The following is a 144,179-nucleotide window of genomic DNA, read 5'->3' on the forward strand; positions in this document are numbered from 1 at the left end:
GAGTGCTAAACAGCAGAGGGCCTGATTCCACAGGTCCCCCTTCTGCTGACCTCCCAGACCCCAACTTTTTTTTGGTGTTTTACGTTACTTCTGCCAAACGGATCCGGATCGCATCCTGATGGACACCTGATGCAACCTGACCGGATCCGGATCAGAACCGTACGGTTCCGATCCGGATCCGGTCCGGATCCGGTCAGGTCATCCGGTCCGTTTGGCAGACAACCGCAAGTGTGAACCGGGCCTTACCGTAACATAAGCTATGACACCCAATTGGAGTTATAAGGCCACAGCTTTATTACAGTGTTAACATTAAACATTAGTTGAGCTGTGACAGCGAAACATTGAAATAAAAAGATGATTAAAAAGGGGGAGGGACAAGAAACACATATTACAACAACAATCATATTTCCATTAACAGATGGCGGGGCGCTTGAGCGCTCTGCAGGTCCCTTGACAATGCCCTTGCGTGCTGGCCACTAGCCTTCGGCTTACATTATCACATTACACCACCACTCCTCACTCCATTATGCATTATCCATTATCATGATATTTCATTATGGGATCCTCTTTCGACTCATTCATTGGTTATGCCAGCTCAGTGGTGAATACTTTCTCGATGTCCAAAGCTACGGCATTGCCAAGGACCCGCCCTCGGCTGCGACGAAGTCTGTAGGGATACAACAAGTTTGCATTGTTATGGGGTGTTCCCAACACCCATCCTGCCACTTGCTACCGACGAGCAAGCGGCAATGGGAGGGTGGGTGGGAGAAGTTTGCTGTATCCACACGATCCAAGAAGGGAGGCTGAAAGGCCAGCCCCCTGGTCTTATAGTGTCCTGGCCTCAGGCCAGGACACTCCACCTTTACTTCACACCTGGCGACCCTATTGTCTCTGGACAGTCCAGCTCAGAGCCCACCCGGTCACGCCTCTTCTCGCCCTAGCTTCGCCCAGCTCTCAGGTTACTTGACCAGGGTAGGGCTCTAATTGAGCTGACCTTCATAATTACCGTAACATAAGCTATGACACCCAATTGGAGTTATAAGGCCACAGCTTTATTACAGTGTTAACATTAAACATTAGTTGAGCTGTGACAGCGAAACATTGAAATAAAAAGATGATTAAAAAGGGGGAGGGACAAGAAACACATATTACAACAACAATCATATTTCCATTAACAGATGGCGGGGCGCTTGAGCGCTCTGCAGGTCCCTTGACAATGCCCTTGCGTGCTGGCCACTAGCCTTCGGCTTACATTATCACATTACACCACCACTCCTCACTCCATTATGCATTATCCATTATCATGATATTTCATTATGGGATCCTCTTTCGACTCATTCATTGGTTATGCCAGCTCAGTGGTGAATACTTTCTCGATGTCCAAAGCTACGGCATTGCCAAGGACCCGCCACAGCATTCGTCCTTGCCCTCTCAAGGGCGAATGCCCGCCCATACGCAGAGCGCTGCCTCGAGAGCCTCTCTCAGGCCATATAAGAAGATGGTGTTGCCCAGATCATTTAGGTGCACGCCGTCCCTCTCCCGGTGTCCTGCCGGCCTTTCGAGCAGCGTGTGACGTACCGCTACCCCCCCAGACCTGAACATAAATTTCGAAATGGCTCTATTGATTTTTGCCTGAGACTGGTTTAGGACCTGCTCGGGCTTGCGCGGGCGCCAAGTTAGCCTGGGGATGATTTCCGACCACACTATGGTCATATGGGGGCAGAGTGACCACATCCGTGTGAATAGCGATATTAGCTCTTGCATCAGCAGATGCTGCTGCATATGCCCGACGTCGTTACCCCCTATATGGACCATTAGCACGTCGGGGGACCGCCTTGCTTTCACTAACTTAAAAAATTTTTGGGCCAGCCTCTCGACTGTCAGTCCTCCCTGGCCCAGCCAGTGAACCTCCACGTTGTCGCTTACCTGCCCGAGCCGACGGTCTCTGTCTCGCTTTGCCGCTCGTCGCTCAGCCCGCACTATGTACGAATGCCCCATTATCCACACTATACATTTTCGTCGGCCTGTGAGGGATGATAGTCATTATAACATGCTACAGTACAAAATTTTTTTTTTTTTTTTTTTTTGCTTGTTCCTCGCGCCCTACACTTATCGCTCCGCCAGGTGCGGGCGAATGTAAGACCTGAAACGGTGCGATTCCCATCTGCCGATCTTTTTAATCATTTCGGCGCCGAGGCCCCATCTGGTTGCCTCGGTAGCCGCCCCAATGCGAAATGAGTGTGACCCGTATTCGGCCGTGGCACACCCGATCCCTGTGAGTGTGCGTTTTAGCAGGGCTACGAACTGAAATCTGGACAGCGTAGTTCCGTCCTCGTGCCGCAGGAGCGGACCGGTTCGGTCAGATTGCCCCTGCATAAAACTTGTGTACAGTTGTACCGGACAAGCCCTGCTCCCGGCCATCTCCCTGAGCCTAAGGGTTACTCCTTTGGCCCTCTGGTCCGTTTTTGATCTGGGAATGTGCACCCATAAGCTGCCTTGGGTTACTGAAATATCCTTTCGCTGTATCCCCCCCCCCGCTATTTCTATTGGGGCCTACCAGCTCCCCCACCCTCAAAGCTCCATGGAAAGCTAGCGCAAAAGCCAGTTGGAACAGCCGAACTTCGTGTGCACTGCGGCAATGTACCTCCAGTGCGTTCAGTAGTTCGATCAGTAGTGCCAGCGTAATGGGCCTTCGGCAATCACCTCCCAACTCCTCCTTACCCCTACGTCTAAAACCCTTGACCACCTGGCGAATCATGAAGACCTTGGTTACATCTTCCTCCCCCCTCAACTTAAATAAGAATGCCAGTGCCGCCATGGCCTTGTCCACTGCGGAGGGTGACGTAGCCGTGGCACATACGTTGTCGAGGAAATGGAGCATAAGGCTCCTTTTCTCCTCGGGGTTCCTCGTTGGGTGCCTGATTTCCCAGTCCGCCCACCTATTCCATACTCCGGTGTAGGCCCTCCAAGTGGCTGGCGAGATGGACTGTCTCACCCAACTTGCCAGTCTGTCGAGACTGTGTCCCATAGGCCTGGTGGTATCTGTGTGGGCCTCTCGTCCGCCTCTGGGGCCAACTTCCGAAAACGGTCCAGCTGAAAACGAGACAGTGCGTCAGCTATCCCGTTCTCCTTACCGGGGATGTGTACTGCCCTGAAGCTAATGTTATGCTGCAGACACTTTAGTACGAACTGCCTGATGAGACTCACAACTGGGGGCGATGATGACGTCAGACTATTTACTGCTGCGACTACTGCCATGTTGTCCGTGCGAAATCGGACTGCTCTGTTGGCTAGCTCGTGGCCCCAGGCCAACAGTGCTACTACCAGCGGGAAGAATTCTAGAAAGGCCAGGTTCCTCCCCAGTGGTGATCGGAGCCATGGGTGTGGCCACCTGCCGCTCACCCACCGTCCTTTGAAATAAGCTCCAAAGCCTGTGGACCCCGCAGCGTCGGTGAAGAGCTGCAGCTCCTCGTTCGTGCGCCACTCTTGGGGCCACAGCGTTCTCCCATTATAATCTGCCAGGAACGATTCCCAGACCCTTAAGTCATCTTTTGTCTCCCGTTTTAGCCTGATGAAGTGGTGGGGCTGCTGTATTCCTTTCGTCAGAAAGGCTAGGCGCCTGCAGAAGATCCTGCCCATTGGCATGACCCTGCATGCAAAGTTGAGTTTACCCAGTAGTGACTGTATTTCTCGCAGTGTCCTTTTCTTGGCTGCCAGGGATTTTCCCACTTCAAGCCTGAGGTCACTCACCTTGTCCTCAGGTAGTCTGAATTCCATCGCCTCCGAGTCTATCTCTATCCCCAGAAACTTGATCTGCCTCGTTGGTCCTTCAGTTTTGTCAGCTGCTAATGGTACCCCGAATAGGTCAAATGTGTCTACCAGCGTGCGCATCAGCTGCCCGCATTCGCCCGACCCGGCCGGGCCCACGCAAAGGAAGTCGTCCAAGTAATGAACTATGCCTTTGGAACCGCTTTCGTTCTTCACCACCCATTCTAGGAATGTGCTAAAGGCTTCGAAATACGCGCATGATATTGAGCAACCCATGGGCAAGCATCGGTCGACATAATATCTTCCCTCAAACTTGCATCCCAACAGGTGCAGGCTATCCTTGTGCACCGGCAGTAGGCGAAAGGCCGATTCTATATCTACTTTGCCCATTAAAGCCCCTTGGCCTTTTCCTCTCACCAGGGCTGTTGCCCTGTCAAAGGATGCGTAGTGTACCGCTGCTAAGTCCGGGTCGATCCCGTCGTTTACCGATGTGCCCCGTGGGTGCGACAGGTGGTGGATAAGGCGGTATTTACCTGCCTCTTTCTTGGGGACCACGCCTAGGGGTGATATGTGTAGATTGGGAATGGGTGGGTGTTGATAAGGACCTGCCATCCTTTCCATGGCTAGCTCCTTATCCAGTTTTTGCGCCACCACCTCTGGGAATTGATACGCGGATTTTAAATTTTTGCACCTGTCATTTGGGTAGGCCGTTTCGCATGGTATTCTAAACCCCTCCTGAAAACCATATGCTAGCAGGTCGGCCTGTTCCCTATTGGGGTACCTGTCTAGCCATGGGGCCATCGCCCCAACTTTAACTGGCGTGACTCCCTTTTCCAGCTCCTTGCTCTGCCTTGACCCCTTGTGCGTTTCTGTTCCTTTTGTAGCATTTTGCCCCTGGGTGCCCACTGGCCCCGCAGACTGCGCAATCGTGCTTATACCTGCATGTGGTTCCCCGCTTGCAGGTATCGTTGTTGTAGTTCCAGCATAGACCCTTTCTTTGCTGGGCCAGCGAGGCATCCGCCCCGCCGGCACCTGCTTGAAAGGGGGCGTTCTGTCCCCCTTTGTACCCGCCCCCGTATTCTGGTTTGGCGGGGCTACTCAGTGACATCCATAGCATGATGTCCCTGTGCTCCCACGTCAAAGATGACCTGACTGCCATCCTTTGGCGAAACTGCTCATCGTATAGCAGCCAGGCCTTCCCCCCGTATTTGTGGTAAGCCTCCCTGATGCCGTCTAGGTAGCAGAACATTGCTGCGCATTGTTCTGGGGTCTTTTCCCCCACTATGCTGGCGAATATGTGGAACGCCCTGGACCAGTTGGGGAATGTCCTGGGTATTAGTCTATACATTCTCCTTATGTCGTCCTCCTCCTTGCGGTGTTCCTTGCCCCTTTCCCATTTGTCTATGTTGGAGTTATCCAGGGGGAGCACTGTGAAAATGTCAATGTACTGACCCTTCCAAATTTTTTCCTTTGTCTCCTCCGACACGTGGAAACCTAAGGGGCCCGCAAAACAGATGTAGGTGCTGCTCTTAGCCGAATCGGCTAGACGGGGTGCCCGTTCGGGCTTCTCGGTCGCTGCTACCTCTGGGGTTGCAGCGGCCGGCGGTTGATCGTTCCCCACCTCCGGAACCGAGCCGCACACCTCTGCCTGTTTTCCGGGCCTTGTTTCCTCCCCCCCACCCCAGGCCCCCACCTGCTGGGTGGTATTATTTGCCCTAATGGCCTTTAGAATCTCCAGCAGTAACGACCGCTGGTCCCCCTCCTGCGAAACACCACTAGCATTTGTAGAAGCATACATTTCATTGGCAGTCGTTTTGTTGTTCTCACCTGATTGGCTTTTTGCCTCCTGGGGTGTCGCTGGTCCATCCCTTCGATGTGGCCCCTGAGCCAAGTGCTCCCCGGAGCCGTGATGGGCGACCTGCGGAGGCAATAACAAAGAGGCGACCCCTTCTGCCCAGTTATATCGCTGTCGCGCGCCCTGTTGCTGCCGTCCTTCGGCGCTGCTGCTGTCCCGGCCTTGTGCCTGGTCCCCCCCCGCTTCCCCCGCGCCTTCCTGGTAACCCCATCCGCCCTCCTGCTGGCCCCCGTAATGGCCCTGGTCTTCCTCCTAGTCCCCCTCGCTCTCCCCTCCCTCCTCCGCCGAACTCACCTCCGTGGCGTGTTCTGGCTGCTGCTGCCGTCCTCTGTCCCTTTCCCGCCCGCTGGGCCTCTGAGCTGACGCCTGACCCCCGCCCTGGCCTCTTGTGGCCCCCCTGCCCGCTGCTCTCTTTCCCCCCGCCTTGCGACCCCCCCCCTTTCGCTGCCCTGCGACCCTCTGATCTCCTGGGGCCCCCTCTGACTGCTGCTCCCGCCTCCCCCCACCATCCCCCGGCACCATGCTGGGGCTCTGCGGTGAGCCCTTCACTTGCTCCGGTGTCTGGAGGCTCGGGGCTGGGCCGTGCCCCCCTCGGTGGCCATGTGTGTATGGCCTATGGGTGGGGGTGGCCGCTTGGCTGCTGGCTGGGGATGGGGTGCGTGAGCCCTGCGCTGCGGGGGTTGTGTCCCCCCTGGTCCCACCGCTGTGTCTGCCGCTGCGCTGGCTGCGCTGCCCGGGGTTCTTACCTGCCCCGTCCCGGCGGGGGCCATTTTGCCGTGGGCTGGCTGGTTTGGGACGGCGGCCATTTTCCCGGAGTCCCGGGTGGCGGCCATCTTGCTGGGGCTCCGGGTGGCGGCCATTTTGGTGTGGGCCTCGAGGGGGAAGAGGGAGGGGGCGTGGACCTGCCGCTGTTTGTTGCTGTCCGGGCGGGTGGGCCTCTTCGGTCGGGCCGTCTCCCGCACTCCGGCTCCTCTCTGCCCGCCCCACGTGGACCCCGCGATCCGCCGCCGCAGCCTGGGCCCCTATGCCCCCCGCGCCGACCACCGCATCAATGGGCCCTTCCTCCCCCCGCCTCCTGCTCCTGGCTGGGGAGCCTGCGGGACTATACCGGACCGGAGGCCTCCTTCTCCTCGGGTTCTCCGGGCGCGGAGCCCTATCCAGGTCAGTGAGCTGGGCCTGTAGCCACAGCATCCCTTGCTCGCCTGGCATGGCCCGCACCCGGTCCCAGAGCTCCTGCATGGGGGCATCCATGGCTGTTTGCCCCTGCAGCTGCTCGGTGCTGGGGAGGGTGGGCTGAGGGGGAAAGCTTGGTGGGGTAGCTGGGCAAGAGGGTTGCGAGGGGTGGGATGCGGCAGCCAGCGGCCACCTGGGGCACTTGGAGGGTGCTGCAAGGGCCTGGAGTGCTGTGAGGGGGCCGCTGTGCTGGGTGGGATGGATGGATGGCACACAAAGAGAAGACTTGGTGTGCCCAGAAGCTCCTTGGGGGAGATGCAATGCGAGGCAGGAACTGCAGGTCGGTTGCCTGCAGCAGCTGTAAAGGCCTCGGTGAGTTGGGCCTGGAATGGGATGTGGTTTTGCCGGGCTGGGGTAGCCGGGATGAATGGGCAGGATGGATGGGGCTTGCAGGGGCTGCTGCTAACCGCTGGGGAAAAAGGCTGCTGTTGTGTGGGCCTGATGCTGGGCGATGGCTGGGGAGGGATTTCTGGCTAAGGCCTAGTAAGAAAAACTGCACTTACACCAGCCTGAGCTCCAGCGAAGTTTGCTGTATCCACACGATCCAAGAAGGGAGGCTGAAAGGCCAGCCCCCTGGTCTTATAGTGTCCTGGCCTCAGGCCAGGACACTCCACCTTTACTTCACACCTGGCGACCCTATTGTCTCTGGACAGTCCAGCTCAGAGCCCACCCGGTCACGCCTCTTCTCGCCCTAGCTTCGCCCAGCTCTCAGGTTACTTACCCTTCCCTCCCTCCCTCCCTCTCTCTCTCTCTCTCACACACACACACACAAGCCCCCATGCACTCCAGAGTTGCCAGTCAGTGTGCACACTCACGCTGTCACCTGACTTCCTGGCGCCTGCAGCTGCATACACGTTCTACCTACTTTAACTGTTTCCCCTTCCACCCCATGACGTATGCAGCCAATTAGGCGGGGGATAGGGGATCAAAGCAGCGAGCGGCGCCGAAATTGCTAAGGCAACCAGTGAAGCTGCAGGGAGGTGAATGGGACATGATCGGGGAACGCTGCCTCACAACTCAATCCCTCACCTCTCCTACTGCGGGCGCTGTGTACAACAGCGCTGGCGGTGAGGCAGCTAAGGTGCCAGTAGGGTAGAGGGAAGGGTGATTCATTGGCTACTGGTACCACCCCAGTACACACGTGCACAGGCGCGGGGAGGGGATGGCGGGCCCCCCCTCAAGCCTGCAGGAGGCGGGCCCAGTCCCATGTGCGACCGCTGCGACCTCGGGCCCTACGCCCATGGAGTTACATCAGTACTTCGGGCCTGTACACTGCTGTGCTTGTGCTGCGTTTTTAAAATCGCAAAGCCTTCATGAAAATAGAAAAACGCATCGCACCAGTCTGTACAGGTCATCACAATTATCATGATTTTTTAAAAAGACCTTGTGATTAAAAAACGCATGCGATTTTAAAAACGCAGCGCAAGCGCAGCAGTGCGTACAGCCCCTAACATGCTGCACTGAGATAATAGCAAGGATGAAGATGGGTGGATGCAGAGTAAAGGAGGGAACATGCCAGCTGGACCGATGAGTTCACACAGCTGCCGCAGGTACTCCACAGCGCCCCAGGGGACCACTTGGGCCCCCCCAGGTGCACACACTCCATACTAGTTAGAAGTGGCCCAGACTACATCATTTGGTGGAATTGTACAATCGACATTGTATCATTAATGGGAACCTTTAAAGGACCACTCCAGAAAAAGAAGTAAGCAGTTATAATCTGACAGGTTTTTTTTATTAGTCCATCTCCTCATGGGGGATTCTCAGGACTTTTTTTTAAAGCATATTTTGAATCATGGCAGTTTAGCTGACAAAAAAGTAAGATACCAGCCAGCCTTCCCATGCACCTGCACACTAAGCTTAACATCAGTTGTATGCAAATTATTTGAGGGGTTACTAAGAGATACTATACATGACTTCATAGTAGAAAATAATCTTATTTCTCAGCATCAACATGGGTTTACTAAAGACAGGTTCTGTTTGACTAACATGCTCAGCTTTTTTGAGGTAGTGAATGCTAATATGGATATTGGGAATGCTGTAGATGTGATATACTTGGACTTTGCAAAGGCCTTCGACGCTGTTCCCCACAAAAGTCTGGTGCAAAAGATGAGGATGCAAGGACTGGGGAAGAGTCTGTGTGCATAGATAGGGAACTGGCTAATGGACAGAAAACAAAGAGTTGTGGTCAATGGATCGTACTCAAAATGGGAGACTGTTAGCAGGGGGGTCCCACAGGGGTCTGTACTGGGTCCAGTGCTCTTCAATTTATTTATTAATGACCTAGTAGATGCAGTAGTGAGCAATGTTGCTATGTTTGCAGATGATACAAAATTGTGCAGAATCATCAACTCTCAAGATAGTGCCATATTATCTGGATAGGATGGCTATATGGGCACATAAATGGCAGATCAAATTCAATGTTGAAAAATGTAAAGTCATGCATTTTGGTCGTACCAATGGTCTAGCACCATACAAAATAAATGGGATACAGTTGGGGACATCAAACTTGGAGAAGGACTTAGGAGTACTCATCGACAACAAGTTAAATAATCGTACTCAATGCCAAGCCGCTGCAGCTAAAGCTAACAAAATTTTGGGATGCATTAAAAGGGAAATAAAAACTCGAGATGCTAGCATAATATTGCCCCTGTTTAACTCTCTAGTAAGGCCACATCTGGAATATGGAATTCAGTTCTGGGCACCACATTACAAAAAAGATATTGCAGTTTTAGAGCAGGTGCAGAGACGAGCAACAAAATTGATACGTGGGATGGAAGGTCTCGCTTACCAAGAAAGGTTAGATAAACTGGGTTTATTTAGTCTAGAGAAAAGACGCCTTAGAGGAGATCTAATTAACATGTATAAATACATCAGAGGGCAATATAATAGCTTGGCGGATAAGCTTTTTGTCCCTAGGCCTTCTCAAAGGACTAGAGGACATGATCTGCGCATGGAGGAAAAATGTTTTAGCCATTTATTTAGGAAAGGGTTCTTTACAGTAAGAGTGATTATGATGTGGAATGCATTGCCACAGGAAGTCGTTATGGCAAACTCTATACCTGCATTTAAAGGAGGCTTAGATGCTTTCCTTGCGTTGAAAGACATCCATGGCTACAATTACTAGGTTATGCCTAATGATGTTGATCCAGGGATTTTATCTGATTGCCATCTGGAGTCAGGAAGGAATTTTTCCCTTTTGGGGCTACTTGGACAATGCCTTGTAAGGGTTTTTTCGCCTTCCTCTGGATCAACAGGGATATGTGAGGGAGCAGGCTGGAGTTGTACTTTGTACTGGTTGAACTCGATGGACGTATGTCTTTTTTCAACCATAATAACTATGTAACTATGTAACTATTTTGTCTGTTAGACTTAGCAACTGCCATTCGGGAATTGCTTTTGAGTACAAAGAAAACCCTAAAAATCCCCCTTGAGGAGACGGACTAGTCCAGAACCTGTCGGTTCTCTTAGGCCTCATTCACACCTAAAATCGAAAACGTTTTTGTGTGTGTTTTTTCCCCCTCCCGGCACTCCACTGTGCGCTGCGTTTCTGGTAAGAGCGCTTTTCTAAGCGCTTTGCCAGAGCGGTTTTGTAATTCACTCCCTGACGCAAGTCAGGAAGTGAACTCTTTGACCTGGAAAAGAATAAATATTTATTCTTAACCACTTGAGGACTGCGGTGTTGAACCCCCCTAGTGACCAGGGCATTTATCTCCCCCACCTTTTCTCCCCACCAACAGAGCTCTCTGTTGTTTGTTTTTTTTCTAAATATTTATTTTATTAATTTTTGAATACATTTTACCCTTTTTAAATTTATTTTATATTCATCTGCCTGCCAATCAGCGTCATCAGCTGTCATAGGCTTCAGCCTATGACAGCCGATCACTATTGTGCCTGCCATGGGAACAGCCGTGTCACACGGCTGTCCCCAATACAGCGCTGCTGTAGATCGCAGCGCTGTACAATGTTTATAGACGGCGCCGTCTAACAGAATCCGAGCTCCGCTCCACCTACCAAGCGGAGATGTGTGCGCAGCGTGTGTGCAATCTCCTGCTAACCCAGTGGCCCCATAGCAAAAACACGCCAAAAATGGTACAAGTACCACTTTGCTGACCTCAACTAGAGATGGCCCGAACCTCTGATTTTTGGTTCACGAACCGCAATAGACTTCAATGGGGAGGCGAACTTTGAAAACTAGAAACACTTATGCTGGCCACAAAAGTGATGGAGAAGATGATTCAAGGGGTCTAACACCTAAGTTTTTGCATTGATGAGTGGGATAGACACCGCCAAAAATCCCGGGGAAAAATCTGGATTTGATGCAAAGCAGCGTTTTAAGGGCAGAAATCACATTGCATGCTAAATTGGCGGCCTAAAGTGCTTGCCTTTAAAACATCTTGCATGTGTATACATCAATCAGGGAGTGTAAATAGAGTACTGCTTCACACTGACACACCAAACTCACTGTGTAACGCACCGCAAACAGCGGTTTGTGTAGTGACGGCCATGCTGGACCGGTGCGCACCATGGCGAGAGTGCAGGTCGTGGCGGTTTTCAAGCCCATATGGTCGTCGGGCTGTGGTAGCTCAATGACAGAACAACAGTGATTGTCCAGTTGATCGAATTTGGTCTGTCCACACTGAAGCAACGACCCCCCCAGACACTCATATAGCCGTCGATCATTGCTTCATTGTGATACGCAAGCCCCTTCACCGTGGCGAGGTAATGATCACGAAGGGGAATTGGCCCATGCACATGCCTTTTGTTTTGATGTTGCAGCTGCAGTGCAGCCAGAAAAGTAAGGCAGGCATGTACACGCACCAGAGAAATTAGTATAGCGGCCGCTGCTAGCAGCGGCCTTAAAAATTCAGGAATCGGCCTGGTGTCATGGACCCCGTTGGTGGTGGAGGAGAAGGCAGTCAAGCGGCCTGCGGGCAGAGGTGCTGCATGGGGAGCAAATTAGTCTTGGGGCAGGCAGTCACACGGCATGCAGGCAGAGACAGGGCCGGCCTGCTTATGAGGCGGGGTGAAACTTTTACCTCATGCAGCACTTCTGGTTGGGTGGCACCCGCCCGTCCGTGTTGGGGGCCGCCCGAGCTGGAGGGGATAGCGGGCAGGAAGGGGGTATTGGGCCTAGCAGCGGGCAGCAGTCGGACCCCCCCCCCTCCCTCACCTGGGTCCCCCATCCTCCACTCCCCTCCAGGTTTGAAGAGTTAAGTTGTCGCCGCTATTGTAAGAGGCACGGACGGGGATCACTCACCTTTTCCGCATTCCAGCATGCGCTCCACTGACGTCACTTCCTCCTACGCCGCCCACTGTATTGTAAGTGGATGGCGCTACAGGAAGTGACGTCAGTGGAGCACACGTTGGAACGCGGAAAAGGTGAGTGATCTCCGCCCGTGCCTCTTACAATAGCTGCGGCAACTTAACTTTTTAAAGCTGGAGGGGAGCGGAGGACGGGGGACTATTTCTTCAAAGTTTGCCTCAGGCGGCAAAAAGTCTAGGGCCGGGCCTGGGCAGAGATGCTGTGTGTGGGGACTGACTTAGTCTTCGGGCGGGCAGTAGCCCTCCGGGATCCATGCCTCATTCATTTTGATAAAGGTGAGGTACTGGACACTTTTGTGACTTAGGCGACTTCTCTTCTCAGTGACAATGCATCCAGCTGCTCTGAAGGTCCTTTCTGACAGGACGCTTGAGGCAGGGCAAGACAGAAGTTGAATGGCAAATTGGGACAGCTCTGGCCACAGATCAAGCCTGCGCACCCAGTAGTCCAAGGGTTCATCGCTGCTCACAGTGTCTACATCCACACTTAAGGCCAGGTAGTCAGCTACCTGCCAGTCCAGGGTGGATCCGGAAGGGCTAAGGCGAGGCATTGGACTAAAGAATGTCTGCATGTCCGACATCACCATGAGATCGCTGGAGCGTCCTGTCCTTGCCTGCGGGGACATGGGAGAAGGATTACTGGCAGTGGTACCTTTATTGCGTTATGCTGTGACATCACCCTTAAACGCATTGTAAAGCATAGTTGCCAGCTTGTTCTGCAAGTGCTGCATCCTTTCTGCCTTCTGGTGATTTGGAAACTTTGTGCCTATACCGAGGGTCCAGTCTAGTAGCGTGGCCACCCAGTACAGCTCATTCCCCTTGAGTTTTTTTTATACGGGGGTCCCTCAACAGGCTGGACAGCATGAAAGATCTGCACAAAATTGGATCCAGACGTACTATCCATCTCCTCTTGCTCTTTCTCACTGCCACCAGCTGTTTCTGACGACGAACTCCTCCTGCTTCTTTCAGGAACTTGTCTCCTCCTACTCCTCTCTGACTCCCCCTCTGAACTGTCCCCTTGGTCATCTAGTCTCTTAGGATCCCACGTGGCATCCGTATCATCGTCATCATCATAATCATCCTGCCCAGCTTCGCTTGCCTCAGACACCTCCAAAACTGCACTGACAGCAGGTACTTCATCCTCCTCCTCCTCACACGTTACGTCCATAATGTCACCTAACTCAGACATATGAGGTGGTGTAACTTGCTTAGCGCCTTCATCTTGTTGTAACAATAATGGCTGTGCATCAGTGATTTCCCCACCAAATAACTCCTGCGAAGTGTCAAATGCAGCAGATGTGGTGCTTGTAGTAGCGCTGGTGGCTGCGGAAGATGAGGTGTTCTGTGTTAAATAGTCAACCACGTCCTGACAATCTTGGGAGTTGATGGGACATGCCTTCTTCTGAGCACTGTACTTTGGCCCACGAAATCACAGCAGCACGACCTTGCACAGACCTGCCGGGTGGCCTTCCTCTGGGTCTGCCTCTACCTCTGCCTGTTTTGTCCGTTTTGTCTATATCGGGGGGATGAAGTGAAAGGTATGCACTGACTTGACTAATACAATGTGCAGTCACACAGGTGCAGTTAACAGGTATGCGCGGAGTGGTATATCACACTGCGTGCACTCACGTCAGTAGGTGGGTGCACTGAACACAATAGGTAGGTATATGCAATGATGGGTATTACAAATGTGCACCTGTCACACACACATACCGTGAACAGGTCCAGTGACTGGTGGTATTAAATATCACACTGCGTGCGCTCACGTAGGTAGGTAGGTGCACTGAACAACAGGTAGGTATATGCAGTAATGGGTATTCAATGTGCAGCTGTCGAACACACACACACACACACACACACCACACACACACACACGTGTACCGTGAACAGGTACAGTGACTGGTGGTATTAAATATCACACTGCGTGCGCTCACGTAGGTAGGTGGGTGTACTGGACACAACAGGTAGGTATATGCAGTGATGGGTATTACAAATGTGCACCTGTCACACACACACACAGGTACCGCCGTGAACAGGTGCAATGACTGGTGTTATTAACAATGCGTGCGCTCACGTAGATTGGTAGGTAGGTAGGTGCACTGAACAGTGAACAGTTACAGTGATTGGGATGGGATTACAAATGTGCAGCTGCCTGTCACACACACAGGTAGTCACTGAATGTGCTGGGCCTGCCAGTATGGCAGGCCCAGCACATTCAGTAGGAATTAAGTAGGAATTAAGGTGCCAAAGTAGGAATTAAAGTGCAAAAGGCCAGCTGCAACTGACTGACAGGGCTGTATATAATGCAAGTGGGCCACACACACACACAAAAAAAAAATATCACAAGAACAAGAGTAGCTCTCAAAAGAGCTGTTGAGGGGGTGCTTTTTTTTAGCAATAAGAATCAGCAAGGAGCAAGATAACAAGCCTACAAGAGCCTAACTAAGCTTTCCCTATGAGAGTCTGCAGCAGCTCTCCCTTCTCTAATTACTGCAGGCTACAATGTGCCTGCTGACTGTGATACAGAGGGTCAAAGTTGACCCTAATGATGCACTATGGGGGCGAAACGAACTTGCGGAAAAGTTTGCAGTTCTCCGCGAACCACGGAAGTTCGCCGGGAACCGATTCGCCGGCGAACCGTTCGGGCCATCTCTAACCGCAATGCGCTGATATGCACCTTTTCATAGAGAATCATCGCACAAGCGTTTTATGGGTGATTTTGAAAATCGCCTGGGCTTGAAAAAAGGGCAAAAACGCCCGTATTTTGAATGAGCCTTAATTTTACTTTTTGCTTAATGTTTCGCTGCAGTGGTCCTTTAAGAACATTTTTAGGCAACAATTATTTAATGCTGTACCTAGAATACCAAACTAAATTGTGGGGAGAAATATATATATATACATATATATATATATATATATATATATATATATATATATATACACATATATATATATATATATACATATATATATATATATATATACATATATATATATATACATATATATATATATACATATATATATATATATATATATATATATATATATCAAAGCTTATTGTCAAACGTCTATTAACTTCCATGCAAATTATAGTGGTGATATGAGCTTGCAAGAGACATAAACAAGCTGTATATACATGCAGAGCAACAAGCATGGCACGCAACTGGTTGCTCAATGCTCAGGATGACTAGTGGCAATCAGTGTGTATAATTAGGAACAGAGCAGCTCTGGATTGCCTGACCCGCAGCCGCCTCTCCAGGCGTGAAGGGGTCAATCTATTATGCAACACGCGGAATAGACAAAGGAGGCGGGAAGATCCTCCCGGAGGGCGTGGCCAGCGTGCAGCGAGGCGAGGTTTGGATGAATGAATCTGCGTGGTTCCCATGCTGAGGGGCGGAGAGCAGCTAGCTGGTGGGCGGGGGTTGTGGAGTTGTTGACGTGTTGCTGGAATAGAGAGAGACCAGCAGCTGCTGTATCTGCCCCTATGCAAGAGGGCATGGGGTCAGTGTCCAGCCTGGCAGCTGAGGGATCGCACAGCCGTGCCTGGGGTAAGAGATCTCAGCCTGATACCCCCCCCACCTGCCCTGCACAGCACATCCCTGCAAACTTACTGCACTACGACACTCACACACCCCAGCACTGTGCAAATGCAACACACATCAGCTGGGTCTCATAGCCTCACGTCCACAGGAAGCTTATATGCTTATATCTGCAACTATGCCTGCCAGCCATACATATACTGAACTTACTGGAGTCTTCTTAAAAGATAAACTTTAAAAGTTCTCAAAAGAATGGCACATTTTTACACAAATCCCGTTAATGGTACAACTTTAAGTGAATGATTATATGTTTGATAAGCTCATTCAGATTGAAAGAAAAGATTGTATTTATTTGATCTACATCACTGAAGATTTTAAGTTGCGATCCTATCTCCACCAGTTATGATCATATCCATGAAAAAAATTGCTAATTCCTACTTACTATTAAAGCGGAACTGCAGATACATTTTAAACACACCGTTTCACTTACCTGGGGCTTCTGCAAGCCCCCAGCAGCCGTCCTGTCCCGCGCCGGTCCTCCACCAGCCTCCTTTCTCCCGCCGCTAGCTACTTTTGGTTTCGACTGCTGGGAAACTGCGCCTGCGTGGCTCTGGCCACTCGTATGCTTTCTTCGCGTTCCAGTCTGCAATAGCGCTATTGCAGCGGGGAATGCAAAAAAAAGATACACTTGGCAGGGCTGTGCTGGCCTCGACGTACAAGTCGAGGAACTGAGAAGCAGCGGGAGAACGGAACATCGTGGAGGACCGGCACGGGACAGGATAGCTGTTGGGGGCTTGCAGAAGCCCCAGGTAAGTGAAAGGGTGTGTTTAAAATGTATCTGCAGTTCCGCTTTAAGGAGAGGGAAGGCTCTGGATCCTATACAGCCTTCCTGTTCCTCTCCTGATCCCCTCGTTCTCCCACTGGCTCCTCCGTTTAAATATCCCACCACGGGAGGCTTCGGAAGTCTGCTCCTGAAGGCAGGCGGCTCTGTATTGCCCACAAGCCAGTGCGAGCGAGGGTGCTCGCGCGTGCGCAGTATGACGCAACCTGGCTTTTGGAGCATGAGTGCTGCCGAAGACAGCGCACGCGCTAGTGCAAGAGAGTGCGCTCGAGCATGCGCAGTATGGAGCGGCCCGTCTTCTGGAGCCCGAGTGCTCCCAAAGACTTCCAAAGTGGAAGAGAGCAGTCTCTGACTGATCGGTCAGAGACTACCGGGGGAGCCAGCGCAGGAACCGTGAGAGGAACAGGAGGGCGCTATAGGACCCAGAGCCTTCTCTCTCCTTAGGTAAGTATCTGTTGTTTTTTGACTTTCGCTTCAGACTTCCTTTTAATTAGAGATGGATGGGAGAAAAGTATTATAACTTCCAATCCGATCGCATTTATCTAACAGCTCTTTCGATTCTCCGCTGAAAATTGTATCGTTAATTTGCACCTACAAACAATTCTTTGAGGGCTCGTTAACACTAAGGGGGTTTTTGCCCTTTTTTCAGGCGCAGGCGATTTTCAAAATCACCCTAAAACCGCTTGTGCAGTGATTCCCTATGAGAGAGTTCACATCTGAGTGGTTCGTTTCCAATCTGCTCAGCAAAGCGCTGCCTGTACCATTTTTGAGACGATTTTGTTTCAATGGAAGGTATAGGAAGAACGCAAATGCTCACAAAATCCCTCTGTGCAGCGATTGCGTGAGCATTTTTAAGAATAAAGAGTTCACTTCCTGACTTGCGTCAGGGAGTGAATTACAAAACCGCTCTTTTACCAGAAACGCAGCGCCGGGAGGGGGGGAAAAGCGCACAAAAACGCAAAACGCTTGCGTTTGCGGTTTCAATTTTAGGTGTGAATGAGGCTCCAATGATTTACAATAATTTCTTTGATTCATTTACATCTGAGTTTTCTGATCGCTCACAACTGGTCAGCGTGGTTTTGCATACATGAAATCACTTCATTGAATAGAAAGTGTCAAGGATTGCCATGTTTATGTTAGATGCACACGATACAATTTTCTGACAGATTTACTGTCAGATCGATTATTTCCAACAGGCCCGATCTGATTTCCGATTGATTTTCCGTTCACTTCTAAGGAAAATCGCAAATCAGACCTGTTAGAAATAATCGTTCTTACAGTAAATCTGTCAGCAAATTGTATCATGTGTACCTAGCATAATGTGTCTGGCCATTATTTGCATTCTCTGCCAACCTCAACCCATCAGGGCAACTGCTGTACCCCCTCACAGCTTGGCTGAAGCAACCAGGTTGCCCTGATGGGTTGAGGTTGGCAGAGATTGTGAATACCGGCCAGACACATTACAATGACAAGTGGACTTTCACCTCATTTACCCATTGATAAGGATCTGCTATACATACATATGAGGCAGACATATGATAATCCTCTCTGATGTTCATCTGAGGCAACTTTCTAATCTCAGCTTTTTATTATTCTCTTTAAAGTGGACCTGAACTCTTGCACAGAACAGAAGGAGAACAGAGAAATCCACCCTGTATGTATTTAGATTTTAGAGCATACACATCAAACTCCGGCCCGTGGGCCAAATCTGGCCCTCAGAGCCATTCAATTTGGCCCCAAGTGGTTTCCACACTTTGCATTATGTTTGGTCCACTCTAGACCACCAGGAAAGCTATATTGGAATTGGAGCCCTAGAACATCAGGAAAGCCATATGGGGGAGGTAGGGGGAAAGCACTAAACACTAGGGAACTGTATAGGGAAGGGGGGGGGGGGTCACTAGACACCAGTGAACTGTATAGGGGAGGAAGGAGGACCACTAGACACAAGGGAACTTTTCTAAAGGAGGAAGGTGGCCAGTGGACATTGAGGTTGACCCGCGACTAGGTCCCAGTGTTCAATTTAGGCCCACTTTGTATTTGAGTTTAACACTCCTGATTTAGAGAGTTTAGCCTGTATAATTCCCCCCTCATTTGTGTCTAATCACAAGTTGTAATTTGATCTCTCCCCTGTGTCACCTGACTGCCATGGCAGAGATGGCAGATAAACTCATTTGAAAGCATAGGCTGTTAATATGTCTGCTTCCGTGAATCTGGAAGTAGAAGAAATGCTGATTTATTTCAGGATTTGTATCAGCTGTAAGAAATAAATGTTTTTTCTTTGAAGGTTATTATGCTGTTGCGTATCTTTTAGAGCAGAGAGGAGGTCTGAGTTCAGATCTGCTTTTAAATGAAGCCGACCTGAACTCAGAACTTCCTCTCTGCTCTAAAAGATGCGCAACAGCATAATTCCCTTTTAAAGAAATAAAAAGAATACAATTTCTTTGTTACAGCCGATGCAAATCCTGCAATAAATTTGCAGTGTGTTTACGTTCTGCTTTCATAGAATATTGTTAACATCCTTTGTTTACCAATTACCTGCTCTGCTGTGGCAGTCAACTGACACAGCTGCGTTATCAAATTACAACTTGCGATTAGACACAGATGAGGGGAAATTAGACAGGCTAAACTCTCTAAATATATACAGGGTGCATTTCTCTGTTTTACTTCTGTCCTGCGCAAGAGTTCAGGTCCACTTTAAAACCGTCATGGCAGAAAGTAGGAAGTGCTTAGCCCCCTCCTCCTTACACACTCCACATGTGATTTGGTACCCACCGTCTTTGGATCAGGCCATTTCACTTCACTACATGAGCAGACAGCATATCTGAATGGCCCTTGAGAGGCTTAATCTTTGCTAAACCATCACCCATGAATGTTTATCACCCTATACTCTTAAGGTGGCCACACACCATGCAATTTTTTAAATATCTGTTCAATTTAAGAATTGCAATCAATTTTTCTGACTGATTGTAACATTTCAAAAATATGACCAATGTACCACACACCTATGTTCAATTTTTCCCCCAATTATGATAAAAATGATTGGAAACTCTAACAAAATTGCTAGGGTGTGTATATTAATAAATTGACAATCCAACACACACCATACAATCTTTAGGAAGATTGCAGAAAAATATCTGGCAATCCGGATCGATTAAAATCGAAGAAAACGGGAAATCCGATCGGATTTTTCAGTCGAATGAAAAAAAAGCTTTCTATTTTTTTGGGAGATACGATCGTTTTTATCGAATTACTGTAAAATCGGATCATTTTATTGTATCGTGTGTGGCCACCTTTAGGCTACATACACACTTGCGATAAAAGTATTTGGAACATGAAAGATCACAGACCAATTTTACCCCCTTCCATGTAGTATGAGAGCCATGCCTACACAGTCTATTCTATGGAGCTGCACTCCCCATCAGATAGAAATCTTTGCAAGATGCTGCACACAAAGATGCTGCACACATGCAACAGATCAGTATCTGCAAAAGATCTGTTCCTGCAAAAGATCCGTCCCTGCAAAATGCATTCATAGTCTATGAGATCTGCAGATCCTCATACACACCTTGTTTAACAGACATTCATCTGCAGATCAGATCCACCAGGATGGATCTACTGATCTGCAGATGATTGTCTGATCTGCAGATGAATATCTGTCAAACAAGGTGTGTACGAGGATCTGCAGATCTCATAGACTATGAATGCAATTTGCAGGAATGGATTTTTGGCAGGAACAGATCTTTTGCAGACACTGATCTTTTGTGTCTGTACAGCATCTGTGTGTGCAGCATCTTGCAAAGATTTCTATCTGATGGAAAGTTCAGCTCCATAGAAAAGACTGTGTAGGTATGGCTCTCATACTACATGGAATGGGGTGAAATTGGTCTGTGATCTTTCATTTTCCAAAGACTTTTATCTCAAGTGTAGTAGTAGCAGTAGGGTATTGTAAGAAGTTTTAAATGGTAGCATCCTGATTTAAAACTTCTTGCTTTTATCTCAAGTGTGTATGTAGCCTTAGAATGTGGAATACCTTGTGGAATGGTCTTGGAGACAGTCCAGGGTGGTTCAGTATTGTTGACTATATGATCTTGGAAATATGTATATATGCTGTATGCCTCTGAGGAAGTGACAGTTTGTGGTCACGAAATATGCGTCAGGCTGTGCTTGAATATTATTCACTTGAAAAATTGGCTACTTGTTTTATATGCGCCTCTCCTTCTGTAGGGTTTTTTATGTGAGTTATTAAGTTATGTTTTATATTGTGGAAGCCTATGCAACTGAAACCCTCGTTTGATTGTAGTCGTTTATGTATAGATTTGTGTCTGATCCAACACAAATCTATATATTAATACCAACAGCACACAACTATGTAAGCTGTTTGTGTAAAGAGTAGGAAGGTCCTCTGTTTCCAAACTCCCTCCCATTTTATGTGACCTCCGACAGCTTTAAATGTGCATGACTGTAAGCAGGAGAAAGAAATGGAGAGTAGGGATAATCTCTAATAGTTTCCGAAGTTATTTTTGCATTAAAATTTAGATTTGCACCTGACAGGAATCTTCACAGATACACATTTTCACAAAAATGAGAACTTTTTTTCAAAATGAGTTTTCTCTTGCGCAGGGAGTATTCTCATTGGTTCACTGAGTGTCGGACCAATGAGAATCCTCCCTGGTGGAGGAAGAATTACTATTGGTCTGTTGCAATTCAGTTGGGTGCCCCATGCTTCTCCTGGGACTCTGATCTATATACCAGCACTTTTCCCTTGCAGTAGACCCAAGCCGCGGTGCCAACAGTAGCGATGGACCGGAATGTCAGCGGCAGACTAAATGCGGTGCTTAATGTAAATACTGCGACAGGGACACAGTTATATGCTCAGGATATGCTGTGAACACGCCATTGCGCATGGGGCATAGTGTGGACCCAGCCTGAGGGCCCATTCACACTTAAAAGCCCAAAACGGTAGCTCTTAGCGCAGGTGATTTTACCACAATTAGCGCGGTAAAATCACTGTATACTCTTGTGATTCAGAGCGATGGCGATCAGCGCTTTTATAAGCACTTTATCCCAATCGCTCCTGAATCGCGGCATAATGCTGCAGGGAACACGTTTTTGCAATTGCCGCTAATCGCGAAACACCCGCGATTTTTGTGTGTGCATATGTGGGTGTTTTGCAGGCCCATATTTACATCCGAGAAGCCTGTAGGCACAGATGTCCTGGCACTCTAGACTTCCCCCTCCATAGAACTAAAAAACCCCGCTGAACTGCACCGCAAGTGTACTGCCCCAGCTGTCAATTCTCCCTTTCTTAGGTAGCTAAAGGTGTCCATTAGCATTAGGTAGCCAGAGGTAACCTCATTTACACCATCATCAGGACTCTGCATAGGGAAGGAGGGAGGGAGGCACTAGGGGAGAGGAGTGAGCCGCCTTTCCATTATCAGGTGCCTGTAGGCACATGCCTACAGTGCCTTATGGTAAATCTGAACCCCGTGTTTTGTATAAAGTTTTCGCTCACAAGCCAGGTATAGACACATTATTACCAGGCCAGGGAGACATGACTGTGCAGACACACTAAACTCTCATAATAAACCCTTCCTATGATTGTTATGAGCGGTGTAGAGACACTTTATTACAAAACAAAAAACTGTTTATGTTCAGCCTGGGTATTTATAAGTTTAAATTTTGACCTAGAAATCCAGAAGAGTTAAAACAATAAATGCAGACCAATTATAACTTAATTAGCACATTAATAGCAACTGCCACGTCACGGCTATTCTATTCAGGCCTCCTTCGTTTTAAAATCCGCAGTGCTCATTTAGGTGTTAAAGGGGCACTATGGCCAAAAATTAAAAATGTAAAATATGTCCAAACTTAGATAAATAAGTACTTTTTTTTTCCATAGTAAAATGAGCCATAAATTACTTTTCTCCTATGTTGCTGTCATTTTCAGTAAGTACCGTATATACTCGCATATAAGCCGACCCCCCAACTTTTACCTGAAAAACCAGGGGAAAATGATTGACCCCCATATAAGCCGGGGGTAGGAAATGCTGGCCGCCTTATTCCCCTAGTTTGTCCCAGTATAGCTAGTATAGTGCCCCAGTATAGCTAGTATAGTGTCCCAGTATAGCTAGTATAGTGCCCTAGTATAGTGCCCAGTATAGCTAGTATAGTGCTCAGTATAGCTAGTATGGTGCTCAGTATAGATAGTATAGTGCCCCAGTTTAGCTAGTATGGTGCTCAGTATAGATAGTATAGTGCCCCAGTTTAGCTAGTATGGTGCTCAGTATAGATAGTATAGTGCCCCAGTTTAGCTAGTATAGTGCTCAGTATAGATAGTATAGTGCACCAGTTTAGCTAGTATGGTGCTCAGTATAGATAGTATAGTGCCCCAGTTTAGCTAGTATGGTGCTCAGTATAGATAGTATAGTGCCCCAGTTTAGCTAGTATGGTGCTCAGTATAGATAGTATAGTGCCCCAGTTTAGCTAGTATGGTGCTCAGTATAGATAGTATAGTGCCCCAGTTTAGCTAGTATGGTGCTCAGTATAGATAGTATAGTGCCCCAGTTTAGCTAGTATGGTGCTCAGTATAGATAGTATAGTGCCCCAGTTTAGCTAGTATGGTGCTCAGTATAGATAGTATAGTGCCCCAGTTTAGCTAGTATGGTGCTCAGTATAGATAGTATAGTGCCCCAGTTTAGCTAGTATGGTGCTCAGTATAGATAGTATAGTGCCCTAGTTTAGCTAGTATGGTGCTCAGTATAGATAGTATAGTGCCTCAGTTTAGCTAGTATAGCGCTCAGTATAGATAGTATAGTGCCCCAGTTTAGCTAGTATGGTGCTCAGTATAGCGCTCAGTATAGCTAGTAAAGTGCCCAGTGTAGGTAGTATAGTCTGGTCCGCGGGTCCCCTCCGCTGGTCCCCCGCTCTCCCCACCCCCACCGCCGCTGCTATTACCTGCCCGCATCTTCTATTCTTCTCTCCGTTCTTGTAAACATTCACAGCAGCGCGCCCGGCGCTGCTACTGTGACGAGCGGCGAGCCAGGAAAGAGCGGTTCCCATAGTAACAGGAAGCCGCTCTCTTTCCTGCCTCCTGCCTCGTCACAGTAGCAGCGCCGGGCGCGCTGCTGTGAATGTTTACAAGCACGGAGAGAAGAATAGAAGATGCGGGCAGGTAATAGCAGCGGCGGCGGACGTGGGGGGAGCGGGGGACCAGCGGAGGGGGGGGACCCGCGGACCAACATGACTCGCATACAAGCCGACCCCCCAACTTTTGGCCCCCTTTTTGGGGGTCAAAAATTCGGCTTGTATGCGAGTATATACGGTAGTAGTAATCTGACAGAAGCGACAGGTTTTGGACTAGTCCATCTCTTTACAGGGGATTCTCAGCAAGGCTTTTATTCTTTATAAAAAATATTCCCTAAACAGGATTTAAACAATGATGCTGGCCAGCTTCCCTGCTCCCTACACAGTTTTTTTGGCAGTTGGACAGAGCAACTGCCATTCACTAAGTGTATGAGATTAAACAGGGCGCTCAGCAGTACAGTTCCACAATAAACATTCCTTTGTCCTTAAACTATAAATGTAAAGTGCATAAACATATAAAAATCCCATAACAGTTCGCGTATAACTGCTTCCAGGCTCTAAGTGCTTTTGAAAATAAATAAATCCCTGAGAATCCCCCATGAAGAGATGGACTAGTTCAAGGAACCTGTTGCTTCTGTCAGATTTCTACTACCTACTGTGACAGCAACATAGGAAAAAAAGTAATTTATGGCTCATTTTACTCTGGAAAAAAAACATACTTTTTTGTATATGCTTGCACATATTTAAAATTTTACAATTTTTCGCCATGGTGCCCATTTAAAATTACAATCTTCTTCCAGCCACTCGAAGTCATGTGTCCCTCGCCGCTGTTCTGGTCTTCTCCTGGGTCCCACCGGCAGCCCTGAAGCATCATCGGGTCTGCGTATTCTGCGCATGCGCGGGACTGTCAATATTAAGATGCCAGCCTTCCTACGCACGTGCACACTTCTTTGGCAGTTAAGCTTGGTACACACCATGCAATTTCCCGTCAGATAGATGGATCGATAGATCATTTCCGACAGGTCCGATCTGATTTCTGATCATTTTTCTGGTCGATTTCCTTAGAAGTGATCAGAAATTTGTTCAGGGTCTGTCGGAAATTATCTATCGACCCATCTATCTGATGGGAAATTGCATGGTATGTACCAAGCATTAGACTTAGCAACTGCTGTTCATGAAATGCTTTTGAAACAAAGAAAGCCCTGAGAATCCCACATGAAGAGATGGACTAGTCCAAAACCGGTCGTTTCCATCAGATTTTAACTGGTCACATTTTCGCTGTAGTGGTCCTTTAATTGTCTCCACAATTTTTTTTTATTTTTTTTCTTCCTCATCTGCCTTGGAATATTTGGCCAACTGCAACTTTAGTTCCGTTTAGTTCAGTGGGGAGCCTCCTGCTCACTCGCCCCTTTACATGGGATAGAACAGAGCAGAGTGTGAAGCAGAGGGTCTCTACAATGTTTTTTCTAAGACTTCACCTGAAACGATCACAGATGATGATGTTTTTGGCAACAGCATCTTTATGTTACTTTACATTGTAACTAATTTTTTGTACAGTTTAGCTGCTATGTCATAAGTGAATCCAGTATATCATACAGCTAATAATTACAGCTTGCACTGAGCCTGTAGTGTCAACACTCATCTGAAATATGAATAACAGTGTCTGTCTGTCTTCTGCATGCTTCCTGTGAACTGCTGATTAACCAGAGGTGCTGCTTTATTACTAAACAACCAACATGTGACTTATACAGGTATGATTGCCATCACACTAATGCTTCAGGTATTACAGATCTTTTAATAATATGATACATCAATCCGCATTGTACCTTCCTGACTTTCCTCACTCTTTCCAGTTCCCTATGAATTCTGTCATTTCTAAATACACTTTCACCCACCTGTACCCCTAAGGGCCCTTTTCCACTAGCGCGTTTGCGCTGGCTGAATCATAAAGTCGCAAACCGCTAGCGATTTTTACAATCGCTACGGTTTGCTTTTTAACATAGGAATCGCGGTAGGTCATTTCCACTACCGCGATTCGTTTTTTACAGGAACACGAACGCGCGGCGGAGCGATATTTGCCGCGATTTTGCTATGCAGTGCATAGCATAGCAAAATCGCGGCCGCAAACGTCGGGAAATCGCCGGTAATTTTTTTTGCTTTGCGATTCAGCAATCGCTAGCATTCAGCGTGAACGCTAGCGACTGTTAGTGGAAAAGGGCCCTAAGCCTGCCCAGATTGCATTTAAAGTGAACACAAGGTGAAAATAACTGATGAGATAAACAATTGCATTTATCCTCCTACTCCTAAAAATGACTTTTTTTTTTTTTTTATTTATTTTTTTATAGAAATCTCATGGTTTTATTTTATATTTAGAAAGTAGATTGAATGTTTTGTTGTCTCTGCTAAGTGGCAGCCTATTAAGCGTCCCTAAATAAAAATACATGAACTATTGACCTTTTCCCAGAACGTCATTTCGGACAGCACCCCTGGATGAGACTTGTCTCCCTCCCCACTGTGGACAGGAAACTGTTAAAAGAAGAATTTGCATAAGCAATAGGCAGCCACATATAAGATACTACACCTGCCACAGTACCTCAGTTTAGTTTCCTGTCCCGGACGGGATGCATGGGAGAGGTCTCCAGGAGTGCCATCCATGTCAGGCGGCAGGGGCAGCGTTTTCCAGGGCTCCAAGCAGCACTGTTCAGTGAACAGTCGGAGCCCTGCAGCGTGGAGGAGGCTTCTCCATTGGAGGCAGCAACTTTATGCGCGCAGGTGCGTGCATTGGAGAGAGTTCACTTCCGGTTGAACCGGAGGTAGTCACGCGCTGGCGTCCCGCGTGATCTGAAGTCTGAGCCGGGCGGCAGGGGCCGCGGCGGTGATTAGGAATCGGCATACAGCTGATTCCTTAAGGTAAGAAGCTGATTAAGCATATGTTTAGACGGCGGGGGCCGCATGCATAATTGGATCAGCTGCATCAAATCAGCAGCACAGGTATAAGTTTGTAGAGTCCATGATGCACTCTGGTTTGTGGCTGGGATCATGGAGGACGCCTCTGGGTCAGCTCCTGCACAATCTGCTGAATCTGCCCAGGATCCCTCTCTGGCAAGTAGATGTGATTATGTTTCTTCTGCTTGGCTGGATGTATGTTATGTATAGAGGGATTTGTCTAATGGCTGGCTATCGTTTATTATGTTTTTATACCCCAAAAGACATAAGACTGAGAAGGTTGAAAAGTCTGAAAAATCTTCTACTCAGTCCAGTCAGCATGGATTGGCAACTCTGAATGGAAATTGTGCCAGTATTGTACAGAGAAGGTCCACAGCAATAGGAAATTAAAGATTCTGCTATTTCTTCTACCGCCTCAGCTGCTTCAGATGGGCCTGGGACTAGTACTGCTATGGCTTATCTACCTGTTATAGCTAATCCATCATCTCCTATGTTGTCTGCACCTCTAACTATGCCTCCTGCTTCCAAGAGACATAGGCCTCTATTTATTGAGCATTCCTGCATGCGGTAATGCTCAAAACAGCTGACTTTACCCACCATTTAGTAAAGTGTGCATTCATAAAACCTGTGTCCGCATGAAAATTTATAATTCCTGAGCAGGTGCGGGAAATTAACACCTTGTGCGGAGATTATCACAACACAGGTCACTGAAGGTTAATTCATAAAAATTAAAGCAGGCAAACGTGAGCAGAGAAACCCTGGCTGTTTAGAGAGGCCGATAAGCCAGCCATAACAGGCAAGCTAATGGAGAGACAGACCTCCCAGGCAGCTGCAGTGAGAGCAGAACAAACTGCATCCCAGAATACCCAGGCTGTGTTTTTAACCCCTTGGGTACCTGTTTTCAGATAAATTTCACATCAGAAAGCCTGCATGTGTAACATTCTTGAAGTTCTTCTAAGCTGCAGCAATTAAATAGATTGTTTAAAAGAACTAGACAGATTCAGGGCAAGGAGAGGCAATTTAAACAAAAATGCACATGTAAAGGAATGCTGGGGCTGCCTCCTTTATAGTAACTCTCTCTGCACAGAGAAAATGTATCAAACTAGGAGGAAGATTTGAGTAAAACTGACCAAGGGCCTTTTTTTCATTACTCTGCGAGTTACGATTTGATTCTGATCACGAGGTACGTTAAACTAATGGAAACTGCAGCAGCAATTTCCATTAGTGCAATCTGATTGCGATGCGATTTGGACAAAGCACAATCGTCATCCTCCTGCATTGTATGCAATTGAGCTGTACTATAAGTATAGTAGCGCAATCGCATAGTGGAAATTGAAGTGCGATTGGGATCGCAAATGCGGTTGCGATCGCATTTCATAGTAGAAAAGAGCCCTAACCGCAATGTTTTTTCCTGAATTAATGAAAGACTTACTAATAGGTATTAAGTCTGAGCAGAAATCTTTGACACCTTTGGATCAAATGTATGAGAGTTTGGCGGATCCTCATTCTCGGCTTATTCCAGTCCATTCTACTCTTAAGATTAGGATTAAGGAGTGGGATAATCTAGGAAAAGTTTTTTTTGGCCCAGATCATTATCTAAATGTTGTTTTTCTCCTGAAGATCAGGGTTTTGGGGAACCCCGCCTAAATTAGATCCATATTTTTCAAGGGTATCAAACAAAACTGACCTATTTTTTTGAGGATTTCTGGGACATTTTGAATGATTTCCCTAAAGTTTGGAATGCTTCCAATTATCTAGTGGACGCTTCAGATGATACGGTTAAACTTATGGCCAGAACTACGGCATTAGTTAATTCAGCCAGAAGAGGTGTATGGGTAAAAACTTGGAATGATGACAATTCTTCAAAATCAAGTTATGTGGTGTACCTTGTGAAGGGGGTCTGCTGTTTGAGTCAGTTAGACAACCCTCTAGACAGAACGGCAGACACACATTAAAAAAAAAAAAAAAAAAAAAAAAAAGTATTCCTGTTAAAGGAATTCTATCGATTCACATATTTTCAATTGACACAGGAATTGTTTGGGAAGTGTTGCTAAGTACTGGTGTATACATTTTAGTAGCAACCTCTTTGTTTACTGTTATCAAAATGCTTTCAAACTTTACTGACAAAACTGACTCTGAGCCATGAGGAGAGGGGAAATTCCCCTCACACTTGATCAGATAACTCTGTGTAACTGTGTGTGACAGAGAGAACAGCTGCAGCTTCTGTGTCCTGTTTCGGACTGAAGTGTCTGTAGAGAGCAGAGGAAATGTAACTAATTGTTACAGCTTTTCATACTGTTTTTTGCTTTCAGAGTTTGTTTGATATTTGCTTTCTGTAGTCCGATATGCAACTCTGGCTGTGCATTGAAGTAGACACCCCTTCTGCAATTGATTTGTCCCAATATAGCTAATCCTACCCTCAGTAAATTACAGCTTTTGCCTCTGATATTTAACATGAAAGGTAGGAAAATGTTTACACAGCAACTTAGACATTATTTGTACATTGTCATTTTAGAACACTTGGGTATCGATAGTATTCCTTTAAGAAAGGACCTTTTCAAAGTAAACGGTCCTTTCGTCCCTCCTTCTAAGAATAAGTCAGATCCCTAGTCCTCTAAGGGCAGGAGATGGGCTCTCTACAAGTCACAGAAGCCTAAGGGCCTGTTCAGATTGCACACGTTTCCAGCTGCGTTTTGGAAACGCGTGCAGAAGGCCAACACGCACGACATCAGACAGTGCATAGAGTGCACTGTCTGATGTTCACACTGCATGCGTTCCGCACCTGTGCGGTCCGGGAACGCATGCTGCACGCAGATTTAGCAAAAACGCGCGGCTGTCCCATTCACTTTTCAGTGATGGGATCAGCCACGCAACGCATGCAAACGCGGATGGCGTGCGTTCGTACGCGTTGCGTTCCGCATGCGTGGCCGTCCGCGTTTGTAATGTGAACCGGCCCTAAGTCCAACTTCACTTTTACCAAGAAGTCGGATAAGCAATGACGCTAGTATTCCAGTGAGATGGAGAATTGCAAATTTCAAAACATGGCAACTACAGTGCACAAAATATTGGTTATTTAGGCTTCTTTCACAGTGGGACGTTACAGGCGCAGGTTAGAGCAGCTTGTAACGCAGCCCACAGCACAGTAATGAAAAATCAATGGGCTGTTCACAGTGCCCACGTTGTGTTACACTCTAACGCTGGACGTTTAAAGAAAGTGCATCATGCTGTGCGTTATACACGGTTTTAGCCGCATTAGACTGTTTGCATATGCTCAATAATGTGTGTTTTTTGTTTTTTCTTGCAGGAGAGGAGGGGAGAGTCCGCTGTTGTGGCCAGCCACATGACTAATTAATATGCACTGCAGTGTTAACTTCCTGGAGCGGCCGCTTATTGGCTGGCAGGACCACGTGATGCGGAGTTTTCCGATCACGTGCTCTCCACAGTCTTTTGCCGCATGCGCCGTTTTCGTCCGATAGTAAGCGTCAAAAAGTACGCATCACAGACCCATCAGGAGACGCATAACGTGGCTCTAAATAGCATCCAACTTCAAAGCTCACATGCGTTGCGTTGGGGGCACGTTATGTGACCTTAGCGTCGCATCTAACGCAACGTCTTAGTGGGAAAGAGCCTTTAAGGTGTTTTTTGTTGGAGGGATACAGAATAGAGTTCAGCCAGCCTCCTTTTAAGAGCTTTTGCATTACTCTCCGTTTGCAGGACCAAATAAACTTTTCAGCCCTACAATCGAAAGTCCTTTCCTTGTTTAGAAAAAAAAAGGGTAATTCGAGAAGTACCGAAATGTCAGAGGACAGGGATTCTATTGCCCTGTGTTTTGTCTAGTAAAGGAGCTACAGGGAAATTATCAGTTCATACTAAATTTAAAGAGTCTAAACCAGAAGGTAAAATACAGAAAATTCAGGATGGATTTGATCTATTATTCATCTCTTACAGAAGGACGATTTCCTAGCCTTTCTAGACTGAAAAGATGCGTATCTTCAATTACCGATACATCTGACTTCTCAATAATGCTTAAGGTTTGCCATCCAGATGGAGGAAGAGGTAAGAATGTATCAGTTTAATGCTTTGCCCTTCGGATTATCCTCAGCTCCATGGTTGTTTATGAAGGTAATGTCTGGGGTTCTAGCTACACTTAGACAGAGAAAGGTTAACATTTTGGGTTACCTTGATTTTCTGTTTTGGGGGACATCTCCCAATTCGGTAAGAGATCAGATTGTTACGACAATAGTCTTACTACAAGATCTAGGTTGGATCATTAATTGGGAGAAATCTTCCTTAATTAAATCCTACACAGATTATACATTTGTTTGGGCTATTTCATTAGCATATCAGACACAGGGGGAGCAATTCAATTCTATCATGGCTTATTCCACAAGAGGAATTTCGACTTCTTGGGCAGAGAGGGCAGGGGCCTCTATAGATCAGATTTGCAGAGCTGCGACCTGGTCAAGTCACAATAAGTTTGTAAAGCACTATCGCCTTAATGTATCTGCCTCTGCAGGTTTATCCTTCAGAAGGAAAGTTTTGCAAGCTGTGGTCCCACCCTAAGGTTTTAACTCTTGTATATCGTCTCATCCAGGGGTGCTGTCCGAAATGACGTTCTGGGAAAGACCACTTTACTTACGGTAAAGTCTTTTCCAGTAGTCATGAGGACAGCACCCCTGCAACCCGCCCTTATTTGGGTAGGAAAGAGAAATAAGTTTGTGTAAGCATCATTAAATGTCCGTGTCATCTTTTTATTAACTGAGGTACTGTGGCAGGTGTAGTATCTTATATGTGGCTGCCTATTGCTTATGCAAATTCTTCTTTTAACAGTTTCCTGTCCACAGTGGGGAGGGAGACAAGTCTCATCCAGGGGTGCTGTCCTCATGACTACTGGAAAAGACTTTACCGTAAGTAAAGTGGTCTTTCCTATCTCCCCTTTGCTCTCAGAAGTTGTATTTTGCCAGTGAGATTACTATGTTCCCAACAAGACAGAAGCTGTCACATCATGCCTAGAAATGAACTCTTTCAGGCAGCAAAACGAAACAAGTAAAACAGCCTGGTTATTAATATGTTTTGCATTCTACATACATGTTAATCTCATCTTGCCTTACTTGCTGCTGGAGACATCACCTAAACCTGGGCTATGACCCTTGGTCAGACCAAGTTACCTAGCTAACCACTCCCCTGCACCCCTCCACCACAGTCTTTTCTCCACTCTACCCAACTCCAGCTTCGCCCCCAACCTCCTACCCATCCGTCTAACCCACCAGCACCCTTCTCTCTCCTGCGGCCTCTGGAATGCTAGATTGATCCGCAACAATCTCATGGCCATTCACAACCTCTTCCTGTCCAAATCCCTCTCATTACTATCCCTCCACTGAAACCTGGCTCTTCCCCCTCCGACCCACCTGCTGACCTCACTCATGGGGGGCTTCATCTCGCTCACACCCCCAGGTCTGACAACGGGAGGCTAGGAGGTGAAGAAAGGCTCTTCTTCTCCTGCACCTCTTGTGTCCTTTCCCTGTCCCCTCTCTCTCTATTTCACATCTTGTGAAGCCCACTCTATCCTCCTCTTCCATCCCCTTCACACAGTAGTTGCGGTCATCCACTGTCTCCCTGCCTGCCCCGCTTCTCTCTTTCTCAACAACTTTGCTACCTGGCTCCCAAACATTCTGTCCTCTGACCTCTCAGCCATCTTCCTCAGAGACTTTATTATCTCCCTGGATAGCACCAACATTCCAATGACCCCATTCACCTTGCTGGTCACACCCTCAACATTGTCTTCTCCAAGCACACCTCACTCACTGACTTGGACAACACACTTCTCCCCTCTTTGACCATCATCGAATTACTTTTTTTGCTGTCGACCTCCCACCCTCTGCCTTCCCCTGGAAGTTGGCAGAGAGATCTCTGCAACCTCTACCAAAGTGTCCTCTGAGTCTACAGTGTCCTCGACTAACTCTCCTCACTTCAGAACTTGTCCTGCCCCAACCAAGCCTTATTACAACATCTCCCTCTCATTGACTCTAGATGAGTTTTCCCCCTTTATTTTCTGCCCTAACCCTTGTCTCCTTTTTGCCATGTTTGACTCCCTTCTCAACATCACCCCAACTACTGACCATCTTTGACCTGTCTGCCCAAGATCTTACCAGCTACTTCTATGAGAACATTGTCACCATCAGACAGGACATCCCTCTTCATCCAACCCCCTCTACACCTCTCTGCCCTCCCATTCCCGCCACTCTTTCATATACTCCCCTCAGCCCCATCACAGTAGATGAGATTGCCGCTCTTTTCATATCGTCACCTGACACTACCTCCCGGCTCAACCCCTTCCCCTCAGATATGCTCCACCCCTTCTCCTCTGCCCTGGCTCTGGCACTAACCACTCTGTTCGACCTCGCGTGCTCTCTCTCTACTGGAATTTTTCCCTCTTCCTTCAAGTAGGCCATCGTCCACCCATTGCTGAAAGAAAGCCACATGATCTGACTGTAATGAGGTGTTACAGGCGTAATAAGCTATGTAGGGGCTGGGTTACTGTAATGAGAGGTTCCAGGGGTAATAAGACACTCAGGAGCTGGGTTACTATAATAAGGGGTTACAGGGGTAATAAGACACTCAGGAGCTGGTTACTGTAATAAGGGGTAACAGGGGTAATAAGACACTCAGGAGCTGGGTTACTGTAATAAGGGGTTACAGGGGTAATAAGAAACTCAGGAGCTGGGTTACTGTAATAAGGGGTTACAGGGGTAATAAGACACTCAGGAGCTGGTTACTGTAATAAGGGGTTACAGGGGTAATAAGACACTCAGGAGCTGGGTTACTGTAATAAGGGGTTACAGGGGTAATAAGACACTCAGGAGCTGGTTACTGTAATAAGGGGTTACAGGGGTAATAAGCTGCTCAGTAGCTGGGCTACTGTAATAAGGTGTTACAGGGGTAATAACACACTCAGGAGCTGGGTTACTGTAATAAGGTGTTGCAGGCGTAATAAGACACTCAGGAGCTGGGTTACTGTAATAAGGGGTTACAAGGGTAATAAGATTCTCAGTAGCTGGGCTACTGTAATAAGGGGTTACAGGGGTAATACGACACTCAGGAGCTGGGATACTGTAATAAGGGGTTACAGGGGTTATGAGACACTCAGGGGCTGGGTTACTGTAATAAGGGCTTACATGGGGTAATAAGACACTCAGGGGCAGGTTACTGTAATAAGGGGTTACAAGGGTAATAAGACGCTCAGGAGCTGGGTTACTGTAATAAGGGGTCACAGGGGTAATAAGACACTCAGGAGCTGGGTTACTGTAATAAGGTGTCACAGGGATAATAAGACACTCAGGAGCTGGGTTACTGTAATAAGGGATTACAGGGGTTATAAGACACTCAGGAGCTGGGTTACTGTAATAAGGGGTCACAGGGGTAATAAGACACTCAGGAGCTGGGTTACTGTAATAAGGGGTTACAGGGGTAATAAGACACTCAGGGGCTGGGTTACTGTAATAAGGGGTTACAGGGGTTATAAGACACTCAGGGGCTGGGTTACTGTAATAAGGGGTTACAGGGGTAATAAGATACTCAGGGGCAGGGTTACTGTAATCAGGCGTTACAGGGGTAATAAGACACTCAGGAGCTGGGTTACTGTATAATAAGGGGTTACAGGGGCAATAAGACACTCAGGAGCTGGATACTGTAATAAGGGCTTACATGGGGTAATAAGACACTCAGGAGCTGGGTTACTGTAATAAAGGGTTACATGGGCAATAAGACACTCAGGAGCTGGTTACTGTAATAAGGGCTTACATGGGGTAATAAGACTCAGGAGCTGGGTTACTGTAATAAAGGGTTACAGGGGTAATAAGACACTCAGGAGCAGGTTACTGTAATAAGGGGTTACAGGGGTAATAAGACACTCAGGAGCTGGTTACTGTAATAAGGGCTTACATAGGGTAATAAGACACTCAGGAGCTGGGTTACTGTAATAAGGGGTTACAGGTGTTATGAGACACTCAGGGGCTGGGTTACTGTAATAAGATGTTACAGGGATAAGACACTCAGGAGCTGGGTTACTGTAATAAGGTGTCACAGGAGTAATAAGACACTCGGGACGGGTTACTGTAATAAGGGGTTACAGGGGTTATAAGACACTCAGGGGCTGGGTTACTGTAATAAGGTGTCACAGGGGTAATAAGACACTCAGGAGCTGGGTTACTGTAATAAGGGATTACAGGGGTTATAAGACACTCAGGGGCTGGGTTACTGTAATAAGGTGTCACAGGGGTAATAAGACACTCGGGATGGGTTACTGTAATAAGGGGTTACAGGGGTTATAAGACACTCAGGGGCTGGGTTACTGTAATAAGGTGTCACAGGGGTAATAAGACACTCAGGGGCAGGGTTACTGTAATAAGGGGTTACAGGGGTAATAAGACACTCAGGCTGGGTTACTGTAATAAGGTGTTACAGGGGTAATAAGATACTCAGGGGCAGGGTTACTGTAATAAGGGGTTACAGGGGTAATAAGACACTCAGGCTGGGTTACTGTAATAAGGGGTTACAGGGTAATAACACACTCAGGAGCTGGGTTACTGTAATAAGGGGTTACAGGGGTAATAGACACTCAGGGGCTGGGTTACTGTAATAAGGGGTTACAGGGGTTATAAGACACTCAGGGGCTGGGTTACTGTAAAAAGATGTTACAGGGGTAATAAGACACTCAGGAGCTGGGTTACTGTATAATAAGGGGTTACAGGGGTAATAAGACACTCAGGAGCTGGTTACTGTAATAAGGGCTTACATGGGGTAATAAGACACTCAGGAGCTGGGTTACTGTAATAAAGGGATACAGGGGTAATATGACACTCAGGGGCTGGGTTACTGTAATAAGGTGTTGCAGGGGTAATAAGACACTCAGGAGCTGGGTTACTGTAATAAGGGGTTACATGGGTAATAAGACACTCAGGAGCTGGGTTACTGTAATAACTTTGTGGCGGGACAGTAAAACTTCAAGGAGTTGTATCAGGGTAATAGTACTGTACAGTGGCAGTATAAGAATATGTTTGTACAAGAGGGGCCATAAAGCGCTAGGGTTATAAGGTCAGGTGAACAGTAATGTCATCAGAGGCCATGTTTATTCAGTGTGTACAGAGGTTAGCAGAGAAGTGGATCAGATATTAATGATGTGTCAGATCAGAGTGCAGTGCAGAGTTGTGTACTTGCTTTATGTCATGTAGGGACTTCGGAGAAAAGTCTACGCTGCTCTCGGCAACTACCTTTGTCCCAACTGCTGTATTCCTAATGGGTTTGCAAGAGCTCTATTAACCCTTTAACAGCCAATTCATTTAGAAGCTTGCAAGTGCTCCAGACCAGATTATTTGAGCACTCTTTTTGTTTATTTGTTACATTTCCCAGCTTCTAACTAGTACTGCTGTAATGTGTATTTATGGCCACTTGTCACTAAGGGGAAATGGGAGACAATAACAGTGGACTTCTGCATTCAATCTTTATATTTTCTGCCAGTAGAGAGAGATCAAAGCATTCCATGACTTTACAGCACAATGAGCTCTGCCGACTGAGATCAAAAGCAGTGCGCTAGATAACTCTATTGAAAATGCTAATGGGTTTAGAAGGCACTGTAGTGACATATAGTAGAATGCAGTAAATTATTCAGGATACCCACATTAATTATTTTGGTTTCAGCATCAGAAACCCTTCCTATAATCTATATATTGCTGTATATTGGTTTCTAGCCCCGCCCTCCCAGTAATGCTTGGCCTTGACTGATTAGGTATGCAGAATTCTAATCCTACAGCATTCTGGGAGATCAGTCATTATTTTCACTGGCTTCGGAATTATCTGAAACAAGTATTGAGGAATACTTGTTTCTGATAATTCCGAAGCCAGCATTTGACAGCATTATTATTATTATTATTATTATTATTATTATTATTTGGTACACCATCCTTAATAAAAACAGGATAAACGCGCTGTTACTATCATCAAGAAAACCCAACAGAGGATGTACCACTTACAGCAGCTGCAGAAGTTTGGCCTACCACAGAAATTAATGGTGCGGTTTTATACTGCAGTTACTAAATTCATCATGACATCAGCTATGACTGTCTGTTTTGGCTCATGCTCTGTATAGGGAAAGGTGAGACTGTAGCGTATCATCTGATCAGCAGAAAGGATAATTGACTGCAGCTTACCTTCCCTACAGGATCTTTACACTAGCAGGTTCAGAAAGAGAGTGACCAACATTGCCTCTGACCCCTCTCGCCCTGCTCACTCCATCTTCCTGCTTATGCCTTCAGGAGTGAGATACCGGTCAGTTGTAACAAAAACTTCCAGGCCCATAACAGCTTCTTCCCTCAGGTGGTAGCCATGCTTAACACAGAACCACAACTATTAATCCAGCAAAAAAAGGCAACGCTGAAACTGCTAGAAATTGATTGCATTACAGCACATAACTGTAAAATGTACGCTTCTCACTCTGTATGCTACCATATAACTCATATACTGCACTTGACCTGTCACATCTATACTGTCTAAATTCCTTGTAAGTGCACACATTTGTACCTTGTTTACTGTGTGTAGTACATGTAAAACACAATCTGATAATGCTGGCCGGCAATGACAAGCTTATGAATTACCAGCTAAATGAAGTGAAAAGCTTGATCGTTAACCCTTCCAGTATCTCGAAAGCCACTCAAATGGTTTTAGCTTTTCATTTTATGCTGTGTTTGATGCTTTTAGACCATGTATGAAATTTGGATGTAATCACAGGTTGACATTTATGTTTCTCCATAGATGGTGACCACTGCCTGGAAGACTGACATCTGTGCATATTGTGACGATATAGAGGGTCTCTCTTTCCCGCCGTAAGAGGAGACACCCTCCTGGAGTCCTGTCTGCAGAGACCTCCACCAGTCCTCATGTGCAGAGGGCGCCCTCTCGTGGCTGGCGGATGTGATCGATGACATAATGATGGAGGACAGTGTGCTGATCAGTTACTGTGTGGTAGCTTGGAGCTTCATTGCCTTCCAGCTTGTGTTTTCCGTAATAAGCCCCATCGTCTCCTCCAGGTGTTCTACGGCTTACCGACAACTCAGCAAAGGAAAACAGTGTGAATGGGACTCTAGGTAAATTCTATGAAATGTAAAATGTTGCTATATTTAATGTTTCATGCACTAGACAAGGGGTTCTCTAACTGGATGCTACATTGCACCACATACCAGGGGTGCCACGCCTCTGTCCTTGCCCTCTGTACATTGCCATCAGGTAGTGCAGCCGCAATTTCCAGACAGTTAACATTTAGTAGTGGTGTAATGTCTAGCGTGACCTATGCGAACGACTTTCATGTCTCCAAAACAGCCGATGAACAGCTGTTTTCAGAGAAATGCGCAGTAGGGGGATCTTCTTGTGCTGCCAGTAGAGTTATCTTGTTTCAGATAAGTGTACTGCTTTTGGTCTCAGTTGGCAGAACTCGTGCTGTAAATTCTTGGAATGCTTTGATCTCTCTCTACTAGCAGAAAATATAGAAACTGAAAGCAGAAGTCCTCTATTATTGTGTCCCGCTGCCTCCTAGTGATAAGTGGCCATAAATACGCATTACAGCAGTACTAGTTAGAAGCTGAGAAATGTGACAAATAAGAAATAAAAAAAGTGCTAAAATAAATTAGCCCGGAGCACTTGCAAGCCTCTAAATAAAGTGGCTGCTAAAAGGTTAAAATCTCCAACAATACACCCTCCCCTGATTGGCTAGATTAGAGGCTTAAGATTGCTGCATCCCATCCATGGACACCAAATTTAGACACCCCACCCATGTCATTCTCTGAAAACAGCTCTTTCGGAGAGCCAAAATATCAAACTGAGCATGTGGCATGTCCGCGCACAGTGATACGCAGTCGTAGGTCAACGGCAGCAGCGCTAGAAGTTGATCCTTGGAAAAAGAGGATGAGAGGAGGCCATGCGCTGTGCACACACCTGGCAGCTGTGTCGCTCTCCCTTGTAGCGCTGCTGCATTCAACTGTGCTAAATAGTACAGCTCTGCGTTCTGCTAAAATTGTGCGCAGTAGGCACGTTGCTGAAGGCTGGTCAGCAATGTGGCAGAGTGCTCAGGCCCCGACTTCAGGAGTAACACAGGAACTCAGTTCCTGAGTGACTTATTACCCCTTTATTATTATTTATTGGATTTATATAGCACCAACATATTATGCAAAAAAGAAAAAAGGTTACAGGTGATGATAATAGGGGAGGCAGACAACTCAATAAAGCAGGGCTGTGGAGTCGGGAAAAAATACTCCGACTCCTAATGAATTTGTAACTGTAATTAAAATAGAAAATATGATAAAATGTTCTATTTCTCAGATAATAGTCATTAAAAATAATGTACATATACAGTATATATACAGTAATAGCTGTGCTCAGTCCACAAAAGTGAATTAAACCAATCAAAATTAGTTACTTGTGCTGCTTCAATAAAGCAGTCCCCGTATTTTTAAGGTCAGATATACATATCTGATTGTGACTGTATATATGATGTGTACACAGGAATGTCTTATATATACTAAATAACATCTATGCTGTAAGAATAAAGCCTGATGTGTAGCTGTGTCACTAATAGAGATGATCAATGAGATGGAAATAATTCTGCACTGATGCTGATTTATGCAAATTTATGCACTCTCTTTGCTCATGAAATCAAATAATTTGATATGTTGTTAAAATTTGGTTTGGTGACTACAAATTAAAGGGTACCTGAGACGAATGAAAAGAAGGGTGTTATACATACCTGGGGCTTCCTCCAGCCCCCTTCAGGCTAATCAGTCCCTCACTGTCCTCCACCACCCGGATCTTCTGCTATGATTCCCGGTAATTCAGCCATTCATAGCAGTCTGACTACATGCCGCTTCCACAGCCAGGAGCATTCTGCACCTGCGCAATAGTGCTGCGCAGGTGTAGTACGCCCCCGGCGGCGCAGTGTGTGCATGCGCACTACACCAGACTGGCTCAAGTACCTGGACTCATAGCAGAAGATCCAGGTGGCGAAGGAGGGCAGCAAGGGACTGATTAGCCTGAAGGGGGCTGGAGGAAGCCCCAGGTATGTATAAAACTTTAATTTCATCTGTCTCAGATTTACTTTGGTACACGGTAGTACTATACTCTACATATGCACTCCCCACAGAGCAGCAGGAAATCCACTGAGAATGTTGTGCACATTGAACACAGAGGTGTTGTCTGTCACCCATAAACCTTGTTCAGATTGTGCATGAAGAATGTGTAATAGAGGAAGAATCTCCTCATTCCCCTGCAGAGTACCTGCACATCATTCTTACATGTACCCACAGTTACATTGCCTAGGGCCTGATAGATGTTCTTTGTTCCGGTTTGTACCTTTTACAAGTACTCTTACCAAGGACTAGTTTTAGTCTAAAGGAAATAAATATAGTAGTCTACATATCCTTCTCACTTCAGTTGTCTTGTAAAATTCCTAAGCGTTGGCAGTTAAGAGACGAATTTCACGTTACTGTTAATCAACAAAATTGTAATATGCAAATTAGAGGAGTCGGAGTCATCCTAAATTGAGGAGTCGGAGTCGGTGGATTTTTGGACCGACTCCACAGCCCTGCAATAAAGGCAGTAAGCATTGAGACACGCATAGCCAGGTCATACACTGGAGTTTTACTCCTAATAATACAAGTTCACACCATTCTGTGTGCACGATCAGGTAGGATATACAAGGAGGGAGGGCCCTGCCGAAGGCTTACAATCTAAGGGGAGGGGGTGGTAACACGAGAGGAGGGAGGCTGCATCAAGAGGTTTACTGCAGAGAGAGTTAGGGCATTGGCGAAGTGGGGTAGGCCTTTCTTTAAAGAGACTCTGAAGTCTCCAGAAAATTAGGTTTTTACTTTAAAAACCTCATTAACATTAATGCCCCTCTTAAAATGCTGCAGAACCGCTGCTGAAAACCCCCTCAATCACCCCAAACTCACGGGGGTGCAGGACAGGCAAAATCCACGACTTTCTTGGCCGTGGATTTTGCTGCCGCCTCTATGCGCGTCAATCAGCACGTATCTCCGCCTCTCTCCCGCCCCTCTCAGTGAAGGAAGCCTGAGAGGGGCGGGGGAGAGGCGGCGATCCGGGCTGATTGACGCGCATAGAGGCAGAGCTGCGCTGCCTCTATGTGGAAGGAGCCCGCGATGTACCCCCCCGTGAGTTTGGGGTGATTGAGGGGGGTTTTCAGCTGCGGTTCTGCGGCGGTTTAAGAGGGGCATTTATGTTAATGAGGTTTTTAAAGTAAAAACCTCATTTTCTGGAGACTTCAGAGTCTCTTTAATGAGACTCTGAAGTCTCCTAAAATTCAGCTTTTTATTGCAAAAAACCTCTTTAACATTATTGCCCTAACTAAAACGCTGCAGAACCGCGGCTGTACACTAACTAAATCCCCCCCAAACCCCTTGGGGCACACTGCGGGGAGCGCTTCCGTGAGAGGCAGAGCTTTCAGCTGCAGCTCTGCCTCTACACGCGTCTATCAGCGTGGATAGCCGCCTCCGCCCGCCCCTCTGTCTTCTTTCACTGAGAGGGGCGGGGGAGGCGGAGATACGCGAGGATTGACGCGCATGGAGGCAGAGCAGCAGCTGAAAGCTTTGCCTCCCGGGCAGCAAAATCCACGACCATGAATGTCGTGGATTTTGCGAGCGGAGTTGGGGGTATTTGGTTAGTGTACAGCTGCGGGGATGCAGCATTTTAGTTAGGGGAATAATGTTAAAGAGTTTTTTGCAATAAAAAGCTGAATTTTAAGAGACTTCAGTGTCTCTTTAAGAGGTGAGTTTTTTGAGGGCTTGTTTGAAGAAGGGGGCAGGTCAGTTGGGCAGTGGGAGAGAGTTTCACAGGATGGGGGTGGCTCTAGCAAAGTCCTGTAGTCATACATCTTATAGTAACCCAATTGCTGAGCAGGAACATAACAATAGCCACCATCACTGCTGGGAGGCCCAACAGTGATGGTGGCTTTTCCATTCACAGCGCCCTCCTCCTGTGCCACCCTTTTGTCACTGTCCAAATTGCAGCGTAGCACAGCATGCATTTCCCCTGCTCCAGTGGCAAGTTTAGTCCATACTCCTCCCCTCACTGCAGCCATGCTCAGTACTGCAGCATACCTCCTTATGGTTCCTGGTCACAAGACATGCAGGAACACCCAGGAGGCGTTCATTCATGACACTACAGAGCAAGTGGTGGCGTTAGTCTACCTTAGGGGATCCAGCAGGAAACCTCATAGGCAATAGTGCTCCAATCACAACACCCTCTTACAGCACAAAGTGTTGTGATTGGTCGAATAGTGTGGGCGTAGTTTGCTACAACCTATCTGACACCTAGCAGTTTGAGAGGGTGCCGTCCACCCAATCACATTAGCGAAATTTCCCTATGAGGTTACCTGCTGGGTCCTCTAAAGTAGACTAGCGCCAAAGTGGCTTCAATTAAAGGACAACTGAAATGAGAAGAATATGGAGGCTGCTGCTATTGCTTAAAAGGAAATAAAAATGGCAGCCTCCATATACCTCTTGTTGCAGTTGTCCTTTAAGAGAGGAGGAGGGCATTGGGACTCAAGACTTAGTTGGAAGCTGCTTATGTACAGTGCTTCCACACTCTGCAGTATCTCAGGGGCACAAAGGCTACCTAAAAGTAAAATGTGGTGGGGGGGTGGCACAAAATGTACCGGATACTGATATCTGGGGTGAGGGGGGCACAAAGGCTACAGAATTAAAGCGGTATAAAACCCTGACATAATATTCAATAAAAACATGTTTTCCTACTTTTTTATATGCCATACGGTTAGTATATTTGCTTTTGTGCAGAAGTATTATTATTCATTTAGAAATTATACGTTCCTAAAGTACACTTATTTTACTCTGAGAGCTGATTTTGCATTTTATTTATAACTGCTTTATTAATCCTCTAACTTAGTCAGAAAGCATCAGAAAGCATTTATGCTTGTCTGACTTTGTTCAGGGGAACCCTGCAGTGTAAGAGAAGGCTTTGTTTACATTTCTTACTTGATACAATTAAACACAAGCTAACATTATGTAAAGTTCGGATGCGGCCAGCTCTGCAGGCATGGAAGCTTCTAAAGCGTGTGTTAACCCTTTGAATGCAGTTCTAGTAAAAAAAAATGCTGGTTGTATATAATATGCTATAAATAATCTATTACAGCAAAGTAGAAATGCTGGGTTTCATTCCGCTTTAATATCTAGGGGCGCAAAGTACTAATATCTGTGGATGGAACAAAGGCGACCAAATACTAATATCTAGAGGTGTGCAAAGGCTCCCTTTTACCGATATTTGGGGGCTCAAAGCCTGCCTGATAATGGTTACTTAAGCTGTGGTGATAGATGGAGCTCCCATCCTAGTTAGGCTTGTGGGCCCAATGATTTCTAGTTACGCCCATGCGCCTCAGTTTATTATTGCTGCACATGTTTGCAGTGACACGCCTTCTGTCTTACAGGTGCGTCTCCACAGTCCACGCGTTCATTGTTGGGTCTTTGTGTCTCTACATATTAGCATATGACGATGCAATCAACCGTGACCCCATATGGTGAGTGTCACTCTTGTTGGTCATGAATGTTACCTCAGTGTGAAATGTTGTGATTGGCTCATCTCTGTGTATTTTCTGTCTAGACTCTGCTTCCTGTATTTGCTTTTATTTCCCTTTTCCTCTTTGCCACAGAGCACATAACGCCAACCACCTCTGGTTTCCACATACGGGTACTGAGTGCCATGAGTTCAATACCAAGAGAGTCACATGGACAGTTATTTTTCATTGCTCTCTTCCTTACTAGACTAAAGATTAATTTCACTTCATGTCTGGTAACTGGAACAAAAACGGAAGAAAATGTTTCCCATTGAGTGCACAGACAGCAGTGGCATAACTCCCCAGGATCTTGGGGGCCCACTCTTTCCTCCTCTCCCCACCTGCATGCAGAGTAGTGCAGGGAGCGTGTGCAATATTTACCTGCTGCAGGGCTCCTCCATGCATCTTAACCACACACTCTTCTACCATTCGCCAGCTCTTGATCACATGACCGATGCGAGTCATGTGATCAGGAGCCAGAGGATACATGAATTGGGAACTTTTTTTCACAGTTGAGATAAAAGTCATTTCTAGGATTTGGCTTAAGGCCTTGTTCACATTGCGTTCCGATCGCATTAGCATTCGAGTTGGGCGTTTTTTGACACAATTTTTTCTTGCGATTCCCGGTGCTGTGGTGGGCAGTGCGTTTTTGTTAGACGCTTTTCCAAAGCAGTTTTTTCATTCACTCCCTGAGGCAAGTCATGAAGTGAACTCTTTGACCCGGAAAAGAATAAATACAATGTAATTATTCTTAAAACCGCAAACGCAATGCTGAATTTGTGAGCATTCTGCGTTTTTCATATACCTTCCATTGAGGCGGAATCTTGCTGAGCAGATCGGAAACGAACCGCTCAAATGTGAACTTTCGTAGGGAATCATTGCACAAGCGTTCTTAGGGAGATTTTGTACAGGTAGATAAAAACAGTCTTGTAAAAGTAATACCTTTTAATGGCTAACTGATAATGTTAAATAATGCAAGCTTTCTGGGGTTTTGAAAATCGCCTGTGCTTGAAAATAGGGTAAAAACGCCCTTAGTGTAAACGAACCCTTAAGGGATCCTTAAGCCTACGGTAAAGAATCAGCTTTACTCACCTGAAGCTTCTACCAGCCCCCTGCAGCTGTCCCGTGCCCTCGCAGTCACAATCGGATCCTTTTGTCCCCCGCCTCCAGCCACTTTCATTTTCGGCTGACAGACTTACTGCGCCAGCGCAGGCCCAGCCATGCGTCTAATTCTACACTGAAACTAAGCGCTCAACAAGTCTACAATATACATGTGTACATACAATTCTTCTTTCACTCTTAAATGAGCCCAGTATGATACCCCCTTAATCATGCAATACAATCCCCCTCACACATAGTACCCAGTTCATGTACTCTTTACAATGTGTATAAATAGGCAAAAGTCCTAGTGCTCAGGCCCCAAACCGATAGTCTAGACAAGTGTCCTTAAACTCCTCACAATATATTGTCAATCCTTATCCTTTTCTCAAGAATCCAAGCCTGCAGTATTATCATCAATCAGTGGAATCCTTAATGCAAAATAGTCATGCTCACCAGATGACAATGCCAATCACTACATTTGGCATTTAGCGTATGTGGCCCAGCCTGCGACAGCCTTCTTATGTCTTCATTAGACTCACCGCAGTACATGTAAAAAACAAGAGGGACCTCTATGGTGTAGTATGTTGGTTACATATATACTTCACCCCGTGTCTGACACACAAACCTCCACCAGTGTGATCCACACCTAAATAGACACGCTGGCCTCTTACCAGATCAAATGGCTGACCAGTCAAGACCAGCATAAACGCTTGCATCAGTGTGGAAACTCCTTCTCAGACACGTCCCTCCAGTCTTTCAACACCTTTGAACTCAGACAGACACTCCAATAGTGTAACACTGTTTATTCCAGTAAAAAGTTAAGTTTAAAATTGCACTTACAAACTTCAATAAAATATGCGCATGTAAAAGTATCCTCGAGGTTCAGCGTCTCCCTCCGTGGATAGGCTCCGCCCAACTAGTTTCGTCGTGATGACTCATCAGGGGCTTGGCCTTCCACCGGAGGAGACGCCTTTTATCTATCCATCAGTCTCCTACCTCCAATGACGTGCAAAGGTGCCGCCCACCAACTCCCATTACCTTAGCGGAGGTCATTGTGTATTGCGGAATCCCGCCACCTGTCTTACCCAACTCAGTCCCCCTTAGTAGCGTGGCATGTGCCTAAATAAAATAAAATGAAATACCCACCTTTCGAGATGAAAAACTCATAACTCCTTTAGTGTTCTCTTCCTAAGATCTGTGTGTCAGCGAACACCGCCCCCTCCCTGTGTTATGTCCTCTCATTGGTTGGTGCCTCTTCCCAAGACCTCCGTGTCAGCTAACACCGGCCCGTACATGTGTTATACACTCTCATTGGTTGGCGTATACCGACCTCCCCTCAGTGGGAGTGCCCGTTACCATGGTGATTTTTCCTCCTCAACTGTTCACGCGCTGACAGCTCAGAGTTTAGCACATGCGTACTACCCACGTCTGTGCATCACCAGCCAATAATGCCAGCATTTTAAGTAAGGTTATACAAAAAAATGAAAGGGAAGTAAGCGAACAAAGGATTTGCAGATTTCAAAATGATTGGCAGGAATATAAAAAGAAGGTGGCGTATAAATGGCAAATTGAACAAACGAAAAGGAAAATGAAGGAAGAGGAGGAGGAGGTTAGCACCAAAGGAACAGCAGATACCAATTATCAGACGGTCACACAGGCTGGTGAACAAAGACCCCAACGGTTTGTTGATCAGGACAGAGGTAGCGTTGGGGAATATTATCCTCGCTATACATCAGGGAGAGGTCCCAATCATCAAAGGGTGGCATACCCCTCTCCTGTGAGGAGGGATATCAGGCTCCCCAACGAGGAAAGATGGGAAACAACCAAACCCAACAGAGGTAGGGGTGGGCACAGAGGAGGGAGAGGCTTTACCCCTAAACAATACCCATTTGACCCCTCTAAACATCCTGCAAACAGGGGCCGGAGCCCCCCTAGGAGAGAACCGGCTAGAGGAAGCTGGGAGGAAAGGGAAAGATGGGGTAATTACCCCCCCACATATAATAGGTTTGAGCCTCTTAGCAGAGAAACTGAAGAAACCATACATCATCATTTTTTAGGGGGGAAAGGGGGAGGAAGGAGTCAATGGGAAGATGCGGAGTACCTTATGAGGAATACGCGATAAAGAGGAATAGAAGAGGAAGAAGAGGAGGGAGATCAGAAAAGAAGAAGAGAGTAGAGGGAAAGGGAATTTTCAACATAAGTGGGGTGCCATTAACAAAAGCAGAGATAAAGGTTCTTGACAGGGGTTTAAAATATGCCCCCCACACAGGGGTTGAGCAAATTTGATGCATACATTAATGTACACAAATATGTGAGGAAACTGAATATGAAGAGATATTTTCTATCAAAGGAAGGACCAATGTCCAGAATGATTAAAGGTGGTTGCTCCTCTGATTTTATACATACAGACTTGAGGAATAGATCCACATTCAATCCCCCTGATATGTCCAAAGATGGAACGGTCCAGATTTTTAAAAATATGGTACTGAACGATTTGGAAAAAATTCAGATTAGGAAGAATAAAACTGAATTGGAGCAAATTCGACAGTTGAGTAGAAAGAAAGAAGTGCTTATTAGACCAGCTGATAAAGGGGGAGGGGTGGTGATCCTGCATGAAAAACAATACAAACAAGAAATGAGGAAGATTATCGGGGACAAAACTACATATAAAAAACTTAGGGGAGACCCCACAGTAGAATATAAAGAAGTTTTAAGAAAGATTCTCAGGGGTGGTTTAGATAAGGGCATACTGAAAGATGCGGAGTTCAAGTACCTGGTTGTTGATGCCCCTAGGATTCCCGTAATGTACAGTAACCCGAAAATACATAAAAATCTGGAAGCCCCACCTGGAAGGCCTATAATCAGCGGGATAGGGTCTATAAATCAAAGGGTAGGAGAATACATCGACAAATTTCTACAACCGGTAGTGCAGAGGTTATCATACCTCCTTAAAGACACCAAGCATTTCCTTCAGGCCACCAATGGTATTGTAATCAATGATAACAGTCTACTGGTCACAGCAGATGTGACCTCTTTATACACCATAATCCCACATGATGAAGCGTTGAAGTCAGTTGAACAAGCCCTTCTGGATCAAGGTACGATCAGAGGGGAACAAATTGAATTTATTTTACAGCTGTTAGATTTTTCTTTAACCCACAATTATTTCTGGTATGGAGGTGACTTTTATCTACAGATCCTTGGCTGCGCAATGGGGGCTAAGTATGCCCCCAGCGTAGCTAATATTTTTATGGATCAGTGGGAGAGGAGGGTCCTGGCGTGCCCTGAGTGTCATAAAGTTAGCAAATGGCGGCGGTTCATTGACGATTTGTTCTGGATCTGGGAAGGCACGAGTGGTGAACTGCAGGAATATGTTGGGTGGCTCCATGACAATGACTTGGGGATCCATCTCACGGCAAAAAGTGATGCGGTGGAACTGGATTTCCTCGACATTGTTATTATGAAGAGGGGACAGTGGGGACTAAAACATTTTTTAAAAAAACACAGGAATTCCTACATACCCATTGGTAGTTGCCATCACCCGAAATGGTTGCAGAATATACCTAGAGGACAATTTTGCCGGATCCGCAGAAATTGCACGAAGGAAGTTGACTATATTATGCAGACAGGAATGTTAATTGAGAAATTTGTGGAGAAGGGGTATGAGCGGGGGGAGTTGGAAAGAACAGCTGGGGAAGTCCTTCAATGTAGCAGAGAGAGGTTTCTGGCAGAAAGGGGTTCACAGAACAAACGGAACGTTTTTGAACATGCCATCATTCTGGATTACAACTCCCAGTATAGGGAAGTAGAGAAAGTGATTGGAAAGCATTGGGGACTGTTGAGAAATGATCCAGTGCTGGGGGCTGCACTACCGGTTAAGCCACATTTTATTTATAGACGGGCAGACAACCTGCAACGGAAACTGGTGAGAACATACATAGATGGCCCAAAAGTCACCAACAGGACTGATATGTGGGGACAGGTTGTTTTTTTCCCATGTAGACAATGTACTGTGTGTGAGAAAGCCCAGGGAATTAAAACACAGACTATAACAAGCCATATGACAGGGAATAGTCACAAGATACGAGAATTCATGCACTGCTGCAGCACCCATGTGGTATACCTTTTGGGGTGCCCATGTGGACTACAATATGTGGGGAGAACCAAGAGATCTTTAAAGGCACGGGTGGGGGAGCATGTTAATAACATTCTAAAGGGTTTTCAGGGGCATAGTGTTTCCAAACACTTTGATGATAAACATTTCAGAGACCCCAGTCTACTCACTTTCCAGGGTATCCAAAAATAGACTTCCAGATGGAGAGGATGTCACAAGGTGAGGGAGATCTCCAAAATGGAAACTCGCTGGATATATGAATTAAAAACATTAAAACCAGGGGGGTTGAATGTGGAATTAGATATTAATTGCTATATTGCGGATGACTGATTCAAGTGGTAGAAAGGTTTCTGGACCATTGATTTTATTTTTTTATCTGTTTACTGCTCAGAGGATTTTATAGGTGTCTGTGAATCTATTACTAATAACATGGGGGTCTGTGATGTGGTTTATGTGGAAGTGTAAAGGTGATGCACACAGATTCCGACATTCTATCATAGCAGCATTCAGCTGTGGGGGTTTAGTGTCAGGGGATAACACTTAGGGAAAACGCCTGGTGACGGGGGACTGATCTCATTATATAGAGAGAGTAGGTGTGAGGGGAATAGTGTGACTGAACGGCTATGATGGCTGGTGATGCACAGCGGAGACATGTGGGTAGTACGCATGTGCTAAACTCTGAGCTGTCAGCGCGTGAACAGTTGAGGAGGAAAAATCACCATGGTAACGGGCACTCCCACTGAGGGGAGGTCGGTATACGCCAACCAATGAGAGTGTATAACACATGTACGGGCCGGTGTTTGCTGACACGGAGGTCTTGGGAAGAGGCACCAACCAATGAGAGGACATAACACAGGGAGGGGGCGGTGTTCGCTGACGCACAGATCTTAGGAAGAGAACACTAAAGGAGTTATGAGTTTTTCATCTCGAAAGGTGGGTATTTCATTTTATTTTATTTAGGCACATGCCACGCTACTAAGGGGGACTGAGTTGGGTAAGACAGGTGGCGGGATTCCGCAATACACAATGACCTCCGCTGAGGTAATGGAGTTGGTGGGCGGCACATTTGCACGTCATTGGAGGTAGGAGACTGATGGATAGATAAAAGGCGTCTCCTCCGGTGGAAGGCCAAGCCCCTGATGAGTCATCACGACGAAACTAGTTGGGCGGAGCCTATCCACGGAGGGAGACGCTGAACCTCGAGGATACTTTTACATGCGCATATTTTATTGAAGTTTGTAAGTGCAATTTTAAACTTAACTTTTTACTGGAATAAACGGTGTTACACTATTGGAGTGTCTGTCTGAGTTCAAAGGTGTTGAAAGACTGGAGGGACGTGTCTGAGAAGGAATTTCCACACCGATGCAAGCGCTTATGCTGGTCTTGACTGGTCAGCCATTTGATCTGGTAAGAGGCCAGCGTGTCTATTTAGGTGTGGATCACACTGGTGGAGGTTTGTGTGTCAGACACGGGGTGAAGTATATATGTAACCAACATACTACACCATAGAGGTCCCTCTTGTTTTTTACATGTACTGCGGTGAGTCTAATGAAGACATAAGAAGGCTGTCGCAGGCTGGGCCACATACGCTAAATGCCAAATGTAGTGATTGGCATTGTCATCTGGTGAGCATGACTATTTTGACAATATATTGTGAGGAGTTTAAGGACACTTGCCTAGACTATCGGTTTTGGGCCTGAGCACTAGGACTTTTGCCTATTTATACACATTGTAAAGAGTACATGAACTGGGTACTATTTGTGTGAGGGGGATTGTATTGCATGATTAAGGGGGTATCATACTGGGCTCATTTAAGAGTGAAAGAAGAATTGTATGTACACATGTATATTGTAGACTTGTTGAGCGCTTAGTTTCATTGTAAGATTATTAGGAGATACACATCTCTTATAGTAGATGAAGAGTAAAGGTGACTGGCACTCGAAGAGGGCTGGAATAGGCAGTCGGAATTGATTACCGAGCAGACTGTGCTCTTAACCTAGTGAAGATATCACAATGTATTTGCTGAGAAGAAAAGCAGGTCCGGCACCAGTCTCAATGCTTCAGTGAGAATTTATTCCAACAGGCCTCTGACGAAGCGGGGAGACCTGCGAAACGGCTGTCAGGCCGCCCTTTTGTACCTCCATGTGCCTTTTTTCACTGTACCTGTTGGAATAAATTCTCACTGAAGCATTGAGACTGGTGCCGGACCTGCTTTTCTTCTCAGCAAATACATTGAGATACACATCTCTATTACTTATAGCGCACCAGGTCAATAGCATTCTAATTATCTGAGGTTTGTGGAGAGGAGCGCACTTTTCTATTTATTTATTAAGTCTAATTCTACACGTTTCCGTCCGCAATAGCGCCCTGTGGAGGTGCAGGACACCATTGCAGACAGGAACGCGTAGAAGGGTACGCATGGACAGGCCTGTCAGCAAAGTGAAAGTAGCTGGCAGTGGGGGACAGGAGGATCTGATCGTGACGGCGAGGGCACCGGAAAGCTGCAGGGGGCTGGTAGAAGCCCCTGGTGAGTAAAATCGATATTTTTGGGTAGGCTTAAAGGAGTTCTGTGGGCCAAAGGGTCACTTACTTGGGGCTTCTACCGGCCCCCTGCAGCTATCAAGTCCCACGCCGTCACTGAAGCGGCCTCCATTCGTCGCCACCGGTGAACTAATTATTAGTCTAACGCGCAGTAAGCTCCCGATGACGTGCGCGGGAGCGAGGACACAGTGCTATTCGTCTAGTTAAACGAATTATTAGCAGGTCACCGGCAGCGATGAACGGAGGCAGCTTCTGTGACGCTGTGGGACTTAATAGCTGTGGGGGCCGGTAGAAGCCACAGGTAAGTGACGCTTTGTTTTTTTAAAGGCCCACAGAACCCCTTTAAGTGTCTCTTTAAAGCCCAATTGCTGTATAGGTAGTCCCTGACTTACGAATGCTCGACTTACGAACGACCCGCCGATACGAACGCCATGGATTCTGTGTTTCCATGGGAACAAGTAAAAAAAAAAAATTTCAAATTGGACTGGAAAATCGTTTTTTTTTTTTTTTTTTTTTTTTTTTAATAAAATACAAAGAAAAAATGGCTTTTAAACTTGTATAAACTGGTACAAAGGGTGGAGGTGACACAGAGGGGCACACTGGAGGCACAGAGGAGATACAGGGGACAGAGATGGCACAATGTTCTGACTTAAAAACAGATTCAGCTTAAGACCGAACCTACAGTCCCTATCTCGTTTGTTAACCGGGGACTACCTGTAATCACTAACTTAAATGAAGTTACATTCTTATAACAGGATAATCAAAAATAAAAAGTTTATAGATGCAAAATTATGGTCAGGATATGTCTTTCATGGCCTAAATGTGGTGTGAACGAACCCTCACCTGCTTTGTGGTGCGATTTTTCTGCAGAAAACATTTGGCCAGCATGTATCCTTTTTTCTTTTGGGCAAAGCATGTGGGATTCGCATATTAAAGTAAGTCAATGGAAATGCAGAAAAATCTCATTTGTCAAGTGAAAATCGCATATGATTCTGAAGTAAATTGGATATGTAAACTAATTTCACTGGTATGCATGGAAAAGAGCGCATTACGAAAAATCGCATTCAAAAGTGCACACAAACAAAACAAGGCTTGGAACCGAAAAATCCTCAGTCTCCATATCTGTCTCACTTTAGGTGTGCTTTAACTTTATCCCATCAGCCTCCTGATTGGTCAGTTTTGATGACCAATCAGGAGGCTGGTGGGATGAATAACTTGCTTTCTTATTCAAAGTGCGTAATTGGCAGGCAGGGGTTGACTGAAGGCCGGCCCATTTATGGGCAGGGCTTCTGTGGCCTGCAGTGAGCACGAGCTCGTTATACGACACTAGTAAGCAGCCCATTGCATCTCTATATACATTTCACAGATGGCATTTTATGCATCAAGGGTACAAACTGACACTACACAGTTTCCATGAATAGGCTCCATAGTCTAAATAACAGACCTGCAATGACTTGAACTAAGGAGCGTTCAACAAGGCCTTTCTTTCAGAGGATATTCTTTTCTGTCCATGTCTTCCCCTACCCCCTTCCTGTTACCTCATGCCTCTTCTCACCAAGTCCTGTTCATTCTGTTGGATGGTGCTAATTCAGGAATAAGGGTCAGAAGGCTGAGGAAAGGGCCTTTGTACAAAGCTTTGTGCAGAGTGGAATGATTCATCTTTCTCATCATACATTACAGGATCTCAGCCTGGCCACAGAGAATACTTTAATGTCCCAATGCTGAGACTGGAGTTACTCCTTAAGCCAGAGGTGTCAAACTGAAATACTTCACTCAAATAAACCAACTTCAATGTCAAGTAGTCACCTCCCTCCCTTATAAAAGTTCACTGGTGTCTCTCCAAGTTCCCTCCCTCCTCTTCTATACAGTTCCCTAGTGTCAAGTGGCCCCTCCACCTCCCCTATACAGTTCCCTTAAAGTTAACCTCCGGACTAAAAATCTACTCAGCAGAACTGAAAAGGCTTGGTGTTTCTTTAACAGTTTCAAAGCATCAGAAATTTGTTTTTCTTACCAAAGCATCATTTTTAGCTGCATTTTTAGCTGAGCTCCACTCATCAAAGAAAAAAAGCCTGGGCTTTTTTTCCCCTGATGCTGTGCAGAGCACGATGTGATTTCCTATGTTATTCACGTTGCCTAGCAACTGTGAGAGGTGCTCAGGACACAGGACAGTTGGAACTGTGTCTCATGCTCCCTGTCACCTCCTTTTAACCCAAAAGATGGCTGCCATCATGAAACCAAACATTTGCCTGTTCTTTTAAAACAGTGTGGGTAAGAGATTATATTACCTATCTATTTTAATTAACATAACTAATGTAACTTAATGACAGTATGTTTGTTTAGGCTGGAATTCCTCTTTAAGGTAAATGCCTCCTCGCTACCATATGCAGTTCCCTGGTGTTTAGTGGCCCACTCTCTCCCCTATACAGTTCCCTAGTGTCTAATGCTTCCTCACTCTCATATACAGTTCCCTAGTGTGTAATGCCTCCTCCCTCCCATATACAGTTCCCTGGTGTCTTGTGCCCCCCCCCCCAATACAGTTACATGATATGTACTGGTCCCCATCCCTTCCCTATGCAGTTCTCTGGGGTCCAGTGGCCCACTCTCTCCCCTATACAGTTCCCTGGCAGTGTTCCCCAGGTTTTTTTAGCCGGTTACTCCACCCGGCTAGTTTTGGTGAGCACCCGTCTGTCATCGGCTCACTTCCTCCACTGCTGTAAGCAGAGTTGTGCAGAAAAGCACCAGCCCTGCATTCTCTCATCTCGCCCCACCCAGCTACTTTTTCATGCCACCCGGCTAAACATTTCTGGGGAGAACACTGCTTGGTTTCTAGTGCACCCCCCATACAGTTCCCTAGTGTCTATAGACCCCTTCCTCTCATATAGAGTTCCTTGTTACCTTTTGGTCCTCCCCCCCCCCCCTCCCAATATACCATTACCTGATGTCTATTGGCCCCCATCCATCCCCTATGCAGTTCCCTGGGGTCTAGTGGCTCTCTTCTATCCCCTATACAGTTCCCTGGTGTCTAAAGACCCCTCCTTCCCGTATACAGTTCCCTGTTGTCTAATGCTTTCCCCCTCCATCCCCCATTTGGCTTTCCTGGTGATCTAGGGCTTCACCTACAATATAGCTACCTTGGTAGTCTAGAGTGGCTGGAGTTTGACATGTATGCCTTAAGCCAAAGTCTCTGCTTACAGACATTGTAGATCCTGTCGAGCCCATTAGTAAAGGTCAGTTTCCCTTTATAGAAACAGTGCAAAGTGTAATGACAGATCAAAGATCGTCTCCTATTAATGGCCACCTTTCATCCAGAGAATGATCGATATCAATGCAATAATGATTATGTACACGTGAAGGCCACGTCAGAGCACGTTTACTACCCTGTGTTAGTCAACGTGATACATAGCAGTTTCTGTACTTCACCGGGCCTGAGGAAGACCAGAGAAGCTTGCCTTGTGTGAGTGAAATGAGCAGCCTCTGCTGCCCTCACTTTCTGCCTGATTCTAGCGATTATCTAATGCATGCAGATATCAATTCAGCTGATGCTTAAAAATGTTAGTCTTTGGCCATTATGATTCTGTTGGTAAGCGTATTGATGGGAAATTTCTATTGCTTATGGCAAATTTTTATTTTCGAACCACAAATCACTGCCTACTGGTCTAATATCTCTAAAGGGCCAGTGCACACCAAAAAGCGCTAGCGTAATCGCAAACGCTTAGCGCTTTTTGAAGCGATTTTCCTTGGCGATTATAGGCATGTGCAGAGCGACTTTCAAATCATGCCTGGCGATTTTTGGAGTGTTTTGGTGTAGTGTTTATTTTTTGTTACAATACAGCTGGAACTGAACAGCTTCTGTAACAAAAACGCTTTGGAAAATCGTTCCGTTCTAGTGCTTTTCAGAGCGATTTTCCACTTTCCTATACGTAACACTGAGGCTGAATCTCCTCAGAAATGCTGCAGGACCCATGTTTGGGCAAAAAAGCACATCGCTCTGGTGTGCTCCTTCCCATTCAAATACATTAGCCAAGTGCTCTTGGTGTGCACCAGCCCTGACTGGGAAGTCACGCAGGGGTGTCAAACTCAATTACGTAAGGGGCGAAAATCTAAAACCTAAGTCACAGGCCAAATTGTTTAGGTGCGTCATTGTGTGTGTTTTACCAGCCACATGGGGGGAGGGGGGGATCTGGATCACGAAGTAGGTAACTTCGGCGCTGAGCGCTGAAGCTGGACGCCATCATAGCAGCAATGCTATGATGTGTGCCCTGTGCAAGAGTAATTTGGGGGTACAGCTATCGCCAGACCCCAAAAAACAAGAAGAAGAAGGGAAAAAAAAAAGACATCCATCCATCAAGTTCAACCAGAAGAAAAAAAAAAACTCGCCATCCTCAACCCGCACATATCCCAGTTGATCCAGGAGAAGGTGGAACACCTTACAAGGTCTGGCCCAATTATCCGTAACAGGGAAAGATTCTTTCCCGGCTCCAGATGACAGTCAGATAATTCCCTGGATCAACTCTCCTGGGAATCACCTAGTAATTCTAGGCGGGGATGCCCTTTAATGCAAGGAAAGCATCCAAACCCTCTTTAATTGCAGATATAGCATTTGCCATACCTACTTCCTGAGGTGAGATATTCCACTTTCACCGTGAAGGACTCCTTTCTAAATAGATAGCAAAAAAAATGTTCTTCAATACGCAGATCATATCCCCTTGTCCGTTGTACAAACGTAAGGGATAAAAAGCTCATCTGCCAAGCTTTTGTATTTCCCTCTGATGTATTTATAAAATGGTGAGAACCTTGTGTTTGACACCTGCGGTTTAGCGGCACAAAGAAGTTTAGTCCTGAGCATTGGGGGGAAGGGAGACGACCCTGAATAAGTATGCGGATCGGATGTTTGACTGCATTTGCTGCATCCTTGTTTCAGGTGTGTGATGCAGACCCTACTGATGCCAGAAGGATCAGCAGGATGTTGCCAGGCAACTGGTATTGTTTAAAAGGAAATAAATATGGCAGCCTCCATATTCCTTTTGCTTCAGTTGTACTTTAAGGTGGCACCATAAGTCACCCCCAAAATGTACCCTCACCTTCTCTTTGAAATTGTTTTGCATTGTGCAATCTACCCCTTCAATTTGGCAGTGCTGTCAGTGTTATATCTTATGCCTTTATGCAGGTGCCTGTATAGTACATGAAGAGTTATGAAATGTTAGACCTGATGCACAAGAAGTGGGTAAATTAGCCATGCGTAGGTAGTGCACAGCAGTTTTACCGGTGCTAAAGGCAGGGGAGCACCGCCCATTACACTATTATCGCCACAGTTGCTACTGAGATAAATTGCCCATTGCATGGCGTAACATGCGTTGCCATAGCAAAGCATCTTACACCAGTAACAAAGTGGTGTAATGAGCAGTGCTCCCCTAATGTTAGTACTCTGAAAATTGCTGTGTGCTTCCGCATGGCAAATTTACCCGCCTTTTGTGCATGAGGTTCCTTATGAGGAACCAATTAACAGAAAGCGTCTTCTCAATTTTGTCCCAGGAACCTCTCTTGCTCTTTTCTCCTGTCATTGTTCAGCTGAAATGGCCGCCACCTCTGACAATCTCAGTGGTGTCTTCTCTCTCTTGCTGTGCTCTCTCCTCTGCGACGCTGTGCTCTCTCCTCTGCGGCGCTGTGCTCTCTCCTCTGCGGCGCTGTGCTCTCTCCTCTGCGGCGCTGTGCTCTCTCCTCTGCGGCGCTGTGCTCTCTCCTCTGCGACGCTGTGCGCTCTCCTCTGCGGCGCTGTGCTCTCTCCTCTGCGACGCTGTGCGCTCTCCTCTGCGACGCTGTGCTCTCTCCTCTGCGACGCTGTGCTCTCTCCTCTGCGACGCTGTGCTCTCTCCTCTGCGACGCTGTGCTCTCTCCTCTGCGACGCTGTGCTCTCTCCTCTGCGACGCTGTGCTCTCTCCTCTGCGACGCTGTGCTCTCTCCTCTGCGACGCTGTGCTCTCTCCTCTGCGACGCTGTGCTCTCTCCTCTGCGACGCTGTGCTCTCTCCTCTGCGACGCTGTGCTCTCTCCTCTGCGACGCTGTGCTCTCTCCTCTGCGACGCTGTGCTCTCTCCTCTGCGACGCTGTGCTCTCTCCTCTGCGACGCTGTGCTCTCTCCTCTGCGACGCTGTGCTCTCTCCTCTGCGACGCTGTGCTCTCTCCTCTGCGACGCTGTGCTCTCTCCTCTGCGACGCTGTGCTCTCTCCTCTGCGACGCTGTGCTCTCTCCTCTGCGACGCTGTGCTCTCTCCTCTGCGACGCTGTGCTCTCTCCTCTGCGACGCTGTGCTCTCTCCTCTGCGACGCTGTGCTCTCTCCTCTGCGACGCTGTGCTCTCTCCTCTGCGACGCTGTGCTCTCTCCTCTGCGACGCTGTGCTCTCTCCTCTGCGACGCTGTGCTCTCTCCTCTGCGACGCTGTGCTCTCTCCTCTGCGACGCTGTGCTCTCTCCTCTGCGACGCTGTGCTCTCTCCTCTGCGACGCTGTGCTCTCTCCTCTGCGACGCTGTGCTCTCTCCTCTGCGACGCTGTGCTCTCTCCTCTCTAGTGCTGGTGTGGTGTCTCCTCTCTCTTGCTGAGCTCTCTCCTCTCTCGCGCTGTTCTCTCTCCTTCGCTGCTCACACACTCCGTGTTTCATCTGATCCTGTACAATGGGCTCCCTTATGTGGGACATAATAAAATTCTTTGTTCTGTGAAGTGGGTTAATCTGACCCGCCTGCTCTGTTCCCAGCACTGAATGCTGCCACTTAACTCCTGCAATGAGGATCTTCCTTGCCTTGACAAGACGCCAGCTTTGCCAGTGCAGAAAGTGTTGTTATTATTATTATTATTATTATTATTATTATTATTTTACAGGCAACTGACAAGTCAGAATAGTTACATTTCCATAATTCCTGACAAAGAACTGGACATAGCTGATCTTGAAATATGCTCTTAAAGGACACCTGAAGTGAGAGATATAGAGGCTGCCATACTTATTTCCTTTTAGGCTGCTTTCACAGTAAGACATTACAGGTGCACGTTAGTGCAGCCTGTAACGCACCCCCACCGCACAGTAATGAAAAATCAATGGGCTGTTCACAGTGCCCACGTTGCATTACATTGTAACTCAGCACATCCGTTGAGAGTGCTGCATGCTGTGCGTTATGCGCGGCTAAGCCGCGTTAGACTGTTTGCACATGCTCAGTAGTGTTGGGGAGGAGTGGAGAGCGGCCAGGCACATGGCTAATTAATATTCACTGCACGGTGTGACGTGCAGTGTTTACTTCCAGGAGCGACCGCTCTGTGCGGCGATTGACCGGGCGGGACCACGTGATGCCGCATGCGTCCAAGAGTACGCATCACGGACGACAGAGTGAGCTGCACAACGCGGCAGATAAGTGTCTTTGTTTGCATTCCAATGTTGATACATGTGTGTAAACACAGTGTAACAAGTGAAAAAGGAGCTCTCTGCTTCAAGCACACAAACAGCTCAGAACAGCTCATTAGAAGATGTTAATATATAATAAAAAGCAGTTTGAATAAAATACAATGGCAGGTTTCAGGGCAAGATAAACTACACTTTGGAAACTTGTAATTTGTAAACAGACAATATTACTTGTGCACAAAAGCAAATATGATAACTATGAGTAACAAAAAGTAGGAAAACACATTTTTATTGAATGTTATGTCGGAGTTTCAGACCACTTTAAGGCACTAGAGTATTATACAATACAATACAATAATACAATAACATTTGTAAAGCGCTTTTCTCCCATAGGACTCAAAGCGCATATTATCTGATTTACACACCTGAAACAGCTAATCTAGTCACACTTCATACTTCAACACCCGATCTGCATGTTCAGGATCTATGACTAAAAGTATTAAGAGGATCTGCAGGTCAGCTATGCAATGTGCATTGTTTGAATGGGAATACATATGGCAGCCTCCATATCCCTCTCACTTCAGGTGTGCCTTATTAAACCCCAAGAAGGAAAATTCCAACAACCATAAGATAAGCATATAGAAACTGTGTATAAAAGCAAAGTGCTGGACAGAAAATCTGTTTCATGAAGCTACAACAGAGATTATTGGAAACTACTGGATGATGCTATTGAGCTATGCTAATAATGGATGTGAGGGAGAAGTGTCCTCTAGTGGCCATGAGCAGTACTGCAACCATGCCCACTAATGTCTGTGAACAGTTCAATTAAAGAGACACTGAAGTGAAAAAATATGATATTATGAATTGGTTGTGTAGTACAGATAATTACTAGACCATTAGTTGAAAATAAAATATTCTCATATTTTTATTTTCAGTTAGTATACTTTTTATTTTATAGTTTTTTTTTTTTTTTTTTTTTTTTTTTTTTTAATAGCATTGCATCATTCTCTAATATTTGCAGTTTACACACTACTCAGCATTCTAAGTGATTTTACAGAGCGGGCTAGTGAACTTTTCAACTGTCCTCTGCAGAAACAAAAACAGTACAGTGCCAGGCAGTTGAGATAACAAGCTTCAGAAGACAGAGCTCTCTGCGACTTTGAAAGTCATTGAGCAAAAGAGCTCAATGGCTCTTTTGCATAGATAACAACTCTTCCTGTACTGGAAACAATATTAGACTTATGTCTCTGCTCCTAATGTTTAATTTCTTTGCTGTACTACACATACAAAGCATTATATCATAATTTTTTTCCCCGCTTCAGTGTCTCTTTAAGTCCCATACGCAAAGCAAGGCTTTTCTGCAGTTCAACACACTGGATCCCAGTACTGCTTCATTCAACTGTCTATACTGTACAGTCCTTTCTATAACTGCTTCAGTTCACTAAAGCATTACTACATTTGGTAAAGCAGGAAACTACTATTCAGGCGCAAGTCTCCTGCGCTTGCGCAGTAGAGCGGACCAGACAGAGATCGGCTATATCCGCCTATCTCAGTGCTGAGAGCCGCAACAGCGCCCCCACTGGAGCCAGGGAAGGTAAATAAATCAGTGCTTGTCAGGCTTGTCGAGGGAGGATTCCGGGACACTTCGGGGGAGCCAGCCCTGGACTGCCTGCAGCTACAGGGGAGGGGGAAGCCTCATTGGGCTTCCCCCCCCCCCCCCTCCCGAGGTGAGTACCCCCCAGAGGAACTTTTTTTGTTACAGAGTCTCTTTAAAGATCTGATCCGCCGTGACGGTCGTTATCGTCGCACAACACTAAACGATGTTCGTGTGATTGCACGCCTGTACCCATGTTGCGAGATTGCAGAAACGATCGCTCGTTGCTCAAAAAAACCACTGGTTTCAGGGAAATCACGCAGTGGGCACGGGCCGTTAGCTACAAGCAGAATGGGTGCAGTTAGTCTGGCCTAAAAAAGAATTATAATATTATCATCATCAACCTCATCCCAATGTAAGACATTGCTATCCTTGTTAAATATTTTATCTACAGATTTGAACCAATGTATATTTTTTTTCTGCTATTAGTCTCTCTTTCTGTAATGTAAATCCACCCTCCAGGCAGTAACCCGAAGATCTTCTAAGAAGTGTGTGTCCATGGGAACAAAAGTGTGTGGGGACTGGGAGATCAGATTTGGTATCGTACAGGAAGCAAAAGCCATCCAGCAAATGGAAACCATCATAACCATCATCTACCAACCACTGAGCCAGCAGCTGGTAATTTAACACAGCTGACAGGCTAATTAACCAGCAGTTGGTGGCTTTTATTTGCCAGCGCAGCATCTATTTCCTGGGTCAGGAGAGATTAGCATGCCAGTGGCTTTTATTTGCCAGCGCAGCATCTATTTCCTGGGTCAGGAGAGATTAGCATGCCAGTGGCTTTTATTTGACAGCACAGCATCTATTTCCTGGGTCAGAAGAGATTGGTAGGCAGTAGATTTTATTTGCCAGCGCAGCATCTATTTCCTGGGTCAGGAGAGATTAGCATGCCAGTGGCTTTTATTTGCCAGCGCAGCATCTATTTCCTGGGTCAGGAGAGATTAGCATGCCAGTGGCTTTTATTTGACAGCACAGCATCTATTTCCTGTGTCAGGCGAGATTGGCATAGTAGTATAATACCTGACGGAGGAACCGGTTGTGATAACCGTACCAGAGCCGGGAAACAAATTCTTGTAAATGCCCCTGTGTGACTGGTCACTGCAAAATGCTGATCACTAATATTCCTGTTCTTATTTTAGGGGTGATCCATTTCAGGTGAAAATGAACGTTGCAATCACCTGCGGCTACCTCGTTTATGGTAAGACCAAAAAAAAATGATAGTAATAATGTGAAGAAGGGGGAAATTACGCGTACGTGTTATTGCGCAGCCGGTGATTTCAACACTTCAGGCTTGAATCACAAAAGAGTGCTAACCGTTAGCGCGGCCGTTTTCGTGCGAATTTTCACATTGCGCGCGATCGCGAATGATATCGTTTTCGCGCAACAATTCGCGTTTGCGCGTGAAAACGTTATCGTTTCACGCAAAAAAATCGTGATCGCGCGCAATGCGAAAATTCACGCGAAAACGGCCGCTAACGGTTAGCACTCTTTTGTGAATCAAGCCCTGGGTGACCCAAATGCGGCTCTTCCTGCTGCTGCTCAAATTCCTGACGGTGTTCAATACTATTACCCCTTCGAGTCGTAGCAATTTAGAGGGAGAAGAAATTCGGGGTCCGCTGATAGCTGGAACCCCGAATTACCCTTTTATGCACACTATAGTATTAGTGCTGTAGCGGCTGCCAGCTCAAAACCACCTGCTTAGAAAATGACAAGGTTGTACAGATTGGCAGAGCTGGACAAGGCTTCCATAGACAGCCCGGTATACAGCGGACTACAACTAACCGGCATGTCTGAGGGTAATAACAGGGATTGTGTTTTGGGGGTAGCAGGACATTACTTACCGTGCCTCCAGCGCCTTCTAACCTTCCTGTAACTCCTAGCGGCTCTCTGAGTTTGTGCATGGCTCCCGGCATGTCTCCTTGCACGCCGGGAGTCGTGCATGGGTGCCGGAAGGCCACTAGGAGCTACAGGAAGGTTACCTGTAGAAGACGTGCCGTCAAAAAACAGAGCCCAAATTACTATAAAAACAGGATCTTTCCCCACTGTCCACGGCGACCTGGAGGTGGAATTGTAATTAACACCGCCGGGACTTATGCAGGAGCAGAGTGAGCCTTTTTGCCCTTACCCTGTGCCCAAATTTCCCAGCGGCTTAATTATAGGCGCACGCTAAATCTTCCCCACAGTATCTAAAAAATTAAAAACAACAAAACAGGAAGTTGGGTTAGAATTTGACCTTAAATACTTTTATTTTTGTGACATTCTCTGGGTTGACGCCATGACACTCTGCCTTTTCCAGACTTGATTCTCTTTGCCCGGTACTGGAAGGAGATGAAGGACCCGTATATGGTTTGCCACCACTTTGCCGTGCTCTATGCCTACGTATATGTGCTGGTAAGTTACCGTATATACAACACGTTATTGTGGTCTGTTACACAAACCAGATGCTGTCTGAGGAATCTGCTTATAATAAATGACCATTCATATTCTAGAACAGATTATATGGGAAATATTGCCGAACCATTACAACTCACAATCTATTGCTTTCCTTTTGTACAACTGAGAGCTATAAAACGTTATTTCCCCTCCAGGGTTACAGCCCGCTAGAGTCACTTTGGAATTGCCGGTGATTTCAAAAAGGGCTAGGCTAATAAAAATGGCCTCAGGAGGGGAAACCTCTGGATTCTAAAGAGGTTTCCCCTGTCCTCAGCAGAGGGGATCCAGTGCTGGGACCCCCAAAGATTCCCTTGTTGGGAGCCTCGCCAGGCGCAGTAGCGCTTACCGATGGGCTCCGGCAGATATAGCCAAGCCGGATCGGGTCCGCTCTACTGCGCAGGCAGGCCACTATGTTTGTTTTCATTTTTCCTCGGCTGCCAGCCCTGGATCGGGGTGACATAGTGGGAGGACTGGGGGGAAGCCTCATTAGGATCCAGAGACTTCCCCCTCCCAAGGTATCTGTTTTTTGTGTAATTTAAAATTACAGGTTTCCTTTAAATCATTGCTATTATTATTTATTATAATCTTAGTATTTATATAGTGCCGACGTCTTCCGCTGCACCGTACAGAGTATATAGTCATGTCACTAACTGTCTCTCAGAGGGGCTCACAATCTAATCCCTACCATAGTCATATAGTCATATGTCCATTGTAGGCTGCAGCCAATTTAGGGGGGAGCCAAATAACTTATCTGTATGTTATTCAGATGTGGGAGGAAAACAGTGCCTGGAGGAAACCCACCCAGGCATGGAGAGAACATACAAACTCTGTGCATATAGTGCCGTGGTTGGGATTTGGGGGACGCACGCACGCACGCACACACACACGCACGCACACACACACACACATATACATATATATATATATATATATATATATATATATATATATATATATATATATATATACATACATACATACATACATACATACATACATACATACATACATACATACATACATACATACATACATACATACATACATACATACATACATACATACTTAACTGGGTATGTATTTGGCTGGTGTTGGCTGCGCCCACTTTTTCTAACCCTAACGCAATTACTGAATGACCTAGTTTGTGAGCTTTGCGGTTTTTGGTATCAATTTTGCATTGAAATGAAATAAATCTGATTGGCTGTTTGTGGCTCCACCCCCTTTTCTGAATTTGAACCCCAGTCACCAAATGACCAACTATACCAGGTTTGTTGGCTTGTGCCATTAACAGTGCAAGAATGGCCACAATTAAATATTCCTCTTGAAAATCAATAGGTGACTTTTGATTGGCTTTTGTAGGCTCCACCCACTCCTGAATAGGCATCCCAGTCACCCAGTGACCAACTGTGCGAAGTTTGAGAACCCTACCATTAACAGTGTAAGAATGGCTGCGGTTTACATTTTCCCAGTTAAATTAGTATTTGTCTCCGCACACTTTTTGGTTATGGGGATAAAAAGTATCCTATATGTTATTCCAGGTAATGTACTATGTGTGCGCCAAATCTCATTCAAATCCATTCAGCCATTGTTGTGTGACTGAGTAACAAACATCCACATTTATAATATTAGTAAGATATATAGATATAGATATAGATATAGATATAGATATAGATATAGATATAGATATAGATATAGATATATAGATATAGATATAGATATATAGATATATATATAGATATATATATATATAGATATATATATATATATATATATATATATATATATACATACACAGTGTATATATAATGAAACATGGAGGTTTTTTTTTTGGGGGGGGGGGGGGGGGAATAGATTATATGAAATGGTAGCTGTATATGTGTCTTTGTCCTGTATTCTTGATGCTGTTATAAAGTATTAAATGCTGTTTTTAATTCACAGAATCGAGGAGTTCTTCCATATTTTGCCAATTTCCGATTGATTTCTGAGCTTTCAACGCCCTTTGTGAATCAAAGGTGAGAGAAACCGGTCACGGTAAATGCTAAGTTGCTATTGAACTGCTTGATAACAGACCTTTACGAAGTGTACAGCGGCCTTGCTACTTGTGTAGGCTTCCCGAGTGTATTGGCTGTGGTGGGTGTTTTGTCAGCCAATCACTGTTTTCCTCTTGAGGTAAGCAGTTTGCTGGGCATGTGCTTTTCTCCTGAAGCAGGTTGTTATGGCGTTCAGCATCGAGCACCAACACTAAGTGCCCATAGCAGCAATGTAATGCTGCGCGGGGCACGTAAGGCCAATTCGGGGTTCCGGCGGTTGCCGGACCCCGAATGACATCTCCCTCCTAGCTGCGACAACTTGGAGGGGGAATAGTATTTAACACCGCCGGGGAGTTTTGCAGCAGCAGGCTGAGATGTTATTCGGCTCACCCTGCGCCCAACTCGACGGCATCACATACATATGTACACTTTTCTCCACCTTACCATAAGCACAAATATGAATCATATGAGACAGGATGTTTATGGAAAGGTCTTTCGATTGTCCATCTGAGTCTTCATATCTGCCTGACAGCGACATTATCTTTGCCTAGACAAGCAGGAAGTAGCCTTTTCCACATGCACATGGGCGGGTACTAAGCATATGTTTTTTGTCACTTTGGAGCACAGCTCTAATTTGTTTTCAGTCCACACTGGACACGTGATTTTTGTGACTTGGGGAAAACTTCATGTCAGGCTACTTTATCGAATTCTTGATAAACTCTCACTTTTGTTTCACCATAGGTGGTTCTTTGAAGCCATTGGGACGCCACGTACTTCACGGCCTGCCATCATCAATGGTCTGGCTATGGCTGTGGTCTTCTTCTTGGTCCGCATTGCTGTGATTCCCACCTACTACTCTCAAGTGTTTGCTACGTTTGGTACAGAAGGGTACATCAGGCTGGGAATTGGACCTCAGGTGGCCTGGATTGTCTCCTGCATCATCCTGGACATCCTCAATGTCTACTGGATGTATAAAATTGCATGCGGATTTTACCGAGTGGTAGCAAAAGCCAAACCCGGAGGAAAGCCAAGAAGGAACCATGCAGATTGAGTCCACATGAATTATCTCAATGCTTCATCTTGGAAGAAGAACTCAGTCTTGTGGCCCTCCCATGGAATAGGCCACTATCGTTATTCTTCAGAATAGTCTAATTCCTAGAGCCGTAGTACTTTATGAATGTAACTCAAGGAGCTCTTTAAAGATGAAACAAGCTTTATTCTAACTTGTAGTCAAGTTAGTGATCCCAACATTTGTGGAACTGATTCCAGCTATTTGGATCTGTTCCAGAGAAGGTAACTAATCTAGGTTTCAGAAGTCTAGAATACTGATCTCTGTAGGCTTTGGGTTTTCTGAGTAAAGCTTGGAACTGAAGAAAGCATAGGTTGGGTGGGAGCCCAATTTCACTAATCAAGACTCCTAATGGCTGCTCGAAGACCACAACCTGTGCCAAACAACACAACCTCAAAACTGACTCAATCGCCAAGTGCCATACCTGTGTTGAGCACTAAATATAGGAAGTAGGTAGAATTTAGGTCGTGATTTCTGAGAAATTAATGCCAATACGCCTCTCCAAATAGAGCAAGTGACTTATGGGATATTGCCTTTTTTACATGGTAAGCACCTGCCTCACTCAACCCGAATATTTTTTTTTTTTAAATCGCCACTTGACCTTTGCTGAACCAAAATATTGATCCACGGACAACACTGGTTCTGCCAGCTCATTCTCATCAGCATGGAGCCAGATAGTCTATACTGTGTGCCAACTGCCATGGAAGTGACTGCAGTTCCCAAGCTGACCATGAGCACCAGCAAACTTACCCTAAAGACTATGCAAAGTGTGGTTTGGGTGAAGGTACCACTTTATTGCACCAGTGAGCTTGATGATCCTTTCAGAAGAAATCAAAGTAATTGGGTTCTTAAGTTCCTGGAATGTGTCCAGTGTGACTGTAGCAAGATCCTCAGTTATTCTCATGCAGGGAAGTCCCTGTGCCTAAAGCAATGTAGAAGTTCTGCATTTGCTTTGTCTGCCTTCCTCTCTGCAAAAAGAGGTCTTGATTAAAACCATAAGCATCAAATGTATCTCTGTTGTCCAGGAGAGAACAGTGAGGGTAAAGATTAGAGAACACTGCTCTTCAGGAGAGAGTAATGATAACAATTATAACAATTAGCTAGAGAATACTGTCACTTAGGAGCGATAAGTGATTGTGATTAGTTGGAGAACATTCTCCCTCAGGAGAGATCAGCCATTATGACTTGTTGGAGAACATTGCTTATGATTAGTCGAAGAGAGATTAGTTTTCAAGAGAAATCAGCCAGAGAACGCTGTCGCTCAGGAGAAATAGGTGGTTATGATTAGTTGGAGAACGCTGTTCTTCGGGAGAAATCAGTGGATATGATTAGTTGGAGAATACCGCCCCTCAGGAGAAATCAGTGGTTATGATTAGTTGGAGGACGCTGTTCTTCGGGAGAAATCAGTGAATATGATTAGTTGGAGAATACCGCCCCTCAGGAGAAATCAGTGGTTATGATTAGTTGGAGAACACTGTTCCTCAGGAGAGATCAGTGGTTATGATTAGTTGGAGAACGCTGTTCCTCAGGAGAGATCAGTGGTTATGATTAGTTGGAGAACGCTGTTCCTCAGGAGAGATCAGTGGTTATGATTAGTTGGAGAACGCTGTTCCTCAGGAGAGATCAGTGGTTATGATTAGTTGGAGAACGCTGTTCCTCAGGAGAGATCAGTGGTTATGATTAGTTGGAGAACGCTGTTCCTCAGGAGAGATCAGTGGTTATGATTAGTTGAACGCTGTCCCCCAGGAAAGATCAGTGGTTATAACACTCTCCCTCAAGAAAAAAATGTGGTTATATAAATCATTGTTTTTATAGTTGGAGAATACAGCCCCTCATGACCACCCCACAAACCACATGCACACTTGTAGTGGACATAAAAGTATTATAAATACTGTATGTAACATTGTTCCTTAATGCAGTATTTTTTTTGCATTGTGTTTTTTTATATCCAGTGATTTCAGTGGGCAGGATGAAGATGGCCTGTGGTGCCAGCGAGAAGCAGGTCCAGGCTCTGTGTAAACATTCCTGTCCACGTCTGATTCGCAAAAGACACAAGACTTTTTGTTTTAGTATAATGCAGAAGTGAATATCTCATCATTAACAGTGATTATTAATTTGAAAAATGCAAATACATGAATTTGTATTGATGGCCTTTCATGGTGTTAGTGTTTTAGCAGGTGTCCCTTGCCTCTACGCAAAAGCATCATTGTATCGGTGTTTAATTTTGAATGTAATATTTTCTAAACAATTAATCTCAACCCTCATTATCTGTGTCTGATAAACAGGCCCAGGCCGCCCATGACGCCAGGTGACGCCACTTCCTCAGGCGGCATCCCGCCCACCCCCCTCCCTCCACGACTGCCAGGTGACGCCACTTTCTCAGGCGGCATCCCGCCCACCCCCCTCCCTCCCGAGCCACTGCTGGTTTACCTTCTTTAAACAGGCGGCGGCCGCCTCCTACAATAGGAGAGTGTTGCCAGGTTCCCCTCGCCTACCTGCTTGTAGACCTCAGATCAGCATGACCCGCAGCCTCGCAGGAAGAAACGAGTGGTTCCCATAGCAGTGCTTATACCAGAAGTAATTACTTTTGGTATTCGCGCCCATACCTGGCTACCTACCTGTACTGAGGGTTTTTTTTTTTGGGGGTGGGGGGTCCACCGCAGCTATAACGTGCGTTGCAAAAAGTCTAGAGCTGACCCTGCTGATACTTGCATCCTAATCATGTGGGGAATGGGGGGTGGTAGAGATATGGCAAACCGCAAAGAATGGACCGAGAACTAAAAATAATTTAATTCATTTTCAGGTTCATTTTAGCTGACTTGTACGGAGTTTGGATCCTGAAACAAGGGTTGAACTGTGTATAAACGTTATTTATACCAAAACAGTACTACTATAAAGTTAGCCCAGCCATGCAGTGCAGCCATCATAACCAATCCTGTGATCTCAATTTGCTTCCTTGTAAAGGGTGGGAACACCACTCCTCCTCCAGCCTGCGGATTGGACATTGTGGAGGAGCAGTACACTGATGAGTCATCATTTTAAGTTTCCCCTTCTATAATCAAGCTGCCACTATTAGATTGAAAGCTCTGTATATGTGATAAAACCTCATTGGCTCTGTGGTTTGTTTTCCGCACAGTCCTGAAGCTGGTCTAAAGATGTAATCTATACATTAATTGTATTTAAAATGCATGTAATCATTATTTATTAAATATATTGAGTTAATTTTGTGAATTATTTTAAGTCCGGCTTTAGGGTTGTTTAATACAGGCAGGTGACGGAGAATGTACTGCCTGTCATGCACCACCCTGGTGCTGTTAGTGCTCGGCAACCCCCATAATATTGGTTTTATGCAGCGCTATGCAAAGTTGTGAAAACACTATCTCAGGGCTTTGCGGCTTCAACCATGCTCTCCGTGTAGCAGGCTAGGTTCTGATCCATTCTTGGATTTACAGTCATTGGTTTAGGTACTTCAATCTGATGATGTGTACTAGGGGCGTAACTAAAAATCATGAAGCCTCCCTGCGAAAATTTGGATTCCCCCCACGGGCCCGCTCAGGTCCATTTTGGGGGGCAGGAGGGTCCGTCCAGCATCAATCATTGGCATTGGACAGGAACACATACCTCCATGTGTTCCACTGCGGAGGTACAATTTCTAAGTGCCTTATGCTACTTCCTAATAAACAGGAAGTACCGCCAGACACTTGGAAAGTGGGACCTCCGGCCCTTGGAACACATGGAGGTATGTGTTCCCGCCCACTGCTGCTGTCAATGATTGATGCTAGAGGGGGAGCGCTGAGGTGAGGTAGGGGGGGTGTGGCCCCCTTCCCCGCCGATGTAGGTGGCCATGCTCTTCCCTCATGCTGTGACCCCCAAAACAGCCCTGTGTACCTCTGGCTCTAAGCTCATTGATTCAGGTCCACAGATAGTTACTATAGACACATAAACACTGTCTCCGGCTGACCATACTCTCACGAGAGAGTATTCCTTATTCCAGAAACACGTCTGACTCAGCTGACCTGTGGTTGATTCATTACTGTCATTGTGGAGCCAGTAAGGGCCGGAACTGATCCAGTACAGCAAGTACCACCCAGTAGCTACATCGACCAACATCTCAGGTCCAATTATCTCAGGTCCAAACATCTCATACCTCAGATCCCTATACTGTACATCAGCCCTTCTTATGTTTCTCCAGGCCCTGGGTCATGTCACAACCTTATCCACTGTAATCAGTCATGTGATGTCATCCCACTGAGACCCAACCCTCAAGGAGCTACTCTGTTTTCCCTTGGTGGTCGGAGACAAAACCGCTTCAGGATTAAAGGGGACCTGGACTCTTGCACAGAACAGAAGGAAAATATAGAGAAATGCATCCTGTATATATTTAGAGAGAGAGAGACAGGTCCGAGGAAAACAAAACAAGATCTACTTATCCATGGCTTCCTGCAGCGTCTGGCGGTCTCTGTGTCCCTTGCTGCAGCTCCAGTGTCCCGGGGTCCCCTCCGTTGCAAATGCCGACCTCACCAGGTTGTCATCTTCTGAGCCTGCATGAGCGCACGGCTGCGCCACTAGCAATCACGCTCCAGTGGCGTGGAGCGTTCTGCGCAGGCGCAGAAATATTTCGCCTGCGCAAAACTATCAAGGCCACGGGAGCGCAACCGCGAATGGTGCAGCCGTGCATTCGCCCAGGTGCGGGAGAAGCCAACCTGGCAGGGGGACACTGGATCTGCAGCAAGGGACACATACGCTGCCAGGGGCTGGAGGATGCCCTGTATCATTAGATCTTAGTTTTTTTTTCCCCAGATGTGTCCTTTAAACTTAAAAATGGTTAAAATGGTTGCCTGGTCAGTAATGTAATGTGACGTGACATACTGACATCATTGAACGTAGCCCAATTTTAAATGAAAATTGAAGTGATAAGAATATGGAGGCTGCCATATTTATTTTCTGTTAAACAATACCAATTGCCTGGCAGCTCTGCTGATTTATTTGGCTGAAATAGTGTCTGAATAACACCAGAAACAAGCATGCAGCTAATCTTGTCAGATCTGAAAATAATGTTAGAAACCCCTGATCTGCTGTATGCTTGTTCAGGGGCTATGGCTAAAAGTATTACAGGCAGGGGATCAGCAGGATAGCCAAGCAACTGGTATTGCTTAACCTCCTGGGGGATACAATTATATCGCCCAGGAGGTGGCGCAGCACTATTTTTTTTAATTTTTTTATTTTTTAAATCATGTAGCGAGCCCAGGGCTCGCTACATGATAGCCGCTGTGCAGCGGCATCCCCCCACCCCCTCCGATCGCCTCCGGCATACAAAGCAAACAGGAAATCCCGTTCAGAACGGGATTTCCTGTTTGGCTTCCCCCGTCGCCATGGCGACGATCGGGATGACGTCATCGACGTCGTGACGTCAGAGGGAGTCTCGATCCACCCCTCAGCGCTGCCTGGCACTGATTGGCCAGGCTGCGCAGGGGGTCTTGGGGGGGGGGGGGGGAGCGGCACGGCGAGTAGCGGCGAATCAGCGCGGAGCGGCGGCGATCGGTATATACACGCAGCTAGCAAAGTGCTAGCTGCGTGCAACAAAAAAAAATTATGCAAATCGGCCCACCAGGGCCTGAGAAAACCTCTGTGGCGGCTTACCCCGAGCTCAGCTCGGGATTATCCCCCAGAGGGTTAACAGGAAATACATATGGCAGCCTCCATATACCTCTCACTACAGTTGTCCTTTAAAATGTTTGCAAGCTGTCCCCAGTAAAAGCATTTACTCTGTCCATATACAGATAGTAAACTAACTTGCTGGAAATAATTGCTTATAAAATATTCATGTCTGTAACAAGCAGGTCATTTTAAACACTTCAGAACACGCTTAAAGTCCAGCTAAACCCGCAATAGCAACTAAAAGCATGTGCGTTTGTTTTTTTTGTGTATAAATGGTAAAAATTACTTTTGGCACTGCATTTTCAAGTTTAAAACTCTGTCTCTTAGCTGTGCTTGCCTGTCCATACAGATGCAAAATCTGTTGGCCCTCATAAGCTACATACACACGTTCAACAAGCGCACAACGTGCAAACGACCATCCGCACGACACGATAAACCGAATGACCTGATGTACCGCACGACTTGTATGTCCACATGTCCGGACGTATAAACGACCAACTAATTTAAATACTGCGCACGATTACGGAACGATGGACTACACATTTGAATCAAATACAAGTCGTTTAAAAGTCGTTCACACACGGACCATCTGCACAATATCAGACGACTGTAGGCCAACATAGATCCAACAGTTGGATCGGGCGTAATGCATGTGATCAGTCAAGTCGTTTGCACGCGTACACACGCCTGATTGTCGCCCTAACATTCTAAAATGGACTAAAGTCGGAGGACAATCAGGCAGTTTTGTTGAGCGTGTTTACGAGCCTATACTATTCAATTCAATTCAAGCACTTTGTCATTGTGTAACACGATAAAATTACTTTTCATGACTAAATGGGGGTGGTAAAATTGGAAGTCCATTTTTCTTTCCCTGGAGCGTCTTCAGCCCCTAGAAGTTTCGCTTGGCGCAATTCTGCAGCCACCAAGTCTCCAGCTGTCCCCTCCGTCAAGGCCGCCAACCCAGCCTTGCGCGCATTTGCGCAATGAGTGTCCTCTGTCAGTTTCCACGCCAGAGGGGACAGTAGTAGACTTGGTGACTGCGGAACTACTTAGCACAGCTGTAAAAGCAATGACACAAGAATTGCATAATTGGTCCTCCTTTAAGACGTTAAGTAACACTAAGTGAAAGCACTATGATGCAGGCCACACACTGGCAGATTTGATCTGAGAGACCTCTGGAAGATCACATTATGTACTGACAGTGCAGGTGGTGACACTGCAAAAAGTGTGCAATGACGTGAGAGAAGAGGGCGTTTCCTATATATTCTACATGGCACTTTCCTTTCAGTAACCACCCTCTTTCCTGGTACCCTCTGTGATCTGGCAGATATCATCTGTCAGATCAGATCTCTTTGTTTGGGGCCAGCAGAATATATTAAAGATCTTTCAAAGTGCCCACTAACTAACTAAGATTTGGCCAGGTGATCAGAAAATGCGATCTGAATTAAAATGTCATAATATAATTATTTCACCATCCATGAACCAATCTGTGCTTCCTATCCATCACAACCGATTATAAAAAAAACTTTATTATGATCAATTAAATTGTCAAATGATCACCTTTAGAATTGTTTGCAGTCTATTTATGACATCAACAAGGTTTATTTTCTGCCCAGCCAATTGCATTTATCCGATTGTTTAAGCGATTTGTTGCTGATAATTGTACCGTTAGTGGGCACTGTTGGCGCAGTATGAGACATTCCAGAATGGACGTGAAACGTTATATGCAGTAATATGTTTAAAGTGGTTTATAAAGATTCTTACAGTTGTACAGCTGTAGTTTTACTAAACACTACATTTTAGTTATGTACTCCATGTGTACTCCATGTCCTGGTGATATGTGAAAAAAACCTACTTTTAAAAATAAAAACAACATCAAAACCATCTGTGTTTTCTGTCCTCGTGTCCAGGATGGGTCAGTGGGGAGGCAGCAGGTGGGGACGTTCTAGGTCACGGTGGGCAGCTGACCGAGGAGAGGCAGAGATCTTCCTTAAGGCCTCTTTCACAGTGCGACGTTAAAGTCGCACGTTAGAAAATGTTTTAACGTGGGCTAACGCACAGCAATACGAAGTCTGTGCAACATTCACAGTGCACACGTTGCGTTGTGTGTAACGTGTAGCAATGCTGTGCGTTTAACAATAAATCTGCTGCGTTATGTGTGTTGCACATGCTCAGTAAAGTTTTTTTTTTTTTTTTTTTTTAATAATGTAACCCATGCGCCGTTTTCGTTCCATCAGTATGCAACAAAAACAGCGCACCAAGAGACACATAACGCAGTGCAAAATAACGTCCAATTACATAACCTACATGCGCTGCGTTAGGGGCACGTTGTGTGACTTTAACGTCGCATCAAACGCAACGTCCCAGTGTGAAAGAGGCCTAAAGAGGAACTTTAACCAAGGATTGATCTTCATTCCAATCAGTAGCTGATACCTCCTTTCCCACAGGAAGTCTTTACCTTTTATTGAATAGATCATCAGGGTGGGGTCTGTATGGCTGATATTTTTGGGGAAAATCCTCCCACAGTGTGATGTCATGACCAAAGTCCTGACAGTTTGCTGTCTGTGAACCTTGATGCATTGTGGGAAATAACAGCTTTTTCCAACTGCCAAGAAAGCAGTATTTCCCTCTCTGCATAGAACACTTAGTAACGAACATTCCATACAGATCACCTGGCAGAACTAAATATGTCCCCATGTGATACATTTCAGAATAAAAATCAGGGAGAGGAAAGATTTTACAATGGGCAAACACTGACTAAATCATCTATAAATTAATATTGTAAACAATAAATCATTTTATTCATTGTTATTTTCACTGAAGTTCCTCTTTATTAACATGGAGGAGATCAGCGATTACCAAGGCACTGCAAGCATTTTTTTCCCCTTAAAAGGAATGTAAACAGAAAAGGATATGGATTTCTCCTTTTTAAAATAATACCGGTTGCCTGAGGCTAAGTTCACAGTGGGACGTTAAAGTCGCGCGTTAAAACAGCATTTAACGCAGAATAACTCACTGCAATGAAAAATCAATGCCCTGTTCACAGTGCACACGTTGCGTTGGTGTCTAACGCTGCACGTTAAGTAAAAGTACTGCATGCAGTGCGTTATACACGTTATTAGCTGCGTTGGACTGTTTGCACATGCTCAGTAATGACTTGGAAGCATACTTTTCATTGCCTGTATTTTTTACTGTATCTGCTGTATGCGACGGTAACGCTGCGTTGCCACTTTTTGGGCGCGTTGCGTTGTAAGCTTGCGGTGCGACTTTAACGTGGCATCAAAACGCAACGTCCCACTGTGAATCTAGCCTGACTCTCCTGCTGATCCTGTGTCTCTAATACTTTCAGCCACAGCCCCTCAACAAGCATGCAGATCAGGTGCTCTGACTGTAGTCAGACTGGATTAGCTGCATGCTTTTTTTCGGGCTCGTTTCCACTATTGCGATGCGGAATCGCCTGGATTCCACCGCTGATGAAATTGCATGCGGATGCGATTCCCCATGTGTTTTTTGCCGCAAATTCGCATGCGAATTCACATAGGTGAGGGAATATGCGATTTTAACCATGTCACTGCCTGTGTGAATTTACATTGGTACCTATGCGAATTCGCGGCAAAAAAACGCATGGGGAAACCGCATGCGATTTCCCTATTAAATACATTGCATGCGATTCGCATGCATTCCACTCGCAGGCGAATTCTGCGGCTCTTTTGTGCGTTTTTCACTGCTGAAAAAAACGCACCTCAACAACGCTACAGTGGAAACAGGCACATCCACTTGCACGCATGCGGATTCGCGATAGTGGAAACGAGCCCTTCAGGTGTGTGATTCAGCCACTACTGCAGCCAAAGAGATCAGCAAAACTGCCAGGTAACCGGTATTGTTTAAAAAGAAACATCCATATCCCTCTCAGTTAAGGTTCCCTTTAAAGGGAACCTGAAGCAAGAGGGATATAGAGGCTGCCATATTTATTTCCTTTAAAACAATGCCAGTTGCCTGCCAGCTCTGCTAATCTCTTCCGCTGCAGTAGTGTCTGAATCACACACTTGAAGCAAGCATGCAGCTTATCTAATCAGACTTCAGTCAGACGGTGTAGCGCCCCCGCTGCATGAGTCGGGCACACAGGAGTTGCCGATAGTGAAAATATTTGTAATTTGAATTACCAGTATTTTACTTTAGAGAGACCGGATGCTCATTGTCACTTGAAGTCTCCCAAATCACCTGCTTTATAAGCACTGTACCACGATCGCTCCAGAATCGCCCAGAAAATGCTGCAGGTAACACGTTTACAATTGGCGCCAATTGCGGCAGTGAGAACACTGCCATAGGATAACAAAACACTAGTGCTTTAAAAAGCGATTTAGCGATTAGCGGGAATTGCCCGTTAATCACACAAATGTGAATGGGCCCTAAGACATTTCTCTTTCTTACATTATAAGCGAGTAGCTTGGCATTTGCCTTCATTCATGATATTTGTCATGTCTGGAAATGAATCTTTCACCCACACCTGGTGCCGGAGTCCAGGTGGTGACCCGTCAGCCGCCTCCGCTCCTGTATTTGTTGTTGATAAAGTTCATGTTTGAGAATGATGACTCATTAGGTGTGTGTGGACCCACAAAGAAAACCCGAGCAGCTGAAAACAAATGGGATACTTTTCCTTTTGCAACTACAGCGCAGACGTTTCCTGGATCGGGAACGCTCTTCACAGCGGAATCACCTCTGAGACCTGAACTCCAGCCCCGCAGATATCTGTATGATTGATAATGGAAAGTGTCAGACCGGTTCTAAACTTCTCCAATCAGTGCAAAGACTTTCAAATTATTTTTCTGTGGAGAAATTGTACGAACATGCGAACTTCCACGAACTGCAATAGACTTCAATAGGGAGGTGAACTTTGAAAACTAGAAACATTTATGCTGCCCACAAAAATGATGGAAAAGATGTTTCAAGGGGTCTAACACCTGGAGGGGGGGCATGGCGGAGTGGGATAGACACCAAAAGTCCTGGGGAAAAATCTGGATTTGATGCACAGCAGCGGTTTAAGCTGATGGTGTAATGGTTAAGGGCTCTGCCTCTGACACAGGAGACCAGGGTTCGAATCTCGGCTCTGCCTGTTCAGTAAGCCAGCACTAATTCAGTAGGAGACCTTTGGCAAGTCTCCCTTACACTGCTACTGCCAATAGAGCGCGCCCTAGTGGCTGCTGCTCTGCTCTGGCGCTTTGAGTCCGCAAGGAGAAAAGCGCAATATAAATGTTATTTGTCTTGTCTTGTCTTGTCTTTAAGGGCAGAAATCACATTGCATGCTAAATTGGAGGCCTAAAGTGCTTTAAAACATCTTGCATGTGTATACATCAATCAGGTAGTGTAATTAAAGTTCTGCTTCACACTGACACACCAAACTCACTGTGTAACGCACCGCAAACAGCTGTTTTTGTAGTGACGGCTGTGCTGGACTGGTGCGCACCATGGCGAGAGTGCAGGCCATGGCGGTTTTCAAGCCCATATGGTCGGGCTGAGGTAGTTGAATAACAGAGCAACAGTGACTGAGTGTCCAGCTGATCAAATTTGGTCTGTCCACAATGAAGCAACGACCTTATTATCTATCTTCTTGGATCAGGTGTGTTCCCTCCCCCCAACCCCAACACACTCATATAGCCGGCGGTCATTGCTTCATTGTGATACGCAAGCCCCTTCACCGTGACAAGGTAACGATCGCAAAGGGGAATTGACACGTGCATGCCTTTTGTTTTGTTGTTGCAGCTGTAGTGCAGCCAGAAAAATTAGGCAGGCATGTACACGCACAAGAAAAAATTATTATAGCGGTCGCTGCTAGCGGCCTTAAAAATTCAGGAATCCGCCTGGAGTGCTGGTGGACCCTGCTGGTGGTGGCAGAGAAGGCAGTCAAGCGGCCTGCAGGCAGAGATGCTGTGTGGGGACCGACTTAGTCATGGGGCAGGCAGTCACACGGCGTGCAGGCAGAGATTCTGTGTGCGGGGACTGACTTAGTCTTTGGGCGGGCAGTGACCCTCCGGGATCCATGCCTCATTCATTTTGATAAAGTTGAGGTACTGAACACTTTTGTGACCTAGGCGACCTCTCTTCTCAGTGGCAATACCTCCAGCTGCGCTGAAGGTCCTTTCTGACAGGACGCTTGAGGCAGGGCAAGACAGAAGTTGGATGGCAAATTGTGACCGCTCTGGCCACAGGTCAAGCTTGCGCACCCAGTAGTCCAAGGGTTCATCGCTGCTCACAGTGTCTACATCCACACTTAAGGCCAGGCCAGGTAGTCGGCTACCTGCCGGTCCAGGCTTTGGTGGAGGGTGGATCCGGAAGCGCTAAGGCGAGGCGTTTGACTAAAGAATGTCCGCATGTCTGACATCACCATGAGATCGCTAGAGCGTCCTGTCCTTGCCTGCGTGGACATGGGAGAAGATTTACTGGCAGTGGTACCTTTATTCTGCTGTGCTGTGACATCACCCTTAAACGCACTGTAAAGCATAATTGCCAGCTTGTTCTGCATGTGCAGCGTCCTTTTTGCCTTCAGGTGAGTTGGTAACATGTCCGCCACTTTGTGCCTGTACCGAGGGTCTAGTAGTGTGGCCATCCAGTACAGATCATTCCCCTTGAGTTTTTTAAACGGGGGTCCCTCAACAGGCTGGACAGCATGAAAGACGCCACCTGCACAAAGTTGGATCCAGACATACTATCCAACTCCTCTTGCTCTTCCTCAGTGATGTCAGGTAAGTTCTCCTCCTCCCCCCAGCCACGAACAATACCACGGGAACTTTGAACAGCACAAGCCCCCTGCGACGCCTGCTGCGGTTGTTCTTCTCTGCTGCCTCCTCAAAAAAAAAAACACCTTCCTCATCATCTGACTCCTATTCCCTACACTACTCTTCCTCCTCCTTCTCCTCCTCCCCCCTCTGTGCTGCCGCAGGTGTTGAGGAAACATCTGGTTCTGATGAGAATTGATCTCATCAACTCTTCCTCCTGTAACTGTTCCTGTTCACGCTCATCCACAGCTTGATCCACCACTCTATGCACGGCACGCTCCAGGAAGAAGGCATACGGGATCAAGTCGCTGATGGCGCCTTCACTGCTACTTACCATGTTTGTCACCTCCTCAAACGGCCGCATGAGCCTGCAGGCATTTCGCATGAGTGTCCAGTTCTTTGGCCAGAACATCCCCATCTCCCCAGAGCATGTCCTTCTACTGTAGTTGTAGAGATACTGGGTGACGGCTTTCTCCAGGCGGTCGAACATCAGGAGGGAAAAATTCCAGCGAGTCGGGCTATCGCAAATCAAGCGCCTCACCGGCAAGTTGTATCTCTGCTGAATATCGGCCAAGCGTGCCATGGCCGTGTAAGACTGCCTGAAATGCCCACACAACTTCCTGGCCTGCTTCAGGACGTCCTGTAAGCCTGGGTACTTACACACAAATCTCTGGATTACAAGATTGAGCACATGTGCCATGCAGGGTACACGTGTCAACTTTCCCAAATTCAAAGCCGAAATGAGATTGCTGCCATTGTCACACACACCATGTTGCCGATCTCCAGTTGGTCGGGGTCAGCCACTGATCCACCTGTTTTTTCAGAGCAGCCAGGAGAGCTGATCCAGTGTGACTCTCCGCTTTGAGGCAAGACATGTCTAAGATGGCGTGACACCGTCGTAACTGGCATGCAGCATAGGCCCTGGGGTGCGGGGGCTGTGCAGCTGGAGAGGAGATCGCAGCACCAGTAGAGTTGCTCTGCCACTCAGCCAAGGAGGAGGAGGACGACAGCGAAGAGGATGTAGCAGAAGGAGGAGAAGGAGAGGAGGTGGCAGCAGCCGTGGAGGTGTCACAACTAGGTCCGCTGCACAGCCACCTACTCCCTGCTTGCCATCGGTCACCAGGTTGACCCAATGGGCTGTGTAAGTAATGTACCTGCCCTGACCGTGCTTGGCAGACCAGGCATACGTGGTCAGATGGACCCTTGACCCAACACTGTGTGCCAGAGATGACACCATTTGCCTCTCCACTTCACGGTACAGTTAGGGTATCGCCTTTTTAGAGAAATAATTGCAGCCTGGCATCTTCCACTGCGGTGTCCCAATGGCCACAAATTTACGGAAGGCTTCAGAGTCCACCAGCTGGTATGGTAACAGCTGGCGAGCTAACTGTTCCACCAAGCCAGCTGTCAGACACCGGGCAAGGGGGTGACTGGCAGAAATTGGCTTCTTCCGCTCAAAGATTTCCCTCACGGACACCTGACTGCTGCTGTGAGCAGAGGAGCAGGAACCGCTCAAGGTGAGAGGCGGGGTGGAGGGTGGCTGTAATTGTGAAGGTGCAAGAGAGAAAGAGGCTGAAGATGATGCACCTGAAGGAGGAGAAGGAGGGTGGCTTTTCTTTTGTGTGCTGCTTTTCCTCTGGTGCTCTTCCCATTGCTGTTTGTGACTTTTCTCCAAGTGCCTTTGTAAGGCAGTGGTCCCTACGCGGCTGTTGGCCTTTCCACGGCTCAATTTTTGGAGGCAGAGAGAACAGATGGCATTGCTCTGATCTAAGGCAGACGCACTAAAAAATTTCCAAACCGCTGAGCCCCCCTGGGGTGATGGCACTATGGTGGCATCAGCAGCTGACGTTGAAGGGCATGTTGGCTGGCTGTACATAGGTGGCGATACATGGCGCCGGACACTGCCACCAGCTGTTTCTGATGATGAGCTCCCCCTGCTTCTTTCAGGAACTCCTACTCCTCTCTGACTCCCCCTCTGAACTGTCCCCTTGGTCATCTTGTCTCTTAGGATCCCACATGACATCCGTATCATCGTCATCATCATAAACATCCTGCCCAGCTTTGCTTGCCTCAGACACCTCATAAACTGCACCAACAGCAGGTTCATCATCCTCCTCCTCACACGTTACATCCATAGTGTCGCCTAACTCAGACATATGAGGTGGTGTAACTTGCTTAGCGCCTTCATCTTGTTGTAACAGTAGTGGCTGTGAATCAGTTAATTCCCCACCAAATAACTCCTGCGCAGTGTCAAATGGAACAAATGTGGTGCTAGTAGTAGCGCCGGTGGCTGCGGAAGATGAGGTGTTCTGTGTTAAATAGTCAACCACGTCCTGTCAATCTTGGGAGTTGATGGGACGTGCCTTCTTCTGAGCACTGTACTTTGGTCCAGGGCCGCACAAAATCACATCCGCACGACCTCGAACAGACCTGCCGAGTGGCCTTCCTCTGGGTCTGCCTCTACCTGTTTTGTCCATATCGGGGGGGGGGGGGGGTGTTGAAGTGAAAGGTATGCACTGACTTGACTAATACAATGTGCAGTCACACAGGTGCAGTTAACAGGTATGCACGGAGTGGTATATCACACTGCGTGCGCTCGCGTAGGTAGGTGGGTGCACTTAACAACAGGTAGGTATATGCAGTGCTGCTGGGTATTACAAATGTGCAGCTGTCATACACACACACACACACACACACACACACACACACACACACACACACACACACGTACCGTGAACAGGTACAGTGACTGGTGGTATTAAATAGCACGCTGCGTGCTCTAACGTAGGTAGGTGGGTGCACTGAACAACAGGTAGGTATATGCAGTGATGGGTATTACAAATGTCCACCTGTCGCACACACGTACCGTGAACAGGTACAGTGACTGGTGGTATTAACAATGCATGCACTCATGTAGGTAGGTGGGTGCACTGAACAACAGGTAAGTATCAGTGAACAGGTGCAGTGATTGGGATGGGATTACAAATGTGCAGCTGCCTGTCACACACACAGATAGTCACTGAATGTGCTGGGCCTGGCAGCGGCACAGTAGGAATTACCACCAAGGTGCTAAAGGCCAGCTGCAACTGACTGACAGGGCTGTATATAATGCAAGTGGGCCACAAAAAAAAAAAATAGATCACAAGAACAAGATTGGCTCTCAAAAGTGCTGGTGAGGGGTGCTTTTTTTAGCAATAAGAATCAGCAAGGAGCAAACTAACAAGCCTACAAGAGCCTAACTAAGCTTTCCCTATGAGAGTCTGCATCAGCTCTCCTTTCTCTAATTACTACAGGCACACGAGTGAGTGAAATGCCTGGCGCTGCCTGCCTTTTATAAGGGGGGGGGGCTCCAGGAGGGAGTGTAGCCTGATTGGCTACAATGTGCTTGCTGACTGTGATGTAGAGGGTGAAAGTTGACCCTAATGACGTAGTATAGGGGCGGAACGAACTTCCGAAAAAATCTGCGGTTCTCCGCGATCGCGAACCACGGAAGTTCGCCGCTTCCCGTTCGCCGGTTAACAGTTTGGGCCATCTCTACCCTTCATGGATACTGCAGATTTATCTCTTTTTATATTTGGTAAGTGCTTCAGATCTGCCCTTCTCAAATCATCATCTTAAAGGCCAAGTTGTGTCCAGAATTTGTTTGTCTTTGCATTGAAGTGTCAAATTTGAGGCTGGACAGAATTCTGCCCTGGCTGACTAGACTGAGTCTTGGCCTGGTTGAGGGGATTTGTCTTGGCTGGCTGGGCGTGGTTCAGCATATCACAGCAGTTTACGTTTTGGTCAATGAATACCATTCTAATTCCTGGCTGTTTGTAATCAAAAGCATTCTAGGCCACTGCCTGGAGTGCAATGGGTCCTGGGGGCCTCATGAACCTGGATTAGGCCACGACCCAAATTAAGCACTGCCCCTGAGTGAAGCCCCGCCTCACATAGGTGTTTGATCACCTGCTTCTTGGTCGTCCCGGGAGAGCAGAGACTACAAGATCTGGATAGTGTAAGCTGCAGGCAGCCTTCACTGTATCCCTCTGTGCCACCTTCCTCCCCCTCCCCTCGTGCATCCTTCTCTTCTCCATTGTGTCTTCTTCTGTCCCCTTGTGCCTCTTTCAGTCTCCCTGTGCCGCCTCTGTCCCCCTTTGTGGCTCCTTCTTTCCCCTTGTGCCTTTTTCTGTCCCCTCGTGTTACCTCGGCCCCTCTTCACAGCCCTCTGTCACAGTGTGCCTCCTTCTGTCCCCGTTTGTGCTTTGCTATGTGTCCTGTGCCTACTTCTGTCCCCTTGTGTCACTATCTGTTCCCATCCCCCTCCAGCCCAGTGTGTAAATGCAGAGCATAGCACAGCAGAAGCTGTGCTCTCACCTCCCCACCAGAGTACAGCAATGTGCGAACACCCTATCTGTCTATTGCGCCCTCTAGTGCTGGCATGCTGGCACCTCACTCTCCTCATGTCATGTGTAATCACGTGATATGCAGTAGGAGATGCTGGGCACTAGGCTGAGTGGTGAGCAGATAGGTGGAAGCACAGCACTGGACTCTGGCGGAGAGGTGAGAGCACAGCTTCTGCGGCACTATACTCTGCATTTACACACTGGGCCAGGGGAGTGCAATGAAATGTGACAGGATCAGTGGGTTGTTTGTATCTCAGGGACTCCCTGTTTTATGCATTTTTTTTGCAATTATGCTTAAACGTAATTACGATATGCAAATTCAATTGATTTTGTGTAGTTATTCGTAATTTCACATACAATTTCGTGAAATTCCGCGTACTTTCTTGCCGACTTTAGTAGTGATGAATAGCAAAGCCCCCATACATGCTATTGACACCAAAATTGCTGCACATGTTAAGGAGAATCGTGGGTAAAATAAAACATTTTGCAAAAAGACCTTATAGTTTTTGAGAAACTTGATTTTAAAAATGCAAGTAAAAATGGTTTTTAAACTTAGAAAAATGACAGTTTAAAAAACATTTTTATTTTTTGCATTTTTAAAATCGAGTTTCTCAAAAACTACGAGGTCTTTTTGAAAAATGTATGGGGGCTTTGCTATTAACCTCTAAATTCGGTATGAAATTATGGCGAAATTTTGAAATACTACTTTTATATACTAAATCAATTATGATTTTCTCTGAAATTTCGCATTACGATTACGATGCGTAACTGCGAATTTCGATGCGAAATTTCGGCCCACCACTGTTTTAGATATCCCACAGTTTTATTTTATATTTAAATCTAGTTTTTAAGTTTTTACTGTTTCATTGTCTTTGCTCAGTGGCCCCTTCATTGAAGTATGTCAGAGCTCAAATCTATGAATTATTGACCCTTTTATCTCTTTCCTGCTCTTATAAGCCATTTACTGACAGGAAAATATTTTATGGCTGTAATTACTAATCAGTGAGGGTTATGAAATAGTCTGACCCCAGGGGCAAACGCAGGATTTTTAAGGGGGGGATTCCTGAAAGGTCCAGAAGCACTTCTGTCCCCGAGTGCTTCCGAATACAGGTGGCTCCATGCTGCCCATGCACAAAAGTGCGCTGGCGTATTACGGAGCTGCCTATCTTTGGAAGTACTCAAGGACACGAGTGTTTCTGAGGGCTTCTGGTAGCAGCAAATGTGAACGGGGTACAGCGCTGGAACAACTCCCCGAGCGAGGAACGGGAGATAGACTTAGTTTGGACAATTCAGTGGAATATGCCACATAGTGTCACATAGCGCAAGCGATACCCACAGTGGCGGACACAGCCAGCAGTGGGCCCCTGTGCAAAATTGTAATTGTGGGCCCCCTATGACCTGGCAAAATATGGGCGTGGCTACAACCTGCAAAAAACAGTGGACAGAATGGGCGTGGCAATGACCGGATGAGGGCGGAGCTAACTGTAACTTAAAGCGAACCTGGGGTGAGGGTTTATTTCCTTTTAAACAATACTAGTTGCCTGGCGGCCCTGCTGATCTATTTGGCTGCAGTAATAAACTGAATTACACCAGCAACAAGCATGCAGCTAATCTTCTCAGTTCTGACAATATTGTCAGAAACCCCTGACCTGCTGCATGCTTGTTCAGGGTCTATGGTTGAAAGAATAAGAGGCAGAGGACCAGCACGGCAGCCAGGCAACTGGTATTGCTTAAAAGGAGAGAAATATGGCAGCCTCAATATTATTCTCACCTCAGGTTCCCTTGAAAAGTGCAACGCAAAGACAGTGGGCCCAAGTTTTGGTGACCCTTTCCCCAGAAAATGCACATAATTGTGCAGGTTTTCTCAAGAAAATACACATATATGCCCAGAAAATACGTGCAAACAAGTCGGCAGATATGCCCAGAAAATACATGCAATCAAGTCGGCAGATATGCCCAGAAAATACGTGCAAACAAGTCGGCAGATATGCCCAGAAAATACGTGCAATCATGTCGGCAGATATGCCCAGAAAATACATGCAATCATGTCGGCAGATTTGCGAAGAAAATACATGCAATCATGTGGCAGACCTGCCCAGAACATACACCTGCTAATATAAATAAAACAAAAACATTTACTCACCTGCAGCAGCAGACCTCCTGTCCCAGCCTCCATCCGGCGCGCAGCTCCCATGGGTGGTTGGGTGGATAGGTAGCCTAGTGGGTGGGCGAGTGGGTGGGTGGGTTGGTAGCCTGGTGGGTGGGTGGGTAGGTAGCCTGGTGGGAGGGTGGGTAACTAGCCCGGTAGGTAGGTAGGTAGCCCGGTGGGTGGGTAGGTAGGTAGCCGGGTGGGTGGGTAGGTAGGTAGCCTGGTGGGTGGGTTGGTAACTAGCCCGGTAGGTAGCCGGGTGGGTGGTTAGGTAGGTAGCCTGGTGGGTGGGTAGGTAGGTAGCCTGGTGGGTGGGTTGGTAACTAGCCCGGTAGGTAGCCGGGTGGGTGGTTAGGTAGGTAGCCGGGTGGGTGGGTGGTTAGGTAGGTAGCCTGGTGGGTGCGTGGGTAGCCGGGTGGGTGGGTAGGTAGCCTGGTGGGTGGGTTGGTAACTAGCCCGGTTGGTAGCCGGGTGGGTGGTTAGGTAGGTAGCCGGGTGGGTGGTTAGGTAGGTAGCCGGGTGGGTAGGTAGGTAGGAAGCCGGGTGGGTGGGTAGCCGGGTGGGTGGGTAGGTAGGTAGCCGGGTGGGTGGTTAGGTAGGTAGCCGGGTGGGTAGGTAGGAAGCCTGGTGGGTGGGTAGGTAGCCGGGTGGGTAGGTAGGTAGCCGGGTGGGTAGGTAGGAAGCCTGGTGGGTGGGTAGGTAGCCTGGTGGGTGGGTAGGTAGCCTGGTGGGTGGGTTAGTAACTAGCCCGGTAGGTAGCCGGGTGGGTGGTTAGGTAGGTAGCCGGGTGGGTGATTAGGTAGGTAGCCGGGTGGGTAGGTAGGTAGGTAGCCTGGTGGGTGGGTGGGTAGCCGGGTGGGTGGGTAGGTAGCCTGGTGGGTGGGTTGGTAACTAGCCCGGTAGGTAGCCGGGTGGGTGGTTAGGTAGGTAGCCGGGTGGGTAGGTAGCCGGGTGGGTGGTTAGGTAGTTGGGTGGGTGGTTAGGTAGGAAGCCTGGTGGGTGGGTAGGTAGCCGGGTGGGTAGGTAGCCGGGTGGGTGGTTAGGTAGGAAGCCTGGTGGGTGGGTATGTAGCCGGGTGGGTAGGTAGGTAGGAAGCCTGGTGGGTGGTTAGGTAGTCGGGTGGGTAGGTAGGAAGCCTGGTGGGTGGGTAGGTAGGTAGCCGGGTGGGTAGCTATCCGGGTGGGGGGCCCGACTCCTATCCTCCCTCTCTCCCTCACCTCGGGGGGCCCCCTCCCGATATGCGCGGCGGGAGAGCGAGCGGCAAATGCAGGAAGTCTTCAGGGCTCTCCAGGCATCCGCTAGAGGCCCAGCCGCTGAGTCTCCAATATGTCTCCAACTGGAGACATATTGGAGACTAAGCGGCTGGGCCTCTAGCGGATGCCTGGAGAGCCCTGAAGACTTCCTGCATTTGCCGCTCGCTCGCTCGCTCTCCCGCCGCGCATATCGGGAGGGGGGCCCCCCGAGGTGAGGGAGGGAGGATAGGAGTCGGGGGGCCCCCCGGGGGAATAAAATAATTTAAAAAAAATATATAAAAAAAAACAACCGGAACTTCAGGGGCCCTCGTGCGGCGGCACGGCCTGCACGGCCGTATGTCCGCCACTGGATACCCATATGATGCAGAGATACATGCATCTGCGGAAGATGGCGGCGCTATATAAATACTAAACAATAATATTTTGCCTCACCAAAATTGCACTTTTATTTAGCTTTCCTGTATGGCAAGAAGACACAGCCAGCTCTAGGGGAAGAGGGAAACAAAGGTGAATGAAGGAGGCTGGTGCACACCAAGAGGGCTTCTGAACGTTTTTCAAATCAACAGTGATTTGAAAAGCGCTTGGCAATGTTACCCTATGAGGGTGTTCTCACAGCAGCATTGTGACTTTTTCAAAATCGCACGTATACCGCATGTAGCATGTTTTTGAGCGATTCATTCAAAAATCGCTCTGAAAATCTCTTCACAAAATCACACCCACAAATTGCTAGCGATTGCTATTGTCATTTTGGCGTTGCACTAGCCCAGAGATAGGAGTGGAGAAATTGAGAATAGCCTGAGATGGAGCAGAGAACTTATCTGTATTGCAGTCCCACATCAGACCGGTTACTTGCCTGTAATCCGACTCCTGTCCCTGCTAGTCTCCCACACAAGTCAGAAAGAAGCCCTCCTGCGGTCTAGGGACTGTCAAAAACTTTTCAACTTGTTTAACACCTTATCCACACATACAGTCATTATAACAATGGGGAGAGACCAGACAGATGTTTGCCCACGGACCCTGAGTCCAGGCAAGCTCTGCATAATGCTGTGTATATTTACCAGCTTGTCTGCCCTCTAATTGCATCATGTCTGACACTTCTGTGCTGTGGAGAGTCCAGGACTCCAGAATCAACATTCTCTCACTGCAGGCTGCATCTTCTTGTGGGGGAAGCTCGGCTGCCTCTCTCATTCTATTAGCTGGAGGGAGGCACCAGAGGTAAGAAGGGAGGGAGAATGAGGCTGTTTATATTATGCAGGCTTCCCTGGCTGAATAAGCAGCTCAGTGCGGAATAGCCCCCTCCGTTCGCCAGTGGACCCGGTCCCGACCCAGATGGAAACTGTCACTTGCATACCTGATTTTTAACTCTTTCGCAGAGAAAGGAAAAAAAAGGAACACAGCCTAGTTATTTTTGTGCTTGGCACTGTACATACACATGTTTATCTCAGCATGTCACCTCGGTTGTCCTTTAACAACTCTCCTGATAGCACTATTCATATAATTATAAGTTCTCTATCAAATTATACGTTCTCTCCAGCTATTGCATCATTAGCTGGATGCTTTTCAGTCACATGGACATTATTTTCACTACAGTTTCTCTTTAACGTGTGTTCTGTACATGCGTGTAATCATGCAATTTACTTACCTAATGTTTCATCAATTACATCTACGTTCTGATGTGACCCAGGTGAGTGTTGCAAACTTTTGTCACCTAAAAGCAGGCAGGTTTTCAAAAACTCCAGTCTAGCTTTGCTGATCTGATCACTTGTGTTCGCCAACCTTAATAAATTAATCTCATCATGTTTGTTAACGAGTTTTCTCAGTTCTTTAGTTTTAGAGTTTTTCAGTTTGAGTTCACTGAGATTATTTTCTACTGGAGGTGCAATTCTTCATACCAAGCTGCAGAGGTCACTGTTCTCCCTTTTCTCAAATTGATTTAACAGAAGAATATACTGGAAAATACTTTGCGTGCCTGAAAACAGGCTGCAAAAGTTAACATCTGTGTATGGCTCTTTGGTGATGGGCTACTTAGGCATATTTGGGCCATTCAGTGATGAGAGCATGACTTCCAACCATCCCAATTTGGCCGGGACTGCCCCTGATTGGGAGGCTGCTTCCCGCGGCTCTCCGTCTTCTGCCCCTCCCCCCCGTCTTGTGCATCCCCAGTGTACTATGCAAAGTTGCAGCACATTGGTAATCATGCTTGTCTCACCACCTTCGGACTCCAACGATGCCCATCTATTAGGCTCGATGTGATTACAATAGTAAAATATTGGAAAAAATCACCTATATTTTACTATCGCCCAACCTGACCCCATTCTCAATTGAACCCCTCGTTTATTCATGCCTAACCGTAATCAACCCCCCAACCGATGCCTAACTCTAACTGACCCCACCTCCCCCCCAGCTGGTGTCTAACCCATTTGGCTACCGATGCCTAAACCTAAGCACGTAAACACCCCCCCCCCCCCCTTCCTGCAATCCTTGCTGATATCTGGGCCACCTTCGCAGCTAAATAGGCACAGGTTGAATCCGTTACCTGATATTTCTATCAGGTGCCTATGGCAGTGCCCAAACTTCCCCCAGCATCTCTGGTGCCCAAATTACCTAAACAGATACCTACCTATAGAGAGGGAAGGCTCTGGGTCTTATAGAGCCTTCTCCTCCTCGCTCCAGCCCTGTCATCTCCGTTAGCAGTATTCAACCGGTCAGTCGAATTCTGTTCTGTGTGTCGGGAGCCCAAGTACTCACGATGATGGTTGGCTCCGTAATGCGACTGTGCAAGGGCACTCTCTCTTACACTCACGCATGCGCAGTACAGAGCCACGTGTCTTCGGAAGCATTTGGGCTCTCGAAGCTCCCCTCGGTGGCATATTGGAACAAGGTAATAGCGCTGGGACGCAGGGTCAGGGAGAGAAACAGGAAGGCTCTATAGGACTCAGAGCCTTCTCTCTCCTTAGATGAGTGTTTGTTTCTTTTATTTCAATTTACATTGGCTTTTACGTCTTTGCTTAATTTCCCCACACTGTAGAAAGCTATTGCTGTTAGTAAAAAAACTGTCATATTGTTTCTTGTTTTAGTCACTTACACCCGTCACATATTTATATATAGAGTGTCCCACCTGCGACACGCTCAGTCTCAGTCCTGCTAATCTCTGGGATTGTATTGGTGTGACTCGTCCCATTGTGGTGCTCTGTTCCTGGCCATGTGACACACAGGGTGAGTATTCCCAGTGATGTGAGGAATCTCTGTGATGACCAGTGTGTCTGCTCACACAGGTGGAACGCCGTGTCCAGTTCTGCTAATCTGGAGGATTTGTGCCGTGTTTTTTCGTAGTACTTTCCAGAGAATCACACTACAGATCTACGCGAGGCTGTTGTCTCTTTAAAGGGGAACTGAAGAGAGAGGTATATGGAGGCTGTCATGTTTATTTCCTTTTAGACAATACCAGTTGCCTGGCAGCCCTGCTGATCCTCTGCCTCTAATACTATTAGCCATAGCCCCTGAACAAGCATGCAGCAGATCAGGTGTTTCAGTGGTTCAGACTTATAAGTCTGATCTGACAAGACTAGCTGCATGCTTGTTTCTGGTTTTATTCAGATACTACTGCAGAGAAATAGACCAATAGGGCTGCCAGGCAACTGGTATTGATTAAAAGGAAGTAAACATGACAGCCTCCATATACCTCTCTCTTCAGTTCCCCTTTAAAGCAGCAGGGACAGCTATACTATCCCAGGAAAAAAAACACATATATAATGGCAGTATTTGTATAGCACCTTTCTCCTGTCGGACTCAAAGCGCTTGCGAGGCAGCCACTAGAGCGCACTCAGTAGGCAGTAGCAGTGTTAGGGAGTCTTGCCCAATGAACTCCTTACTGAATTACTGGCTTACTGAACAGGCAGAGCCAAGATTCGAACCCTGGTCTCCCGTGTCAGAGGTAGAGCCCTTAACCAGTACACCATCCAGCCACCGCTAAGTATAAGTAAATACTTGTTTTACTTACATATCATGATATGCATTGTACTGTCCACGTTTTGATTTCAGTGAATTTTATAGAGTAAATAAAGAGAAAACTGTTCCAGGCCTTTTCCATCTTTACTGTCTCTGACTGAAGCCAATTCTGATGTCATTTCTTCCCTTACTCTTTTTTTCTTTTAAAAACTGCACTGTCATATCTAGCTTGCTTTCTAAACACATTTGAGCACATAATAGATTGTATTTCAGCAGCTTCTGCAGAGGGGTGAGGTGTATTTCCCTTCTGAGCCTTGCTTCACATTGAACTGCCCTCAGCCAATCAGTGAGGAGCAGGAATGTGGGAGGGGAGATAGGAAGCTTTCCTCTCTTCGGCAATGTACCAGATTAGAGCCATTACAGCAGAAACTTTTATGATTATATTGGAATGCTTGCAATGCAGACTGTATGTAGACTACATAATAAACACAGAGCAGTGGGTAAATGGAATTTGATTTTGTGGCTGACAATCCTGTCAGTCGTTTTATACATAATTCTCCTAGTTTTGCTTTCTGGTTTCCTTATTCCATCCTGTTGTATGCAGGGGGCGTTCTAAATAATTTGCTTACTAAGGTGAGCTCTAAAGGAACACTATCAAACCAAGTGTTCTAAGATGACAATGTACAAATAATGTCTAAGTAGCTGTGTAAACATTTTCCGACTTTTCATGTTAAATAGCAGAGGCAAAAGCTTTCATTCATAGGGCCATATGCAACTCACTTTTTCTCCTGAGTTTTCTCCTAGGAGATAATTTAGCATCTTCGATTTAGAATAACTTTTTAGCACTTTGCAATAGAAAAAGTATGAAAAAGTAGGTGAAAAAGTACTATGAACATTATTTTGAGTATTTGTTTGCTTGCTGATAGTTTAAAAGGCATTTTATTGACAAGTTTTAAAATTTCACCTAGGTGAAAACTCAGGTGAAAAAATGAATTGCATATGGCCCATAGTGTTTAGCTGTATTGGAACAAATTATTCTCAAAAGGGGCATCTGCTTCAATGCACATCCAATGTTTTTTGCATATCAGACTACAGTGTATTTTTCTCTGAAAGCAAAAAAAAGTATGAAAAGCTAGCTAGTATTGTGTCAGACAATTACAAATGTTTATAACAAGTTACATTTCCTCTGCTCTCTGCAGACAGCTCATTCAGAGACAGGCAGCTGCTAAGAGCTTTCTCTCACACACAGGGTTAACAGATACACTGTGAGGGAATCCCCCTCCCCTCATAGATCACTGGGCCATAAGATTTGGCCAGACTTGATGTCAGTTAAGAGTGAAAGGAATTTGATACAGTAAACAAAGGAGATAAGCAAGTGAAATGCATGCATTATTATTTACCAGCACTTCAGGAACTCTCAATCACAGGTTAAAAAAACATGTTAATTAATAGTGCTCCTTTAAAGTAAACTTGTAAGGAAAAAAAGTTTAAAAAACAGATACTTGCCTAAGTAGTGGGAAGTCTCAGAGGCTTTCCCGATCCTTCTTCTCCCCTCCGCTGCTACCCTCTTCTTCTTCATGGCTGCACTTCATGTACAGGCACGGGTACAGTTTGTGTACCGTACTCAAGCATGCAAAGTGGAGGGGAGGACAACCAAAAGAACTATGTTTGACTATTTTGTTGAATATGTTTAGCAGGACCCAGAGCTGGAATGATGAACAGTAAGAAGATCGGCTATGCTATAAAGAGGAACTTAAACCCAGGAGTGAACTTCATCCCAATCAGTAGCTAGTACCCTTTTTCCCATGTGAAACTTTTACCTTATCTCGAATAAAGCATCAGGGGGGTCTGAATGGCTGTTACTGTGGAGAAACCCCTCCCACAGTGTGATGACATGACCAAGTTCCTGACAGTTTCCTCTATGTGAGCCTTGTTGCATTGTGGGAAATAACAGCTGTTTCCAACTACCAACATCTCCCTCTGTGCAAATGTATATCTATTAACCACTTCACCACTGAGGGGTTTTACCCCTTGAACACCAGAGCAATTTTCACCTTTCAGCGCTCTGTCCATTCATTCGTCTATAACTTTATCAATATCAAACTGTAAAACAATGTATTTGTATGTGTAAAATGCTTTAGGGTGTAGTTTACTATTTGGACACAAGATGAGCACAGTGAGTCTGTTTATATGCGACCTGTAAGCTACAGGAAGCAGTAGGAGGCTGGGAGAATCACAGTGATCGCGCTGTTTCTCAAAGAAGCAGCAGATCATTGCGGGGGCTTAGATCATCGAACGGGAATGGATTTTCCCGTTCATTGATCTCTGGGCGAGTGGGCGGCGGCGTGCACCAGCGGCGGTAGAGCGCGCACGAGCGGCGGGAGCGCGGACAGCGGCGGTAGTGCGGAAGGTACGGATTTCTCCGTCCCTGGTTTTTTAGGGGGGAAAAAAGGGACGGAGAAATTCGTAACGCCGGGGGTAAAGTGGTTAAAACACCTTTTAGCCTATTGCATTATTTATCTCACGTTAAGATAATGCACTGCTTTTGTCTTCAGCTGTCAGAACTTGTGCTGTAAATTCTTGGTTTGCTATGATCTCTCTTTTCAAGCAGAAAGCATTGAAATTGAAAGCAGAAGTCCTATTTTATTGTCTCACACTGCCCCCTAGTGACAAGTGGCCATAAATACACAATGCAGCTGTACTAATTAGAAGGTAAGAAATATAACAGAGAAAAAAAAATGTGCTAAATTAAATTGACCCTGAGAACTTGCAAGCCTCTAAATAAATTGGCTGCTAAAGGGTTAAATGAAGCTGTCAAACATTGGAAAAATTGCCTCAAGCAATGCTGAGGAAAAGACCTGGACCTGAGGAAAGAGGTGGGGGGCACATTGCTTCATGACAATGTAACTCCCCCACACTATTCACTTAACAGAAAGTGGAAAGATGTGCCTCATCCTCGTCGTCAGAATTCACCTGTCCTGAGCACTTACTCGTTTCTCGGAAGACGATTCTCTTGAGATGAAGGAGACGTTGAAGGTACTAGTGACTGGCTAAAAGCTCAGAGTTTAGATGTTTTCCAGAAGAGTAATGCCTGGCTGTTCCTGTGTCACGTAAGGAAGGATAAATGGCTTGTAAAGTTGGCAGAGCTGAATTAAGAATACATCAGCTTACTGTGTTGTAAGGCCCATGTAGCCTTGTCTGTTACAACAAACTTGTGGGGGAAAAAAGGAAAGTTAGATACTTTTCTCAGTAGAGTCCGATCCTCATCCACCTCACTGACACTCGTCAGGATCCACCTCTTCTTTACTGCTTCACACGTAGAGCATGATAGTGATGACAATAACGAGTTAAGTGACAAGACAATATACTGTGTACAGCGCTGTGGAAGATGTTGGCGCTATTAAATACTAAATAGTAGAAGTAGCCCTTATTGTGTAATATTGAGTGCAACCATCTTGTTGTTAAACTCCAAGTCTCACCCTTCCATCCTGACTGACCTTTTACAATTTCCACCCAGGGCCGGCCCTAGACTTTTTGCCGCCTGAGGCAAATTTTGAAAAAATTATTGCCGCCGCCAAGCTGGAGGGGTAGCGGGCAGGACGGGGGTATTGGGCCTTGCGGCGGGGAGGGGGGTCGGACCCCCCCTCCCTCGCCTGGGTCCCCCATCCTCCGCTCCCCTCCAGCCTTAAATAGATCAGAAGCGCTACTCGTAGGAGGCAGTGGGCGGGGAGGACTCACCTCTTCCTCGCTCGATCCAGCGTGCGCTCTACTGACGTCACTTCCTGCAACGCCGTCCACTTACAATACAGTGGGATGCCGCCCCTAGAAATGTGCCGCCTGAGGCAAAAGTTTCACCCCGCCTCATGAGCGGGCCGGCCCTGTTTCCACCCATAGGCCAACTTTCCTTTCCATAAAACGTGTGGCCACACCAACGCTTTATCTGGTGGATGGACCCCTATGTTGGAGGGGAGGAAGGTTAGTAGCTGGGGGCCCCCCCACAGCTCTGAGCCCCCCTGTTGTGGCAGTGACTGCTTCCCCATGTAGTTACAAACCTGTTCTCAGCAACCTTTTAACCATTTCATCCTGTGGATTGTTTTCATATCTGAGCCAAAGCAATAAATCTATCGTTACTTACCTGGGACTTCTTCCAGCCCCTAGAAGTAACGTGTGCTGCTCGCCGCAGCTCCGGTCTTCTCCCAGGTCCCGCTGGCAGCCTCCAAAGGATCGCCAACCCCCAATGGGTCGGCACCTTCTGCGCATGCATGGGTATGTGCCTGTACCTCACGTGAATGAGCCCACACTAATGGGAGAGCGTACTGCGCCTGTGGTCATCCTTCAACCTGTTGCCGCCTGCGTCACGCCAATGGGCGTGGCCGCGGCGGCAGCCCCAGGACCGCCTAACGCCAATTGGCGTAAAGTCCTGGGGCTGTGTTTTGCAGGAGATTGCGCGTAGGGTGCGCGTGCATCTCCTGCTTGGTGGGCGGAGCAGAGCTTCGCCTTCAGTCTCCAAGCGGCGGTTGCCGCTCGTGAGACTTTTAGACGGCGTAATCACCATCTATTTACATGTACAGCGCTGCGATCAGCAGCAGCGCTGTACTGGGGACAGCCGTGTGACACGGCTGTCCCCTCCTGAGCAGCAGAGGTGATCGGCTGTCATAGGCTGAAGCCTATGACAGCTGATCACGGGGATTGGCTAGTGGGGGGAGGGAGGGGGGTTTACAATTCATTTAAAAAAAACGACATTTTTGAAAATGAAAAAACACAAATAAACAAATACAAACAAACATTGGGGAGGGGGGGGGGGTGATCAGACCCCACCAACAGAAAGCTCTGTTGGTGGGGAGAAAAGGGGGAAGAATCACGTGTGTGCTGTGTTGTGCTGCCCTGCAGCTTGACCTTAAAGCTGCAGTGGCCAATTTATTGAAAAATTGCCTGGTCTTTAGGGGGGTTTAACACTGCGGTCCTCAAGAGGTTAATGACGGAAGCAATTTTCCCCTGTCAGCGCTTCTCCCATTAATTCGTCAATAACTTTAACACTACTTATCACACCTAAATGATCTATATTTTATAGGGAAATACAAGAAAAAAATGAAAAAATACACAATGGCTATCATTCATGAAAGTGCTGTCGGTATGGAGAATCAGTGCTGGAAAACACAGCTGGCGTTGTTTTAGACTTCTGGCTGCTCATTAATAAAAAGTGTTCAGGTGCGATAGCAGTGCGGAGATTCCCCGAACTAGGCAGGCGGTAGGCAAGCGGTAGGCTTGCGGAGACACAGAAGCTGCCGAGTTGATACATTTCTCTGTGTTCTGCTCTACTGCAGCTGCCTGGGAGGTCTGTGTCTCCATTCACTTAACATTGGTATCGCCACATCCAAGGGATCGGTACTTACCGACCTCATACCGCTTGCGGTAATCTTTATGAATTAACATTTTGTTACATTTTTTACAATAATCACCGCACAAGGCGGTGATTTATCACTCTGCTCTGTAGTGTTAGTTTTTCATGCGGAAAAAGGCTTTATGAATGCAATGCTTTCCGAGTGTTCGGTAAAGTCAGCTGTTTTAAGCATTTCCGCATGCGGAAATTCTTTATGAATGATAGCCAATTTCTCCAATCCCATTTCCCTATAGTTTTAAAATAAACAATGTTACTATAAATAAAACCCACACATTTTATTCGCCCAGTTGTCCCGGCTATCACATTTAAATTATGTTCCTAGTAAAATGTATGGTGACAATATATTATTTGGAAATAAAGTTGTTTTTTTCTGTGTTTTTTGTATTCATAATTATAAGCCCTTATTTGCTAAAATAACTATAATATACCCTCAAAAAGCTCAAGCCCTAAGGTAACTTATTGTGTTTTTTTAGCATATGTTTATGTTTGGTAGCTATGGGGGAGGTGTGGGGGTTTAATAAGGTTTCATTAAATAATACATTTATTTATTTATTCACTTTAATTTTACTTTTTAGCAATTAGATGGCGCTATGTGCTATCCTGGAAGTTATCAGGAAGTGCTCGATCTTTTTTAAATACATTTGTACTTTCACTTTTTATAAATCAACATGCCTCGCGATTTGAGGCATGTTGATTTATTCACAGGCGCTTCGGTTAGCTCAAAGAACATGTTCCCCTTCACCAATTGATCCCCTCTAAGTCACGCCACGATTGAGTGGCTGGACGGGTATACGTGCCTAAATAGACTAGCACAGCTCCTATCTGGATGACTATAGGATTAAAGCGGACCTGAACCCAAGAAGTCCTCTCTGCTCTAAAAGATACGCAACAGCATAATAACCTTTAAACAAAAAACATTTTTTGTTTCAGCTGATTCAAATCCTGAAATAAATCTGCACTGTGTCCACTTCCTGATTCATGGAAGCAGACATATTCTTACCACCCTCTGCTTTTTAAATGAGTCTATCTGCCATCTCTGCCGTGGCAATCATGTGACACGGGGATAGAGCAAATTACAACTTGTGATTAGACACAAATGAGGGGGATTAGACAGACTAAACTCTAAATACATACAGGGTGCATTCCTCTATGTTTTCCTTCGGTCCTGTGCAAGGGGTCAGGTCCACTTTAAGCCCATTATAAGTAAGGGAAAAAGTATATAAATATGAATTGCAATACATATGTGTTGCAATATATTGATATAACTAGGGAATACTTTAATTTAACTCACCCTGGAGTTCTTTTTATTAGAGGTGTAGCTAGGGTTTTCAGTGCCTGGGGACAAAGACCAGTTTAGCGCCCCCTTTCCTGTGGTAGGCCTGCAGTGCTTGTAATGCTCTCCTTTGACCGCCTGTGCCCTCCAGATGGTCTAGTCAAGACCTTTGACCCAGAACTAATGGCTGCCGCATGCACAGTAGCTTTCCTTTACATGGGTAGACAGCGCTGTCCACACTCCCAGTGGCTCTCCCTGCCAGCCACACATTCTCGTTAGCTGAATTTCTCCGGTGGGGGGCGGGTCTCTTTCAGGCAGGGAGCAGGGCTCCTCCCAGTCCCAGCCTGGAACGCTCTCCTCCACTGCTGTATCTAGTTTCTCCGGTGGGGGGGCGGGCATCTTTAAGGTAGGGGGTGGGGCTTCTCTCAGTCCCAGTCAAGCATGCTCTCCTATTGCTGTATCTAGTTTCCCCATTGGGGGAGCCAGCATCTTTAAGGTAGGGGATGGGCAGTGGCGTAGCTAAGGAGCTGTGGGCCCCGATGCAAGTTTTACAATGGGGCCCTCCAAGCACTCTATACATAACAATTGATACGCACCAAAACCTGCCAAGGACAACCACAGTGTCAGAGGAGCAAGAAGGGGATGGGGAACTATTTGTTAGCGATCACTACTATTCAAATTATCTATAGAAGTAATTATTACCAGCACAGGACCAATAAAGAGCTAATACTGTAGTTGGAGGGCCCTTCGGGGCCCCTTTGGCCCAAGGGTCCCGATGCGGTGGCTAGCTCTGCAACCCCTATTACTACGCCCCTGGGGGTGGGGCTTCTCTCAGTCCCAGTCAGGCATGCTCTTCTATTGCTGTATATAGTTTCTCTGGTGGGATGGGGTGGAAGAGGCCGCAGGATAATTGTTCATTCTGTGCATCATGGTAGAGAGGCTGCCAGCAGCAGTAGCTGCTGAGTGCCCGTAAATCACTGCGCCCGGGCACATATGTACCCTCTTGCCCACCCTTAGCTACGCCCCTGCTTAGTATATATATATATATATATATATATATATATATATATATATATATATATATATAGCGCCACCATCTTCTATGGAGTTTTTCTCTACGATTTGTAAATTGAAGCTGAGACTGGCCACATGTTTTCCTCATCAAGACTTAGCAAATAAGCCTTATAAATCAATGGCTACTTAGCTGGCCAGCCCAAGTAGTAAAACCAACCAACTTGAAACTGAACCAACCAACCAGTTTTTATTTCCCACATTAGTGGGTAACATTACTCCCAGACATGCTGCTTCTGCTGACATCACCTGACAGAAGGTGCCACCAAATCATATACAACTTCTGCCATCTTTTCAGAGGTCAGCAGGTGACCAATCAGAAAGCATTCCATCCATCACTCTTCTAGACAACAGGCCTTGTTCTCTTCAGGTAAATCTAAAAAACAGAAGAGAGGAAGCCAGTACCTCATAATATTAACAGTATTTTACCCAACCTTAACTGCTTATGGTTCCCAGACATATATTCTGAGTCCTAATTAGTGCTGCTGTAGGTTTTAGAATCTAGAATCTAAAGGTGGCCATACACTGGTTAGGATTAGCAGCAGATAGATCATCAGATAGATTTCTAATCTGTCTGATGTGTTTAGGAAATTTTTTTACTAGGAACAGGATTTCAGTGTGAAATCTATTGAAAACCGATCTGATGGCATTTTTTTTGCCATCAGATTTCCATTAGGTCCAATGCAAAATGATAAGCAATCTCAACAGATCGACCTAGATTTTCCAGCTTGTCAATCGATCGAAATCGTCTGCAAATCGATTGATTGGTCAATCGGTTTGCAATCGATCAATCGATTTCGATCTCTCGATCGGCCGCTAATCGGCTCAGTGTATGGAGCACCTTAAATCCCCCATTAAAAATCGTTGCCTGCTGCCGCGCGTGCACGTGATTATGCTGCTAGGCTAGCAAATGGCAGCATTCAATAACATTTGGCAAAAAAAAAAAGTTTTAAAAGTAAAAAATGACATGGTCCTATGTTTTTTTTAATCCCCAGTTAAAGAGAACCAGAGACAAAGCACCCTCATGTATTTTACCACATATATCAATGGGAACATGACAGTAAGCACCCACTCTGCTATTTGTTTCGTTCGTCACTGCTCAGTCTTCTTGTTATCAGCTCTGATAAGAATCCCCGACTGAGCATTCAGTCTGTCTTTGCCCGGAATGATTATAGCTTAGTCAGTCTTCTGTGATGCCTTTTCAAGCCCAAGTCTGCCCCGTTGTGGCTCTGCTTTCCTGCTATTTATCCTCAAAGCAGCATAGCAGAGCCACGAAGTAGGCAGGCTTCGGCTTGAAAAGACATCACAGAAGACTGACTCAGCTATAATCACTCTGGGAAAAGCTAGACTGAATGCTCAGTCGGGGATTCTTATCAGGGCTGATAACAGGCAGATTTAGCAGAGAAGAATGAAACAGAGAGCAGGGTAGGTGTTTACTGTCATGTTTCCATTAATATATATGGTAAAATACATGAGGGTGCTTTGTCTCTGGTTCACTTTAAAGGAGTCATCAGGCGATTATAAGAAAAATAAATGCTACTTACCCGGGGCTTCGTCCAGCCCCAAGCTCCCAGCATGTCCCTCGCTGCAGCTCCGCGGTGAGCCGTTCACCTGTGAATCTTCCCGGTGCCCGGCTATGACGTCAGACCAACCTGGAGGTCGGCCTGTACAGCGCACGTGGCGGTGCTGTCAATCACCGCCACGTGGACCGGAGCATACTGCGCAGTACGCTCTGAACCACGTGGCGGTGATTGACAGCGCCGCTCGCGCAGGCGCAGTACAGGCCGACCTCCAGGTCGGCCTGACGTCATTGCCGGGGACCGGGAGGAAGCGGCGGCGAACGGCTGACGGCGGAGCTGCGGCGAGGGACATGCTGGGAGCTTGGGGCTGGAGGAAGCCCCGGGTAAGTAGCACTTAGTTTCTTTATAATCGCCTGATGACTTCTTTAAGTTTTAACACCAGGCTAGCATATTAGACCATTGTTAGCCCCTGCAATACCTATTTATAAACTTTTAGTGACTGCCGCCTGTAGCGATCAGATGCGACTGCTAGGGTGAAAGTTTAGGGCCCAATTGCTCTACAGATGTATCACTTTGCCGTTGCCTAGCGATGCATCCGTACCGCACTATGGCCCCACGAATTGTCAACCTTGCAAAACGCTTCTGATCGCTACAGCCGTGCAGTCTGCAAATAACGGTCTGCCACATGCTCAGCTAGTAATAAAATATGGCATATGGGGTATCTATTTAACTGGGAAGGGTCAAAGAATGAATTTTTATGTGTTTCATAGCTGTTGGATCATCAGATATATTGTGAAATTAAGGAGTGTGAAAAATGAAAAAATGTGTATTTTCTGCATCTATGCCTAATTTTCCCCATAAAATGACCAAAACATTGTGTTTTATAGTTGGAATTTCTTATCAGTGTCGGTCACACTGTAGTCACTTCCTGTCAGGACTGAGTCAGCTACTTACATACCTGATATTTAACGCTTTCAGGCAGAGAAAGAAAGAAAGGAACACAGCCTAGTTATTTGTGTGCTAGGCACTGTACATACACATGTCTATCTCATCATGTCACTTGTCACTTCGGGTATCCTTTAAAGTGTACCTGAGGGCTGAGACATGGGGGAAGAAAAATGTTATACATACCTGGGGCTTCCTCTATCCCCTCCGCGCAGATTGCTCCCTCGCAGCGGTCCAAAGTCTCCTAGATCCCCCAGTAGCAGCCCCGTTCTCCACGGCCAGTCGGGGTCAATAGGTGCAAGTGCAGTGCAGCCAAGCGCGCTCCCTGTCTTGCTCCCAGTAGTACTGCACAGGCGCAGAACGCTCCCGACGACGGGAGCACGGCGGGGCAGGTGCAGTACGCCCGACTGGCCGTGAAGAATGAGGCTGCTACCAGGGTATTTAGGAGACTTTGGACAGTGGCGAGGGAGCGATCAGCGCTGAGGGGGGTGGAGGAAGCCCCAGGTATGTATAAAACTTTTCTTCCCACTCGTCTCAGGTTCACTTTAAGGGAACACGAACCAGTTAAAAGGGAGCTCTATTTTTGTGTAAAAGCATATTAATTATGATAAATTTAATCAAAGAGGATCTGTACTGTCCGATTTGTGCAATAAAAAACATACCAATCAAGTCATTGTGATCTCCTGGGTCCCTCTTTGCTGGGTCCCTCTTCAGTGTTTACAAACAAAGAAACATGGCCGCTAACCAGGAAGTGATGTATGTGTAAATATATACAGTGGCTTGCAAAAGTATTCGGCCCCCTTGAAGTTTTCCACTTTTTGTCACATTATTGCCACAAACATGAATCAATTTTATTGGAATTTCACATGAAAGACTAATACAAAGTGGTGTACACGTCAGAAGTGGAACGAAAATCATACATGATTCCAAACATTTTTTACAAATCAATAACTGCAAAGTGGGGTGTGCGTAATTATTCAGCATCCTTTATTCTGAGTGCAGTCAGTTGCGCATAGACATTGCCTGATGAGTGCTAATGACTAAATAGAGTGTACCTGTGTGTAATCTAATATCAGTACAAATACAGCTGCTCTGTGATGGCCTCAGAGGTTGTCTAAGAGAATCTTGGGAGCAACAACACCATGAAGTCCAAAGAACACACCAGACAGGTCAGGGATAAAGTTATTGAGAAATTTAAAGCAGGCTTAGGCTACAAAAAGATTTCCAAAGCCTTTGAACATCCCACGGAGCACTGTTCAAGTGATCATTCAGAAATGGAAGGAGTATGGCACAACTGTAAACCAACCAAGACAAGGCCGTCCACCTAAACTTACTGGCCGAACAAGAAGAGCGCTAATCAGAAATGCCGTCAAGAGGCCCATGGTGACTCTGGATGAGCTGCAGAGATCTACAGCTCAGGTGGGGGAATCTGTCCATAGGACAACTATTAGTCGTGCACTCCACAAAGTTGGCCTTTATGGAAGAGTGGCAAGAAGAAAGCAATTATGAACAGAAAAGCATAGGAAATCCTGTTTGCAGTTTGCCACAAGCCATGTGGGGGACACAGCAAACATGTGGAAGAAGGTGCTCTGGTCAGATGAGACCAAAATGGAACTTTTTGGCCAAAATGCAAAAGCTATGTGTGGCGGTAAACTAACACTGCACATCACTCAAACACACCATCCCCACTGTCAAATATGGTGGTGGTGGCAGCATCATGCTCGGGGGGTGCTTCTCTTCAGCAGGGACAGGGAAGCTAGTCAGAGTTGATGGGAAGATGTATGGAGCCAAATACAGGGCAATCTTGGAAGAGAACCTCTTGGAGTCTGCAAAAGACTTGAGACTGGGGCGGAGGTTCACCTTCCAGCAGGACAACCACCCTAAACATAAAGGCAGGGCAGCAATGGAATGGTTTAAAACAAAACTTATCCATGTGTTAGAATGGCCCAGTCAAAGTCCAGATCTAAATCCAATCGAGAATCTGTGGCAAGATCTGAAAACTGCTGTTCACAAACGCTGTCCATCTAATCTGACTGAGCTGGAGCTGTTTTGCAAAGAAGAATGGGCAAGGATTTCAGTCTCTAGATGTGCAAAGCTGGTAGAGACATACCCTAAGAGACTGGCAGCTGTAATTGCAGCAAAAGGCGGTTCTACAAAGTATTGGCTCAGGGGGCTGCATAATTACGCACACCTCACTTTGCAGTCAGGGCCGGCCCTAGACTTTTTGCCGCCTGAGGCAAATTTTAAAAAAATTGCCACCGCCGCCCCTTCCCCCCCCCCCCCGAGAGGGGGGGGGGGGCGCGCTCTGGGGGGCCGCCGAACTGGAGGGGTAGCTGGCAGGACGGGGGTATTGGGCCAGCGGCGGGGAGGGGGGTCGGACCCCCCCCTCCCTCGCCTGGGTCCCCGTCCTCCGCTCCCTTCCAGCCTAAATAGACGCAGCCGAAGTGTAAGAGGCACGGGCGGGGAAGACACTCACCTCTTCCTAGCGTGCGCTCCACTGACGTCACTTCCTGCAGCGTCCTGCAGGAAGTGATGTCAGTGGAGCGCACGCTGGAGCGAGGAGGAGGTGAGTGTCTTCCCCGCCCGTGCCTCTTACACTTCGGCTGCGTCTATTTAGGCTGGAAGGGAGCGGAGGACGGGGACCCAGGCGAGGGAGGGGGGGGTCCGACCCCCCTCCCCGCCGCTGGCCCAATACCCCCGTCCTGCCAGCTACCCCTCCAGCTCGGCGGGCCGGCTCCCCGCACCCACGGACGGGCGGGTGCTGCACTGCCGCCCCTGGAAATTTGCCGCCTGAGGCAAAAGTTTCACCCCGCCTCATGAGCGGGCCGGCCCTGTTTGCAGTTAATGATTTGTTTGAAACTTTTACAATCACGTATGATTTTCATTCCATTTCTCACGTGTACACCACTTTGTATTGTTCTTTCACGTGGAATTCCAACAAAATTGATTCATGTTTGTGGCAGTAGTGTGACAAAAAATGTGGAAAACTTCAAGGGGACCGAATACTTTTGCAAGCCACTGTATATATATATATATATATATATATATATATATATATATATATATATCTGTTCTATCACTGATTTCACTAATTCTCCTCTCCCGCTCTCTGATCATAACCTACTAAACTTCTCTCTCTCCTCCTCTCTTCCTACCACCCTGCCTCAAGCACGCTTATATACACGCAGGAACTACCGCAACATAGACATGCAATCTGTCTCTGATGCCTTGGCACCTCTCCTCACACAACCATTCACTGACCCTGACTCAGCAGCTGCACACTATCACTGCTCAATCACGCAAGTCATGGATGAAATCGCACCCCACACCAATGTCCGCCCACACTGTGTCAATCGCCAACCCTGGCTGACCAAAGTTACTAAACAGCTAAAGGGGTGCTCTAGGGTAGCTGAACACCGTTGGAGAAAAACTAATACGAATGAGGATTTCATTACTTACAAAAAAGAGTTGAACAAGTTTAAAACCACTCTCTCTTCTGCAAAACAATCATACTTCTCCTCCCTCATATCCTCCCACTTGCACAATCCAAAGCGCCTGTTCAGTACTTTCAACTCCCTTCTCCGTCCACCCCCTCCTCCTCCTTCTTCATGCTTATCAGCTGAAGAATTTGCAACATACTTTACAGATAAAATTGCAAAAATCCGTAGTGTGTTTTCCACGCAGACATCAAACTCCATCTCCACTCCTCTTGTTGACTGCTCTCTTTCCAGTTTCTCTCCACTCTCTGAACATTCGCTCTCTTCCCTTATCTCCAAATCCCATCTAACCACCTGTTCTTTGGATCCTATCCCATCACATCTCATTCCACAGCTATCCACATCCCTCATCCCTGCCCTAACATCGCTGTTTAACCTATCCCTCTCCACCGGAATTTTTCCATCCTCACTCAAGAGGGCTGTTGTAACACCACTACTTAAAAAACCATCTCTAGACCCCACCGAACTTGCTAACTACCGCCCAGTGTCACTTCTTCCATTTGCATCTAAATTACTTGAACGCCACATCCATGCAGAACTAAGTCAGTATTTATCTGCAAATTCCTTGCTCGATCAGTTCCAATCTGGCTTCCGGCCAAACCACTCCACAGAAACAGCCCTCACCAAAGTAGCTAATGATCTCCTCACAGCTAAATCCAAAGGCTATTATTCCATACTAATCCTTCTAGATCTGTCATCAGCATTCGACACTGTCGACCACACTCTACTCCTACCGGTCCTTTCATCTATAGGAATAAAGGACCTCTCTCTCTCCTGGATATCTTCCTACCTCTCTGGAAGGTCTTTCACTGTTATTCTTATTCAGATCAGGCCTCCTCTTCACATCCTCTGTCTGTAGGGGTACCTCAAGGCTCTGTCCTCGGTCCCCTCCTCTTCTCCATCTACATGCACGGTCTTGGTAACTTAATCAGCTCATTTGGTTTCCAATACCACCTATATGCAGACGATACACAACTGTACCTCTCGGCCCCAGACCTTAACTCCCTCCTCACCCGGGTTCCCGACTGCCTGTCCGCTATCTCCTCTTTCATGTCCTCTCGTTTCTTAAAACTTAATATGAATAAAACTGAACTAATAGTCTTTCCACCATCCCTGTCCACCCCTTTGCCTGATATTACAATAAATGTTAACAACACGTCTATAACATAAGTTCCCAAAGCACGGTGCTTGGGGGTAATATTTGATTCCTCTCTCTCATTTACTCCTCACATTAACTCCCTAACCAGCTCCTGCCATTTCCAACTGAAAAACATAGCACGTATCCGACCTTTTCTCTCCCATGACACAACCAAAATGTTAGTACATGCTCTTATTATATCTCGATTGGACTATTGCAATATATTGCTTGGTGGACTTCCAACTAACCGACTAACACCGCTCAATTCTGTACTGAACTCTGCTGCTCGACTCATTCATCTCTCCTCTCGCTCTTCCTCTCTGTCAAGCTCTTCACTGGCTACCAATTAATGAGATGATTCAGTTCAAACTCTTAACCATAACCTACAAAGCTCTCCACAATCTCTCTCCCCTGTACATCTCCTCACTAGTCTCCAGATACCAACCCAACCGCAATCTCAGATCTGCACACGAGCTTCTTCTATCCTCTTCTACAATTACCTCCTCACATTCACGTGTACAAGACTTCTCACGTGCCTCACCCCTCCTCTGGAATGCCCTTCCACAACACATCCGCCACTCTCCCACCTTCGAAATCTTTAAACGCTCCCTCAAAACCCACCTTTTCCGACAAGCATATTCTCTAGCTTAGGCCATGCACCCACTAAATAACCTAATTACGCACTGCCTGTACATATACTGTATACTTCCCCCACCTCTTGTTTCCACCCCATTCCTTTAGATTGTAAGCTCGCAAGGGCAGGGCTCTCACCCTTTTGTGTCATGGAATGTTATTAATTCAATTGCTTGCACACTGTTAGAAATTTATTCATTTTAGTCATCATGTTAAATCAAGTTGTAATAAGCAGTGCTGTATCTTGTATAAGTGTTCATATTTCATGTATATCATTGTCTGTATCATTATGTATCCCTTGTTTGTTTTCTTACATTGTACAGCGCCACGGAATATGTTGGCGCTTTATAAATAAATAAATAATATATATATATATATATATATATATATATACACATACTATATGTGTGTATGTATGTGTGTGTATATAGATATATATCTATAGCTATCATGTTGCAGTATACTACAAGTTTCTGCACTCCAGTCTGGGATTAGCACAGTTTCTCAGCATGTGACAGGCAGCTCCCTTCCCCCTCAGCCTCTCAAACTCCATCACAGAAAAGCTGAAACTGAGAGAAGGGATGCTGTGAGGAATAAACAAAGCACACAAAGCCTGGAGGGGGGTGCATAACTTGTCCCAATTACAACAGGTCAGCCCATTCTTCTCTGGGTCGACAAAGCTTGACAAGGAAAATAAGATTAGATATATTACAGAGATAGTGCAACTAGAAAAGGCTGCAGTAATCCAGACCACATTAGAACAGGTATTGGAACTTATAGGATATAGCTGAAAATGTTGTTACAGAGTATCTTTAAATTACAGCCCTACGGTATATGCTTAATCTGTTTCTGTCACAACAGTCCCATGTAACAGCTACTTGATCCATGATCCGGTCATCTGCTCCAGTTTTGCTCCAAGTTTGCTTGTACTATTCCACAACAGCATCAAAGTGGGCAACTGCTCCCATGACCCATAGAGGACTTCCTGTCAGCAGTGAAAGGGGGTGGGACCAGAGACCGTATGGCTCCCTCAGACAACCAATGATCCCACCTCAGGGTGGGCACAGACACAATGCAACTCTATGCATCTGCTTTAGGACATAAGCTAATTACACTTTAGCAGCACCTTCCGGTTCACAAACCGAGACAAAATAATTAACAGGTTATATTTAGAGATTTAAACAATGCAGTTATTAGAAACTATAGAACTGTTTTCTGTTTAGACTGAGATTTTCCTTTAAGCTCCTTTCCGAGTAAGTCTGAAGTGCTCAGTCTGCTCTCCTCCTCCTCCACTGATCTCCTCATCATAGCCAATCAGAGTTTCACTGTTTAAATTGTACAGTGATGCTGAGCAGAAGTCCTCGCATTATACTTTCTGCTGTGCTCTCTCTCTGTTATGCCTATTTTAGGAAAAGCTGCCACCCTTATGTAAGACCCCCTCCACCTCCGCACACACCCGAGTCTCGCTCAGTGGGAATTTCAGCGTTCTGACAGACGGGAGCAGGAATGTGCCACCATGACATGCGATGACGTCACCCAGCGGCTTCCCCGTGACACCCTAGAAGAGCTGTCAAGTCAAAGCTTGCTTGGTTACCTTTCATGAGTAATATAGAGAGAGCACGAAGGTGCTGCTGCTTCTTCTTGGCAAGAGTCTTACAGCATTTAAAACTGCTAAAAATTCAAGTGTGCTCATTGATTCTAAACCTGACCAACCCTCACTGTTACCCTAGCACAGGGGTGTCAAACTCAAATACAAAGTGGGCCGAAATTGAACACTGGGGCCTATTCGCGGGCCAACCTCAACGTCTACTGGCCACCTTCCTCCCTTATAATGCTCCCTGGTGTCTAATGGCTCCCCTCCAACCCCTATACAGTTACCCTGGTGTCTAGTGGCCCCACCTTTCCCTATACAGTTCACTGGTGTCTAGTGCCCCTCACTCACTCCCTCCGCTATACAGTTCCCTGGTGCCTAGTGCCCCTCACTCCCTCCGCTATACAGTTCCCTGGTGTCTAGTGGCCCCCACCCTCCTCTATACAGTTCCCTAGTGCATTTATCTGGCTCTCCAGCAGTTAAGGAACTATTAGTCCCACAATGCATTTGCCTTTATGAATCATGACTGTGGCTGTCAGGCTGCTGCAATGCATTGTGGGACTTGTAGTTCCTCAACAGCTGGAGAGCCAAGTTTGCAGATCACTGCCCTAGTGTGAAGTGCTTTCTCCTCATATGGCTTCCCTGGCGTTCTAGAGCTTCACCTCCCAATATAGCATACCTGGTGATCTAGAGTGGGCCCCACACTTCTGTCAGTCGGAGCCAGTCTACACAGGAGAAGTGCGGTTGCTGGAGAGATACGAAGAGGGTGCACGTCTCCTGCGATGACATCAGTGACGGGACCCGGTTCTTGTAGCGATCCAGGCGGATGGGACTGGAGGAAGCCCCAGGTATGTATAAAACCTTTTTTTAATAATGCCCGCTCTGTGTCCCTTTAAGGGCCAAATTTAATTGGCATGTATGTCCCAGCATTATCAGGAACCCTTATGTTTTGTATGCACGCCCTCAATCCCCCTATAGGGGTCAGCAATCTCTGTGACCGTGCCCCCTACGGACCCCAAATGGAGGATTGGGAAGTGACCCCTCCCCCGAGCCACATCCAAGCTAAATTTTAGACCCACAGTCCTGCTGGTTCCTGAGATACGATGCATGAACCCAGGGCCAGTTCTTGTTACAACGGGACAGTGGGCAAAATGAACCTGTAAATCAGGGGGAAGGAAGATTTTACAATAGCCAAACACTGACTAAATAATTTACAAGTGATAGTGAATATTGTAAAAAATACATTTTATTCATTATATTATTTTCACTAGAGTTCCTCTTTAAAATCATGCCCATAAATGGGGTCTTACTGGATATGGATATTAAAAAAAAGGCCTTTTTCCCCCATGAAATGACAGCCCAGCACGGGGCCACACACATAGCTGTTGGCTATTTGCACTGTATACAGCGGTTTATAGGAGCGTATAAAAGCCAGCATAGCATGTCAGAGGTCTAGCACTCCGTCACGGCTTGGGAACCTGCTATGGGGACTTCTCTCTTGGCCTCCTGACAACTGGCATGTAAAACACTAAACTCTCCATCCTTCTCCTTGAGTTTTGCATTCCACTGCCAATTTCTCTCATATCAAGCCTTATCTCCCATCATGCCTCTCTTCTAATTTTATAGGCCTATAACCAAAATACAAGCCGCTTTATAGACTCGTACTAGGAATAAACATTACAGATACACTGCAACGCATTGCAGGAGGCTCGGCTGGGATGGCCGAACTATAGCTGAATTTCAGCCGATCGTAAGCAGTAAAACGCAGGTAAAGAGGCGCTGTCACCACACCACATATTGTAGAATGCGGTAAATTACTCAGGATGCCTACTTTTGTGGTACATTTCCTGATTCCAGTATTTAAAGGAAAAGAAAGTAAGAAGTTAAAATATGAGAGAACCGAAAGGTTTTGGACTAGTCTATCTCCTCATGGGGAATTCTCAGGGTCTTTGTTTGTTTTCAAAAGAATTCCCTGAATGGCAGTTGCTCATTTCAGCTGCCAAAACTGTTTGCAAGTGGGTAGGGAGGCTGGCTGGTATCTTACTATTTTGGCAGTTAGACCATTGCCTTCAGGAAATGCATTTGAAAACAAAGAAAACCCTGAAAATCTCCCATGAGGATATGGACTAGTCCAAAACCTGTTGGTTCTATCAGATTTTAACTGCTCACTTTTTTCGCTGTAGTGGTCCTTTAAAACATTTGCAATATTAATATACTTCTGTATATTGAATGCCCTGCCTACCCAGTGAAATTTAGCCTAAGCTGATTAGCGATGCGGAATTCCTCGCTCCCCCCCCCCCCCCCCATGCTAACTTGCCTAGGGCCTCATTTGACTGTAATCCATCTCTGTCTGTAACTCATGGATTTTTTAGGCAACGTTTCCACATGATGTAGTCAACAGAGTGGCAGCTATCTCAAAATATTACAAATGTGAATGTTTGGATGTTTGTTACTCGATCATGCAAAAATGGCTGAACGGATTTGAATGAAATTTGGCACACACATAGTACATTACCTGGAATAACATATAGGATAATTCTTATCCACATAACCAAAAAGTGGGCGGAGACAAATACAAATTTCACTGGGAAAATGTAAACTGCAGCCATTATTACACTGCTATTGGCAGGGTTCTCAAACTTTGCACAGTTGGTCACTGGGTGACTGGGATTAATATTCAGTCTAGTGGGTGGAGCCTACAATAGCCAATCAAAATTGACCTGTTGATATTCAAGTGGAATATTTAATTGCTGCCATTCTTGCACTGTTAATGACACAAGGCTCAAACTTGGTACAGTTGGTTATTGGGTGACTGGGGTTCAAATTCAGAAAAGGGGATGGAGCCACAGCCAATCAGATTTTGTTTCATGTCAACGCAAATTATTGATGCCAAAGACCGCAAAGCTCACAAATGAAGTCATTGAGTAATTGTGTGTTAGCGTTAGAAAAATTGGGCGCAGCCAACCCCAGCCAAATACATACCCGGGCAACACCGGGCCATCAGCTAGTATATATATATGTTTTCATATCCATCCTCTTGTAAGCGTTCTGCTCCATCACTCTACAGAGGAGAGGCCTGCCAGATGTATGCTGATTAACACTGCACAGCCACTAACATCTGTCTGCTTAGCACTAACCTCTCTGAGTAGACAGATACTATTGTGGCTATGAGCTGTCTCATCGTTACTCAAGTCTTGCTTCCCACAGATGCATTTTTACATGTCTTGTAAAAGGATATTGAACTTTTTTATGTAATGAGTAAAGTCCAGAGTCCTGCTTCCCAGCAAAACTATACCGGTTTTTGGCCCGTCTTAAAGGGAACCTAAAGTGGAAAACAAAGTTGGCAGTTTAACTTACCTGGGGCTTCTTCCAGCCCCTGCAGCCGCCCTGTGCCCCCACTATCATTCTGCGGTCCTCCATTCAGCTGTAGCGCCCGTCTGACAGGTGAATGCATGGCACGTGGCTGCATGCCTCCTGATCGCGCTCTCATGGACGGGAGTGTTCTGCGCTTGAGTAGAATGTAATAATTGGCTCTGTGGATGTCCAGAACGCTTCGTGTGGAGGTGGAACATGAGAGATTGCTCACCTCTCAGGATCCAGTGACAGTGGGCTCTGTATCACTCCAGCAGTGCCCCTCCTCATGTGACATGTCAATATGTGCCATGGCTATTGAACAAGTGCGATAGAGAGCTTACGTCACTGGACGTTGAGGAGGGCAGCACTATGCAATGCCATAAGCAACCACTGGTAGCATCACACTCTTCACCTGTGGGTTGGAGAAATGGAGGGGGGGGGGCTTGGGGGCTCCATGCCAATGCTGCTGAACAAACAGTTACCGACATTCTGCAGTCGTGTGACAAGTGGTGCAGGGAGACTTTCCAACTGTCCAAATTTGGCAGGGATGGTCCTGGGTTGGGAAGTATGGTCCTGTGTCCTGGTGTACGCCCCCAGCTCAGTCTATGCGGAGTATGAGTGCAGAGCAGTGGGGCAGTGCTTCTCTCACCTCCTCCAGAAACTCCACTAAAGTACGGCCTTCTCCAACCACTTACCTCTCGTTCTAGTGCCTTACATCTCCTCCTGCATCGTGTGTCATATCAATGTGAGCAGTTTAGTTTCAAAAGAGTTTTATTGAAATTTTAAAACAGGTAAGAATACATAACATTAGTTTTGTCCCTGTGGGACCAGGCACAAGTTGGTAAGCATGTAAGGGGTTTGAACAGAAATGACATGTCAAACAAATGGGTTCAGATAGAGTAAATTCTTATATAGGTGTGGTGTAATGGTTTACAGCAGGAGTGCCCACACTTTTTTGGCTCGCGAGCTACTTTTAAATTCGCTGAGGCCAGGAGATCTGACGTTTCAAAGGCAACCGTCCCCCCCCCCCCCCTGGAACCCCGCTGCAAATGTAGTTAGGTATAGGTCCCTTCAGTATAGGTTAGCTAGGTGTATGTGCCTTCAGTATAGGTTAGCTAGGTGTACAGTATGTGCCTTCAGTATAGGTTAGCTGGGTGCCTTAGTATAGGTTAGCTGGGTGCCTTCAGTATAGGTTAGCTGGGTGCCTTCAGTATAGGTTAGCTGGGTGCCTTAGTATAGGTTAGCTGGGTGCCTTCAGTATAGGTTAGCTGGGTGCCTTCAGTATAGGTTAGCTGAGTGCCTTAGTGTAGGTTAGCAGGGTGTATGTGCCTTAGTGTAGGTATCTAGGTATAGGAGCCCGGGTGCACGCAACTTACCTCCCTCCAGCTCCAGCGGTGGCGTCCTGGCTTCACTCCCTCAGCCGCGGCTGCCTGGAGGGCAGATATGCAGTTTCGGCGGCTGAGGGAGGCTCCGGCGGGCAGCGTGAGTGGAGGCGGAAGTGTTGTCTTCAGCGCCGCCCCCCAGCCATGACACTGCATCGCCGCCCCTGGCCTCTGGCCTCTCTCCTCCCCGCGAGCGGCCAGCAGCAGAATCTGACAGGACGTGGCCAATCGGCCGCGTTCTTAAAGAGAACCTGAGGTGGGTTTGAAGAATATTATCTGCATACAGAGGCTGGATCTGCCTATACAGCCCAGCCTCTGTTGCTATCCCAAACCCCCCTAAGGTCCCCCTGCGCTCTGCAATCCCTCATAAATCACAGTCACGCTGCTGACAAACAGCTTGTCAGAGCTGGCTGTGTTTATCTCTATAGTGTCAGTCTGCTGCTCTCCCCGCCTCCTGCAGAACTCCAGTCCCCGCCTGCATCCCTTTCCTCCCTGCTGATTGGAGGGAAGGGACGGGGCAGGGACCGGAGCTATGCAGGAGGCGGGGGAGCAGCTGAGACTGACACTACAGATGTAAACACAGCCTCACTGCACGGCTGTGATTTATGAGGGATTGCAGAGTGCAGGGGGACCTTAGTGGGGTTTGGGATAGCAACAGAGGCTGGGCTGTATAGGTAGATCCAGCCTCTGTATGCAGATAACATTCTTTAAACACACCTCAGGTTCTCTTTAAGCTGCTGGCTGCAAAATTCAATAGGACGCGGCCATGAGGCCGCGGTCTACCAATCAGGTGGTCGCGATCGACCTATTGGGCAGCCCTGGTTTACAGTAACCAAGCATTTCTTAGATTTTCATGGGAAGAGGCTACATAGATAACACTGAGTGTCTAAGGTTTTGGGTTTCAGCTAGAGATAGCCAAGGCTGCCACGTATTAGTAAATGCTAATGTTGAGTCATTAATAATTGCGATGGGACGTTCATTAACGAGTATGTCATTAATGATTTCTTTAGTCTGAGCTAGGGAAAGATTTGGTTGGAGCCATTGTCTGGCAGAATGTATTCTGGCAGCCTTGGCTATGTGCTGAGCTAGTCGGTGCTGGGAGCATTTCCAGCCTTTAGGTTTGTGGCCTAGCAGGAGAAGGAAGGGATCAGGAAGTACAGATTTCTCCAAGACTGAATTTAGAAGGGCTGATACTTGGGCCCAGAAGTCATCATGGGGCAAAACCACCATGTATGAGCTAAAGTACCAATTCTGCCGCAGTTTCGGAAGCAAAGCTTTAATTTAGATGGATCATAATGATGGATCTTGTCAGGAACCTGGTGAGTGCGATGTAGTATTTTAAGATTAGTTTCTATATGGGAGTAATAGCTACTTCCTTTAGTGAGTCTTAGAAAGCATTTTGACCATTCTTCTAAAGAAAGGGTCGTATCTAGGTCGGATTCCCATTTTATCATAGATGGTAGTTTCGAGGGTGTGAGAGGCTGAGAAAAGATAGAGTATAGGTAAGAGATTTTACCTCCTTCTAAGGGTTTGTGTAAGCACCAGAGTTCAAATTGGGTCCTTGGTGGGTCTCCAGTTGGTGGTGAGGGCAGTGAACATAGGAAGTGAAAGAGTTGGATTGCTGAGAAGAACTCTGAAGGAGGAAAGGAGGTTTTATCTTTAAATTGTGCCCAGGATGGGCATTTGTCGTCAATCAGGAAGTGTTTAAAGCGGACCCAAACCAAACATTTTTTAATTCAAAATATTTAGTTGCACCACTCTGACACATACAAATAAATACTCCTTCAAGCCTATGAGCATTTCAGTGCATGCTTTTCACCCTTCTCTTTTCATAACTAGGGTTATACTGGGGGCAGCCGTTAGCAATTCCTCCATTGCCGGACACCACAAGTTTGCCAGATTTTGTCCCGGCAATTTGAAAGGAAGGGAGGGGTTCCTCCAATAAATGTAAAATATTTTATATTTGTCATCATGCAAATGAAAATAGGCTGCCATTTATGATTATAATTTAGAAAATAGATTTTATTTCTGAAATCTTGTATTTTTAATTTGGGTCCACTTTAAGGAGGAAGTAGCCATTACTTTTCCACCATCGGAAAGAATTCCGTTCCAGCCTCGAAGGGAAATCCGGGACCCAAATAAAGAGGATAGTTGTGGAAGTGTTGATTGTAGTTGTTTGGCTTTCCTGAGCTTATTCCACATTATCAATGAGTGGACAGATAGTGGTGAAAAGTTCTTATATTTATGCTGAGGATACAAGGTACTTTTGTACCGTGTATCGAGCCGCACAATAGATTGCGGCGCGTCCCCGCTCATCCACGCGCGCGGCCAGATCGATTCCAGCTCGTACCCGCGGGAGGCTTCCTTATCTGCGCTTCGTTTTATCTTTTGTCCTGCCCACCAGTATCGAGCGTGGAATCGATCCGGCGGGTCATCGGACACATCAGCCATCAGCGGCTCAATTGATAATAAAAAACTCACCGTGTATGCCCAGCATTAGATAGGATTCCTCTGGATGACCACATAAGGGCTGGAAGGGTATGAGGCTCAAGCAGGCTATTTTCAATTTGGGTCCACAGTGGGGGATTGTGCTCAGAGAAAAGTTGAGACAGCTGAGCTATCTGTGATGCTCTATAATAATTATAAAGGTCAAGGACCCCGAGACCCCCTCTGGTTCTATTCCAACACATCAGTTTATGTGATATCCTGCTTTTTTATTACTTCATATAAGTTTAAAGATGTGTGATTGGAGTTCTTTTAGGGAAGCTTGAGTGATGGGTATGGGTAAAGAGCAAAACAGATAGAGGATTTTTGGTAGGAGGGTCATGCGTATGGTGTGGATATGGCTGGGGAAGCCCACTTGGTCAGGTCCATTTTTAGGTTGTTTATCATTGGTTTTATATTTAGATCGAAAAGATCTGAGGGGTTTGGCGAAATTTTTATACCCAGGTAAGTAAGGTATTTTGTTTGGAATTTAACTCCCAGGGAGGAGACAAGAGAGGAGGCTGCGGCTGGGGGAAGGTTAATAGGGAGCACTTATGTTTTGTTAATGTTAAGTTGTAGTCCGAAGAGTTGGCCAAATTGTTTGACCAGGGTAAGTTTGAGTAAGTTTTGAGTAAGTTTGGTAATGAAGTGTGTGGGGAGGTGAGCGTCAGGAGTAAGTCATCGGCAAAGAGATTCGCCTTGTATGCGTTTCCTGCTATTGTGATCCCTTGGATATCTGTGGAATTACGATTTTTTTCAGCTAACGGCTCTATTACTAGAGCAAAAAGGGCGGGGGATAAGGGGCAGCCCTGTCGTGTGCCCCTCTGAATCTGGACCATCTCAGGGGAGTTGGTGGGTAGCTTCAGGGTGGCTATTGGGGTGGAATAAAGGCAATTTATGGCTTGAAGGAAGGCCCCCTCTATCCCTGCCTTCCTTAGGGCTTCCCTCATGAAAGGCCAATTAATGGTATCGAAGGCCTTTTCCATATCAAGAGAGGCCAGAATCGTTGGGGTTTTCCACTGTTTAACTACATGGATAAGGTTAATCCATGTCTGGTGCTTGGCGCAAGGGTATGAACCCCACTTGGTCTTTGTGGATTAAGGGGCCCAGAACTTTATTCAGTCTAGCTACAAGGATAGAAGTGAAAATCTTGTAATAGGTTTAGGAGGGATATGGGCCTAACATTTCTCACATATAAGTGGTCTCGTTTGGGCTTAGGTATAACAGTAATTATAGATTGGAGGAACTTAGCTGTAGGGTTCTGCCGTTTAATATAGAATTAAAGAGTCTTATAAGAAAAGGTTTTAATACACGTCCAAATTTTTTATAGTGGATGGAGTTAGGCCATCGGGACCAGGGGCTTTTCCATTTTTTGGTTTTTTAATTGCTTCCCTTACCTCAAGTTCGGTAATCAGGGTGTTCAGGGTAGCAGCTTTTTTCAAGCCTTAGGTGCGGAGTGCAAATTGAGCTTAAAAAGTCTCCTATGTTTGGAAGAGCTTTGTTGTCCTGGGGAGCTGCATAAAGGGATTTATAATAGTCGGAGAAGACTTGGTGAATTTTGAGGGGGTCAGATGTTATCAATCCATGTTTGTTTCTAATCTGAAGGACTTTATTGATGGACTGAACCTCTCGAAGTTTTGTAGCCAACCAGGAGTTGGGTTTGTTATGCTGGGTGTAGACTTTTGATTTAGTCCATCGAATGGCCTTTTCTGTTCTATTGGACAGGAGAATGTTAATTTCAATAGTGGTTTCCTCAATTTGTTTAAAGAGGAGCTGTTAGGTATAAGGTCTCAGAGAAAATAAACACATATATCAGTAGCTAAAGATTGGCTGTACTTACATTACATATGCATTTCACTGTCCACGTTTGGATTTCACAGAATTTTTATATAGTATTTGCAGAGAATGATGCTCCTGGCAGCTCATGGCAGGTTCCATGTTTTTCTGTCTTCTATGAAGCCAAATGTGTCGTCATGTCCTCCCTGCTTCCTGATCACAGAAAAGCTCGTACTGAATAACACAGTGTGCAGTGAATATTAATTAGCCATGTGGCTAGGAACAATAGCGGACTCCTGCAGTGTACTCTGCCCGGAGATTTATCAGTGCTACGCGCTGGACTGATTACAAGCTGCTGTAACGTCTCATTAGCAGCCGAGGGGAGGGCCCCAGAATGCTTTGCAGTATAGTATGCGGCTTGCGTCCTGCTTGGGTCTAACAGCTTTGCTGATAAGCACACATCAAAGGTAAGAGAGATTTTTATCTTCAGTAATGCCTTTTTGGCTTCCTTCTAAACTGTTGAACACAGGAGAATAGAGGTTTAAATTAGCTTCTGCAGCCTGATTTATATATGCTACCCGGCGCTAGAGTTTCTTATATATATATATGTATATACATATAAGAGTGAGCTGCGTTGTTAGTTGAGGGATCCCTAGCACCCTCACAGTAATGAGTCAAGGTAATATATTAAATCTAACACGCGCTTCAGGTATAAAGCTAGATTCCTCTTTATTTTCCGTTCTTTATGTTAAAAATCCACACAAAAAGTAAAAGTAAAATATCAATAGGATAAACAAACAACCCTATATAAAATCTTGATCCTCCAAGCCCATTCATTCATATACATTCAAAACACATATATAGAAGGGCCCTTCTATCACAACCTTACTTGTCAATTCGTGTAAGGAAAAGACGTATTAGAGATATTCCAAAGTGTAATGATAAAAGGGGATCTAGAAAGAGAGTCTAAAAAATATTGGTAGATCTCCAGATGTCCTAATAGGGAGCCCGTTCTGTTCCCAGCCAACGTCTGTTTCCAAGGCTTATAAAGTTATGCTGTTCCTCCAATTAGAAAAAAGAAAAATTCCCACTTACAGTTCTGCAGTAGGTCTATCAAATCGAAGGATGGGTCTAGTAAATTTCAAGATGTACTCCTTCTTATAGGTCTCACCACCACAAACTAAAGGTCCGTTTTGATGGTGAGCCGTCTCCTCGCTGCTCTCCACGCCGTGTAGTTGAGGTGCGCATACGTCACTTCCGTGTGTAAAGACTCACGGGTCCGCTCGTCGCACTTCCTTCTGGCTGGCTGCAGTCTCTCTGGCTAATGTGGGTGACGTCACCGCTAAAAGATCCGTTGAACCTCTGCTTACAGGCGGCCGCTGCGCGCTATCACGGCTTGTCTGTAGTCCACGATCTTTGCCAAAAGATAATGAAACCTCTACGCGTTTCTGCCAATTAGCGTTGGCTTTCTTCAGGAGGGTTTACTCTGAGTCATCTGAGGCTAGCAATGTCCATCCTTCTTTTATAGTATTCATTTATCATTCCTTCCTTCCCCTTAATCGGATTATAGGTCATAGTTCAAAGGGTGCCCTATTACAGATGTATCATTTCCTTGTATTATTCATCAAGCAGGTAGCAGCACCCCATTTTGCTTGATTCAGTACTCAATCAATCAATTAATACTCGATACAAATATAAAATAAAAATAAAAAGATAATAAAAACACAGTTAAGTATGAACATTCACTCTCACCACTCATGAATATCTCTCAACACCCCTTCCTCCCACATAGAGGATCAGTTATCGATCTCAGCGTATGATATATCCACACTATATAGGATAAAATATACTTAAGTACGTAGAGAGTATAAGGTAGGCGTGACCCAACAGTAATACCCCCCTCCCCACATATGTTCAACCACCCCAATCTCAAAGGTGATTTTGATATCAACCGGAATCATTTAAAGAATGCGAACAGCTCCATCTCACTGTTAAGTCCCTTGGGGATAAGGGTGTCCAGTTGAAAGATCCATTTGGACTCGCTCCTGGACATTTTCTGTATATAATCCCCTCCCCTTGTATTCCGTTGTACAATTTCTAGACCAAAAAATATGGTCCCCCTAATCCTCCCACCATGTTGTTCCTTATAATGCTTTGACAGGGGGTGCCCCTCATTCTTTTTCTCAATATTATTAAAATGTTCCCCTATCCTCCTCAAAAGTGATCTTTTAGTTCTCCCAACGTACCTTTTATGGCAGGGGCACTGGATGCAGTAAATGACCCCACAAGTAGTACAGGTCATGGAGTCCTTGATTCTATATTTCACTGCATCCGGTGCCTCAATTTCCATTACTCTACCCGGATTGTCAGTCCTTCTACAATTCAGACACATCCCACATCGGACAAATCCTGCTCTACCCCTATCAATTCCATGGTTTCCCCCTTTATTTACTTCATTTGCCGCTGTTGCTATCGAGAGTCCCAAATTGGGTGCCCTCTTAAAAATAACCTGTGGGGTACCAGGTAATTTCTCACCCAAAATCTTGTCCTCCCTCAATACATCCCAATGCTTTCGAATTATGTTTACTACTTTATTGGATTGGGATGAATATTGTAGGACAACACTGAGATCTTTCTCATCCCATTCCCGTTTGGTCCTCGGGCCTAATAGGCCACCACGGTCCTTGTGTCTAATATGCTGTCGGGACTTAATGACACCTTCCTCTGGATAGCCCTTCTCCAGGAAGCGGTCCACGAGTCCCTCCGCCTCTCGATCATAGTCATCCAAGTTCGTACAATTGCGGCGGAGTCTCGTGAACTGCCCCCTGGGGATGTTGTTGAGCCACCGTGGGAGGTGGCAACTAGTGTATAGAATATAGCTATTCACATCCACTGATTTGTGGAATGTCCTTGTATTAAGGGACTTGTTCTCCACATACAACTGCAGGTCCAAAAAATTTACGTGTGACTTATTAATATCTGCCGTGAGTTTTATTCTCCAGTCATTAGTGTTGAGGTCCTCAATAAACTTCTCCAAGGATAGGGTATCCCCTTTCCATATCATCAACACGTCGTCGATGAAACGACGCCAGAGGACCAGGCTCGCACCCGGGCCACATTCCCCATAAACATGGCTCTCCTCCCAATATGACATAAATAGATTTGCATAGGCCGGTGCGAACCTGGTCCCCATCGCCGTCCCACCGACCTGCAGATACCAACTGTCATCAAACTGGAAATAATTGTGCTCCAATATGAACCGGATTGATCTTAATATGAACTCCCTCTGTACTACATCGATTGTAACATCTTGATCCAAATAGAAACTGACAGCCTCCAATCCCCTTTCATGGTCAATTATCGTATATAAGGATGTCACATCCAGAGTGCACATTATAAAACCATCCTCCCACTGTAAACCTCCCAAGGCATTCAGTATGTGTTTGGTATCCTCAATATAGGCTTTTGTATTTTTCACTGATTTCTGCAAAAAAGTGTCCACATATCTTGAGAGGTTGGCAGTTAAGGAGTCCACCCCCGACACTATCGGCCTCCCTGGGGGGTTGTTCAGGCCCTTATGCACCTTCGGCAAATGATAGAACAATGGTTTCCGTGGGAATGCTATGTTCAGAAAATCATATTCCTTTAAATTCAATATTCCACAGTCCCGTCCCTCATCCAATAGAGCCAATAGCTCTTTGGCAAATTCGACCGTTGGGTCCCGACCCAAGACGCGGTAAGTCTCTGGGTCGTTCAAAAGTCTATTTGCCTCAGCCTGGTACACATCATAATCCTGTATTACAATCCCCCCACCTTTATCCGCCGGGCGTATAATAATGGTTGGATCATTCCTCAATTCTTTCATAGCTCGTCTTTCTAAGCAAGTTAGATTGTCGTTTCCGAATCCACCAACTTTCATGCGTCGGATGTCCTTCTCTACCAAGTTTTCAAACGCCGTCATTGCGTCGCTGTATTCCATTTGTGGAAAAAAGGTGGAGGGATTCTTCAACATGGTGTGAGTGTACCTAGACATCTCATCCTCCCTTTGTACAGGGTTTTTTAGGAAGTATTTCTTTAAACAGAGTTTCCTCATGTATCTCTTGATATTAATATAAGAATCAAACTTATTCACCTTATTGTTAGGGGCAAATTTCAACCCTTTCGATAAGAGATTAACCTCATAATTTTCCAATTGGCGTTTACTCAAATTAAACACACCTGCCCCCCCTTCCTCCATCAACTGGCCTCCATTCTCTACTTCCTTTTTACCCCTCTTCCTACCCCCCCTACACCCTCTCTTCCGTTTCCCGGCCTTGGTGTCCGTAAAAAATACTGGCTAATGGAGTTTCGAGGTTCCTCCACTATTATATTATTCCTCATCTTCACATTTCTCATGTTCCCTCCATGCTTATTCTTGAATTGTTGTTGGGGGGTCTTAGTTGGGGTAGTTTTTGGTGTACTCCTTCTATTCTTCTTATATGCTTCCTTTCCTCTTAATAAGGGACCCCTAGGTGTTCTGTTTTTCTCCCCATTATCTCCTCCCCGCCCATTCCCATCTATTGGGCTATGTACCAGGGCCGAATACCTATTCGACACAGGGACATTAAAGCTAGCCGGGCCAGATCTATTCCTACTTCTCCCTGTATTATCAAGCAGGGTCCTGATTTCCCCGCTAGATGTTTTAGGTAATTGATTTCTTTTATGGGACAATGGGGGTACTATTTTTGTAACGGTCCGCTCCTCGTCATCACTACTATCATCCAAGTTCCCCTCCTCACTCACTACTTCAAGGTCCTGCATGGTGGAGCAAACAGCTCCTGCCTCATTGGTTGTATCATCTTCCCCTATTTCATCAATGGTTTCAAGTGAGCCCAACATACTGGCACCCTGAGACCAACCCTCCAGCATACTCTCTTCTACCATCATTTTCAAATCCTCAACTTCATTAATGGGGATTGAGTCCCTTGCAAATTTCTTTAATTTCTTATTAATAATTTCTTTCTCTAATGCTTCCAGTCTATTTTGTATACTCACCTCCATAGTTCGATACTCCCTCGTTGATTTATATGGATCTAATGTTTTTTGGAGGTCCTTAATTTCCTCCCCTAGATTGAGTGATTGCGCTTTCCTAGCATCCATCACAAACTGGACTGTTTCCATTGAAAACACATGGAACATGTATTCCCACTTCTCCAGTGTTTCATCATCTGACAAGTCCTCTGACAGAGTCTTAGACACTACTAAGCCCACTGGTGCTATCTCCCATTCCAAATATTTTTCCAGGGAGGCCACCTCCCACGTATTCTTAGTCTCCTTTGTCAATAATTTCTCCATTTCCCTTAATTGACAAGTTACCTCCATCCTGGTGCCTCCCCCTTTGATCTTAGTATCACTAAAAAAGTTCCTAATACGGTCATTTTGTCGGCTTCTAAATTCCCAAAGGCCACCTCCCGCTGCCATGGTAAAAGGGATATGGTTCAGAATAATTTATAAATGCTACCCGGCGCTAGAGTTTCTTTTATATATATATGTATATACATATAAGAGTGAGCTGCGTTGTTAGTTGAGGGATCCCTAGCACCCTCACAGTAATAAGTCAAGGTAATATATTAAATCTAACACGCGCTTCAGGTATAAAGCTAGATTCCTCTTTATTTTCCGTTCTTTATGTTAAAAATCCACACAAAAAGTAAAAGTAAAATATCAATAGGATAAACAAACAACCCTATATAAAATCTTGATCCTCCAAGCCCATTCATTCATATACATTCAAAACACATATATAGAAGGGCCCTTCTATCACAACCTTACTTGTCAATTCGTGTAAGGAAAAGACGTATTAGAGATATTCCAAAGTGTAATGATAAAAGGGGATCTAGAAAGAGAGTCTAAAAAATATTGGTAGATCTCCAGATGTCCTAATAGGGAGCCCGTTCTGTTCCCAGCCAACGTCTGTTTCCAAGGCTTATAAAGTTATGCTGTTCCTCCAATTAGAAAAAAGAAAAATTCCCACTTACAGTTCTGCAGTAGGTCTATCAAATCGAAGGATGGGTCTAGTAAATTTCAAGATGTACTCCTTCTTATAGGTCTCACCACCACAAACTAAAGGTCCGTCTTGATGGTGAGCCGTCTCCTCGCTGCTCTCCACGCCGTGTAGTTGAGGTGCGCATACGTCACTTCCGTGTGTAAAGACTCACGGGTCCGCTCGTCGCACTTCCTTCTGGCTGGCTGCAGTCTCTCTGGCTAATGTGGGTGACGTCACCGCTAAAAGATCCGTTGAACCTCTGCTTACAGGCGGCCGCTGCGCGCTATCACGGCTTGTCTGTAGTCCACGATCTTTGCCAAAAGATCCCCACAGGTTATTTTTAAGAGGGCACCCAATTTGGGACTCTCGATAGCAACAGCGGCAAATGAAGTAAATAAAGGGGGAAACCATGGAATTGATAGGGGTAGAGCAGGATTTGTCCGATGTGGGATGTGTCTGAATTGTAGAAGGACTGACAATCCGGGTAGAGTAATGGAAATTGAGGCACCGGATGCAGTGAAATATAGAATCAAGGACTCCATGACCTGTACTACTTGTGGGGTCATTTACTGCATCCAGTGCCCCTGCCATAAAAGGTACGTTGGGAGAACTAAAAGATCACTTTTGAGGAGGATAGGGGAACATTTTAATAATATTGAGAAAAAGAATGAGGGGCACCCCCTGTCAAAGCATTATAAGGAACAACATGGTGGGAGGATTAGGGGGACCATATTTTTTGGTCTAGAAATTGTACAACGGAATACAAGGGGAGGGGATTATATACAGAAAATGTCCAGGAGCGAGTCCAAATGGATCTTTCAACTGGACACCCTTATCCCCAAGGGACTTAACAGTGAGATGGAGCTGTTCGCATTCTTTAAATGATTCCGGTTGATATCAAAATCACCTTTGAGATTGGGGTGGTTGAACATATGTGGGGAGGGGGGTATTACTGTTGGGTCACGCCTACCTTATACTCTCTACGTACTTAAGTATATTTTATCCTATATAGTGTGGATATATCAAACGCTGAGATCGATAACTGATCCTCTATGTGGGAGGAAGGGGTGTTGAGAGATATTCATGAGTGGTGAGAGTGAATGTTCATACTTAACTGTGTTTTTATTATCTTTTTATTTTTATTTTTATTTTATATTTGTATCGAGTATTAATTGATTGATTGAGTACTGAATCAAGCAAAATGGGGTGCTGCTACCTGCTTGATGAATAATACAAGGAAATGATACATCTGTAATAGGGCACCCTTTGAACTATGACCTATAATCCGATTAAGGGGAAGGAAGGAATGATAAATGAATACTATAAAAGAAGGATGGACATTGCTAGCCTCAGATGACTCAGAGTAAACCCTCCTGAAGAAAGCCAACGCTAATTGGCAGAAACGCGTAGAGGTTTCATTATCTTTTGGCAAAGATCGTGGACTACAGACAAGCCGTGATAGCGCGCAGCGGCCGCCTGTAAGCAGAGGTTCAACGGATCTTTTAGCGGTGACGTCACCCACATTAGCCAGAGAGACTGCAGCCAGCCAGAAGGAAGTGCGACGAGCGGACCCGTGAGTCTTTACACACGGAAGTGACGTATGCGCACCTCAACTACACGGCGTGGAGAGCAGCGAGGAGACGGCTCACCATCAAGACGGACCTTTAGTTTGTGGTGGTGAGACCTATAAGAAGGAGTACATCTTGAAATTTACTAGACCCATCCTTCGATTTGATAGACCTACTGCAGAACTGTAAGTGGGAATTTTTCTTTTTTCTAATTGGAGGAACAGCATAACTTTATAAGCCTTGGAAACAGACGTTGGCTGGGAACAGAACGGGCTCCCTATTAGGACATCTGGAGATCTACCAATATTTTTTAGACTCTCTTTCTAGATCCCCTTTTATCATTACACTTTGGAATATCTCTAATACGTCTTTTCCTTACACGAATTGACAAGTAAGGTTGTGATAGAAGGGCCCTTCTATATATGTGTTTTGAATGTATATGAATGAATGGGCTTGGAGGATCAAGATTTTATATAGGGTTGTTTGTTTATCCTATTGATATTTTACTTTTACTTTTTGTGTGGATTTTTAACATAAAGAACGGAAAATAAAGAGGAATCTAGCTTTATACCTGAAGCGCGTGTTAGATTTAATATATTAGCTTCTGCAGCCTGACAGTTACTCTTTAAGAAGAAAGAGGATGGGTTTCTGTGCGTGCACATTTTTAAGGCGGAAAAGTTTATATTCTAGTTGGAGTTGCTTTTCTGTTTTGGCCCTCTTATTCTGGGAAGCTATTTTAATGAATTTGCCTCTTATGGTTGGCTTGTGTGCAAGCCAGAGTATATCAGGTTTAATGTGATTTACGTAATTGTCTCTAAAGTAGTTTATTAGATGTTCTTCAATGTCGAGAACTGTCTCAGTATCCGTTAGAAGGGTCTTGTTAAGCCTCCATGGGGGGGATCAGTGAATAATGGCGCCCAGCGCCTATGCATAAAAATGGCGCCGCATTAAAAATATACGCTTATCGCTATTTATCGTTAGTACTGCATAATAATGGCGCACAGGGAAAAAAGAAGAAAAACGGCACACACTAACGTTATTTATCAATAGTGGCACACACTAACGTTATTTATCAATAGTGGCACACACTAACGTTATTTATCAATAGTGGCACACACTAACGTTATTTATCAATAGCGCCCTACATAAGCCAAACTGCAGACGGTATTTAACTGCAAAGCGATGAATGGATTTGATGTAACACTGTCAAGGTTAGGGTTGGCCACCACTGGGGGGTCTTAGGGTTAGGCACCACCAGGGGGGTCTTAGGGTTAGGCACCACCAAGGGGGAGGTTAGGGTTAGGTACAGGGAGGGTTCTGTGTGAGAGTAGGGTTAGGTATAGTTACAGTACAATATACACCACCAGGGAGTGGTTAGGGTTAGGCACCACCAGGGGGGTGGTTAGGGTTAGGCACCACCAGGGGGGGTTAGGGGTTAGGGATAGGTACAGAGAGGGTTCTGTGTGTTAACGCTAAATAACGATAAGGCTTTAACGCTAAATAACAATAAGGCTTTAACGTTAAATAGCGATAAGCGGCAAACGGATTAGCGGCAACACTGTGCGCCATTATTCACAGGCGCCATTTTCAGATGGATGCCCATGGGGGTCGGGAGATAGGAGCACATAGGGAGGAACAGGACGTCCAGACAATATCATGGTCAGACCACGTTGTTATTGCATGGCGGGCAAAGGATAGGTTAGGTATGAGGGATGCTGAGATTAAAATGGCATCTATGCGAGAGTCGGTGCGGTGGCCCTGGGAATAGAATGAGTATCCTCGTGCATTGGGGTTGTACTTTCTCCACGTGTCGACCAGGTAGAAAGGTTTAAGTAGATCTTTTAATTGTTGCGCTAATTGTTGATGTCTGTGGGAGACTGTTTTGTTGGATCTGTCTAGGACAGGATTGGGGGATATGTTAAAGTCACCTGCCCAAATAATTTGGGTGTTTATGTTAGAAAGATGAGTCAGTATTTTTTCGATGGCCTGGATAGGGGCTTCAGGAGGGGCATAGAGGTTGATTAAACAGATAGGGGTGTTTTGTATGGTACCCAGGATGATAACAAATCTGCCTTCTTTATCTGCTACGGATTTTTCTATATGTAGTGGGAGGGAATTGGCTATTAAAGTAATAACGCCCCTATGTTTCTTTTCAGCAGTTGAAACAAAGAATCTCTGATAGTTCTTGCGGAAGTATTTTGGAATCGAGGTATTGGAGAAATGGGTCTCCTGGATACAAATTTATATCGAGGTGGCATTTTTGATAGTCTATAAAGGCTTTCCTCCTCTTTGTGGGTGCATTAAGGCCTTTGGCATTATGGGAAACTACCATTTGATTATGTAATGAGCTTTGCAAAAGGAGCGGTGGGCAGCTGTGATTGTCCGGCCTGGTGCCAGCACTCCCCCGACTGGTCGCATGACAAAGCTCCCTCTCTGACTGGCCATGGTGATCTCTCGCCAGTGATGTGGATTATATGGGTGGTATATAATGTGTGGTATATATGATGCTGGGGGGGGGGCTGAATTGTGGTACATGCACCACAGCTTGCTTCAGACAGCAGAAGGTCTGGAACCAGCTCGGTCTATATCTTACACAATTGCTTAAAAAAAGTGGACAGTGAATGTCAGTATGAGCCAGTAAAGATTCATGAAGACAATTGGAGTGCGATAGCTCTCACAAAGAGCCCAGTTTGCCATCAGAGGCACAAACATATTGACTTAAAAAATTCCATTTCCTTAGATCTGTTCTAAGTGAAGGCAAGATAGATGTTGAGTATTGTCCTCAAATCAAAATGGGAGCTGATATTATGACTAAACTAATAACAAGGTTCATCTAGATAGAGCTGTAAGTTACATTTTTGAAGTGTAAGCAGTTTATAATGAAACTGTATTCAATCATTTCTTTTTAGCAGTATAAGAGCAAATGAGGGTGTTAAAGTGCCGCTAAAGCGAAAAAAAAAACACCTTATGATGTAATGAATTGTATGTGTAGTACGGATAATACATAGAACATTAGTAGCAAAGAGAAGGTTGAGATAAGTGCTTCAGAAAACAGCACTGTAGCCAAGAAGGTTGGTCGGAGAGCTCAGAGAAGCTCTTTTGCATAGATAACAAGTGAAGTCTCTTAACCCTTCCTGTACTGGAAACAATATCAGACTCATATGTGTGCTACTAATGTTCTATTCCTTAGCTGTACTACACATACAAATTATTATATTGTAAGTTTATGTTTTTATTTTTTTCACATCAGATTCCCTTTAGGGTAGGAACACACTAGGCAGAATCGCATATGCATTTTCTATAGCACATAGTGGACAACGCATATGCGATTCTGCCTAGTGTATTCCTACCCTTAAAAATACAGAATGGACAACGGAGTAGAATGAAGGAGGGTGCGTGTGTATATATGCATGTATGTGTGTGTGTGTGTAACTGTGTGTGTGTGTGAGTGTGTGTGTGTGCGTGTGTGTGTGTGTGACTGTGTGTGTGTGCGTGTGTGACTGTGTGTGTGTGCGTTTGTGACTGTGTGTGTGTGCGTGTGTGTGTGACTGTGTGTGTGACTGTGTGTGTGTGTGCGTGTGTGTGTGACTGTGTGTGTGGGTGTGTAGGTGTGTGTGTAGGTGTGTGTGTAGGTGTGTGTGTGCGCGTGTGTGTGTGTGTGCGTGCATGCATGTGTGTGTGTGTGTGTGTGTGTAGGTAGGTGTGTGTGTGTGTGCGTGTGTGTGTGACTGTGTGTGTGGGTGTGTAGGTGTGTGTGTAGGTGTGTGTGTGCGTGTGTGTGCGTGCATGCATGTGTGTGTGTGTGTGTGTGTGTAGGTAGGTGTGTGTGTGTGTGTGTGCGTGTATGTGTTTGTGTGCATATGTGTGTGTGTGTGTATGTGCGTGTGTGTGCGTATGTGTGTGTATATGTGTGCGCGTGTGTGTATGTAAGTGTGTGTGTGCGTGTGTATGTGTGTGTGTGCGTAATGTGTGTGTGTGTGTAATGTGTGTGTGCGTGTGCGTATGTGTTTATGTGTGTATGTGTGCATGTGTGTATGTGCATGTGTGTGTGTATGAGTGTGTGTGTATGTTGTGCGCGTGTATGTATGCGTATGTGTGCGCATGTATGTATGTATGTGTGTATGTGTGTATGTGTATGTGTGTGTATATGTGTGTGCATGTATGTGTGTGTGCGTATATGTGTGTGTGTGTATATGTGCGTGTATGTGTGTGCGTGTATGTGTGTGCGTGTGCGTATATGTGTGTGTATATGTGTGCACGTGTGTGTATGTGTGTATGTAAGTGTGTGTGCGTAATGTGTGTGTGTGTGTATGTGTGCATGTGCGTATGTGCGTGTGTGTATGTTGTGCGCGTGTATGTATGTATGTGTGTGTATGTGTGAGTGTATGTATGTGTATGTGTGCGCATGTGTGTGCGTGTATGTGTGTGTGTATGTGTGTGTTTGCGTGTATGTGTGTATATTTGCGTGTATGTGTGTGTGTGTGTATGTGTGTGTAGTGTGTGTATATTTGTATATGTGTGTAGTGTGTGTGTGTGTGTGTACGTTGTGGCTATGTGTGTGTATGTGTGTGTAGTGTGTGTGTGTGTACGTTGTGGCTATGTGTGTGTATGTGTGTGTAGTGTGTGTGTGTGTGCGCTGTGGCTGTGTGTGTGTGTGTGTAGTGTGTGTGTGTAGTGTGTGTGTATATGTGTATATGAGTGTGTGTGTGTATGTATGCATGTATTATTATTATTATTTGTATGTATCTGTGTGTGTGTATGCAGTGTGTGTGTAATGTGTGTGTGTGTATGTGTGTGTGTGTGTGTGTGTGTATGTATGCATGTATGTATCTGTGTGTGTGGGGGAAGGGGAGCAAGTGCTGTTAAAAAATGCAGGTGTCGTTCAGCCAGGTAGAGGAAGCTCTTGAAATGTAATATAGAAGACTTGGAGAATTTCCCCTCAATTCCATTGGACATGTATTTAAAAAAATGTACAGAAATTATAAAAGGATTATTTGGGTACATTGCGGAGCCCTGGAACACTCTTCAGGGCTGTGAATGAGTTTATAGCGTGGCAGAGATACGCCGTGCTCTAAGCATGTGGGTGGCAGGTTGGGGCAGATCTCGGTAAAACAGGATTCCATGCCCTGCAGTATATAACGCAGCATTAAAAAAAAACAAAAAAAACATTGTTCACAAACTATGTTCCCCGGCAATGCGAGGAGAAAATCGCTTTCCTAACAATGCCGGAATTAAATCATTAACTCATACCGACTAAACCACAGAGTAATCCCTGCCTCCCAAATACACGCTGCTCTCTGGAGGGTGCCAAGGGCTCTACTGGAGCCGGGTTCCTACAAGGAGGTATTTTAGGGGTAATAAGGGTCTTGTCATGGGCGCCACAATAGCCTCTGCAACCCCCAGGGCCGGATTTGTATGTTTTACCGCCCAAGGCCAATATCACCAGCCGCCCCCAGACAAACAGCAAACCCCCTACCTCATACACACACTTTTATTGGTCCCAGTAATTATTAATATTTAGTATTTATGTAGCGCCGACATCTTCCGCAGCGCTGTACAGAGCATATTATCTTGTCACTAACTGTCCCTCAGAGGAGCTCACAATTTAATCCCATAGTCATATGTTAGGTCATCAAGTTTGCGGATGACACCACAATCATTGGACCCATCAGCGGTAACAGTGAGGACGCCTACCGCGGTGAGATAGACAGGATCTGCAACTGGTGTACAGATAACAACTTAGTCCTCAATGCAGCAAAGACAGTGGAACTGGTCGCGGACTTCAGGAGACGCCCCCACACTCCACCCAATTCTCATAAGGGATATCGAAGTCTCCAGGGTCCCCTGCGTTCGGTTCCTCGGCACAACCATCACTAAGGACCTAAAATGGGGGCAGAACTCCACCATAACCCAGAAAAAGGCACAGCAGAGGTTATTCTTCTTGCGCCAACTGAAAAAATTTGGCATCCCACGCGAGTTGCTCAGGTGCTTTTACACTGCCACCGTGGAGTCCATTCTTTGCACATCCCTCATTGTCTGGTACGCAGGGGCATCTGCTAGCGATAAGTACAAACTCCACAGAGTAATCAGCACTGCAGAAAAGATCTGCCACTGCCACCGCTCGATCTCCTCCACACGGCCAGGATGAGGACGAGGGCCACCAAGATCTCGCCCGACCCCTCCCACCTGGGCAATCGGTTCTTCAGGCTCCTTCCACTGGGCCACCGCTACAGGGCTGTCCCCACTCCCCACCAGAACCACCAGACGCTGGAATACCTTCTTCCCCCAAGAGGTACTCCAACTGAACTCGAACCCCACATGACAGCTTGTGACTTTTCTCTTGCATATAACCCCGGTTTGACTGAATGCCTCTCACTATGTACATGTCTATGTTCATGTTCATGTTTATGTAGCCTACCCTACACCGTATGTACGTAGGTCTTATGTATGTATGTACATACATGTGCTCCAAAAACAGTTCCGGTTATGTCTCTGGCATACTTGGCGAATAAAGCTGATTCTGATTCTGATTCGGATATGTCTATGTATGTATAGTGCAGTGTATGTATCGTAGCCTAGGGACAAGTTTAGGGGGAAGCCAATTAACTTACCTGTATGTTTTTGGGATGTGGGAGGAAAGTAAAGTGCTTGCAGAAAACCCATGCAGACACGGGGAGAACATACAAACTTCATGCAGATAGTGCCCTGGCTGGGATTCGAACCAGGGACTCAGCGCTGCAAGGCGAGAGAGCTAATCACTACGCCACTGTGCTGCCCTCAGTAATCAATGTATTTGAAGATGTTTATTAATGATACAATTTTACTAAATGATCAACCTTCCGTTCTGTTTTGTGGATTGATTACACGGAATGGTTATAATTTTTTTTTGTGTCATTTATGGGCCAAATTGATGTTTTCTGCTCTGAGTTGGACTCAAAGAGCAGCCGACGGTGATAATGAGTGACAGCTCAGGTCACAGACAATAAGCTGCCCCTGTTTGCTGCCCCGTCATCCCCCCGAGTCCCAGACACTTTCCTGGTTGCTGCAGTTCCCATTTTTGGCAGCTTGATTGCAAGACTGTGGCAGCCCACAGCCCGCCCCTTGCTTCCTGGTGCCCTAGGCCATGGCCTATGCGGCCTTGCTGAAATCCGGCCATGGCAACCGCTGCAATTGCAGGGGGCCCCTCTTCCTCCTATCTGCATGCAGAGTACGCAGGGAGCAATACATTTATCTGCTTTCAATGACGCGGAGGAGACCAGCAGCACCGGAAGTAGGTAGGTAATATTACACTTGTTACCTGTCCCAGTGTTGTGAGTCTCCTCCATGCATCACAGCACACTCTCTCTGCTGCCATTCACAGGCTTTCTATCACATGACTGATGCGAGTCATGTGATCGGAAACTCGATGAAGGGCAGCAGAAAGTGCTGCTGCTGTGATGCACAGGGATCCGAAGCACTGGAAGCAGGTAAATATAACTCTCCCTGTGCTACTTTGCATGGTGGGGGGTGGCAGGGGTTGTTTGTTTACTGGTAATGATGGCCCGAACACTACATTTTCGTTTCCCGAACTTTGAACGTGAATTTCCGCAAAAGTTTGCAAACAGGCGAATCTGGCGAACCGCAGGGTGAATTTTAAAACCTATAGGGACTGTTTCTGGCCACAAAAGTGATGGAAAAGTTGTTTCAAGGGGCCTAACACCTGGACTGTGGCATCCCGGAGGGGGATCCATTGGCAAAAGTCCCATCAAAAATTACGTAGTTGACGGAGAGTCGTGTTTTAATCTCTAAAGGGCAGAAATCACAGTACATTCCCAAACATGTGTAATTAAGTGATTTAAAACGGCGTGCGTACACGGCGATAAGGTAGTGTAAGGGTTAGGGCCGGTTCACACTGACAGACGAAATGTTGTGTTAAATGCACCACAAACAACCGCAAAGAGCTTTAGTGATAACATCAGGTGAGCAAATCATTTTTTTTTCTAGTTGACACCTACAGGACATAAATGTTAGTCCTCTCCACAGCAGTCTTTGTGTAGTGGTGTGTAGTGGAAGCTGTGCTTGTGCGCATGTTCGTGACAGCGCAGTCGATTGCGGTTTTCCAGCCTCTATGGTCAGGCTGAGGTAGTTCATTGATAGTTAAGTAACCAAATAAACACTGATTCTGCACTGAGGCCTTATACTGGGGGCAGTAGTGGATACTAGATGCCAGTAATGGTGGTGAAGGATTATTGGGTTATGGTCGGTACCCTACTAGGACCAGCAGACCTCTCTCCAACAGCTAACTTGGGCTTAGCTGTTCAGGACAATGTGGTAGCAGCAAGAATCTGCACAGAGGACACAGAACACAGGCCTATCTAATGCTCTCCCTGTCAGCAGCACACTCTCCTGGATCTGCCTAGCACAGAAGACAAGCACAGACTGCAAAATGGCTGTTGTGCTGGTTTTCTGATAGATGGGGGAGGGGAGGGGGGACTGTCCAGGTGGGAGGGATAGCTGATTGGCTGCCATGTGTCTGCTGACTCTGGGGTGAGGGGTCAAAGTTTGGCTCTATTATATTGTATAGGGGGCGAATCGAACACCCCTAGTTTGTCGCAAACTATTTGCCGGGTGAACAGTTCGGGCCATCTCTATTTACTGGCTGCCAGCCTGATCCCTGGGGGGGGGGGGGGGGGGGGTTATGGACCTAGGGGGGCCCATGCAATACTTTTTTGCAGGAGGGCCCATACAGGGTAATTATGCCCCTAATCAGTGCACACGGGCATTTGCATGGAAGCAGCAGATAATATTGTGTGTTGGAGATGCTTTTTGCATGTGGTCATAAAAAACAAAGCAATGTTTGTTTAAACCAAAGTCTGCGCTCTTCCAAAAAATCTCACTCAAAATCCAAACAATATGCGTGAGATCCTTTTGAAATATTCTAGAGGTCCAAAGGGGAACACAAATGTCTGTGTAAACAAGCTCTAAGAGGCGTTGTGCGCAAACATCTGTATGGCACCCGAGTGCATTATGCTTCTGGTTGTGCTCAGTGCAGACAGCTATTTCTAGAGTTTACTGTATGATATTGTCCTACATACCTTCCAACTTTCTGAGATAAGTAAGAGGGACACTTAAGCCACGCCCATGCCACACCTCTAACCACGCCCCAGCACACCCCTGCTTACGCATACCATAAAGATTTCATAAGTAAATGGGGTCCACACTGGTCCCTTCTATCCTGGTTCATTTTCTTTAATATTTAACATTTATAAATAAGAAATACATCAATTTGAAGGAAGGGAATAAAGTTTAAAGTCAGTTAAACACATTTTTCAGTAGAATTTTTTTTTTTTTTTTTTTTGATAAATCTGTACATCAGTCCTGAAAGAGGGACAAATGGGGAAGAAAGAGGGACAGAGGGACTGGGTTCCCAAAGAGGGACTGTAACATAGAAAGGAAAATATGAAACACTAGGAGGGTAGTGCGCTGGAGCCATCAGGGAAGGAGACACAGGGGTTAGTAAATCTCCAATGCTTCCTATTGCAGATTATAGGCTTGTCTGAACAGGTGTGTTTTGAGAGTATGTTGGAAGGTTTCCCGGCTAGGAGCATGATGGACAGGCTGTGGGAGAGAGTTCCAAAGCAGAGGTGATGCTCGTGAGAAGTCCTGGATAGTGATGGTCATCTAGAACTCATGGAGAAGCATGTGAAGGATGTGTAAAGGCTCGTACCTACCTCACAATATATCTGACAATTTTCCCGCTGACTGGCTTTTTTTTGAGTGACGAGAGTTTTTTTACGTGAACTTGCGATGTGGGTAAAGGCGCACAATCACGCGAACATCACTAAGCTTTGCGCGGCGATAACGACCGTCATGGCGGATCGGATCTTTACGATTCCTGACCACTCCTGCACAAAGTACCACTAACGCTTGAATACTTGTTGCGCCCGTTGTGTCACATGGTGCATACCCCCTGGCCAGAAGATGAAGGTAGATGGACTGGCAGAGCGCTCATCGTCAGGGAGACGTCGCTGGATCCATCTCCCTACATCACGAGGTCTTAGCTTTAGTTGAGGAGCAGAAATGTACACATCAAACCAATAAACAATGATTCCAGTAATACCTTTAACCACTTAAAGAGAACCTGAACTGAAAATAAAAAGTCAAAATAACCATACACAGGTCATACTTACCACCTGTGTACCGTAGTCTACTCCTCAATCTCTTTCTCCTCTCCTGCATCCCATATGTCCACTGTGATCAATGGAATTCTACGTCCTCCATTTTAAAAATGGCTATTACCCCATAACAGCTTCCTGGTCAGCACACTGTTAAACTGTAATATCACCCACTTGAGCCATAGGGAAACATGGACATTACCTTGCACATTCAGTCGTAACTGACAGCTGCTGATATATAACTGACAGTAACTAGTATATTTCATTTCTGACAAAATATTGTCAGAACTGAAAGGGATCACTGTAATAAGAAAATGGTGAGCTTCTGAGAGGAACTGACGCTGAGGTTAGTAAGTAATATTCATTTGCAGCTACGTCATGTGTTTATTTTAAATAATTTTACTCACTTTAGGTTCCCTTTAAGCCCCAGAGGTTTATACCCCCAGTGACCAGGCCATTTTTTACAATTCGGGACTTGACAACTTTAATGATTTATTGCTCGGTCATACAACTTTGCACCCCAATGAGTTTTTTCTCCTTTTCTTCTCACAAATAGAGCTTTCTTTTGGTGGTATTTGATTGCTGCTGCTATTTTTAGTTTTTATTATTTAAAAAAAAAGACCAAAAGGAGTGAAGGTTCCAGGTGGGATGATATCTGGGGATTAATGAGGAAATGTAAGGTGACAAAACTTATGTAGAGCTTTGCATGATAGAATAGGATGTTTAAACTGGATCCTTTTGGTAATAGGGAGCCAATGGAGAGATTGGCAGAGGGGGCTGCCTCAGAGGAGCGGGAGGAGAGATGGATGAGACAGGCAGCAGAGTTGAGTAGGGACTGCTGAGGTGCCAGCTTGGTTTTTGGTACATCGCATTGTAGGAATCAAGAGGAACAACTTATTTATTTTTATTTTTATTTATTTGTTGTATTTATAAAGCGCCAACATATTACGCAGCGCTGATGACAACTGAAGTGAGAAGAATATGAAGGCTGCCATATTTCTTTCCTTATCCAATACCAGTTGCCAGGCAGCTCTGCTGATCTATTTGGCTGCAGTAGTGTCTGAATAACACCACAAACAAGCATTCAGCTTATCTTGTCAGATCTGACAATAATGTCAGAAACACCTGATCTGCTGCATGCTTGTTCAGGGTCTATGGCTAAATGTATTAGAGGCAGATGATCAACAGGATAGCCAGGTAACTGGTATTGTATAAAAGGAAATAAATATGTCAGCCCTCTTATTACAGTTGTCCTTTAAACTGGATCCTTTTGGTAATAGGGAGCCAATGGAGGGATTGGCAGAGAGAGGTTGCCTCAGAGGAGCGGGAGGAGAGATGGATGAGGCGGGCAGCAAAGTTGAGTAGGGACTAGAGAGTAGAGAGGTGCCAGTCTGGTTTTTGATACATTGCACTGTAGGCTCTGGGCCCCAGTGAGAGTTTTACATTGGGGTCCCCCAAGCACTCTATACATAACAATAGATACGGCGCACCAAAACCTGCCAAGTACAGCCACAGTGTCAGAGGTGCAAGAAGGGGATGGGGAACAGTTTGTTAAGGATTACTACCATTCAAAGCATGTATAGATGTGATTATTACCAGCACAGGACCAATAAGAGCTAATTCTGCTGTTGAGGGAGGGCCCCTCTGGCCCAAGGGCCCCGGTGCGGTCCCAACCTCTGCACCCCCTATTGCTACGTCACTGGTGATTTTGCTTGGAGAGCACTTCAACGTTATTTTATAGATACAGTGAAAAAACGGCTGCATATCTATCAGTCCCAAGATAAAGTTTGGTGAATAACATCCCCTGGGTATGTAAATGAATGCAGGAAAGAGCCACGATGTTTTATCGGTAACAGTGCAGCACGTTTCCTTGCGTCCTCTCCCATGTAAGTGTTCCAGGTTGAGAGGTGTAAAAGCTTATGTCTGACAGAGGAGGATTGTGTGTCAGATTCTGGCTCAGCGACCCTCCGCTCCATATAAAGTCTAAAGCAGTGGCACATTCATCTGTTTATAAAAGTCGCTCTAAAGACAGGAATTCATCTTGCTCTGCGATTCTCTCCCTCCCTCCGGCGGCTTGCCAGGCCCGCTCGCTCCAGCTCCTGCTCTCTGCATTGCTACCAGATTTATTTAACAGCGAAAACCCAGAGAATGCCGGAGAGGGACTTATAAGGAGCGCAGTGAGTGGAAGGCTGGAGCGGGCCAGAACTGCTTTATAATACAGCAGCAGTCTGTCTGTTGGGGGAAGGGGGGGGGGGGTGTTCACCTGCAAACGTCTTAGGCCATAAGGCAACTTTAATCCAGTCCGTGCTATAAAACAAAGTATCATTTCATGCACTGTTTCACTGGTCTTATGCAGAACCCACAGATGTTTTATGGCGGATATAAAAGCTGGCTATACATCTAGCAATATTGCAGCCAGATCGCGCATCTGATGCCGCAACAAGCATGCTGAGTCGATGATTTCCCACCCGCCTGGTGCCAGTGCAGTGTAAATATCACCTGTTCTAGCTGTGCTGCCTCCTGCTGTTGCCCACTGTCTCCCCTTAGCACCACCAGGCGCACACACACATGTGCCACTTGCTATATGCGCCGGCGGCGGAGGCGGCCAGACAGCGCATGAAGCCTTGCAAAGCCAATTCCTTCATGGTCAAATCGATTGAGAATTGGTCTGCGGTGTGTGGGCAGCTAACAGATCAGATTCAATCAGAAATGGCTAAATGTACGGGCATATCTCCCAACTGTTTGAGATGAGAAAGAGGGACACTTAAGCCACGCCCCCTGCCACACCCCTGACCATGCCCCCGTCACACCCCTAGTCACGCATACGATAAAGATTTCATTAGAAAAATATGTTGTTTTATAATTCAAACCACACTGGTCCTTTCTATCCTGGTTTATTTTCCTTCATTTTAACATTTTAAAATTAGTAATATATCAGTTTAAACGATGGGAATAAAGTTTAGAGTCACTCAAACACATTTTTTAGTAGATAGATATATTTACATAGAAAGAGGGACAAAGTCCTGAAAGAGGGACAAATGAGGAGGAAAGAGGGACGGAGGGACAGGGCTCCCAAAGAGGGATTGTCCCTTCCGAAAGAGAGACAGTTGGGAGCTATGTATGGGCACCTGAAGAATTGATACGATCTGTAGAAAGGTAAGGAGGTGGCAGTAAATGAAAGAAGACAATATTTCTACATTAGCCAGCTCTTTGATGTGTTACTGAACAGCTGAGGAACAATACCCTTATCTCTCCTTGTTCATATACTTACCGAATCGTTTTGTTGCCCGTACACCGCAGGACGATTCCCGATCAATTTCATGCTGAAATCGATCCGGAATCAGCCATGTGACGCCACATTCGACCCCCTCGCCGCCCCAATGCTATCCGCCTAATGTTAAATGTCACTCAGGTGCCCAGTGCAAGCGATACATTACCTGTCCGCAGCCTCTGCTTGTCCCCCGCTGACTCCGGGCGCACTCTGTTCTCCATACACGTGCGGCGCCACGTGGTTGCCTAGTAATGTGGCTGCGTGTCACACGACTGATGTCACACGCCCTTCCTTACTAGGCATCCACGTGAGGCACGCGTATATATGGAGAGCGGAGAGCGCCCTTCCTTCAAGCCTAGTGTGACAGACCCAAGCACCGATCTACACAGCTTTGAGCACAGAGCATGTGCGTAGCCTGGGAGTTCTAACTGATGGGGATTTAACTTCAGAACTCACATCTCTGCTGTGGAGAAATCATCCTATTTCCCCCTGAGGAACATTGCTAAAATCAAGCACCTCGTCATCCCCCCGAAGATCTTCCAACCTTAGTTCATGCCTTCATCACATCCCGACTGGACTACTGTAATGCTCTCTACACTGGCCTTCCAAAAAAGGACTTGTCCCGCCTACAGCTGATACAGAATACTGCTGCCAGACTATTAACCAACCAACCCTGTCACTGCCACATAACGCCAGTCCTGCACTCCCTTCATTGGCTACCTATAAAATGGAGGGTCCTATTCAAGATCGACCTACTGACATTTAAATCACTAAATAATCTGGGCCCTGGATACATGAAAGAAATGTTACAGCTGCGTAGCATACCCCGCATTCTCAGATCCACAGGTTCTAATAATCTAGTCATACCCAGAGTCCACCTGGAAAATTTCGGTCCCAGAGCCTTCTGTCATGCTTCTCCTACGTTATGGAACTCCTTACCTCAGCAGATCAGGACAGCTCCATCTCTAGACATGTTTAAATCCAGACTAGAAAACCCACCTGTTCAGTTTGGCATTTGCAGAAATATAATTTTTGTTGTGTGAAACTGTGAATACTTCATTCTACTACCAACTACTAAATCTGAGAGAGCCTAAGCGCTTTGAGTCCTATGGGAGATAAGTGCTATGGAAATGTTATTGTTATTGTTCGTTGGTGGTATGCTGGTAATGATATCTATATGTGCATTTAACAGTGGGAATCTTTAACAAACTGTTTCCTTAGGGCAGGGCTGCCCAATAGGTCGATCGCGATCTACCGGGAGATCGCGACCGCCTTCTCGGTAGATCGCGGCCTCTTGGCCGCGTCTCATTAAATTTTGCGGCCAGCAGCATGTTTAGCTGCCGGCCAATAAGAATGCAGGGGAGAAGACGCGGCCAGCAGAGAGGGAGGAGAGAGGCGGCGCGGCCGCTACGTCATGGCTGGGGGCGGCGCCGGGCAGCCTGCAACGTGCGTGCTTGTAACATGCCCGGCGCCGCCCCCAGCCATGACGTAGCGGCCGCGCCGCCTCTCTCCTCCCTCTCTCCTCGCCGCGTCTTGCCGTCTTCTCCCCGACATTCTTATTGGCCAGCGGCCTGCCTGCCGGAGGTTCCAGGAGTCCAGAGGACCCTGGCTAACCTACGCTGCAGGTACATATACCTGGCTAAGCTACACTGAGGGCCCCTATACCTGGCTAAGCTACACTGGGGGCCCCTATACCTGGCTAAGCTACACTGGGGGCCCCTATACCTGGCTAACCTACACTGGGGGCCCATATGCCAGGCTAACCTACACTGGGTGCCAATATGCCAGGCTAACCTACACTGGGGGACCCTATACCTGGCTAACCTACACTGGGGGCCCATATGCCTGGCTAACCTACACTGGGGGCCCATATGCCAGGCTAACCTACACTGGGGGCCCAAATGCCAGGCTAACCTACACTGGGGGCCCATATGCCAGGCTAACCTACACTGGGGGCCCATATGCCTGGCTAACCTACACTGGGGGCCCATATGCCTGGCTAACCTACACTGGGGGCCCATATGCCTGGCTAACCTACACTGGGGGCCCATATGCCTACACTGAGGGCCCATATGCCTGGCTAACATACACTAGGGGCCCATATGCCTGGCTAACCTACACTGTGGGCCCATATGCCTGGCTAACCTACACTGGGAGCCCATATGCCTACACTGAGGGCCCATATGCCTGGCTAACCTACACTGAGGGCCCATATACCTGGCTAACCTACACTGGGGCCCATATGCCTGGCTAACCTACACTGGGGGCCCATATGCCTGGCTAACCTACACTGGGGGCCCATATGCCTGGCTAACCTACACTGGGGGCCCATATACCTGGCTAACCTATACTGAGGGCCTATATACCTGGCTAACCTATACTGAGGGCACGTAACCTATGCTGCAGGCACATACACCTGGCTAACCTACGTCGGGGGGGGGGGGGGGGGCGTGCTTAGCATTTGGGACGTTGGTAGATCTCCTGGCCTCGGCAAATTTTAAAGTAGCTCGCGAGCCGAAAAAGTGTGGGCACCCCTGCCTTAGGGCCAGTGCACACCAAAACCTGTAGCAGATCCTCAAAACACTAGAGGTTTTTGAAGCAGATTTCAGAGCGATTCTAGGCATGATTAGAGAAGTTTTCTAAACATGCCTAGCGTTTTTTGGAGCGTTTTTGTGTAGCAGATTTCATATATTGTTACAGAAGCTGTTACTGAACAGCTTCTGTAACAAAAACACCTGGAGAACCGCTCTTATCTAGCGTTTTTCAGAGCGGTTTGAGCTTTTCCTATACTTTACTTTGAGGCAGAAACACATCTGAAAACCGCCAAAGTGCTGCAGGACCCACGTTTGCAGTTTGCTGAAAATCTCAAACCGCTGGTGTGCACCATCCCATAGTGATACATTAGTCAAGCGTTTTCACAGGAGGCAGCGGTTTTGTAAACGCTTCCAAAAACGCTGGGTGTGCACCAGCCCTGACTCTGATTACACCTTTTAGACACAACAGCTGTCCTTGGTAGGTTTTGGGGCTCCATATCAAAAAGTGGTTGGGGCCCTATGTATAAAACTCACACCAGGGCCCCAAGCTCCTTTGTTACGCCACTGACTGTGCATATCACCATTTAAAACATGCATGCAATAAGACCATATCACAATGACAAAGCACTGTGCACAAAGAACCCCCAGTGAACCCGTAGTTCTCAACTGTCCCTTTTTCAGAGGGACAGTCCCTCTTTGCAAACCAAATCCATCTGTCCCTCTTTCCTCCTCATCTGTTATCTCTGTACAGATTTATGTAAATATATGTATTCTCTACATGTGTTTAAAGAGACACTGAAGCGAGAATAAATCTCGCTTCAGTGCTTATATTCAGCAGGGGCATGTGTGCCCCTGCTAAAACGCTGCTATCCCGCGGCTAAACGGGGGTCCCTTACCTCCCCAATCCCCTCGTGGAGTCCCGGGCAGCGCTTCCGCATTGAGGCAGGGCTAACGGCTGCAGCCTTGCCTCACGCGCGTCTGTCAGCGCGTATCTCTGCCTCTCCCCCGCCCCTCTCAGTCTTCCTTCGCTGAGAGGGGCGGGGGAGAGGCGGCGATGCGCCGCTGATAGACGGCGCTGAGAGGCAGGGCTGCAGCCGTTAGCCTTGCCTCAAGAGCAGCAAAATCTACGACGGAGTTGGTCGTAGATTTTGCAGGGGGGGATTTGGAGGGTAAGGGACCCCCGTTTAGCCGCGGGATATTGGCGTTTTAGCAGGGGCACACATGCCCCTGCTGAATATAAGCTCTGAAGCGAGATTTATTCTCTCTTCAGTGTCTCTTTAACTCTTAAAAATGTGTCTGACTCTAACCTTTATTCCCATCCATTAAAGTGATATATATCTTAATTTCAAATGATAATATGCACTGCGCTGCGTAATATGTTGACGCTATATAAATAAATAATAATAATAATTATTAGGTATCCAGAAGTACCCTCAATATTAAGTAGCAAAAGGTGTCCCTGGTTGAAGGGAGATCTAATCAGTGTAATGCCGAGGGAAGGGTGAGGAACCTCTCATTTATAGTACACTCTCATCAGGACTTTGCATAGGGAGGGAGACAGGGACGCGTTTGGGGAGGGGTGTGAGCCGCCTTTCCATCACCAGCCGCCTGTAGGCACTTGCTTACAGTGCTTTATGGTAAATCCGGCCCTGATAATATGAGGAAAACCTAATGGTGATAGAAAGGACCACTTTGGTCTGAGTTCTAAAGTTTCATCTTTTGCTTGGAATCTTTTAGTGGTATGTGTGGCTAGAGGGCGTTGGGGCGTGGTTAGAGGTGTGACAGGGCGTGGCTAGAGGTGCATTGGGGCATGGTTAGAGGTGTGGCAGGGGCGTGTCTTTAAGTGTCCCTCATTCTCACCTCAAAAAGTTGGGAGGTATGGTGAACCTATCAATCTAACTAAAATACACACAAGAAATATATAAAAATGGACACATATAAGACTAAGCGCAGTACAAAGGGGAGCAGGCAAGAAGCAAAGAATACCAGTTCAGCAACAGGTCAGCAGGTACAGGTAAAGTTCCAAATTATATAAATACAGTCTGCGCTATGGATACAATATAAATATAAATGACGTGGTGCGCAATCAATAGTAATGCTGCCCATATACAAAGTAATCGTTAGAAGAGAGACTGCGCTCCTAAACTAGGATAATCGTAAAGTTCAGTTCAACTGTCACCAAATAACTTGTCTCCAGTCAAAACCGTATCCGTTAAAGTTCCGTTCCAGGATGTCAGATAACTCCACGAATTCCAGTTTACACGTCATGTAAGAGAGAAGAAAGAGCACATAGCGTAATCCAATTACTATTTAGTGCCCATCACCTCTCCAGTGCAACTCTGTGCAACACAAATTCCAACACCTCGTGCAATGACACACTCCCCCCAGTGCGTCCGCACTCACCTCGAGAGCCTCCCTTCGATCCGGAGGTAAAGATATATCACATGGGGGGTAAGCACAATCACTGATCATCAGTTCATCTCATAGATTTCTAGGACTTAAAATGCTCCATATAGTGTAAAAACGTTTTATTAAAGGAAAGCGTATAAAAATTGCACTCACAAAAGCAGAGGTTCAAACAGCGTGTATCAAGATCTTTGCGGTCCCGGACAGCCGCCAGTACACATGCCGTCTTGCTTCCTGGTGCCACCTACAGTTGCCGATCACGTGATGCATAGCTCCGCCCTACACGTTTCGTCATAACATGACTCATCAGGGGCCCCGTGGCTGTGATTTATCAGGGATTGCAGAGTGCAGGGGGACCTTAGAGGGGTTTGGGATAGCAAGAGAGGCTGGGCTGCATAGGCAGATCCAGCCTCTGTATGCAGATAATATTCTTCAAACCCACCTCGGGTTCTCTTTAACACCTACATAGACTCAGGCTGGCATGGAGAGTTTTTTACCGACCCTATCCTGTTCACTGTACTCTGCTGGAGCCTGGAAACAGTTAACTGTATGTGGCTGGATAGTGTACTGGTTAAGGGCTCTGCCTTTGACATGGGAGACCAGGGTTCAAATCCTGGCTAGGTCAATTATCTATTCAGTAAGGAGTTCAAGGCAAGACTTCCTAACACTGCAGGATGGCCTCTTGAGCGCGTCCCAGTGGCTGCAGCTCTTGAGCGCTTTGAGTCCAACTGGAGAAAAGCGCTATACAAATGTTCAGATTATTATTATTATTATTATTATTATTACTGAGCAGGGGATGCTCTCCTCTAGTTTCCCCATGAACCCAGGTGGGACAATACTAAATAGAATATAGCAACACCTGGCTTATGCTGATGACATAGACCTGCTTAGGACAAACACTGCAGCATTAATCAACTGGAGGAATCTATCCCACCAAACTGGGTTACATGCTCTTTTTAGGAAAACTAAATACATGATAGTGACGGGTTTCGGTGATATTTCCAGTTATTCTTCAGCATATAGGACTGGGAGGAAGCAGGTGATGTACAGATAAATGAGTACTTTATTATTAATCTAAATACTAATCCAAAATAATAATATAATGCTCATAGTATGCAATGCTGTGCATAGTAGATATAGCAGAATGATTCTGCCCAGATTTTGTATATAAAATCAGTACAGTGTCTTCTCTGGAAATAATAATCATACCGCTAAGTATAGGCATCCTCCCCCCCCCCCCCCCAGTTTAGGTAGCCAGAGAATTACCCCAGTACAGGTATCCAGAGTCTGTTCCACCCCCCCCCCCCCCCCTTTGAAACACTGTGGCCATCTTGTGGCCAAATAGTAGAGCTGCATCTACATACATTTTTTAAAAAAATATACACAATCAATTATATTTAAAATTACCTGTTCACCTAGCAATCACCGACCCTTTAACATCTTTCCAGCACTTATTGAAACCTTAACTAATTTCTCAAAGGCTTCCTATTACAAAATGAATCAATACAAATCCTATATACTAGGGGCTAATCTTCCTTACCACACCTCACAATCTATTGAAGAACACTACCCCTTCCCCTGGGCCTCAGACTCCTTATCATATTTGGGAATGAAATTATCCAAAAAATCTTCCGACCTTTACAAAGTAAACTTTATACCCCTTTTACAAAAAATCAAATCAGAACTAAAAGAACTCTCTGCATTCCAATTGTCCTGGGCAGATAGAATAGCTCCGTTTAAAATGCAACATTGCCCAAAATCACTTCCTTCCTTAGAACAATCAACATCCCGGTCAAGCGCAGCTTCTTTAAGGAAATCAATAAAGTGATTGCACAGTTTCTTTGGCAAGGCAAAAGGCACAGAACAGCTTTTAAAACCTTAATAACCCCCCAAAATTTGGTAGCCTGGGTGTCCTTGTATTTTCTCTCTATATCACGCATGTTATCTAGAAATGTCCAAATTTTGGTGGCGCAAATCTTCTGAAGTCCCTCTATGGACACTAATAGAACAAAATATTGTACAAGGAGACCTGAGTGACTTCCTAGTAGCTCAGCTGATAGGAAACTCTGACAACCATCACTCCTACCCAACTATAAAAGCCACGATTGATTCCCTGGAAATCATCTGAAGATAAACTTACCCCAAATATTCCCCTAACAATAGTACCTTTTTTGGTAGACTATAAACCTGAAGCATTGGAAATCTTCAGAGAAGTTGGACTTCAACTCACTATTACATAGCGACCAATTTAAATCCATCAACCAATTACAAAGGGAACTTTATGTCCCGCAAACTGAATTCCTCTCATATATACAACAAAAATGTGTATGGGCTTGTATTAAAAACTCTCTTCCCAGCATTCCCAAAGCTATTCCCCAGTTTTGTGGAGCTCCCATCCCACTCAAAAAAGGTATCTCATTATGCTACGCGGAAATACTCAGGTCTTCAGAATC

At 46.2% G+C, this 144,179-nt stretch overlaps 1 protein-coding gene across 2 annotated transcripts; it reads left to right on the top strand.

The window, feature by feature from the left end:
• Positions 1-15,614: 15,614 nt before the first annotated feature.
• LOC137562692 (TLC domain-containing protein 4-like) lies at positions 15,615-73,079 on the top strand. 2 transcript variants are annotated; one of them, XM_068274281.1, is made up of 8 exons: positions 15,615-15,729; positions 25,352-25,395; positions 37,397-37,728; positions 43,089-43,178; positions 61,145-61,203; positions 62,302-62,396; positions 64,377-64,450; positions 65,210-73,079. In XM_068274281.1, exons 3-8 carry the CDS (start codon positions 37,571-37,573, stop codon positions 65,517-65,519), a joined length of 786 nt encoding a protein of 261 aa, XP_068130382.1. In that variant the 5' UTR covers positions 15,615-15,729; positions 25,352-25,395; positions 37,397-37,570; the 3' UTR covers positions 65,520-73,079. The 2 variants fall into 2 exon arrangements, with proteins under 2 accessions (XP_068130382.1, XP_068130381.1); XM_068274280.1 differs by lacking the exon at positions 25,352-25,395.
• Positions 73,080-144,179: the final 71,100 nt, after the last annotated feature.

This window comes from Hyperolius riggenbachi, chromosome 3, assembly GCF_040937935.1.
Source record: "Hyperolius riggenbachi isolate aHypRig1 chromosome 3, aHypRig1.pri, whole genome shotgun sequence".
Classification (NCBI taxonomy): domain Eukaryota; kingdom Metazoa; phylum Chordata; class Amphibia; order Anura; family Hyperoliidae; genus Hyperolius; species Hyperolius riggenbachi.

Bases quoted from the DNA above. Each gene is read 5' to 3' on its own strand.
- LOC137562692 (XM_068274281.1), top strand. From the start codon at position 37,571: ATGATGGAGGACAGTGTGCTGATCAGTTACTGTGTGGTAGCTTGGAGC. The intron at 61,204-62,301 runs GTAAGACCAAAA...TGCCTTTTCCAG, and splicing joins CTGCGGCTACCTCGTTTATG to ACTTGATTCTCTTTGCCCGG. The intron at 62,397-64,376 runs GTAAGTTACCGT...TTTAATTCACAG, and splicing joins ATGCCTACGTATATGTGCTG to AATCGAGGAGTTCTTCCATA.